We start from the raw sequence: 144,179 nt of genomic DNA, 5'->3' as shown, positions 1-144,179 counted from the left end.
TCACTTTTTAAGGACCATCAAATGAGATCCCTTGGTCTATGGTAATTGGTTTGTCAAGGTCAATAACCAACTTCAGACCTCTCCTCTTTTTCTTACATTTCCTTTTGCAATAAATGATAATTTTATTCTTTTCTGGACAAAAACCAAATGGCTGACTAAATTCCCTTTCCTTTCTGAGTCACTGTTGTGAGACAGTTTCTTTCAATATCGTAATTTGGTTCACAAAATTCATGTCTTTGTCATTTTCAGTCTGGAATATTCCATTTTGAAACCTGAAACTGAAAGATTACATCCACACCTATCTCACAGTTGACCTTTTTACTGGCATGACCTTTTTAAACACAGTGGCTGACATCCAAACTAAATTATTCAGTAGTACTCCTGCTAGGAACATAGGAAGCTGCTGTATAACAAGTCAGACCATTGGTCTATCTAGGTCAGTATTGTCTACACTTTTGGCAGTAGCTCTCCAAGATTTCAGGCAGGAGTCTTTCCCAACCCTTCCTGGAGATGCCAGGAATTAAACCTGGGGCCTTCTTCATGCAAAGCAGATGCTCTACCACTGAGCTACAGACTGATCACATGCTCAGGAGTTACTCTAAAGGGCTACTTAATTTCAATAGGATTTCTGTCAAGTAATTTAGTCAGGATGTTAGGCAATGTCTTCAAGACTTTTGCAATAATCCATTTTGACCTGCTTTATTTGTAATATTTGCATATGCAATGTGACAGTGTTACTGGTATGCATATTACCACATTAGCCTTTGCCAATGGTGGTTTGGTTAAACTGAAATTGCAGCAAATGTGAATCTCTGAGGAACAATAAAGGCCACTTCTCTAGCCAAAATGTGATTATGATTGTAGAACCCAAAGAAAATTTAAACTAACTAGTGATGCCACCACGGTTTGTTATCTGGTTTTTAAAGTGGTGATTTTTTCATATTTTAGCAGGGGGAGAGCAACTGGCCTTATCCAGCCACAGCACAGCATCCCTGCAGTGGCTGTTGGTGGTATCTACCTTATGTTTCTTTTTAGAATTTGGGCCCTTTGGGGGACAGGGAACTATCACAGTTATGTATTTATGTATTTATTATTTCTCTATGTAAACTGCTTTGGAAACTTCTGTTGAAAAGTGGTAGATAAATAGTAATAGTTTTTGTTGTTATAGTAATAGTAGTAGATAAATTTGTACAGCTCCTAATGCTCAACTGTATTATAAATTGACTATCATTTTCACAAGAATGGATTGAAACATTGAATGATATTTTGCAGCCAATATTGTCAAACTATCCAATGTCTGCTGATTTGTATGAGGATGGAGTTCTTTCATGTTAACCTTTCAAACCAAAAGGGAATAACACCCCCCCCCCAAAAAAAAATCTGTGGGATCTTAACATGAGACTAATCTATTCAACTTCCTCTCTGTCTGACCTTCCATTTTTTTCAAACCAATCCCTGCATGCTTCAAAAAAGGGTAGCACTTACTGTATGTATCTCATCCTTTTGCTGAGCAGCTGCTGGTGCTCAATCACTACAGATCAGCAAATGGTTGATCAGTGAAGAATGTTTGTTTCACTTTTAAATCAAAACTACAACTTCTTGTGCCAGTTCATTCCAAAGTCCTGTATCATCCTAATATACATACATACTTTATTTACAGTCTTTGACCAAAAAAGAAATAAAAATCTTTACATAATTAAAAGGAAAAATATTAATAGAAAGTCAGTTACACATAAATGGCTTTTGATTATCATCCTAATATCGGCAGAGGCTTCTCATCTACTTTAGTCCTGGACTCTACTTCAGCATGCAAGGAGGATTCATGTATCGAGATATCTTCAGTGTTGACTAGGGATGTGCAAACAGGTTTGACACTGAACATTTTTGATGTCGACCTGGTTCATTTCTACCATTTTTGGTCGAACCCAACCATCCCCTGTTCGGTCCGACCTCGGACTGAACAACTCGTGACAGTCTGGGGGTTTGCAATTGTTTTTAAATATTTTTTTTAACTTACTGCCTCTGGGGGAGTGGCCAAAAGGGGGGGGGGGTTCCACAGAGGTCCCCCTCCCCCCACTGGGCTCCCTTGATGCCCATACTGGCCAATTATTTGGGCCTTCCCCCTCCAGTGCACCAGGTATTTAGGAGGCCACCACAACTGCGCAATTGGTCTCTGTGTGACTCAGGCCATGAAGAGGCCAATTGTGCAGGTTTGGCAGCCTCCAAAATGGCCACCGTGCCAGAAGGAGAAGGCCTAAATGGCTGAAGAGCCAGCTGGATGGCCAGTATGGGCAGCAAGGGAGGCTGGTGGGGGTAGGGTGAACCCCCATGGACCCCCGCTGCCCTCTCCAACTACTCCCCCACAGGGGATAAGTAATTTTTAATAAAATAAAATAAAATAAAAATGTTCGCGAACCCCCCGGGACTGAACCGAATCAGGGGAGGGGATTTGAGGGGGTGCCGGACTGAACTTTCCCGGTCCAGTTCAGCCAGTTCCGTGCACACCCCTGGTGTTGTCCTAAAATATGAAGCTATTGCTCCATGTACATATCTGAGCCACTGGATTATCTTGCCTCTTAGCTCAGAAAATGAGTTAAAGATTATAAACCTATGCATTTGTAAGCACCTAACATATATAGTAAATGATATCCAGACATCTTGCTTTTCAAACTGGCTGCAACTGTGATGTCACTGTAAGAAAATTGATTCTAAATCTCTGATATTTTACTTATTCAATAAATCAGTTTGAAGTCTATTTTTCATTTATCTCTTGGAACTCAACACATAGCTTTTAATATCTGCACTGATGCCAAATCATTACTTGAAAATGAGTATTTGGGTCCAAACCAAATATGTCATCAGCATTTTACTGTATATTGACAGGAATGAAAGGATGTCCCTCCTCTTCCCTTTGCCTTTAGAACTTACGTAAGTAAGGACAAAATCATTTATTTTTATTATGACCAATTTACAGTACATGATTTCATTTTTCTTATGTAGAGCATTTATTCCTGAATTCCTTCCTCTGCTATTAATATTTGTATTTAGTCAATACAGACCAGTTATGGCAAATATCACAAAAAAATTTCACATTTGCTAAATACCATAAGGGGGGGGGCAGAATCCAAAGAATTATCATTTGATATGGATCTTCTCTCCAGAACAAATTCTTTGAACAGCTTTTACTAGAGTCACATCTATGCTGGATCTATGGACAGACTAAGTTCTTATATTAGCAAACACAGCTGGCCAAGTGACTATTATGGCTGAGACATCTGCACTGGCTTTTGAGTCACATTGAACCAATAAGAGATAACAGCCTTACAGCCCAATCCTTTGCATTTAGGATCACTGACATCAATGGGCTTAGGTGAATGGGCTAACTCTGGATTCTGTGTGATATATTTTAACCTCCGTGAATGCTGAAACTGTGGCATCACATCCACAATGCATGTGTTTAATTTTTTAGCCTTATTTTCACAAAACAAATCCTATGGCAAAGCATACAGGCCAGCTATGCATCATTTTAGTAGTTATAGGATACTAGTGTTTCAGGCCCGTTGTGATAACGGGCGCTAGTAGGGGAGAGTTCCCCCCCGCCCCACTTCCTCTGGCCTCCCCCCCCCATGCCCTCCCAGCTGGCCGAGACTTCCTTACCCAGAGCAGCCCGCGACAGTCGGGCGATCAAAAATCCATTTTTTGCGAAGAAGAGAGGAGCTCCGGAACAGAGCTCCTCTCTGTGCTAAGCCAATGCCCAAACTGCTGCTATGGACGCAAAGGACGCAATAGGCGTCCTTTGCGTCCATAGCAGCAGTCTGGGCATTGGCTTAGCACAGAGAGGAGCTCTGTTCCGGAGCTCCTCTCTTCTTCGCAAAAAATGGATTTTTGATCGCCCGACTGTCGCGGGCTGCTCTGGGTAAGGAAGTCTCGGCCAGCTGGGAGGGCGGTTGGCGGCCATGGCGGCGGCCGCGGAGGCATTCTTCTGGGCCGTTTTGGCCCTTAATCATTTGCGGGGGGGGAGCGGGGAAGGAGTATTTGGGCAGCTGGGAGGGCGGGAGAGTGGGCGGTGGCGGTGGTGGTGGCCGGGCAGACTCTGGGGGCGCCGCTGCCGGTCCGGTCCGCCCCCGCCTCACATTCCCGGCCGGTCTCCCCGGAAGGGCAAGGGCCCCAAGGACTCGCAGCCGCCTGGCTGCGGCGGCGGTGCCAGGGCTCGGCGGCGGCTCTGCCGCCACCTCGGCCGGCTTACCCCGTCACCTCCTCCCCCCGCCCGGCTTCGGCGGCGCGGCTCCACCGCCGCCTTGGCCGCGCTGCATCCTCTGGCCGAGGCGGCGGCTTCGCCACCGCCTCGGCCAGTCTCCTCCTTCCCCGCATTCCCGGCTTCTTCGGGGCGGCCGCTTCTGGCCGCCCAAGATGGCCACCGGGTGCCGGCCCTCATGTCTCCCTTGCCCTGTTCTGCGCCTGCGCTTCGCGCAGGCGCAGAACAGGGCAGGGAGGCACGAACACACGCTTGGTGCCCGTCCACGGACGGACACCAAGCGTTTTATTAGAGAGGATGGCCATCCCCCCACCCAAGTAATGCATCCGGAAAAGAATACAGCGTCATTGCTTCCTGTCCTGGTGCATACTAGGGTGAGAAGATGAAGGGAAACTAGAATTGTTGCCTTTGGGGCACTTGCTTTCTTCGGGGAATGCTAGATCATCAGGAAAACTAAGCTTCTCCAATCTGCCAGTAGGTTCAATACAATGTTGATATGATAGGGGATTGCATCAAATATCAATATCAGGGACATCTTTTCTCTTAATTGTTTCTGGTGAAAAATATAGCTTGTATTGCACCAGAACCAATTGACAAGATTATTCATAGTCTCACTTTATTAGATATAAGCATAAAATAGCAAGTATCTCATTCTGGTATCCATTTCAAAATCACTTTCAAAGTTTGTGCAATCTATAGCATACTCATTTCTATGAAAATATGCAGATAAAGCATTTATGTACTACAGTACTTCATGGAATACCACTTCAGACTAGCTAGCCCAGATTGGATGTATAAATGTTCCTGTATATGACTCCTGCACATCTAGCAAATCTTTTCCCTCCTGTTCTAGTTTTCTACATACCCAATGTGTTTTAAAAATATGGGTGAACATTGAAACAGGCAGCGGCACACACAAATACACACCACCGTTTCAGTTGTCTCTCAGATAATAGAGTATTTGGAGTTAGCTCTAAAACAAGACACATTAGTTAAATTTGCATTTAACATGGAACTGAGGGTCCAATGGACCCACATGCCCATGCCTCCTGCCCACACTCTCCTGTCCACATTCAGATGTACTGGAGAGAATCCTCTTTGCAGTCAATGAGACTGCAGAGAGATGGGAGATCTGGGCCTTCTTGCTTGAAGGCCTGCACAGCCAATCAGGGAGGGAGAAGTTTCCTCCCTCAACTCCAGTCCAACTGAATGCAGCCTCCAGTGCTGCATTTGGATGGCAGGGAGACTCTGAGGGCCCTCAGTATGAAGCAGTAAACCTCACTACAAACTGAGGGTTTGAATTGGAGTCTCTTCAGTGGACCCTTGGGTCGTGCTACTGACAGGACCGGAGTTGGCTGGGTTCAGACATAATGGTGAAGAAACTGTGGGTCCCTGCAACTCTGGTCCCCCATTACACGTGAACACAGCCAGTGACTAATGTTCAGACCATCACTGCGCTGGTGCAACACTAGCTGATATCCAGATTCACACTTTGCCATTGTGCAAAGGTGTGGTGGTGGTGATTTTTTTGATGATCTCCCTTTTCCTCTTGAGTCCACTGTGCCTCTCAAAAATATCTGCCATGTAACAATTCATCTCATTTGGATGTAAGCCACTGTTTTTATAACTTATTCCTGTGACCATATTTACCTTATTTTTGAAAGTACAAGATCATAAGCTTGTTTTGTTTTACATGTTTATTCCATGCTTCTTCCATGAAACTAAGGGTAGCATAGATTACTCCTGTCCCCCTGATTTATCCACACAATAACCTGTAAGGTAGGTTAAGCAAAGAGACAGCAATAGACCCAAGGTCACCCAGAGAGATTCATGGCTGAATAGGGATTTGAACCTGAGTCCTTTTAGTGTGTGTCACTCTCACAGTATATTGCAGTAAATACTGAAGGTTTTGTCATAAAATGCCATTCTAAATTTGATTTTTGTTTGTTTGTTTGATGACAGTCTCCCATTACAAACAAGACAGTGTGGAGATCTCAACCTATTCACAAATGCATACAAGCCCCTCCATGCCTTTTGAAAACTTTGGTACTCATCATCTCTCTTTCTCTTTTCCATTTTTACAGTTGGGGGTCATCAAGTTCACCATCACATATGATGATGGAAAGATTTCTTGACCAACCAAAAAAGAAAGAAAATATACTCCCAGGTGTCTGCAGGCTAGCAGTTGAGTTAGGTACGGATGTATCTCTCTTCCAATTGGAGTTAAATCACCTGTGTAGCTTGATCTCATTAAAAGACCAATGGCTCAAAGGTCTGTGGGTCAGAGAAGTCTATCTGCACTTCCTTATTCCTGTGTAACCATCAGACAAATTTTAAAGTTTTAAAATTAAATTACTCACTAATTAAAACTCACTAAGTTTTAAAATTAAATTAAAATTGAGGGTTTAAAAAGCTTTTTAAAGTAATTGGTGAGTCTAACTTTTAGAATTTAACAATACATGTAATTTTTTAAAAAAACTAAAAAAAGTTGTGTGTGTTTTAAGAATGACTTTGGTCCTCTGAAGAACCATAGGTTGCAGACCCCTGATTTAGCCTATCACTGTCATCATCCAGCTATCTCTTTGGGTTGTTTGGGACTGTTTGGGTTTTGTTTTGCCAGCTTGGTACTGTTACTTTATGTTGTTATAAAAGAACAACCTCTTCAACTGCCAGTTTGGCAGAGAGCGCAACTTAGACATGCTAGAAAGGAACAACCATTTGTCCACAGAGCATCCATTATGATCACATAAGAAGAACTTTCAACTTACTTATGCAGTGATGGCATATTGTGGGTAAGAGAGGCAGAACATGAGCCTATTTTTATTTAGGGAGTAGCCTCATAGAGAGCCATCTAATGGCACAGTGGGGAAATGACTTGACTAGCAAGTCAGAGTTTGCCAGTTCGAATCTCTGCTGGTATGTTTCCCAGACTGTGGGAAATACCTATATCGGACAGCAGCGATATAGGAATATGCTGAAAGGCATCATCTCATACTGCATGGGAGATGGTAATGGTAAACCCTTCCTGTATTCTACCAAAGACAACCACAGGGCTCTGTGGTCACCAGGAGTCGACACAGACTTGACGGCACACTTTACTTTAACCTCATAGAAAGTACCTGACTGCTAATGTTCCAAGATAAACTTGAAGGTTGCTATTAACCTCATTTAAAAAAAACACCCCAAAATAACATAACTGCAAATGCAGCAATTTTCTTGGACACAATGCTGGTTGAAGATAATCATTCACATTAGTTAATGATATCCTGGTTCTTACTCACCAACTGCAAATAATTTCTCTGATAGATCAAATATACACTTCCTCCTTGCATCTCTCTTTTTCGTTGTTTTAATGTGTGGTGCCCCCCCCCCCAATTATTTTTCTTTGTGCCATAGAGTACTCAGAAGCATATGACGCTTACAGCATCTCTTCTCTCAGTTCCCCACATGCATCACTGAGATTTGGCCTGTGGGGATTAACATCTGCTCTTGGTGCCATGCAAAGACACCTGTAGAGGGTGTTTTGGTCTGTTATCAGTCCAGCAAATCTGTCATTTAGTAACACGTTCAGTGGAAGGTCATTAAGAAGGCCAGTCGGCTCCGTTTGGCTCTCTAACACTGGAAAGTGGGGTGTGTGGGAGGGGGAATCTGCTGAAGCACCATTATCAAAAAGCTCCTGGAAATAAATAGATAACACTGACAATATACTCAAGGAATATGTATAAACTGTGCTGTATTGAAATATGAAAGCAAAACATAACAATGATAAGAAAAACAATGCACTTCAATTTATTAAAGACATTGGCCACAATCCACTGATTGTGTGCTCTGTGGTCCCTCATCCACCCCTGCCAACACTACACAAATTGTGAGGTTGGGGGTCTGGATTAAATTCCACCAGTCAGGTGATTGATGCTGGCAAAGCTTAGCATAGCAACCATCTGTTCAACACTGTATGCATGTTCCAAATACATAGACAGGACCCACATGCATAGCTCTAATTGCTGGACATGGGATATATACATACACCATCCTATTGCACATATGGGTTTCAAACCAACAAGGATATTTATGGGCAAATTACTTTTAAAGGATTAGGGAGATTCCTTTTAAAGGAACAATGAAACACATTCATTCTCATTCTCATTCTCTCTCTCTCTCTCTCTCTCCCTCCCCTTCCCTCCCTCCCTGATAGACAGTTAGAGAGAGAGAGAGAGAGAGAGAGAGAGAGAGAGAGAGAGAGAGAGAACTGAGAAGATATTACAGCAGAACTTTTTTGCAATAGAAAAACAGGACACAATTTCAGACCTTTGTTTATATCCTGTTCAGTCATGGGGCCAGAGTGGCCTACAGTGATTTTTCTAAAAGTAAATATTTCTATCCTTAAGGGGCTCACGATCTTAAAAAAAATGGTTTGGTGAAATAAAAGAGACAAAATGAAATCAAATTTATATTACAAACATAAGATCTATTTCTAAAAGAGATCAGTCTCAAGAGTGGTGCTGACATTATATCTAAAGTAATTCCTTTAGATCGATTAGATAATGTAATGGCTCTATTAAATAAGATCTATTTTTAAAAGGGGGGTATTTATTTATTTGATTGATTGATTGATTGATTGATTGATTGATTTGTATACCGCCCTTCCACGTTTTGTACCCAAATCGATGCACGGACGACAGGCGCAGGCCGTAATTCACTCAGCAGCATAAAGGGGGTGAAAAAAAGTTCTTTTCTCTTTTTCTCAATCAGGAAAGCAGGAACAAAAAGCAGAGAATCCACTCCAGGCAGCAGGCAGGCAAGGCAAAGCAAAGCTCCTCTGGCTCTCTCTCTCTCCCTCTCTTCTCCCACGAGGCAGTAAGGCAGAATGGTGTCTGGATGCTTCCTGTCCTTAAGTACATTTGAAAATCCCTCCTTTGAATTTTCCCCACCCTTGTCCCTTCTTTGACCCTTTCCCTAGCCAATGCTAGGTCAGTCACCCCTGGAAACACAAGATTTGAATGGAAACGAACCAATCTATAACCAGGGGGAATCACCAGCCAATTGTTGCACACTGTAAGTCACCAATCTGAAACTTGGGAGGGCGGGATTTAAAAAACAGACACAAAATGGAGACAGCAAGAGAGATCACCACAACATGGAGGTCCGAATCTATGAATTTTTGGGGTCCAAAATCTGGGTCCAAAATCTGAGTGATCTGTTTTGAACCTGAATCTGGCCAGCTAGCACAGGGATGAGTTGTTTTGTCCACAAATCACCTGAAACAGGTAGATTCAGGTACAAATCATTTTGTACCCAAATTGATTTGCAAATCCCTATTTTTCAACCCCAAACCTGAATGTGAACCTTCAGTTTGTAGTGAGTTTTGCTGCTGAAACCTTAGGTTCCAAAGGGCCATGGTTTTGTTCAAATTCTTCCACCACCGTAAGCTTGGTTTTGGGCTGTGGCTACTCTCAAAACTATAAAAAGGGTCACTTGGAGCTGCCCAGCATTGGGTCATCTCTATGCTGGCAGCTCTTCTTGCTGGCTGCCTCTTGGAGCTGTTGCCCCACCCGCCACCATCTCCTCACTCCTCCTGCCATTGCTTGGCAACAGGGATGCCACGTCTCTAGCATTTATATATTTAAAGGGAAAGAACCATATTGGGAAAAGCCCACATCCCCCTGTGTCCTATGGGCCCCCCTTGTCCATCCACATAAAAAGGATGGGGTGACAAGGTGGACACAGCAAGAGGGGTATCCAGCAGTTCAGGGCTGCAGAATTATGTGCACAAACACATGAAGCCCCAATAACAGCACAAATTGAATAACTAGGTTGTTTTCCCAAAAAAGGCATACATGCCAGGCAATTGGGGGAGTAATACAACAGCGCTTAGCAGAAATACCAATGTGCCAGCCCTGTGCATAAACCAGCATAAACCCCAGTCATGGCAACCTTGCTGTGGCCCAGTCATATAAAGAAAGAGTCAACACGTAGCCCCACAAATCTGGTGTCTGTCTCTGACCATTGGCTCGGATGTGTTGATCATCCTGCAACACACAGCTTGGCAAGTTACCAGGCCTTCAGTCAGGACGTTTCCTTAAAATTAACATACAAAACATTTTGACAGCTTCCATTCATGGAAGGGGATGGGGTACATGTGAAAGGAACCCTTTAATTAATAACACTTTATCTAGTGTGGCTTATCAGCAAGGCATCCTTGCAAGGTGCTGCATGTGGTATCTGGTTGGGCAGCAGAGCATTGATTCCATGGATGCCTGGGCAGTGAGTTTTTAAGGTTCCCTTAGATGGTACTGCTCCCTCCAAATGTATAAAGGGCAGGGGCATAATTATAATAGGGCAAGGGGAGACAGATGTCTCAGGGCCCCCTGCCTTGGGAGCCCCCCCAGAGACTCTCCCCCACCCAGCGTTCACCCAAGCTTCCTTGAATTATTTTTTTTTAATTTCCTCCTTCCACCAAGACCATGCCGTATTTCCTAGCCTCTCCTTCCCCCTCCCCCCCTCTTCCTTTTGCCTCATGGGCTCCTCCTCTCCTTCCCCATCTGTTTGCTGGCAGCATGGATTTGGCTGCAGAGTTATAGGAGATAAGATAATATATGGAAATGACCAGCGGCTTGTGCAATAAATCAATGCTCAACAGTTTTGTCATCGCCCCTGCCCCACAGCTTCTCCTTCAATTTTCTTTTTTTTCCCTTGAACCCCCCCCCCCATCCCTTCTTCTGCTTTGCATTCCTACTGGACGTTTATGTCCATGTGCACATGTTTGTATTTATATCCAAGGACCTGCACTAGAGTCAAAATGCAGCTGCCCCTGTAGAAATTTTCTTTTTAAAAGACCTGGGAAAATGAGCCACTGAGGGATGGCACTTGAACAAATGGTTTTCCTGTAAGAGTGTTGTTGGTGCTTTCTCCTGTTGTTCAGCTTTTGTGTCATATCCATAACCCCTTTGATAACTCTGATGCATAATCTATAGGCATGATTTATCCCTTTCATAGTACTGTTGCAGTGAAATCAAGTATAAGTAATTAACTTATAGTAGGTGCATGTTTGTGCAAGGTATGCTGGTAAACTGCTTTATTGTGGTTAGCTTAACTATCAAACTACTGTAAAGAGCAAAAACTAGAATTGTTCAAATTATTAACACGTTTGTAACTTTTGTTGGGATGTGTGCTGGGATGTATGCTGGGATGTATGCAATGATTAAAGTTCTTATGTTGTATTAGTTGGTTCTGTTGTGCTGTTATTTACACATTTTAACTAGTTGTGATAGTTAGCAGAGTCTACATCAGGCCAGGAGAAGGAGAGGAAGGCAGTGACGGGGTGTGTGTGTGCATTTCAAGATTTTGTCTCTGGGCCCACTCCAACCTTGTTACGCCCCTGATAAAGGGGTACCTTCAACTCTCTCTCTCTCTCTCTCTCTCTCTCTCTCTCTCTCTCTCTCTCTCTCTCTCTCTCCACATGTCCAGCCTTGGCCCCCCAGCTTGGAAGTACCACCCCAGACTGGTGCACTATTATGCGTACCTTCAAAGGAAAATCTACCATGAATGAGATAACCAAAGTTTGGGTTAAGATAAAGCTCCTCGGTTTTTACAGTGGTTTGGATCTATTTTGGTACCAGTTTGGAGGGGAAGGGGGCCCTGCCCCTTTTCTTAGGGTACAAGCATGCAATTTTAGCCATACCTCACAAGCAGGACCATCCAATGGGACAAAATGGATGTGCTCAAAAGCCCTGTGTGATGATAAAACATGCTATAGATGTATGTTCCCTTCTCCAAAGGACTCCTCTCTCCTGATAGTACCTGGCCATGGAGACACACATTCAGGCCAGAAGGCTGTTGTTTACATGCAAGCCCTTTGGAACAATTAGGAGTGTGCATGGAACCAGCTGGCCCAGTTCAGTTCAAGTCCAGACCAGACTCGAACCAGACTGACCAAGTCCGGACCAGCCCCCATAGAAACACCCTGCCCCCCCATTCCGGTCCAGGTGCAGACAGTTCGCAGATTTTTTTTTTAAAAAAATTAATTAATGTAAAGGTAACTTTAGCCCCTTTGCGGGGCTTCCTGTATGCCGCGTGGGAGTCTGCAAGGGTTCTCCTTTTCCCCGCCAGCCTCTGAAATCACCACCACAGCCTGGGAGACTGATCATTTTTGGCCCATTCAGGCCTCTGTAGTAAGTGGCGGTGGTGCACATGCGTACATGGCCTCTGCGAGGCCTGGCATGGCCGACGGCCGTGCAGAGGTCATTTGTGCATGAGCGGTAGCCATTTTGTTTTTTCCAAAATGGCCACTGCACATGTGCAAATGACCTCTGCGAGGCCGTGGGCCATGCCAGGTCTCACAGAGGCCATTTACGCATGCACGGCGGTGGCCAAAATGGCTTCCACTGCTTACTACAGAGGCCCAAATGGGCCAAAAATGATCAGTCTTCTGGGCCGCGGTGGTGATTTCAGAGGCTGGCAGGAGGTAGGGGAACCTTTGCAGACACCCCCCCCCGGCATACACAAAGCCCCCCAAAGTGGCTAAAGGTACTTTTAAACTCTTTTTTTTAAAAGTCTGCAAACTGTCCAGAGGTCCAGATGGAACGGGGGGGGGGGGGTTCAGTTCGATCCCAGACCCCCAAACCTCCGGATCAAACCTCCAGACTGCAGCAACCTCTTTCCCAGTCCCGGTGATTACCACATACCATGAGTCCAAGCACCCCCTCTGATAGTCTGGTCTCCCTGCAACACATATCCATGGATTTTTTTTTGCCCTGCATGGCCACCTGGCTTACCAGAGATCACTCAAATTCATGGATGCCCTGCCCCAGATGCCCTGCAGTGGATGATTTACATACGCCACAATGCCAGTCCCAGCCCATCCCATTTGGCTGTGGATGTAGAATCCATCCCCGGTCTTTTCCAACTCTGTCCACCCGAAAATGCTCGTGTAGTGGACCAGACTCCTTGGAAGTCTGGAAGGTTTGAGTGGAGAGGGAAAGGTATGGAGTATGAGTTATTTTATTAACCAGAGATACCAGGAGCCCAACATAATCAGGGTGGTGTCGGGGGGCTATAGTTGCATGGCTTATCTCATGAACGTGCAGTCCAGTGGAGGCCTGGTGATCATCATGCCTCTGGTCCACTAGATGATCATCATGCCTCTGGTCCACTCATGAGAGGGCTAATCCCCAGTTGACAAGCCGACATGGGGAGCAGGGATGTGTTGGGGCTTCCTGGACTACTTGGCCCTGGTCTACAAGTCCAATAGCTTCCTTTGTCACAGTGGACCAAACCCCAGGATCCTTTGCCTGCCCTCATATTCTCTCCTAGGAATTCATCATGATCCCTTCCTGGAGTTACTAAAAACTAGTGCCCCTCGCTATCGCCTAGTAACAGTAATTGTGCTTGTGTGAGACTGTATGGCTGCAGGGCTCTTGCAAGGGCAGTGGTGCAAGTGGTATGAGGAAAGGGTTAAAATGTATTTTCCCTGCTGATGGTGGACAATCCATGCCAAAAAGGCATGATCGCACTGGGCATGCCCCCTAGAAGATCATGGCTAATAGTTGCCGCTTTACTAATGTCTTTATGCTCTGCCCACAGTGTGGTGATACACATGGTATGGAGCTTGCTGGGATGCAGCCTCATTGGATCAGGAAGAGGGAGTGTCCCTCTGCCCAGAAGCCAGAGTTCCCCGAACCACAGTCATGCAATCATCTTTGTGATTATTCCTGGCTTCACAGATTAACTGCAGGTTCGTATACCCAAGGTTTCACACTATGCTCAAATGTACCCAATTCGCTAAACAAGCACAACAACAAATATGACTTTTGCTACAATCTATGATCTACATATAGAACAATGATACACCACAGAAAAAGATAAAAGCATTATAGGGGAGCTCAGAAGGGCCATTGTGAGCTTCATAGCAAAATTACAATCCAAATGATAGCTAAAGTGCTATGATAGCATCTCTCTTTTTTCTTTGTGTTCTGGGCCATCAAAAAGCATCACAATGCTGAGTGCACAGATGATGACTAACTATTGCATGAAAATGTATATATAAAAAGTTAGTTTCCATTGAGCAAGATGATGGCATACATCAAATTGTCCCACAATGGCTTTGACTGCCACCTTCAGGCAGTTGTCTTCAAAACAGCAAATAGTAAAGCTTTTTGAATTTATAGATTTTGAATTGTATTTCTAATTCTATTGTTGTTTTACTGTTATACATCATAAATTGCCCAGAGAACAATCATTATGGGGTGGCCAATTAATAAAGTTGTTCTTAAGGCAAGGAAGCTAGAATAAAGAGACAATTTTTATTCAAGAAATGTATGGTGAAAGTGCATCATTTCATCTTCTGTGAACTAACCCATGAGTATTTAGTTTCAAATGATTTAGAAACTATGTAAAAACTGCCATAGTTTTTATATATTATATATTTCCTATCAACTGCTACTAGTCTGAGGCTTACAGGCCACCTCCAGCCTCAGAGGCAAGATGCCTCTGAATACCAGTTGCAGGGGAGTAACAGCAAGAGAGAGGGCATGCCTTCAGCTCCTGCCTGTAGGCTTCCAGCGGCATCAGATGGGTCACAGTGCGAAACAGGATGATGGACTAGATGGGCCTTAGGCCTGATCCAGCAGGGCTGTTCTTATTGTTAAGTTTGTGGTAGTTTATTCTAAGCATGCATAGAGGCATGGTTTAGCCTTTTGGTACATGTTCTGAGGCTTGGAAGAATAAGAAATAATATAAGTCCTGTTCACTGGAGACCATAGAGCAAATGTCACCAGGGCATTAGGGATGTTCAAACAGGTTCATTTTTGAACCTGTTCAATATCGAACCAGTTCAGTTTGATGATTCAATATCAGATCCAACTCCCCCGCCCCCCAGTTCGGTTCGATATTGAACCAACCGCCTGTGGCCTGTTCAGGCATTTCTTTCTTTTTTCTTTTTAAACCAGGCAATGCAGAGGCCCGTTAGGCATGGCCACCCCAAAATGGCCACCATCACAGGGGTGAACCCCAGAACACACTGAAGACCTCCCAAACCGGGTGATTTGGGCATTAATGGAGGCCCGGAGGGGGAGGGGAAATCTCTAGAGACACCCCCCCACAGCCTCGGAGAAGCCTTCAAGAGGGAGTCAGTATATATATATGGAGGTAGCAAAATCAAACATGCCTGGTCCAGTTTGAATCCAGTCTGGACTCGAACTGAACCAGGCAACCCGGTTTTCTGCACATCCCTACAGGGCATTGTTCCAAGCCTTCTCTCAGTTATTCCAAGACTTGACAGGTTGGATACCATGACCATGCTGTGTGTACCTCTCATGTATATTTAGAATATGTCCAGAACTTTCTGGAAATCAGTGGGTGGGCCAACTCTGGAAATGTTTTTGAGAAGTAACTCCACCCTATCCCTAAATATCACATAAGTTATGGTAAAGAAAGAATATATGCAGCTGCATAGTATTGCAGGCCTGACAAAAGCTGCATTAATGAGATTCAATTTTTTACATATCTATTAAGTGCACAAGGGCCCTACTATGGCTTTATTCTGTGTTTGAAGAAATTTTCTTTGGTCACTGGTTCTGTTCATGAGTCGTAAATTGTATCATCACATAGCAAGGACTGAAGAAAACAGCAGCACACAGCAGACATAATCTTTCTTATTAATTTATTAATTTGTATATTGGTAAAGCCTTCTTCGGTATGATCTGTTGGAAGTGAAGGACTGTGCGCTGTCTCTTGTCTCAAGGACAGTGGAGGACAGACTAGTGAGTGAGAGGGCTAGAAGGTCAAGACATTGGTCATCCCTTCTGTACTGCTCTGACACTATCCCTTTGGAATGTAGATTGCTACTCTCAGGGACACTTCCTTTCTTCCAGCCACTTCCTTCCTCTCTCCCTTCTTCTCTTCCCTTCCTTCTGCCTTGCAACATGTAAGCTCCTCTCCCCTGCACAATGTGTGCAGAGATGCAGAATCCATCTGGATCCAGCTAGCTAGCTAGATTAGAGATCCTAACTCCTCACTTTCCTATCTAGAATGGAGTTCTCTAATAAATACCAGTTATATTGTTTTGAAACTATGAACTGGCTCCAAGTTACTCTGCTCTCAGCATACACGCATGCCTAACTAAATTCCGCTGTGTTGGGCCTCTGTGCACTCTGCTATAATGAAAAAGGGTTTCTCTTACCAGAGAGAATTCCCAACATGATCCCCATCGCTCACTGAGGTCATCTGGAGATCTCCGTCTCCAGTTATTATTATTTCTTGTTTACATACAGTCAGACAGGTGTTATTGACTGGTTTGTTTTATCCAGACATCGAGTCCTTCCCAAGGACCCGGGATGGCTGAATTTGATTGTCAATGTTGTTGCTGTTGTTATAGATATCATCGCAGAATATAGGCTGTTCCCAGTAAAGCTGCTTTTTGTAAATGGCTGATGGTGATTTCTGTGGCCCCTATGGTGTTGAGGTGCTCCAGGCTCCCTTATTAATTTGTATATTGGTAAAGCCTTCTTCGCTATGATCTGTTGGAAGTGAAGGACTATGTGCTGTCTCTTGTCTCAATGACAGTGGAGGACAGACTAGTGAGTGAGAGGTCTAGAAGGTCAAAACATTGGTCATCCCTTCTCTACTGCTCTGACACTATCCCTTTGGAATGTAGATTGCTACTCTCAGGGACACTTCCTTTCTTCCAGCCACTTCCTTCCTCTCTCCCTTCTTCTCTTCCCTTCCTTCTGCCTTGCAACATGCAAGCTCCTCTCCTCTGCACAATGTGTGCAGAGATGCAGAATCCATCTGCATCCAGCTAGCTAGCTAGATTAGAGATCGTAACTCCTCACTTTCCTATCTAGAATGGAGTTCTCTAATAAATACCAGTTATATTGTTTTGAAACTATGAACTGGCTCCAAGTTATTCTACTCTCAGCATACATGCATGCCTAACTAAATTCCTCTGTGTTGTGCCTCTTTGCACTCTGCTATAATGAAAAAGGGTTTCTCTTACCAGAGAGAATTTCCAACATGATCCCCATCGCTCACTGAGGTCATCTGGAGAGGTCCGTCTGCAGTTGTTGTTGTTGTTGTTGTTACATTTATATCCCGCTCTTCCTCCAAGGAGCCCAGAGCAGTGTACTACATACTTGAGTTTCTCTTTCTGAAGTAGGTTAGGCTGAGAGAGAAGTGACTGGCCCAGAGTCACCCAGCTACTATCATGGCTGAATGTGGATTTGAATTCGGGTCTCCCCAGTCCTAGTTCAGCACTCTAACCACTACACCACACTGGCTCTTGTGGCCGCTGGCAGGGGCTCACCTCCGCAGGAGCCAGGTGAGTGGTGGAGGTGATTCCCCGCCGTGGGGGCTGCTGGGTGGCACGGAGCACCGGCTCCATTTACCTTAAAGAAGCCACCCGCTCCCCCCCCCCCCGGAGGCATGTTCATGAGCCACGCCTGCTCAGAACCAGGCCTTTTCTGTAGCTTCTCCTGGTCTACGGAATGCACTCCCAGCAGATATTCGCAGTTTAGGCTCACTGTCGGCCTTTAAGAGAGCACTAAAAACTTATTTGTTTGGCCTGGCCTTCCAAGGCTTGTAACGTGTTTTTGTTTTTTTAAGTACAGTGGTCCCTCTACTTACGAAATTAATCCGTTCCGAATGCACATTTGTAAGTCGAAAAATTCGTAAGTCGAAAAGCGGTTTCCCATAGGAATGCATTGGGAACGTATTAATGCGTTCCGGAGCCTAGAAAAAAGACCCAGACCCCCAGTAAGGCTTGCAAACTGCACAGGAACATTTCTTTTCAAGAATAAACAGGCAGTAAACAGGCAGGCAAGTCAAGGAAACCGCATGTAAAATTCGTAAGTCGAGGAAACCCCATCTAAAAATTTGTAAGTCGAGGAAACCCCATCTAAAAATTTGTAAGTCGAAAAAACCGCATCTAAAACCGGATCTAAAACTGCTGTTTGTAACTCGAAAAATACTTATGTCGAGTAGTTTGTAAGTCGAGGGACCACTGTATTTTAATTGGTTTTAAATGGTTTTAATTGTTTTTGAATTGTTTTTATATTGTTTTTCGCACTGTGTGTTTTTATGTCTTTAAAAAAGTTGTACAGGACCCAGAGCCTCTGGATGGGGCAGTTTATAAATGTAATAAATAAATTAATAATAAGAAAGAAAGAAAGAAAGAAAGAAAGAAAGAAAGAAAGAAAGAAAGAAAGAAAGAAAGAAAGGTAAAGTGTGCCATCGAGTCGGTGTCAACTCCTGATGACCTCATAGACCTGTGATTGTCTTTGGTAGAGTACAGAAGGGGTTTACCATTGCCATCTCCCGCACAGTATGAGATGATGCCTTTCAGCCTCTTCCTATAAAGCTGCTGCCCGATATAGGTGTTTCAGGGATTCAAATCAGCAACCTCTGGCTTGCTAGTCAAGTCATTTCCCTGCTGCACCATTAGGTGGCCAGTCTAAATTGATGTGTTTCTAGGGATTTTTAAAGGCTTCTAAAGATCTTCTTACGCCTCTAATATCTATAGGGAGTGCATTCACAGTGCAGGAGCAGCTACAGAAAAGGCCCAGTCCTTAGCCGCCAGCAGGAAAGCTGGAGACAGACCTCTTTCGGTGACCTTAATGTGTGTTAGGAATTGCTAAAAAGGCCAGTGCGTAACACACTGGTTGTGGGGGCTGGGGAACAAGCACTACCTATCTACAGATTGGCAGACATCCTGACTAACAAAGTGGGCACACACTTCAAGGGACTGTGGGGACAAAACAGGAGCCCTTGTGCAACTCCCCCAGGCACCCTCCTGCGCCATATTGTGCAAGAGTCTTTAGAGATTGGAAAGCTCCACACACACTGGAAACATTCTGTTAGATTGAAAATATGTCAGCTTCTCTTTCTCTCTCAGTTCAAGTCAATTGGGGCTCAGATTATTTAGCCCCTTGAAGAGTTTGTACAGGCCCAGCCACTCACAGAGGCTTTTGCTGCAAAACTGAAGCTGTTTCCCCAGTTCGCTCACAATCGCCTTAGTTGGGGCTTTCTTCTTAAAGAGGCAGTGTAAACAGTATCAATATGTTGCAATAAATGACATCTGTGGCCACTGTTATAAGCACAGGAGCTGGGCCAGTAGGGTGATGGCAACACTACCCAGAGGCACATCAACACTACCCAGAGGCAAATCAAATGGATATAGCTACAGTGTACTTAGCTGTTTAACCTTGTGCACAGCTCCAAGTTACTAAGCTTGGTGCCATGTAAAATTTAGAGTAACTCCTACTGTCAGTTATGCATGGGTGAGTCCTGCTGATTTCAGAGGGACTTATGCATGCATAACTAGTACTGAACTCCAGCTTAGAATGTGCAAACACTTCATTGCAGCCCTCCATCTGTGTTGTATCTGAGGACTCTGCTTTTCCCTGAAGTCAACAAATCAAGGATTCTTTTAAGAGCCTGCTTTGACCTGCATATTATTGCTTGACATTTCATCCTTGGGATAACGTCTCAGAGAACAAACATCATTTCTTTCAACTTTAATGGAAAGTACATATGTTCTTCATAAATCTGTTATAATCTTAAATTACATATGTTCACATAAAGATGAAGAAGACAGAAGTGTTTCCAAACTGAGAGGTTCAGGATTTTCCAAGCATATGCAAACATTGTTTACAAAAACTAGATCTCTTGAATGGCAAAAGGAAACTCAGAATTATGGTACATTTATCTCAATCTGTCGGATGTTATTCTATAGTCTATCTCAGTCTATCGGGTGTGTGTGTGTATCTTAAAAGATTTTATTGACATACATGAAAACATACTGCATCAAATAGTGTTGCATCAAACAAAATCAAAACAGTAAATCTAAATAACAGAGCATCAAGGGATACAAAAATCTCAATCACAGCTAATCAATTGCTCTCGTCTCAGTTTACAGGCTGAGACTTCTAGATCATTTAAGAACAAGTTAAAGAGCACTGGTCCCAGTACAATGGGGGGACCTCACTTCTTACTTACTTCTATTGAGAAAACTATCCATTTATCCCTATCCTCTGTTTTCTGTCCTTCGACCAGTTACCAATCTACACATGAACCTGCCCCCTTATCTCAAGATTGCTAAGTTTACTCAAGATTCTTTAGTGGGGAACTTTGTCAAAAGCTTTTTGGAAGTCCATGTATACTATATCAACTGGATCACTTCTATCCATATGTCTGTTGACACTCTCAGAGAAATCCAAATGGTGAGTGAGGCAAGACTTGCCCTTGCAGAAGCCATGCTGGTTCTCCTTCAGCAAGGCCTGTTATTCTATATGTTTAACATATTTAGAATTCATCCTTAAATATGCTTTCCATCAATTTACCAGGCGCAAAAGTAAAGCTAACTGGCCTATAAATTCCTGGATTCTAACCGCCCCCGCCCCGCATATCCCTTTTTAAAAATCAGAGCTACATTAGCTAGTTTCCAGTCCTCTGGTACAAAGCCTGATTGTAGGGATAAGCTACATATTTTGGCTTGGAGATCAGCAATTTCCCATTTGAGTTGCTTCAGAACTTTTGGTTGGTTTTATCTGGTCCTGGCGGTTTGTAAAATTTTAGATTTTCAAGACATTTTAAAACAGCCTCTAGTATCAGCTCAAATTGGCACAGTTCTCCCCAAGATCAATTGGCCTGAGAAGCTCAGTTCTGGATTGGGTATTTGGTCAGTATCCTGTGCCATGAAGTAGGGTTCTGCACAATCCAGATTTTACAAGTTCAGTTTGAATTGGAACCAGATTGGAACTGGACCAGAATGGTTCAGTCCCCCACCCCCCGGGATCAGGGACCAGCTTGGCAAATTCAAACCAGTTCAGGCCCAGTTTGAGGGGCATCTGTAATTGTTAAAATACTCTTTTAAAATGAGGTGCTTACTGTCACAGCAGCCTCAGGGGGTGTTGTGGTAGCTGTGGGGGGTGGGGAGGGTACTTTTTGCCCATTATTTGTGGCATTATTTATATATCCCCATCTCCAGACAAACCCAGACTTATCATAAAATAATCTCACCCAAGACTTAATCAGAAGCCAAAAAAATACCCACTCACACAAACATAGGTTGCTGGGCCAGGATGCCTGTCACTTGCCTTCACTATCTCCAAAGTGGCTCCCCCAATGGGGTGGCTTCCTTTGGTGTTGCCCCTACAGTGGCGTCCCCACCACAGACAGCTTCCCTATATAGTCCGGGAGCTGGCTAGTCTAGGCAGGTGGTACACAGTACTGCTGACTCACCCTGGTCCCCAATCCTGCACAAACTCTCCACAGGCAGCAGAAGGCTCACAAGTTGGGGGCAAGCGGTGGACACCAAGTGGGCAGGCTGACAGACAACTGAGAAGTAGTCATCTGGGAAACAGATGTTCTCTCCCTCCCTGCAGGCCTTCTGGCTATTCCACCATGTTTCCATTATGCCCACTATGTCTATGTTTTCATTAGCAACCAAGCATTCCACTTTTCACATCTTGGCTCGAGAACTTCTGGCATTGGTGTATAAAAACCTATATGCCTAGTCTCTTACCTTGCATTGGCATGTGCTGTTTCCCTTACTGTCATTTGACCTTTTTGACCAGCTGTCATGTTTTCCATCTGCTGTACTCCTGGTTCTACTCTATCCCCTTTTGGTTTATCTGAAATGTTTGCACCCTTGCACCTTAGTTAATTTTGCATGCCAAACCAAATACCACCCAGTTTGTTTTGGCAATCCCCCAGGAATCATTTTAAAAACTGTGCTGTGACCTTTTTTATTTTAAGCACCAGCAGTCTGGTTCCATCTTGGTTCAAGAGGAGCCGCTCCCTTTTGTACAGATTTTGCTTGCCTAAAATGTATCCCAGTACCTAACAAATTTAAACCCCTCCTCCAGGCACCACTGTCTCATCCACACATTAAGACCCCTCAGCGCTGCCTGTCTTGCTGGCCTTGCATATTGAAAAGGTAGCACTTCAGAGAATGCTACCCTGGCAGTTCTGGACTTCAATATGCTACCTAGCAGCCTTTATTTGGCACCCAGGACCTCCCAACTTCATTTCCCAACATCATTGGTGCTAATGTGCACCACAACAGCTGATTCCTCCCCAGCACTGCCTAACAACCTAGCTAGATGCTGTTTAACATCCACAACCTTTGCACCATGCAGGAAAGTCACCATGCAGTCTACACACAGGTCACAAACCCATCTGTCTCTGCCCCAACGATCAACTCGCCCACTACTAGGAGGCCCCCATCCCCTGGAGGAGTATCCTCTGTGTGAGAGGATATGGGCACATCACCCAAGGAAAGGGTCCCTTCTAAGGGAACAGTTTCCACTTCCTCAGACTGATGTCCTCCATCCTTGAGACCTTCATTCTCCATGACAGCAAAGGAGCTGTCAACCTGGGAGTGGGATGCCTCTATCACATCCCTGAGCGTCTCACCCACAGACCTCTCTGCCTCCCTGAGCTTCTCAAGGTCAGCCACCTTGACTTCAAGGGAATGGACTTGTTCCCTAAGAACCAGGAGCTCTTTGCACCAAGTGCACACCCATGACATCGGCCCCTCGGGCAGATAGTCATATATGCTACACTCCAGGCAATACCCTAAGAAACACCCCCTCTCTTGCTGGCATTCTACCTTCACAACTATTTTTATTGGCTATTTAAAATATAAAGAGCTTGTTTATTTGAAAGCTAGGTCTTAGCTGCAGTTGTCAGATAAGTAAAGATTTTAAGCTCCGTCTTCCAATAAAAATATAATCTTCTCTTCACGCTGTTTCCTTTGTGATAAAGGGGAACTGCTTGTGTGCCTTCCTGCATACTTCCCCACTAAACTCCATGCAAAACACCTTCAATATTTGTTAGCTAACTCCTGTTGGCAAAGTACCAAATCTTCCCTGGTCTGAGATTTGTCTTGTCAAGAGCTGCTTCCAAACTGAGACAGCTCAGGAATGTGGGACCCTCCTACAAGCTGTGTCACTCATCTGCCGCTAATCCACCACTCAAACACACACACCCCCCAATAAGCCAACCAGAAATCAAACCCTAGAAAATACTAGCTCTAACAAACTTTGGTTGTCCTTTCCATTGTTTGTTTGTTTATTGCTTGCTTGCTTGCTTGCTTAGGAAAGAAAGCAAAGGTTTGCTGCCTCCCCTGATCTGAGCCTTGTCTTCTCAAGAGCTGTTTCCAAACTGAGGCGCCTCAGGAATGTGGCCCCTCTCACAAGCTGTGTGACTCACCTGCAGCTAATCTCCCACTCAGACATACCGCCCTGTCAAAAACAAACCTCTAGCCAGCTAGAAATCAAACCCTATAAAAGAAACTAAGAAACCTGGCCCTAAGAAACCTAGCTTGTCCTTTCCTTTGCTTGCTTGTTTGCTGTCTTCTTTAAGAAAGAAAACAAAAGTTTGCTGCCTCCCCTGGTCTGAGCCCTGTCTTCTCAAGAGCTGTTTCCAAACTGAGGAGAAGATCAATTTTGATCAAGATAATATATGGTGAATGTATTTCACCATATATTGCTTTGGGAGAAGATAAATTATGCCCAAGAAAATATATGGTGAACAGTTTAATATTATTGACAATAAACTGACAAACATACTTCACATTTTAATTAACCTAAAAGGACAATCATTTCTTGTATAACACTACCATTAATTCTGTGGGATGTTTATGTACCACATTTCATAACAAGGTATATTCCATTCCTTGTTTTGTTTGGTAATATTATAGAACTGTTTATGTAAGAAGAAATTGTTTTGAGCCATATGGTTGGATATGTTGTGGGAAGTGAGTCACCTACTTTAACTATCATCCATTCATACTTACAGTCCAATATCCTGTAGTTGAACTGCAACACACTTCAAGCAAGATGCCAGTCATGTTTAAACATTTCAAACAATTGAATCCCACTATTAAAATTAATCACTTTATTTTATATTCAGTCTCAATGGTCGCATTCACATGTAACATGGAACTGGAGTTGCAGGGGCCAGAGGTTGCCAAACTGTTACATCTGAATGCATGCAACTCCAGTCTCATTTTCAAAGAGACCCAAGCTTGTGCTCCGCAAACTCCAATTTGAACCTTCGGTTTGTAGTGAGTTTTGCTGCTCATAACTGGGGTTGGAGTACCAGTGTGCTGTCCTAATGCAGCACTCGAGGCTGCATTCTGTCCAATTGGAGTTGAGAAAGGAAGCTCCTCCCTCTCTCCTGCCATGATTGGCCATGTGGGTTGTCCTTCAATCAAGAAGGAAGCCCACACAGGCAGTTCCCCCTCCTCTCTGCTGTCTTCCTGACAGCAGAGATCCCACTCTCCATTTCATCCAAATGTGGACAGGATAGTGGGGTGGGTGGGGATCCAAACCATGGGTCAATTCAGTCCAAAGTTTTGCATTATGTGCGAATGTGGCCAATGCCTAAGATGTGCTGTGCCAAAAAATAAGTACTAAGAACAGGAGGTTCTTATGACTCTCAGAGTAGACAGTACTCATAAAAGTACTCATAAAGCATCATACTCATATAACATCATAAAATATGTTGTTATGCTAGGAAAGCAAGCATATTAAGCAAGCTACCTTGCTGATAGAAGAAATAGTATCAGGTGCATCAATGTTATATAGATTGTAAGATAATATTTTACCACTACAATAATGGATGGTTCACTCACCCTACAAACAGCTCCTGTTAGTTTTCCATTGAGTGTCTTACATACTGATTCTATGCATCTAAGTCAAGGAAAAATCATATTAAACCTTTTCTCAAGAAATCTTCTCTGTATTCAATAAATGTGAAAAGGAATGAATGAAACTGCACCCTGTAGCCATATCCTTTGGGATCTATGTGCACACTGGCTATGTCCTCTGAGGCCAGGAATTGGACTTTATAAGGAAGGGGTATAGCCACATATACCATGGGTATGAGAACTCTGGATAATCTTAGTTACTGAGTTCAGTGGAACTTAAGTTCCATGTTAACATGCATTGGACTGCAGACTGTGGCTGCATTCACACGAAACGTGGAACTGAGAGTCCAATGGACCTGCGGTTTGCCTCCCTCCCCCCCTCACATTTACCTGTCCACATTTGGACCTGCACAGGAACCAGGAACCAAACTGCAGTCAGGGAAACTGCAAAAAGGAAGGGGAACTGGCTGTGTAGGTGGGGGAACTGGCTGTTCGATGTTCTCCTTCACATGAAGGACAGCCACAGCATCCAATCAGAGTGGAGAGAGGGAGGAGCTTCCTCCCTCAACTCCAGTTTCAGAGAATGCAACCTTAAGTTCAGAATTCGGACCTACAGCAGGTGAAGAAAAGTTTCAAGAATTGATCATCCTACTGGACAATTTCCAACCAGATACAAGCATCCCCTTCCTGGGCAAGCTGTTCAAGTGTTTGGTAGTTGATATGGTAGTAGAATGATATGCATTATCTATATCCATTTCAGTGTGGTCTTTCAGGCCTAGTTTTGGGACAGAAACAGCTTTGATTGGATTATCAGTACCATTTCCTGGAACTGCTGCTCCAGGAAAGACTGGAACAGTGCTCCTATGTCCCACACATGAGAGTCAGTCCAGAAGTGACAGGGTACTGGACAATTCCTGTTTAGCACCTTGGCCTTTGGTCTGTGCTATCCCACAATCCTTTGTAAGATCTACCTGAAACCAATGGTGGAAGTTCTTGGAGTTTTGGAGTTGGGTGTCACCAATATGTGGATGACATCCAGCTCTTCTAAATTTGACTTTACCCTGGAAATTCAGGAATCATTCATCACTAGGGCCAACTTTGGTTGGTGCACCAGACCTGGCCATAGCAGCACATAGTGACATCAAGACAAGACTACTTTACTGTACTCTACACAGTACACTTGAAAAGCACTAAGAAACTTCAGGTGCACTGAAATGCTGCAGGTTGTCTATTAACCAGTGGCATGTGTCTCTATTGTAGAGGTTGTTTTCATGAACAGGTCTACCTGGGCTAGTGCAGCCCTACCTGGGTTCTCCTGGTCATGGGAAGCACTGGGATCTGTCCCAAACCTGACATTTCTTAGCCAGGTAGCCTGAATTGAAACCTGAACTAAAAATGAGGGAAGAGGGTGCACTTGTGCCCTCTTCCTTGGCCCCAAGAATTTGTGTGAATGACCTTATGGAGAAGCTTTGCAACCTAGGGAGACGTATTTTGCTCCCCACCATGTTGTTTTTCCACCATATTGCTTATATATTCTTATATATTCCACCATATTGCTTATATATTGCTTATATTATATACAGGCATAACAGGAGAAGGAGAAGGAGAAGGAGAAGGAGAAGGAGAAGAAGAGTGGTGGTGATGCATGCCACAAATATTGAGCAAGAAGTACTTTTCAGACAATGTCAGTTTTCTCTATGTGTCTACTCTAGAGGAAGCTACCTTTAGGGAAAATGCCACCCCTGGCTTCTAGCCTGGCTTTGCCCTATTACACTTCATTTCCGCTGTATGTCATGTTGGAATTTACTGTGTAGCATTGTCTCAGTCTATGTTCAGACTTTGTTCAGACTTTGTTCAGATCTATGTTCAGACTTTGGGGTGGAGTCTAAGTTTCAGTTAAACTTCTTACTTGTGTTTATAATTCAGACTGGGAGGTTCTCTCTCAGCTTGCATAAGAGACGGCTTTGTTTGTTAATTAGTGCTTACAAAACAATGAGGCGCTTCACATGGCCTGTGTGAAGTGCCAGATGGGGTTTGGTGGGGAGAGTGGGCTTAGCCCACTCTCTCCGCACACAAGCAATTGCTCATTGCAGGGCGTCTGGATTGGCTGCCCAGATGAACGTCTTCATTGGGGCACTCTGGGGGTTGGGGAAAGGGGAGCGCAGCCACACTGTTCCTTGGTCCCCCGAACCCCAGGAAGGCACCATCCCCCTCAGAGCTTGCTCTGTTAACCTTGTTTAGGGGTAGGGGTTTTTAGGTAGGCTAGCCACCATGGAACCACCAGGCTCACCTTCGAGCCTGGTGGTTCTGATGATCACTGAAAACTGGGCTGGGCTCCAGTTCAGTGATAGTCAGAATAGCTTCAATAAACATTTAAGCTCTTGTTTCCTGCAACTAAAGCTATTGCAATTACTTGCAGAAGATAAGCAATCATTCTGCAATATGTCAGTCACTCTTTCTCAGCCTAACCAAACTTACAGGGTTGTTGTGAGTTCTCTGGAAGAAGGCCAGCATTAAAAAAGTAACAAGTTCATGGTTTCTCTACCTATTGCTTATTTGCTTCAAACTGTATTTTTATTCTCATCTTCATGGTCAAAATGTGTTTGAATGAAAGGTGGATAGGAAAAATGTTAAGATCTTCCTATTCCTCACTGCTCCCTACACCCATTCTTAAAAACAAATCAGAACTGGGATCCTCTTACATATATCAGCACATAACATGATCTGTGTCAATGAGTTTAATTACATAACTATAATTTCTAGGGACTTTTCTGGCAAATTATGTCTTCCTTCATTTTCCCCCCTTCCTGGGGAAGTGATCTGGCTTCTCTTTTCCTGTTCTAGAGCGGAAAATTCAAATGGACATCCTAGAATTCCTTTTCAGGATAGAAGATATGAAATCCTGTCTGTATGTATAAGCTTCCAGTTACAGTTAGAGTAAACATTTCTCCTTTTTTTAATTAAGGGTCCCTCGTTTTAAAAACATAGCCATGGCATGAAAAAGTTCCCTGAGCTACCTGGCACATGAAAAGCTTGGCACATGGCTACTATGAGAAGCTATTGAACGTCCACCACCTGGCAGTCATTTCATGTGACCAGCTCTGAAACTACTACCACTATTTAGTTGTCAGCAATGCTCTGAACAAAATATCAGAAAAAGATATATTTTTTTTAAAAAACACAAACCAACAGCAGACAACCTTATCACATTTTATATATTTGTGAAACTTACTAGGACATTCAGTGCAAAATTATTTTTCATTTCTTCTACCAATGTGCCAAGCCAACACAGATGTTGTGCTCAGGCAGCTGTGAATGCATCTACTTCCAAATAAAAAAATCTACTGTTATTTTTGTATTACACAGTGGAAAAGCAACATCTGTCATACAAAATGTTTATTTTAGAATATATGTCTTTATGTAGTCACTAAGCAGTTCAGAACAGATGCTGGATTCAATGGGCACATGGTTTGATCCAACAAAGAAATTATTGTAATGATTTGAACTTGAAAATGTTTAGCAGAATGTATATAAGGAACAACATATGAAATGGATGATATCCAGACTAACTTTGCACACACTGAAAACTGTTTTGCACACAACAGGGGAGGGGTAATTTTTGCCAGTCTTCCATTCCCTCAGCAGCCCACTGTCCTTCACAAGAATATGTCTCTGAAAGTTGTGCAGCCTTCAGGGGCATATTTTCAGGATATACAGAAAGGTGTACAAACACAGAGGGCTATTGCATGTGCAAAAAAGCTTCTTCTTTTTTTAGCACCTACATTAGTCTGGGTCAATGAGTATTAAGTACTATCCTTAAAAAGGCTAATGGGAGGTTGAGTATTTATCATGCCACTGTAACTTCTCCCGACAGTGTTTCTGCTACACGGGTTAATGCTGAAACACAAGACTATCAAGCATGAAGTCTGAACATCTTCACTGGTGTTTTTTAGCCTGCAGCAGCCCACAACACTCCATGAAAATTACAGCATTATCTTCAGAGCTAGGAAACAATGTTTTGGATCCAAACTGACCACACCACTTGCAGAGGTTCCTTCTGTGAACATAAACAGAATTGTGTTCATGAAAGATGCCTCCACAAATGGCGGTAGGTTTGAATCCAAGATATTAGGTTATTCTCATGAGCAGCCTAGCCTGGGTTAGTCTGCTCTTGTGTAGCTCCAGGATTGGGGCCAATCCCAGTGTTGCCACCTCACCTAATTTTAATCCCAACAACAGGAGCAGCCCGGGCATACACCAAATCAGTTGGTAAGAGCACCCAATTGGCAAGAGCACCCAGCATAAACCAAATCAGTTGGCAAGAGCGCCCAGCTCCCTGAATGCACCATGCTCCTAGTATGTTGCATTGAGGGAGGCCAGAGGACTTCTTCCTCTGGTTCCCAGCTCTGCTGATCACTGCAGTGCACTCATGTGCCACAGCAAGTGGCAGGGCCTGGTTAGGGTGGAAATTATGCGCAGGGAGGCAGGCATGAGCCTGCCTCCCCACCAGCCCTCCTCCCACCAGCAAAAATTGTTATGTGTACCATTCACCTTTCAATGGCTACCTTATGCCTCAATATCACATCTTTTGTGGCATGTGAGAAGGTTTTGTGGACAAATCGTGACACATGGGAAAGTTTAAGGCTGGGGTTGTAGGGGTGAAGGGACATTGGCAGACAAAAGTAGAAGCTGCTTATAGCAAATAAATTTGAGATATAATTTTAGATGTTAAATATCTCTGGCTCTACCACATCAAAACCAATTTTTGGTTTTTGGTACTTTTTTTGGTGGAAAAAAGTATGACCCTTGAGTTTTTGCTGGATGGGAAAGATGGACATTCAACACATTTTATTTTAGCAACCAAATTTAAAACTTTAAAAATTATAAATTCTGGAAGAAAGAAACTTAATTTTGTCTATATATTTTCTCAGAATCAAAACTTAAATGTGGAAGGGGTAAAAACATTTACAGTGAGACTATCTGTTTCACAGTTAGTCTATGGAAAACAGGAAGGAGAAGGTGTTGTTTGGGCATTTTGATCACCTGCAAAGTAGTCTGATCAATTCAGAAAGTTATACAGTGATTTTATTCTGACTCAGTTCTAATTTAATTTTGATTGACAAGACACTGAAGAACAAATAAAAAGTTCCAAAAATTTAAGTAAGAATTAGAAAAGTTGCATCTAGTTTGGCAAAACAGTGTGGAGAGTCTAAAAATAAAAGAACGTAATTATTGTAAATGAGAATATGACACATCACTAGCTGAATAATGAATAATACTTGTTCAATACTGTCAAAAATATTATGAGGTCTAGTGTGCTGGACAGTGGATTCATTGTTAAATTATGACCAAGGCGAACACAGTTCAGAACTCATCTCATACCTGAAGATAACTGAGTGACGTTGGACCAATCACTCTAGCCGTGTCCAGATATTATGTTAGGAACAAAGGGAGCTGTCATATACTGAGTCAGACCATTGTTGTTCCATCTAGCTCATTACCGTATAGGCAGTGGGTCTCCAAGGCTTCATGCAAAAGTTCCTCCTAGCCCTACCTGGAAATGCCAGGGAGTTAACTTGGAACCTTCTGCATGCTAGCAGATGCTCTAGCACAGAACTACAACCCCATCTCCAATAGCTTATTGAAGACTGTGTTCACATGGGGTCACCTATCCAAATGCAAACCAGGGCAGACCTTTCCTAGCAAAGGGGACAATTCATTCTCGCTACCACAAGAAAGCTCTCTTCTACAGATGTACATGTGCATTCATTTTAAGAGTGAACCATAGTACAGGCCCCTGAAGTACAGGATACAGATAGGAATTGTATGCATGGATTAAATATAACTTGTGAATAACGATATGTGTGTTCAGTAGGGTTGTGCGTTTTGTTTTGTTTTCTGTTTTGTTTTTGGCCTGAATCCAAAACACCACCATTTTGTTCTTTGTTTGAAATCAGCCAATCCGAAACACCCCAATTTTGTTCTTGGTTCGAAATGGCAAAATCTGAATCCGAAACATTTTGGATTTTTAAAAATGGCCCCAGGGAAAAACTAGTGGGTGGGGGTGGTAGTGCCCAGTGTGTGGAAACTACCACCCAAATTTCAGAGGAATTGGGCAAAGGGCTGGTTTTTGGTGAATTTTTGAAGTATAGGTTTTTTACCATAGAGAGAATGGGGGTTTCAGCAAAAGTATAGCTTCATGTTGGGGGGAAAGGGGTGGCCCAGAGCAGAGTAGGGTGGGTGATAGTGCCCAGTGGGGGCAAGGAAGCTGCCAGAATTATTTCAAAGGAATTGGGCAGAGGGCTGATTTTGAAAGATATAATGGAGTTTGCGCGTCTGTAAAGTTCTTCCCCATAGGGAATGATGGACCTCCATAATTCCTGCCCCATAACTGCACTTGGGGGGCACCAGGGTGACTCAGAGCGAGTGGTGGTGTAGAGCACATAGGGTGCCAACCACCCCCATGGGTTGCTAATCCATGGGTTCTGTTGTTTCTGAGATGTTTTGAGTGTAGATTCAGATTCTCTGGTAGCATATGAGAGTGGATTCATGGTTTGTCATTGAAAATCTCATATGCTACCAGAGAATCTACACTCAGAACACCTCAGAAACAACAGAACCCAGCACCCCATGGGTTAGCAACCCATGAGGGTGGTTGGCACCCTATGTGCACTACATCATCACTTGTTCCCGGCCACCCCAGTGCCCCCCAGGTGGAGTTATGGGTCTGCTGAAACCTCCATTATTCCCTGGGGGGGGAACCTTAAAGAAGCATAAACTTCAACAATTCCTAAGAAATCAGCCCTTTGCCCTATTCCTTTGGAATCTGGGTTGTGGCAGGCACCCCTTGGGGCACTGCCACCCAACCCACTGTTTTGCCCCTCAGGTCCTCTTTCTGCCCCGAATCTGCCCCAAAGACATGTCAACTTCAGAAATTCTTTAAAAATCAGCCCTTTTCCCAATTCCTTTGGAATCTGGGTGGCAGCAGGCACCCATTGGGGCACTACCATCTGAACCACTCTTCTGCCTCCAAATCCTCCTTTCTGCCCCAAATCCACCCCAAATAACATCAACATCACACATCAACAACAGCAGAGCTTTGGAAAAAATCAGGCAGATTTCCAAAGGTCATGCACATCCACATCCCCCCCGCCCGAAATGCAATTGATCTACACACAACAGTGTGAAACAACAACAATGAAATGCACACTGCCCCACTGGCCAGTGAGGGTAAATGCACAGTGCCCCACTAGCCAATGAGGGTAAAATTTACCCTTAAATTTACTTAAAAGGAATAAGGAGGCAATTGCCAGCAGATCAGCCCATGCTTTCACTGGCCAATCTGCAGGCTGGAAGGGCTGGAAATTCAAACAGATGTCAAAACTCAAAATGGAGACTGAAGGAAAAAGACTTTTTGCTATTGCAAAATGGAGTTCCAAAACAGCCAAAACAACAAAACATTTTGTATCCGAAACAGGGATGTTTTGTTTTGGCCACAAAATTTTCTGTTTTGAGCATTAGATGTTTTGTTTTGGCTACAAAACAGCCGAAACGGCCTGTTTTGTGCACAAAACATTTTGTATCCAAAATGAAACGCACATCCCTAGTGTTCAGATCTGTACATGTATATTCATATTATATATGCATTGAACATAATGAGTAATAGGACTTCTGTCTCAGTCTTATCTACCCCATAGGGTGATTATGAGGATTAAAAGATGCAATACTAGATTTGCTGCTCTGGATTCTTTGAAGAAAACCTCAGATAATTCAGTTCAATAAGTAAGATTAAGTATTATAAGCTTTAATTTGGTAATGTTTCTTTGAAAATATTTCTTTTTATTATCTTCATCTTGTTGATTCAAGTCTGGTAATTTCATGCAGAATGAGTTGTTCTAGTAAAAACTAATCTGCCTACTTTACATTCACTATCCCTACAACTGGACTAAATTTGGTCCAAATCAGTTTGGCAGTTCACAAGTTAGCCCACTTGTGACTCAAATGTTCATGCATCTGCCATTTTGAATTGGGGTGGATGATATCAACACAAACTATGCCTTTGAGGTGTCCTTATGGGTCCCTACAACTGCACCAAATTTGGTCCAAATTGGTTCTCACTTGCACGGCAAATTTTCACGTGTCCTCCATCTTCAATCAGGGTGGATGACATGATTACAAACTACACCCTTGAGCTGTTCCTTTGTGTCCCTACAGCTGTAGCAAATTTGGTTCAAATCAGTTAGATAGTTCAAAAGTTAGCCCACTTGGGCCTCAAATGTTTACACATGTGCAACCTTGAATCGCGGTGGATGACATCATCACAAACTCCCTGTGTGTCACTCACTACTACTGTACCAAATTTGGTTCAAATTAGTTAGACAATTCACAAGTTAGCCCACATGTGCTTCAAAGGTTTATGCATCCACCATCTTGAATTAGGGTGGATAACATCATCACAAACTATGCTGCTGAGGTGTCTCTATTTGTCCCTACAACTGTACCTGATTTGGTTCATATTGGTCCAGGCTTTGTGAAGTTGATGCTGCGGGGGGGGGGGGGGCACACATAGTCACACAGAGAGACACACACACGGAATGCCGTTTCATCTCATAAGCCTACTGGAAAGTAGGCTAAAAATGGCTGACCTCTGTATTCAACAAACAATCATTTAGATGTGCTTTACACAGAGAATGCTATAGAATGAAATTTCTTTATTTCTAATTCAAACCCATACTTCTTAGGTCTGTTCATGAGGTGTGGGGAGAAAAAGGAAATAGAATACATTGTCAAAATAGCTTAGAAGCCAGTACAAATGTCATTAACACAGAACAATATTGTATCTTACATACTTTCAGAACAAAATTAGCTTAAATTTAATACTACCCAGGTTTTGCATAATTTTTATTTAAAGCTGCTCTTATTTGTCTGATGAAACATAATGAGGCTATTCCCATGATCACCGGAAAGTAGGCTAAGGGAGCTTAGCCCACTTTCCAGTGATCGTGGGAATCACTGGGCTCACGGGCGAGCCCGGAGCTCCCAAGGCAGCTAGCCCACTTAAAACACCCTTCCCTTAAATGAGGTTAATGGAGTGGGAACTCCGTTAAACTTGTTTCCCTGCTAGTATGCTGTCGTGGCATGCAGCGACATACCAGTAGACCCATGACTGGGAGGCTGCAGCCATCCTCCCGGACTAGCGGGTCTCTCCAGAATGCCCAGCGCACTCGCATGGGGTATCCTGGGACCTACGGGATCCAAGTGGCCCACGATCCCCACAGGTCCCACCAGCTCCATGACAGAGCCAGTAGTCATGTGGGCGACCGATCCGGCCACTCAGGGCTGCACGGCTGCTCGACGGTGGGGAGAGTGGGCTAATCCCGCTTTCCTTACAGATGGTTTGTTTTAGAATTTAAAAAAAAAATGGATCATGTGTAGAGCCTCAATCATTTACACTTCCAAACACTGGGATTCTATTTTGTTCTGTTTTGTTTCTGAAAACCGATATTTGTATTATTATTTTTAAATAAATGAATTATAAATACTGAAGAAAATGTTCCCAATTCCCAATTGGAATGCAATTTATTTTTCCAAACTAAATCTGCAAGGCCCTTTAACTTCCTGCTAATTTTTATCTTTTGCATGGACTCCAAACTCCCATATTAGAAATAGCCACAAGAGACAGAAATAAGTCAATAGCCAGAAAATACATGCTAATAAGATTCAGTTATTTAATATCACATGCGAATTTATCCTTTCATTATCTTCCTTCCAAATGAGCATTGTCTTCAGCAGGGTAACACCCTTACCTGGCTTTTTTTGGAACCAAGGAATTTATTTTTAATTAGAGCTGGCAGACTCATGACAACAATCAGCTGCATTGGGAACTGAAACATAGTTTCTTATATGTAAAAAAAGCTTCCCATAATTTTATCATAATGATCCTGAATACAACAAAAGGATGCAATGAGCAATGATATGACAAAGCACAGGTGCTTTATAGCAGCTTGGAAGTTTCAGAATTTTTGAAAACAAACAAAACAGAACAAAACAAAACAAATGGACTCCCCTAACACTTCAGGACCATAACCCATAGGTCTGTCAGAAATTTGAGAACTGGAATTATGCGTGCTACAAAAGTGCTGAGAAGAATATGACACTCACCCCCAACACCTACAGATTTACACATAACCTTCTTGTACCAGTTATCCCACACCTATCAGTTGCATGCACCCTTCTTCCCAACTGGTAATCAGCACTGTCAAAGCTGAGAATGCTATTGGGAGCCATATGTCTGCAAGGTAGAGTACAGGAATTTGTTGTACTGAAGGACTGCTGGATCGTGACCATCTTGGTTCATTTGTCTGTATGCAATAGCACAAGTGATACCTGTATCTCCCAAAGGCAGGAAAAAAGTAATGTGAATCTCTTGGAATTGTGATAGCAAGGTAGTAAGGCTGTTCTCACGAGGAGCCCATCCCAGGCTAGAACAGCACAGACTGGGTTAGGCTGCTCGTGTGCAGCACAAGGATCCACATGGATCCCAGCACTACCCGCCCACCTAACCTAGATTTTAACACCAGCTTTTTACAGTGGTTAACGGTGCAAGTGTGCCCTTAAGCCCTGTTCTGAATTCATGTGAACACTCAGGCTACTTGCAGCTTGAGCGGGCCCAGAGATGGGTGCCTAGATTGCCCGTCGCATGGGGGTATCCCCCAATGCAACTGCACTCATTGTATGGTGCATTGTGGGATATGTGGAGGCTGTGACAAGCAATGTTTGTCCAAGCAGTGATTGTCTAGAAACAGAAGACATATTCCCAGCACCTGTTTGCTGATCGTTTGGGGAGAAGGTACGTTGCCAAAGACTCCCCTGCCCCTTGCCCGCCCACCTGGTCATGTGAATAGCCTCACTGTTTCCAGTCAGAAAGTAAAATGTTAATTTACTTTTTGTATGTTATTTCTGCAGCAAGGGGAAGACGTTTCCCGACAACTTTGGATATATTGATTACTTCTTGCGTTCCAGTAGCCAGAGAGTTTCTCCCAGCCTTCAAGTACCATACCAGCTTTTCTAACCAGCACAATTAGTCTTTACTAAAAATGGCTTCACAAGACTGCCGTCAAGTGAGTAAGATTGGAACTAGAGGAGTGTATGCTCCTGCCAGGCATGACATCTGCCCAATTACAGTTTATGACTGGAGTTCCTGACTTCTTACCAAATTGGTCAAGCCAACTCCAATCCTTGGTTGCAAATCTCAGGCTGAAATCAGTAGGAAGTCAAGAACTTTGGCCACAATCTGGACTTGGTGCAAATTCAGACATCACGCCATGAATGAGGACTATGTGTGGACTTTCAGTTTCCACCTTGGCGGTGGTCATGTTTTCCTGTCTTATTTTTTCATGTAAGTTTAAATGTAAATTTTCTTGGTTACAATCATTGGTTACAATTACAGAGCTTCAGAACCAGCTCAGCTATAGTGGGGGCCAATAAAGAAACAATAGTTGTTGTTATGTGGTGCTTAGGCAACTAAGTTGTAGTAGCAAAAAAAATTGTTTGTTTGTTTTTGGGTTTTTTAGTTGTTGTTTTTTTAAGTTTTAAGTTTTTTAAAAGTGGTGCTTAGGCAACTAAGTTGTAGTAGCAAAAAAATTGTGTCTTTTTGTTTGTTTTTTAAGTTGCATAGTCATCCCTTGCCAACTGCTAGAGTTCTGTTCTGGCAAAACCTCGCCATTGGCAAATTTGGCAAGCTGGTCTTGTAGTAGCAAGCATGAATTGTCCTTTTTGCTAAGGAGGTTCATCTCGGCTTGCATTTTTTTAGTGACTACATATGAGTGCTGTCTGCTGTAGGCCCTTGTGAGATCTGAGGCATCACTCAGTGCTTTGCATGCAGAATCTGGTTTGCATGCAGAAGGTCCCAAATTCAATCCCTGGCACCTCCAGGTAGAGCTTGGGGAGATTTCTGCCTGAAACCTCGGAGAGTGACTGCTAGTCAGTGTAGACAGTACTGAACTAGATGGATCAATGGTCTGATTCAGTATACGGCAGCTTCCTACATTCATTCATTGTACAGTTATATTCTATGATATGTAAATAATGCATTTTCTCTTTTCATTTAGTCAAAGTAATTTGGAAACAAGGAGTATTCTGCAGGATTGCTAATTTTAAAAAATCAGTATCATCACCAAAAACAAAAACAAAAAATCTCATTGAATTAGTAAATTAATGCATTTTTTCCAGGTCTAGATGGTCTAAGTTGGATCACAAAATAAGGGTAGTGGAACCAGTGTTCTGTTTGAAATGTACACCTACTGTATCTATGAGACATGATCATTATAGAACCTTTATGTAGATAGATACAGAGTGTCCCAAAGAAATGTACAGAACATGCTGAGCAGTTCAATCATCCCTCCTCTGCTTTTTTACATAAATAGGAATCCTATGGGAAATGTCTAAGATAACGTGGGCTATGATGTAAACCACAGAACATATTCACTTCTGACTTTATTGTTATTCAGATTGAGACTAGCAAATTTCATGACATCCTGGGAGGACCTTTAGCAGTAGATTTGGAGTTGGGATTCCTGGGGAGGAGATAACTGGAATTTCAGTGGGTCTGACCTGCATTGCATTGTTGGACTAGCATGTTCATCAACTTCTAGTGCTGGAACAAAGAATTTATGTCATCTTCTAGCAGAGGAGTTGGCATTCTTAGCCCTCCAGCTGTTGTTGAACCATAACTCCCATTATCCCCAGCCACAATATATTGTGGTTGAGGATGATGGGAGTTGTAGTTGAACAACAGCTGGAGGGCCAAGACTGCCAAACCCTGTTACAGTATCTAGAATTAGGGTGGCCAACCTGAGGCTCTTCCACTGTTGTTTGACTACAACATCCATCCTGCCCAGCATACATGGCATGTATTGGGTCCTTGTCACTTATTTTTCAAACAGTAATCCAGTAAAGACTGTAAGAGTGACTTCTAAGCACTAGTACAGGCTGATGGCATCATCAGATTTCAGCAGTAATAGAGGACTTTCTAAGCCTGGAATGCTTTTCTACAAGGCTGATTCACTCAAAGCCATAGGGCCTCATGTGGCAGCACAGCTATAGAGTGAGTATCATATAGCTGGATGTCTAGAGATTCCATAGATACCCAGGCATATAGATTTACCTGTTTAATTCTTCTGTCATAGGGCTGATTCAGACAATGCTGTCCACTGGCCCCACCTCATCACTTGATGAGGGCATGAGTGTGCTTGCCCTGTTCCCCTCTTGCTGCTTTGCATTATCAGCAGAGTGAGGAATGTCCAAATTTAATGTGGTGTTTAAATTGTATGTGAGAGACATGCATAGGTGTACTTGTTCCTTTGGCCTCTGTAAGTCCCAAATAGTCTAGTAAATCATTTATTTCCTGTTTTTTGTTAAGCAAATAGCTTCCATCCTCTCCTCTCTATGTGTATCCCAAGATAGTGTGAAACAGGCCCAAGGTCTTTTCCTTCTATCGCACTATTCAGGTGCTTTATTATTTCAAGGCTGTCCTCTCTATTTTCATAAAAAATTATCAGATCATCAACAGAAGTAAGTCTATAGGTCCATCTGTTGTCTTTGAACCTCAGTAAAGACAAGGGTCAATGTTTCCTTGGGTAAATCCCTCATTGACTAGCAACTGGTTTAATTTGACATTCTAGGCTCTTGCAGCCTGCTTTAGTCCATAATTTTTTTTTAATGTCTCATCATAATCTTCCCCATATATTTGCAAGAATCCCTTTGCTACCAATCTCGCTTTGTAATGCTGGACATCTCCTTCTGCATTTTGCTTCATTTTAAAACTCCACTGGCACCCCACAGTCTTTCTTCCCTCAGGTAGCTCTGTGAGTGTCCATGTGTTATTTTTGTGCAAGGATTCCATTTCTTCTTTCGCAGCTTCCTTCCAGTTTTGTGCTTCAGTTGCAGGTATGTGATCAATTTCTTTCCATGTGCTTGGTTCTTGAAACCTTTCTCCCTTTGCAATGTAGGAAAGTTTCTTAGGCGGAACTCCTTTATTTTGTCATGTTGAACGCCGCACCCTTTGTTCGTCATTAGTATTCTCTTCTGCTGGAAAGCTGCCAGGTGTAAAACGTACAGTGGATCCTTCCTTTTGGTCATATTGCCTTGATTCTTTCTCCAACTGAAAATTGGGCTATAAGTTTGGCAGCTCACTAGTGGTTGGATTTTCATTTTCACTGAAGTATGCCACATTGCATATTTTAATTGCAAGATCTAAAAGTCTATATCCTTTGCATCCTATGGAATAGCCAACAAATATTCCTTCCTCAGATCTACAGTTGAGTTTGGTCCTTTTGGCTTTTGTTATATAGGTGTATGCTTTAAGTCCAAACTTGTTGCCATGCCATAACTCATGCAGCATTGTTCCTGTGGCCTTCGTTGGCAATCTGTTTTGCTGGTAAGTAGCAGTCATCACTTCCTCTCCCCAAATTTTCATAGCCAAAACAGCATCTGCAAGCTTGCATCTCATCATTTCTGGTGAGACAGCCAACAGCCATCTCTGGAAAGACAAAATGGAGACCAACAGTGGAAGAACAAAGAGGGGAGGAGTCCAGCACTTTTATCCATGACCTTAACCTCCACCCCCATGGTCACTATGAGACATTGCAGCTGAGAGCTGATGCTTCCAGGGTCCTAGGTCCAACAAAATGCCTTTCCCTTCTGGGCCAAAAAATGTGCTGACTGATCTTGGTTGCTAGGTAGTGCACTAATAGGAACATAGGAAACTGCCATATACTGAGTCAGACCATTGTTCTATCTAGCTCAGAACTGTCTTCACAGACTGGCAGAAGCTTCTCCAAGGTTGCAGGCAGGAATCTCTCTCAGCCCTATCTTGGAGAAGCCAGGGAGGGAACTTGAAACCTTCTCCTCTTCCCAGAGTGGCTTCATCCCCTGAGGGGAATATCTTGCAGTACTCACACATCAAGTCTCCCAATCGTATGCAACCAGGGCAGACCCTGCTTAGCTATGGGGACAAGTCATGCTTGCTACCACAAGACCAGCTCTCCTCTCAAATGGCAAGCATATATCCTCTATAGTCACCGTGGAGCATCTGAAGAGCAGCAGTTGTATGAAGAGGCAATATTTACCATCGGTCTTCCCCCAGTACATTTCATCACTCACCATTCATTTAAAACAATCTTCTGTTTAATGTATATTAATTGTGTCTTATTGTCAGCTGCCCTGGATGCCTGTTGTCAGAGAGAAAGCTGAGATATAAATGTGTTAACCAAATGTAATAAATAAATAGCTTAGCATTATTGCAGGGGACATCTATTTGACCCTATTTGATCTTTAGTCAGCATGTTGCCATGTACTCATAAGTTAACACTGGAAAAGGGATGAAATCTGAGTCAATGGGTTTCCCCAGGGGAGAGTGCTCAAGGGAAAGAACTCTGTCTGAATCAATGTTGAGAGACAGATGAAACTGAACCACAACACGATACACAGAGAAAAGGAACTGTTTGTAAAAGTGAGTTTCTTTTATTTGCTTTTCTTGATCTCCCTGTTGTGATTTTATCTCCAGCTTGGCCGTTCACGTGCCACTTGTCAAGATTTTTCTTAAACCGTTTATCGCAAGGGAAGTGGTTGACATTGCAAACATGTTCAGTAAGAATGCCTGGATCTCTCATATCTGTTCAAGGCCGTGTGTTAAACTGCTATTTGCACATATTTGAAATCCAACAAATTTCACTGTATGCATTCTGAAGTATAGAGTTTGGAAAGAGGCAGTTGTAAACAAAATCTGAATTTGCATTTTGAATGCTTAAAACCTCTTTATCATTTTGATTTTGGCAGGATTCATGTATGAAATCTTCTTTGCTGCCAACTTCCAAATAATGGTCTATGAGCTGGCTAACTGCAGTTCCTTCATATCCAATTTATGACTGATTTTTCCCCAAAGTCTAACTCTGATTGCATACATATAACGTTTACTATCATGTGAAAATCAGAAGGCCTAACTCTTCCTTGGTTCACGTGGAAACACTTGAGCTTTGCTGCAATCAAGTGGCCACTCAATAATTTTCTTGGTCCTTTTTCTGAAACTGTGACTTGTGTTAAAAAAGGAAGACTGTTTTTAAAAAATATAAATAAATAAAATTTAACTTGTTATTTTTGAAATGATTTTGCATTGACTTTTGCATATAGTAAAGAGCGCTGCCCATAGAAGGGCTAGGTGGATAGCTGTCACCATTCAGTCCCCAAACTGCGTTCTGACATTTCATGAACTTGCAGAGCTGTCGTGGCCCTTAAGAACTGCACAATCACAGAAGCAACGAGCCTCTCACTATTCCCAATGGGAGGCTCATCGTCACAGTGATCGCACAGTTCTTAGTAATGACAGAGGTTCTGCAAAGTCTCTGGTTGCAAGAGTGCAGGTTACAGGTAAAGCAGGCCCACCTGCCTGGCAATGCTGCTGCTTATTGTACTTTGGATGAACATAGTACTCAGTTCTGTGAACTCTAGCTCTAAGAATGCATTCTTGAGTCCTAGGCACACTGACTTGAGATTATATTGAAATCCATATTGCTCACTGAATGTGAGAAATATGGATGCAATCATTAGATTGTTGGACTTAGACCAAGAAGACCTGGGTTCAAATCCCCACACAGCCATAAAGCTCACTGGTTTACATTAGTTCATCCATCCGCTCTCAGCATAAATTGCCTTGGAGAATTGCTATAAAGATCTGGAGCTCCTTGGAGAATCGGTGAGATAAAAATAAAATAGGATAATGATCTGGATCTTTTTAAGAGGTAGAAATGCCCCTGACACCACCACCTGGCTTTGTTCAAGCAAAAACCAGACCAATTAGGGTGGGGTGGATACACTCCCTAACACTGAGGAGAATGAACCTTCCAGTGAGTGCCAACAATTCATTCTCCCTCAGTAGGAGGGTATCCATATTTGAGACCTACAAGAGCCCCTATAACCTAGAGGGTGGGAAAGTCTGGTCCCTGTGTGGAACCATTTGCTTAGGAACTCTTCTCCCAAATGCAGCATCTGCCGATGCCCATTTCTGAATCTTGTAGTGCTTTATAAATGTGGACAGAGATGTTCAGGTGGTAGCCCTGTATATATCAGCCAGGGATGCTAAGGTGAACAGGGCTGTGGAGGTAACTGCACTCCTTCTAGAATTAGCTGTAATACCCCGGGGCGAAGCTAGACCCTTAGATGCATATGCCAGTTCAATGCACTGGCAAATATACTGAGCTAAGGTGGAATTAGAAACCTTATGCCCAAGTGAACAGTCATGAAAGGAGACAAAGAGAGACTCTGAAACCCTGAAACTTTTGCTATGTCTCAGGTAAATCTTAACCGCTCTGTGCACATCCAGGGTGTGCCATGCCTTTTCTTTGGGTGCTGCAAGATGAGAACAGAATGACGGCAACATGAGCTCCTGCAATCTGTGAAACAGGGAAATAACCTTTGGAATAAAGGTAGGGTCTGTCTGTAGGAAGTCGTGATCAGGAGAAATTAAACAAAGTTCCTTATGGGTAGAAAGGGCCCCCAATTCCAAAACCCTATGTGCTGATGTGATGGCAACAAGAAACAGAACTTTAAGTGAAAGAAGCTTTAGGAAGACACAACTGAGTGGCTCAAATGGAGCCTTCATGAGAGCTGTTAAGACAACATTCAGAACCCAGGTAGGGAACCTATTAACTGTGAGAGGATTGTGAATAGAGGCCCCTCCTCTTCATGTGAGGGTGGTTTGCCAGGGATGCAGGATCATCTATGTCCAGCACTGAAGCTAAGGCAGCTACTTGATGTTTTAGAGTGTTGGGGTGGAGACCTGCATTCATCCCCTTCTGAAGGAAGCCCAAGATATGATTGACAGAGGCTGATGCGGATGGGACAGATTGCAATTTACACCAGTTAGTGAACGTCTTCCAGGTATACTGGTAAAACTTGATAATGAAAGGCCTGCAGGATACAAGCAAAGTGTTCATAACTCCCTGTGAATACCCAGGGACCTCCGCTTAACCTCCAGAGGAACAGCCTCAACATAGGAACATAGGAACATAGGAAACTGCCATATACTGAGTCAGACCATTGGTCTATCTAGCTCAGTATTGGCTTCACAGACTGGCAGCAGCTTCTCCAAGGTTGCAGGCAGGAATCTCTCTCAGCCCTATCTTGAAGAAGTCAGGGAGGGAACTTGAAACCTTCTGCTCTTCCCAGAGTGGCTTCATCCCCTGAGGGGAATATCTTGCAGTACTCACACATCAAGTCTCCCATTCGTATGCAACCAGGGCAGACCCTGCTTAGCTATGGGGACAAGTCATGCTTGCTTCCACAAGACCAGCTCTCCTCTCCTCAGTCACTCTGGTTCTGGGAGTGAACACCAGACCTTGGTGTAAGAGCTGAGGATCTGATCCTAGTTCCAGTGGTGTTTCCAAGTAGAGCTCCACCAGGTCAAAGGACCATAGACACTGAGGCCAGTGGTTAGATGATTTCCACTCTCAACTCTCAACTCGGATGGTCTGCAGAATGACAGTTGTGGGTAGAAAGGCATATGTTAACCCCTTCACCCATGGTGGCTTTAGAGTGTCCATGTCCACAACTCCTTTCATCCGGTACCTAGACAGGAACTGGGATAGTTTGCATTGACTGGTGTCACAAAAAGATATATTATGGGAATGCTGAACCTTGGGACAATCTAATGGAATGCTGGCAAGCTGAGGGATGTGCGGATGGGTGGCCTGCTGGACTGAGTTATCTGGACTTCTTATTGGGCTGCAATGGGGGGGGGTGAGTGGCAGCACCAGCAGATGCAGTGGGCCAGGCTGGGTGAGTAAGACTCTTAGATTACCTTTCTTTCCACTCTCCTGCCCTTCAATGTTGAACCCGTCCACTTGAACCAGGCTTGGTTCAGTTCAATCATGGACTGAACGGGCCATGGTTCGGTTCATGATTGAACCACAAAATTCAATGCAAACAGGTAAGATATCAGATGGTTAATACACATTTTAAAGTGGTCGAACAGGTCCCCTATTGAAGAGACAACTGTACTTTCTTGCAAAAGGAGACTTTGATGGGACCGCTCCATGATTTTGTGTTGCCATGGCAGAAGCATCCACTGTAGGGTGTATGAGTAGAAATGTGCCCAGGGGACCAAACCTATGTCAGGGATCATGGTCGCCTGAAGCTGACTGAGGCAAAGAAGACTGGACCTTGGGCAGTGAAGCAGGGCCCAACACCTGTTCACCATTTTCTACCTGCAGCAAGGTGGCAGGGACACAACCCCTTGGTTGGTGTCTATGAGAGCCCCCAGATGAAGAATCTTGGTCAGGGGGGAGGGAACCCTTCAGAGTACTGATAATGAACTAGTGGGCTCTCAGAACTAAGGTGGATTCTACATCCCTCTGGCTCTTTTAGATGAATTGGGACCTGATCAATAGATCATCTAGGTAAGGATAAAGGTGGACCCCCCCCCCCCTTGTCCTCAAGTGTACCACAAGTGCCACCATGATCTTGGTAAACACTTGTGGTGCAGTTGAAAGAATGAAAGGGAGAGCCCGGTACTGGAAGGGCAATCCATTCCAACCCACTAACAGGAGATGTTTGCCTTGGGAAACAAGCTGAAGGACTGCAACAAGGACAAGTAGGCCTGCATGTTTTCCAGCAATGTGTACAGCTATGGAACAGCACTTGGTGCGGCTTTCTGAAATGCATGTAGAGGGGTGATCCAGATGAGCATCCCTCTCACATGATTAAAGGAAGTGCCAAGAGCTCATTGGTTCATCCACCAGCAACATCAAGGTAAGTGCATTCTTGCCACTGACCTGATGTTCTTATATGTGCAGGGTAGGCATGTGCACAGAACCATTTTTGGTTTGGTTTGAAACCCTCGCCAGGATTTAGAGGAGCCACCACCAGTAAAGTGCCTACTCACCTGCCCCCCCGGCCGACTTTAGAACCCTTTTAAAAGCAGGTTTCACATTTACTTGTCACCAGATTCCCCTTTACAAACATTGCCCCTCAAACCTTTGAACCGGGCTGAACCAGTCCATAATGGCCCAGTCACAGTTCAATTTTCTCATTTCCTACCAGAGAACCTACTCTCAGAACAACTCAGACATTGAAAACAACAAAACCCATTGGCCCATGGGCTTGTTGTTTTGGGGTTGGTTGGCACCCTATTTGCACTACACCACAACCCTCTCTGGGCTACCCTGATGCCCCCCAAATGGAGTTATGGGGCTGCTGAAATCCCCCATTATTCCCTATGGGGAAGTTTAAAGACCCGCAAACTTCAGAAACAAATTAAAAATCACCCCTTTCACCAATTTCTTTGAAATCTGGGTGGTAGCATACACCCATTGGGGCACTACCACCTGACCCACTATTCTGTCCATGAAACCCCTTTTCTGCCCCAAATATGTCCCAAAGACATGCCAACTTCATTTTTAAAAAAAACCAAAACGCCTTTGCCCAATTTCTTTGAAATCTGGGTGATAGTCTCCTTGAACCCATTGGGCACTACCACCCATTACAACCCACTCTGGGTCACCTCGTTGCACCCCCAGGGGGTTATAACTAAGGCAGATGAAATCCCCCCTATTCTCTATGGGGAAAAGCTTAAAGATGTGTGAACTTCAAAAGTTCTTTAAATTTTTGCCCAATTTCTTTGAAATTTGAGTGGTAGCTTCCACCCATTGGGCACTACCACCCAACCCACCTTGACCACAAAATGGAGGTCTGGATCTCCAATTTGGGGGAGTTTGAATTTGGAGTGATTTGTTTTGTACCCGTATCTGGGCAATTGAGTATAGGGGTGATTTGATTTGTCTACAAATCACCCAGATCAGTCAGATTCAGGTACAAATAATTTTGTACCCGGATCAATTTGCACATCCCTACTGTCAACTGTGTTTGGTTTGGATGGACAGAAAACATTGGTATTGTGTGTATCCAAGAAGTTTGTGCCCAGGACAACGCACAAGCAACTAAGCAAAAAACATTATAATTGAGAGTGACCGGCCTGTAGAATGCACTTGACGAGCTCCCAAGTTGCCTTTAGGTCTGTCACAGCATTCCTTTCAGATGAAATGCTGAGAACATTGCCACTGAAGTATGGATCCTCATTAGTATGAGGTTTGAAGTGTTCGTTTTTCTTAGCTGAGAACTCACACTATCAGTGAGTTATGAAGTCACACAGCACACCATGCTTGGTATGTGAGGGTCACCACTGCACTCCCCTGGAGTGACATATTAAATTATTGTGGGTTCTGTGGCCTGAAAAAGTTGGGAGGCATCCAATGTAACCAATGGGGCTACTTGGGAGTAGGAAGTTCTACTCATGTGTAAAAAAAAATCATGACTCCAGATGCAAGTTAAAAATCTTGGTCTCCTGAGATTTTTCCAGAGGAGAACTATATGGTGCCACCAATATTTATGGTACAAAAGAACATTATGAGCAGCTTCACACATAAAGGTTACAAGTAAGAAGGAGAAAGACACTGGTTCCCAAGCATGTGCTTCTGCTTCTGCTGCCACTTCCAGGATATCTGAACCCTCCAAAGTCAGATGGAGAATGTTGGTAACACACCTCAGGCTGGCATTCAGACCCAGACATCAGAAGTTGGATTGACAAAGTCAGGCTGAGGTGAGTTACTGAGATTCTCCACCTGCCATTACTGGGTTTAGACATCATGGAAGTGCAGAAGTAGTTGGGAGCACACACTTGGCAGGAACTGGCAGTTCTTTACTACTTACCTGCCACCATTATGTGTAAACTGCCCATTATTTCCTTTTGAAGTTTTACCCCACCTCCCTCTCATTATGTCTGTTGTATTATATTGAAATAAGTATTTTCATATCTGCAGAGGTGCTAAATCATCCTCACACAACCATACTTCACAAAAGGTCAAAGTGCTTCAGCGAAAGCAAGGAAAGGATCACACGTTGGCTCTAGTTCTTTAACTCACCATCCAAGTTGTTATGCCAAGTAAGAGCCTAGGGCTACATTTGTTCTTCAAAGCAGGAATTGGCTAGAAAGCCCTGGTATTTTACCCAGGATGAGCAAATGCAGGAGGTGACAAGATTCCTGTTCTTTAATAGTTGTGTAGCAAAGGGAATTTCAGAAGGGCCATCTTGTGTCACATAAAAGGGCAACAAGTGTGAGAAACGCTGCCCCTCCAAAGCCATAAGAGATAGAGCAGTCTTCTCTTCTGCCAAGCTGCATCACCCCTCCTCCTTGCATTGCTGCTCTTTGCTTGAGATTCATGACAAATCCTTGATTTAGCCCACAATCATTAGCCGTTGTCGAATCTACAGAAGGCTTTCTTTGTAGTATCCTCATAAAGAGGCTAGCAGATGTTCTATTACTCTCAAATCACATAATTAATGCAATTTTTTTTCTTTTTTAAAAATCATTTAATTAGGGACTGTTTTGGATTTGTGCAGTATATTAAATATTTTGTCACTCCACAAAAATTAATTCTTCATCAGAATGACTTATTAACTCATTTTCCCAACTACAAGCTGCTAAGAAATGTAAGCATTTAGAGGATAAAAGGAGAGATTAACTATTAATGTAATGTGCCTGCAACATTTGACACCCTATTTAGCATGACCATTATCTACCACAGCCTACACAATTTATTCCTCATGCTCCCACTGTATTGCTGCAGCACCATATGGCCATGCTTGTTTTTCTTCAAATAATTTTCACATAAACAGCTGGTGAACTGTTTTTATTGTAACACAGCACATATTTTCTGAGACAGTTAGGAAGGATTGATGTAGCTTTAGTCACTGCCATCTACTCATATCAGCATTGTAAGGAAATGCAAATGTATAATTCCAAATCTTCGCCATCATTTTTATATTACCTTCTACATGAGCTTTTTTACAAAAGAGAGAGAAGAGAAGAAATACTCATGTATTTTAAAATGTTAAAGGCATGTTAGAATTATAGGGAAATCCTCAAAAATAGGTGTCAATGCTTATAAGCATGTAATAATGGTTATTAAAGCAGAAGATCTTTTCTTTTGAATTAAATAGTTGTTAAGGGGCTTGCTTGCCACTCCTGAGGTTTGCTGTGAAAAGCAACAACAACAAAGGATAGTAATCATAGGATCAATGCCGTGTAGTGAATCATGGTCACATATTTGCCAACTATTATCACTATTAAAAATGTTGTGACAGGGCAGGCCTACGTAAATGAAAGATGCAATTGCTAATGCATGGGATATAATCATATATCAAATGAAACTATAACCTGTAACCAAGATCAGATCAATCTCATTTACCGTTGAGATTTACCAATCTCATTTACCATATCCATTTTCTCTTTGTCAGCTCTGCAGCATCATGGTAAAGATGCAGAGTTGGCAGATGTTTAGTCCTGCACTGCAGCAATGAGACATCCAGAATGCTGCGCAAATGTAAGATTTCATCACAGCGAATATGCCCCAGTGCATCTGCCCCTAGATAGCTGTCCTTGTACAGCTTCAACATGCGAGACTTACATGACTCAAATGTAGGCAAAGAGGGACCAAGGCAAATAGTGCATAGGAAAGTGGCAAGAATAAGGACAACCTGGGTTTTTTCTGATCACCACAGTTGACTCCAAACTCTGTCATATAAGCTCTGGGTACCACAAAGATAGAGGTCATTCACATGATCAAAAACTGTGTCCTATCCGGGTTTGGGTGCTGTATGTGATCCCAGTTTTTGGTTGTGTGAAAGCAAGAGGAAAACCTGGTAAGAAATGATTGTGTGGAAGCAAGGTAGGAGGGAAAAGCTGCTCAGGTATTCCTCCTACCATAGGCACATAGGAACATAGGAAGCTGCCATATTCTGAGGCGGGTCTCACAATCAATGAGACCCTCCAGAGGGTTTGCGGGGAAATCGGGCTAAGCCTGCTCTCCCCGCATATGAGCAAAAAGCCCTGCCTGGGCAGCCGCAGACACCCACACGACTACCAGCTACATCCCCAAACCATATCCTTTTGCATATAGAATATATGGTTCTGAGGGCTTCTATATTCCATAAATGCAGTAATAGGGAGGGAGGGAGAGAGGGGATGTGACTTCCTCCTCACCCTCCACCCATGCTGAGATGTGGGACAAGTCTTGAATGAAGATAGGCTCCTGCCACTCTGCAAGGGGAGAGCCCTTCTTGTGTCCTTGTAGCACTGCAGAAGATGTGGTCCAGGGTCTTTTTCTGTAGGTGCCTCTTCCAAAAAATTTTCAACTGGCATCCCTTGGCTATATTTTAGTAAAAGATTGAGTCAATCTAATCTCAAGTCCTTTTAATACTAGTTAGGATCCTGTTGTTTTATTTTATTTTATTTTATTTTATTTTATTTTATTTTATTTTATTTTATTTTAGCAGCTGTTTCATCTGGTTTTTATGGTTATGCTACTTTTATTGTTATAAATTTGCTATTATGTCATATTACATTTTATTGTTTTTACCGTTGTTGTAAAGTGCTTTGAAGCTACTTGCTGCAAACAATGGCATAAATGAAAGAAATATATTTTCCACAAATACTTGACCGCCCATTTAGTTAGCTGCTACATTGTATAACTTGTAGCTTGGGAAGCTGTCATGTCCCAGGGTGGCTGTACAGGTAAAGTGTGCCATCAAGTCGGTGTCGATTCCTGGTGGCCACAGAGCCCTGTGGTCTTCTTTGGTAGAATACAGGATAGGGATGTGCATAAAACCGGTTCTCCCGGTTCGGTTCGGGTCCGGACCGGGTCCGGACCGGACCGGGGTGGTTCGGTTTTGGTTTTGCCAGACCACCCCCCCGGTCCGGTTCGGTTTCGAACCGGTTCGGATCCGAACCGAACCGGTTCGGATCACAAAAAGTGGCTGGTTTTGAAGGGGACATTGTGTTCTACCTGCCACCCAAATTTCAAGTCGATTGGACCTTCCTCTGATTTTTTACAAATTTTTTTCAAAAAATAAATTTTTGCCCATAACTCACAATGTGGAGCCCTTAGGGGCAAAAAAGCTGGGGTGGGTGGTAGCCACCCATGGGTGTCCTCCACCCCAAAAATCCCAAGGCAATTGGTGGCTCCTAGTATTATTGGTGAATTTCTGAAGAAAATTTTTTTTCCCATTGGCTAGAATGGGGGTTCGGGGCTGCCCCAGACCCACCTCTGTGGGGTGGCAGCACCCCCAAAGTGGGTCCGGGGCCATGGCAAAAATGCCCTCAGTCCCTCCCAGCAATCCCCGTAGAGATAGGAGTGATGGTTCTGTTGTTTTTCTGAGGTATTCTGAGTGTAGATTCTATGATAGCTTATGAGATTTCCAATGAGACACCATGAATCCACTCTCATTTGCTATCACAGAATCCACACTCACTCAGAACCAAGTGCGCAGAGTCAGCACAGGCTAGCAGCCACCAGCCCAGCAACAACAACAGCTACTACTGCTACCACCACAACCAGTGTTGCCGCTACAATAACATTTCCAGTCCAGTCACGCGCGCCACAGCCTGAGCCTAGCACACAGCCAACAGCTGCTGCCAGCCAGTGCCTGGCAAGCCCAGCCAACATGAGGAGGAGAGAGCTAACAAGTAGACGGCGCACGCACATCACCAACCCATCACGACGGCGCAACTGCAAGGGGAGAGGGCACAATTACAGGCAGGAGGAGGAGGAGGAGGAGGAGGAGGAGGCGGGCGAGGCAATCCTAGCACAGATTTGAAAGTTTAAAATCCACCAGGACATCTTCTAGAATCTAGACTTCTGTTTTTTCTACCACCAGCTGTAGTGTCTAGTTAGTCAGTGTGCTGTGCAGCTGAGCTGAGCTGAGCTGAGCTGCATGTGAGGAAGGGTGATTGTAGCTAGTTCTTTAGTTTCAGCAGACTGAGCATTGAGCATGGGCAGTGGCCTTGGGAAGCAACACAATTACACGACACTCACCTGCTGCTGCTGGTTCTAGAAGTTGCCTCTTCTCGTCTTCACCTCTTCGTGTGTGTGTGTGTGTGTGTGCAGTGAGTGCATGCCTTTTGCCTTGCTGGAAAGAAATGCTTCTCTGGTCCACCACCACATATCTGCTCAAGGACACAGAGGCCCAAGGCAGAGGTGGTGGCACCAGTGTGAGTGCATGTGTGCTGGTGGTGTTTGCCACCACAGGTGTTTTGTGTGTGTATGTGTGCGCTGCTAGCTAGGAGGGGGGAGGGAGGCAGGGAGGGAGGCTGGGAGGCAGGGGGGAGGAAAGGGGAGGGGGAGAGGGATGTAGAGGGGATTGAAGGGGGGAGGGTCCGGCTCAGAGTTGGTCAGCCACATATTTGTGCACACACGTGCTCACGTGTGTGCTTCGGTGGGAGAGACCAGACTCTCATCATCTGCCAGACCGGGGTTGGGGGCAGGTGAGGTGGTGGTGGGCTGGAAGGGAGGGAGGATGGAAGGTGGTGAAGAGGAAGGGGAGAGGATGAGAGGGGAAGGATGGAGGGAGGCATGGGGGGGAGGAAAAAAAACATGTAGACAGACACACACCACACTACACACAGAAAGCATCCACACACAGAGACAGTGCTAGGCATCCATTCACACAGACAGACAGACAGACAGACTGAGCCTGCACCACACACACACACACAGACCCAATTCCCCCCCTGCACAGTTATCAATCAATATGTTGTGTTGGCAGCCAGTTCATTGCTATTCTGATGGTTTTGGGTTTTTTGCCATCAGCCAACATCAACAGTGACCACAATCAAGATGAACATAAGATGATAATAATTCATTCGTTTCATTTCAAAAAATCACCCAATCATCTTCTCCATGTAAACCAAGCCCCCCACACATGATTTCTGGTGACATTTTCAATAAAATCAATTCATTTGGCATTCATCATTTTGTTCTCCCTTTGTCACCTTTTTTTCTTTCTTTTGCATAATTTTGAGGCTTGATTTTGACATGGGGTTTTTAAAGAAAAAATTATTTACATGTTTATTTACATACAGTATTTACATATCTACACTGCATTTTTGAACGTATACCCGCCGCTGCCGCTAAGTCTAGTACTCCGTAGTCTGTGCTACTTTGGGGGGGTGTGCCGTGCCCACGCCAGGTCCCCAAATGCTGACAGGTGGATAGATAAAGGGCCTGTGCTGGTCAGCATTGGGTTTCTTTTTAGGTGGGCGTGGGCATTGTAAACATCTGGCCAGTCGCAGCACTACAACTACTACTACAACTGCATCTCTGTGTGGGCACACTACACGCTGCGACTGGCTGGCACAGCTCAGCATCTGTCACGTCAGCTCAGCTAGAGGTGGAAGGGGGGAGGGTAGGGATAAGCACAGAGTTCGAGCCAGGCAGGTGACCAACCATGGGGCAACCCACGGTAATCACTCGCCCGTCTCAAACTGCAGCTTGGGGTAGCCCAACAGGGGGAGGTTCACCTTAAGGAAGACCAGCTGCTCCACCAGACCAGGGTCCAAGCGGGAGCGAGAGGGTGTCACCACGTCCCCGGCACGTGAAAACACCCGCTCGCTCTGGACACTGGTTGGGGGGCAGGAGAGGAGGCGCACAGCCACCACCGCCAGGTCCGGCCAGACTTGGCGGCGGCTCGCCCAGAACTGTGCGCAGTCCACGCCGTCTCCCTCCACAGGCTCCTCCAAGTACTGCACAACGCATTGCTCAGCACTGGAGGGGGGCCTGGCAGGTCGAGCCTCCCGCATACCAGGCATGGCGCCATAGCAGAACCGCTGAAACCACTGGGCGGATCTCGAGTCGGTAGCAAATGGCTGCTGCGATGGCGCCGCCTGGGATGCCGCGCTGCTGGACTGGGAAGAGGGAGGGGAAGGGGAAGCTGACGCCGGCTGGCCACCCATGCTGCTGCTGGGTGCGGGTTGGGCCGCGAGGGCTGCCCCCGCACCACTACCAACACCCTGGTCTCTGCGGGCCCTAGCGGCCTCCTCCTCCTTAACCTTCTCGACCAGGATGCCCTTCCACCTGGGCAAGTCGTCGGCACTCACGGCATTGCCCTTGAGGGCTGGGTGACAGAGACAAGCGAGGACATACTCCTCCCTGTCTCCCAGCACATCAACGAGCCGCTTGTCAACCCCAGACCTCAGCCTCCCAGCCAGAGCACGACCCTCTGGCGTGGTCAGAGAGATATGGAGTCCACCCATCAGCTTCTCGAGACCAACAGCTGTGGGCAGCGCCTGGCTCAAGGGAGTGGTGTCGCCACACAAGCCCTTCGTGGCAAGCTGGAAGGGCTCGAGTGCCGACACCGCCTCGGACATCTGCTTCCACTCTGCGTTCGAGAAGTCGCAGACATCCAAGGACTCGTCCCTCGCCAGGGCGACAAGGGCTCTCTCCTGCTCCAACAGGCGCTGGAACAGGAGGAAGGTGGAGTTCCACCGCGTCTCCACATCCGTAGGGATGAGATGGCGAGGAAGGCCAAGGTCATCCTGCTTCTGGCGAAGCAGTCTCCTGGACTTCTCGCTGCGGTGGAAGTGGGCGGCCAGCTTGCGGGACTTATCCACAAGCGTAGCCGTGGCAGCAACAGCACCTGCGATGGGGCGGGCCCCCTTCTCCTGGGACGCCCTCAGCTCCTTAAGGCCAAGGGCGTCCCTGACGGTCAGATGGAGCGTGTGTGCCATACACCGTATGTTCACACAGTCCATGACTGTCTCGACAGCGGCGGTAACGTTGGCTCCATTGTCGGTGACAATGAAGCCGCGGGAGAGGTGTGGACACCCGCCAATCCACTCCTCTATCTGGCGGTCGAGTACGGCCGCCACCTCCTCCGCGGTGTGCCTCGTGTCCATCGTCTCCACGTGCAGGACAGCCCACCTGTGCCGTAGTGCATCGGGAGCCGCGCCGGACCCGGAAGCATCGCCCGCGGAGGTCCCCTCACTCTCCGGTCCCCACCAGTGGGCAGTGAGGGCCAGGAAAGAAGCGTGCATCCCACTGACACTGGTCCAGAGGTCAGTCGTGAAATGCACGCTTGTCCCGGCCGGAGCTGCACGCAGCTCGGCCGACACGAGCTCCCTGCACCGGCGGTACAGGGAGGGGACCACGTTCCGGCTGAACGTCGTCCTTGAGGGGATGACGTATTCGGGAGCCAGGTATTGGAGAATACGGCGGAAGCCGTTGTTCTCGACCACCTGAAACGGCTGGTCATCGGTGGAAATCATCTCCCCTATGAGGCGGGTGAGGTGATGATGGTCCACGTGAACAATACGCTGGCTGCCCGAGGACTGCGTCCACCGCTGGACGGGCAGTGTAGCCTGCCTGCTGGCTGGCACACTGCCGCTGCCCGCCCTAGTGGCAGATGCACAAGGCGCACTAGCGCTGCCAGCCTGTCCCCTGAGACCTGGGTGGTGACGCTCTAGGTGTCTCCACATAGGCGTCGTACCCAGGTGCGCAGGGTCCCTTCCACGGCTGACAAGCATCCTGCAGTGGACACAGCGGGCGTGGAATGGGGCATCTTGAGGGACCTCAAAATGCACCCATGCACCACTGCCCTTGGCCTCCTGCGCCCTGGGCGCCGTCCTAGGCCGTTTCTCGCAGGGTGGCTGCAGTCCTAGGGGGGGGGGGGGCCGCCGCTGCCTGCCCACTGCTGCCACCCAACCCGCCCCTTCCGCCCTGCACAGCGGAGGAAGGGCCCGGCTCAACTGGCATCGGAGAGGCAGGCCTCTCCTCCACCACCTCGCCAGACCGCTCCCCACCAGAGTGTCGGGCTTCACGAGGGGGGGCCCCACTGAGCGGCGAAAGGATAGGGGGAAGGGGCCCCAGAGGGAGGGAGAACCTGGCTGCATCGCTGCCAGCCGCACGGTCCTCACCGCCCTCTACCTGCTCTTACAACTCCACAGTCTCCTCCACCTCAACAACTGGCGGTAGCTCAGCAGCACCTGGTGCCGCCGGCGAGGAGGGACCCGCCACAGCCCTAACAGTGCCTCTGCCTCTGCCGCGATTGGCGGCAGCAGGCGTGGGGAACTGAATCCTGCGCACCAAAGATGGGGCCGGAGCAAAGAATTCTCCAATGGGGAGAACTGGGGTGTCCTCAGGCTCTCCGCGTCCTCTCCCTCCCCGTGCCGCAGGCGCACCCCGCACCTGGCCTCTCCCACCTCTGCCTGCCAGCCTTGAGCGAGCCCTGCCCGCCACACGGCGCTCAGACATGCTGCTAGGTCAGAAGGAGGGAGACTTTAGGAGGAAGGCCAGACAGGGTCAAAAAAATAATTTGGAGGGGCTTAGGGGCCAAAAAAAAGGCAGCTGATTTGGAGGCGGCGGGGGGGAAGTTTGTTTTCAAAAAAGGAAGCCAATTGGGGGGAAAGGAAGACTTTTTGATATGGGGGGGGAAGCCAATCGAAGTGAGGGGGAGGGTGTCCTTTTTGAATTTGGGAGTCAACCACCAAGCCAATTGGGGAGATGGGTCTGGGAGGGGTTTTTTTTAGAAAAATAGGGGGTTAAAGGGTGGAACCCCGGTGTGGGAGGGTGGCACGGGCAGTTGGGTGGAGTAGTTGTGGTGTGGGTGGCAAGTTTTTAGCTTTTTTTGGGGGGGGAGAGTGGATGGGGGGAGGGCACAGCACCTACCGGGGGTGGGGGAGGGATGCAGTCAACGCTTGGGAACCTGCAGATCAAAGGAGGAAACCCTTATTTAGTGAACTGGAACACAAAGTGTGGGTTCTGGGGGGTGGTTCTCAAGTAATGCTCCTGTGGGGGGAGCATCAAACTCAATGCAGCCTATTTAGTGACTCTAAATTGCACACAACCAAAACCAGAACCCAGTCACACCAACACAGAGGTTGAACCCACCCACTCTGTGACTCTGCCTGCCCAATGCCATGGCAAGCAAGCAGCAGCAAACACTTGATGGCAGCCTCATGGATTGAACATCATGATCATCATCATACGTGTGTATTGGCCCAGCATGTAGTGGCAGCATCAGAGCCCAGCCAGGACCCCACTCAGACTGCCCCAGAGGCAAGGAAGCACTCTGGCATGGCATGGGCCCAGCATGTAGTGGCAGCATCGCATCAGAACCCTGGACCCCACTCAGACTGCCCCAGAGGCAAGGAAGCACTCTGGAAGGCACCTGTTCAAAAACCACCTGCAAGACGCATGCAATGCAACGCAACACACAGCAGCAATTTCTTTACTGGGCATGGGCATGAAGACACAAGTTTTACAACAGTACATCTCCTCTCCAAGGTTCCCTCCCTCCTCCCCACACCCAAATGCATTTCAGAATAGGGGTGTCCCTATTTAAAACCGCCAGCTAGGGAGAGAAAGGGGCAACAAAAGGTGCACAATCGCACACGCACTAACCCCTCTTCTTCCGGTCCTTCTCCTGCCACTCACTGTTGGTCACGGATTCGCCGCCGCCAGCCAGCCACCCTGGGCTGAGACACAGCAGGGCGGCCGCACGAGGCACACAGGCAACCGGGGTAGTTCAACAACGATGGAGGGGCAGAAGTGAGGAGACAACACTATTTGTGTCGCTCAACTCACCCCCAAGCAGAGACAAAATCAACCAAAAACTATAAAAAGAAAAAAAAACCGATGGCAGCCGCCAGGTGGGTAGGCTACTGTGTGCGGCTGCAGCTGTGGGAGAGGAGGTGGAAAGTGAAGGGGAGCAGAGAGAGAAAAGACTAAGAGAGAGAGAAAAGAGAGGGGGGGCAGGGACAAAGAGAAAGAGAGGAGAGAGAGAGAAAAGAAAGAGAGAGAGAGGAGAAAGAGAGATGATAGAGAGAAAGAGGAGAGAGGAGAAGCGCAGCGCAGCAGGGAGGGGGGATTCAGGTGTGGGGGGAGGACACAGCAGTAGCAGCGGTCCAAAGAGGTGGGGGGAGCAGAGAGGGTGTGTGTGGTTGGGGGCTAGTGTGTGGCAGGGGGCCTGGGGTAAGTGGAGAGAGTCGGGGGCAAGGAGGAAAAGAGGTGGGGTGGGGGGAGCAGAGAGGGTGTGTGTGGTTGGGGGCTAGTGTGTGGCAGGGGGCCTGGGGTAAGTGGAGAGAGTCGGGGGCAAGGAGAAAAAGAGGTGGGGTGGGGGGAGCAGAGAGGGTGTGTGTGGTTGGGGGCTAGTGTGTGGCAGGGGGCCTGGGGTAAGTGGAGAGAGTCGGGGGCAAGGAGAAAAAGAGGTGGGGTGGGGGGAGCAGAGAGGGTGTGTGTTGTTGGGGCTAGTGTGTGGCAGGGGGCCTGGGGCAAGTGGAGAGAGTCGGGGGCAAGGAGGAAAAGAGGTGGGGTGGGGGGAGCAGAGAGGCTGTGTGTGGTTGGGGGCTAGTGTGTGGCAGGGGGCCTGGGGTAAGTGGAGAGAGTCGGGGGCAAGGAGAAAAAGAGGTGGGGTGGGGGGAGCAGAGAGGGTGTGTGTGGTTGGGGGCTAGTGTGTGGCAGGGGGCCTGGGGTAAGTGGAGAGAGTCGGGGGCAAGGAGAAAAAGAGGTGGGGTGGGGGGAGCAGAGAGGGTGTGTGTGGTTGGGGCTAGTGTGTGGCAGGGGGCCTGGGGTAAGTGGAGAGAGTCGGGGGCAAGGAGGAAAAGAGGTGGGGTGGGGGGAGCAGAGAGGGTGTGTGTGGTTGGGGGCTAGTGTGTGGCAGGGGGCCTGGGGTAAGTGGAGAGAGTCGGGGGCAAGGAGAAAAAGAGGTGGGGTGGGGGGAGCAGAGAGGGTGTGTGTGGTTGGGGCTAGTGTGTGGCAGGGGGCCTGGGGTAAGTGGAGAGAGTCAGGGGCAAGGAGGAAAAGAGGTGGGGTGGGGGGAGCAGAGAGGGTGTGTGTGGTTGGGGGCTAGTGTGTGGCAGGGGGCCTGGGGTGAGTGGAGAGAGTCAGGGGCAAGGAGAAAAAGAGGTGGGGTGGGGGGAGCAGAGAGGGTGTGTGTGGTTGGGGGCTAGTGTGTGGCAGAGGGGTGTTGGGGGGAAGGGGAGGGGGCAACAACAAACAGCAAAGGAGAAACTGGAACAACTCGGGCAGCAGCAGCGATTAGGCTGGATGGGGTGGTTGGGGGAGGAGCTGGGCCTGGGCTAGGGTAGGGTCTGGGAGGAGGGAGGGTGGGGGGGCAGGCAGGGGGGGGAGGAGGAGGAGGAGGGTAGCAAAATATATAAAGCAATATATATCAAGAGAACACAAGCCAGAAGTTTAAAAAAAAAATTAAAAGAAAGACTATAACCAGCAGAAAAAACTTGGGGGTGGGGGTGTGGGGAGGGGGAACCAAACACAGACTCTGAGGGGGGCCACTAAGTGAACAGAGACAATGAAACCACAATTGCTGCAAATTAATAATAGCAAATGAATAAGTGGAACCAAGCAAAGAAAACTGGACTCGGTTTGGCAGCAGCAAACTTGGGAGAAGGCTGGATGGGGTGGGGTAGGGGTGGGGTGTGGTTGGACTTGGAGGGGCAAGTTTGGAGCAGGGAACCAAAACTGATTATATGGGACAACAAGAAACAACAACAGAATCCTCTGGGGGTGGGGGGGAGGGATTCAGGGAACCAACTCGCAGGGCAGCAGCAGTCAGCAGAAACAAACAAAATGGTACAATTTAAGCAAAACCAGCAAGCAATATATAACTGAAACCAATGGAATGCAATGTGAAAATCAAAAAGTTGGACAACAACAAGGCAGGACAAAGAGCAATAATTAATGGAAGAAGATTTAAAGCAATGAGGATGCAGTGGGTGGGAGTGGGGGAGGGGGAGGGTAGGCCCAAAGGATGAGAAGGGAAAGGGGGGGGGAGGGGGGGAGAAAAGCAGACAGACAAGGAACAGGGAAAATTGGGGGAAATTAAGAAGAAAGTAAAGTGAAGTAACACACAGTATACAGACAAGAGACAGACAGAGAGAGGAGACACACAGAGAGTCACAAAGGGCAGGTGGACAAAGGATTAGACAGAGCACACACAGAGAGACACAGGACACAGTCAGGACTCACAGAGACACCAGAGCAGCCAGCAAAGGGCAAGCAGGTCTCAGAGATGATCCCACAACTGCAGCCAAGAGAAGTTTCCAGAGAAGAGGCTTGGGTTTATATAGGTTTGAAATTCCCTCCTTTGGGAGCCCCCACCTTTGCACTCCCCCCACGGCCAACAGGGTGCCAGCTCTCAACAGTGCAACAGCCAAGCAGCCTACCAGACCAAAGGACTCATTCTGGCCAATCAAGGATCAATAGCGCAGCCAATACAATGCCTGGAAATAGCATCACAAAATGGATGCAAGGAGGAGCAAAAGTTTCGGGAAGGAGACACAAAATGGAGGACACACTTTAAAGAGACACTGAGTGAGACTCAATTTCATTCCCGAACCGGCTCGAATTCGGTCCGGCTCGGTCCCCGGGAGGGCCCGATTCGGTCCGGGATCGAGCCACCGGATCCGGACCGGTTCGGACGAACCGGTCCGGATCCGAACCGAACCGCACATCCCTAATACAGGAGGGGTTTACTATTGCCATCTCCCATGCAGTGTGAGATGATGCCTTTCAGCATTTTCCAATATCACTGCTGCCTGATATAGGTATTTCCCATAATCTGGGAAACATACCAGCAGGGATTTGAACTGGCAACCTCTAGCTGGCTAGTCGTCACTTCCCCACTGAGTCATTAGGTGGCTGGATGGCTGTGGCTCATGATATTTCTGAAAGTGAACTTTGGCTCATATATTTATTTTATTATTTATTTATTTTATATGATTATTTATACATCATATATGAAAGCTGTTTACTAGTGTGTGTTGCTTATTTTCTAGTGCAGATGTGTGAAGCTCAGATCAGGTGGTGGGCTGGATTTGATTCCAATGCACACAGGGGGACGCACACAGCCTCACACAACCTTCTCCCACATTCGGTCTCCTTCCTCCTCCATCCTCTTTCTCTCACTTTCTTCCTTTCTTCTTCCCTCTCCCCTCTTCCTCCTTCCCTTGCACTGCCATTTAAATTGGCTGAATGCCTTATGTACTTTACTTTTATCATACCAAAAATATGAATGCCATCCAAACCTTCTATCAAATCCTTCCAGATCAAGTATTCTAGGATTTCTTAATGTTATCCATTCTTTTAACCACATCAAACAAACAGCATCAAAATACAACCTTAAATCAGGCAGGGTAAGACCACCTCTTTCTTTAGCATCTGTTAAATTTTTAAAATTAATTCTTGGTCTTTTCCCTTGCCAAACAAATTTGGTTATGTCCTTTTGCCATTGCTTAAAACAAGTTAAAATATTAATTATAGGAATAGTCTGAAAAAGAAACAGCATTTTAGGTAAAACATTCATTTTCACAACTGAAATTCTTCCCATTAAAGATAAGTTCATTCTAGACCATCTTTGCAGGTCAGTTTTTACTGTTTTCCATATTTTAATATAATTATTTAAAAACAACAAAGTGTTTTTGTTTGTCAACCAGACGCCCAAGTATTTAATTTTCTTCTCCACTTTCAGTTCACTTATTTCAAAAAATCTATCCTTAGATTTCTGATCCATATTTTTTGTCAACACCTTAGTTTTAGTCTTATTTATATAAAACCCAGCCAGTTGGCCAAATTGTTGTATTTTTTCCAAGAGTCTTCCGATCTTCTCCAATGGATTTTCTAGAAAAAAACCACTACATCATCTGCAAAGGCTCTTAGTTTATACTCCTGTTTCCCAATTTTTGGGCCTTGTATTTGATCATCTTCTCTAATATTTCTACAAAGCACTTCCAGTACTAATATAAAAAGTAATGGGAAAAGTGGACATCCTTGTCTAGTTCCTTTTTGTATTTTACAATTGTCTGATAGTTCCCCATTTATAATAATTTTAGCATATTGCTCCAAATAGATTGTCTTGATAGCCCTAATGAAATTGTTACCAACTCCCATTACATCTAATAGCCTCCACATAAACTGCCAGGATACATTATCAAAAGCTTTCTCTGCGTCCAGAAAAATCATAGCTATCTGTTTATCACTGTGTTTTTCGTAATACTCCAATACATTCAAAACTGTTCTCACATTATCTCTTAATTGCTGTTTTGGCAAAAAGCCTGCTTGATCTTCATGAATAAAAAGTCTTAATATAACCTTCATTCTCCTTGCCAAAATGGCAGCAAAAAGTTTGTAGTCATTGTTTAAGAGTGAGATTGGCCTGTAGTTCTTGACTTGCATTAAATCTTGATCCGGTTTTGGAATTACTGCAATATTGGCATACTTCCAAGACTCCGGCATAATCCCTCTTTGCAAAATATCATTCATCATCCATTGCAAAGGCTGTAATATTTGATCTTTAAATGATTTGTAGTACGAAGATGGTAGCCCGTCGGGCCCTGATGCCTTATTAGCCTTGCTTTAATTTATTACTTCTGTTATTTCCATTATTGATATCGGTGCATTCATAATTTCTATATGTTCCTTAGAAAGTTTTGGAATATTTTGTGTCTTGAGAAATTTGTTGATTTTTATATCTTCTACTTTGTTTCCTTTATATAATTCAGAATAGTATCTAAAAATTCCCTTTTTATTTCCCTTTCATCATAGGAAAGCCCATTTTTTGTTAGTATCTTGGATATATACTTATTCTTTTTCTCAGTTCTAATTTTCCAAGCCAACAACTTGCCTGGTTTGTTTGCAAATTCAAATGACTTTTGCTTCGCATATCTTAAGTTCCGTTCAACTTCATTTAATACTAACATAGAGAGCTGCTGCTGAAGCACTTTAATGACTTGAGTAATCTTCTTCTTATCCTTGGCCCATAAAAGTTCTCTCTCTTTTTTAGAAATCTCCATCAATAATGCCTCTTTTTTCAGTCCTCTTTGTTTTTTAAAGTATGCATTTTGTTGTAAAAAAACCCCACTCATAACTGCTTTTCCTGCATCCCAAACTTTTTTGTTATTCATTCCTTGGTTTAAATTAAGTTCAAAATAGTCCTTTAACTTCCTTTTGGCTTTCTCCACAACATCCAGTGTTCATTCAGTCTCCAGCGAAAGGAAACCTTTCCCTTCTTTTTCCATGTAAAGCAAATTGCATTATGATCTGAGAAGGTTCTGGGCAAGATATCCATTCTTTTTATACATGGCGTAATAGATTTGGATGTCCAGACCATATCTATCCTTGCATGAGATTTATATCGTTCAGAGAAATAAGTATATTCCTTTGCATTTGAGTTTTTGATTCTCCACAAGTCATAAAGATCCATATGTTCTGCTAAATCAAAAAAGGCTTTAGGTAGGTTGCCTTGTAGGTTCCTTTCAGACATATCAGATTTTCTATCCAAGGATGTAGAGACAACTCCATTAAAATCTCCCAGTAAAACCAAATTAGTATTCGATAACTCAGCCATCTTCTGTTCAAGATAATTATAGAATTCTACTTTTTTTTCATTGGGTGCATAAATTCCAATTATCACCATTTTGATTCCGTTTTGATTGATTTTGACCTGCAGATACCAAATTTTGAATTGGCAATCCTGCCAATTAAATCAGCTGGATGCACTACTTTTCACACCAGAATATGCTCAGAATATTTCACACCAGAATATGCTCACACCAGAATATGCTCAGAGGGAGTAATATTATAAATGAAAATAAAAATTTAATTGTTATTGTTCCCAACATATTTTTAATATGCAATCATCAGATCAGAAAAGCAGAAGCTCTCTTCCTTCCTCTTTTAATCTCCTTTACAGACATCCTCTTTCACCTTCTGTGGGGGAGGAAACATGGCAGCAGTGGCTGGAACCAGCCAGCCACAGGAAGCTTCAGAGCATGGAGAGTTGGGGGGAGGAAACAAGGTGGCAGCTGGAAGGAAACAGCTGCAGGAAGCTTCAGAGCACAATGAAGCAGTGAAGGGGGGAAACTCCAGCCCAACAGCTGGCTGCTTCAGGCCACTGCCTAATTTCTCTTCACTGGCCCTGGTGTTTTTGTTCCCCATGCCTTGCAATGCTCTGAAGTGATACTAGACCTCAAACCAGAGGCTGACAGACTGGGGAGGGAAGCAGTGGCTTGTTGTATGCCAGGTTACTGAGCTCCATGGGCTGGATGCAGACCATGAGCCAGCCGTTTGACACCCTTGTCCTAGTGGGATGAGCACACATATTCAAACCTACATTTAATCCTAGGTAGAATAATTCAATAGGGGAAGAACAAGAATAATACAGGGTCTGGAAGGCAAGCTATAATGGCAGAAGTCATTTCACTCAATCTCATGCCCACCCACATATCCGCATACAGAGTCCATGATGAAAAGGCCAAGCTTTATTCATTTACAACATTTTACCCTGCTCTTCATCAAACAGTGGCTATATCCAAAGAAGCTATTCATCCAGGTGAGGGGGTGGGAACACAAATACAGCATTTTCTTTGACCTTTTCCATGTAGCAGCCATTACAGCTGAGGTGGTAGGCCACTTTTCAAACTTAATTGTGTCTTCAGCAATAGAAGTTGCTGCTTCAGAAAATATTGTGGGGGAGGAACCTCCAACACTTATGTTCAGCTTCCACCTGCACACCTGATTAGCATCTTTAGAATACATCCAAGAACTGACAATTCTATGTATTTGACAGATGGAATTTGAGATGAAATGAAATAATCTTCAAAAACTGAGGGCTGCATTTGATCACATATGTGCAACTGAACACAATCACATAATTTGCAGAATAACAAATAGAATATTTGAGCAGCTGTTAACTCCAACTATTCCATTACATAAGGGTAGCTCTGACAGACCTTTTGCTGTCCTGTGCCCTATAGCTGTTGCCATGTTACAGAAAATTTCATACAAATGTACTAAGAATAAGGGCTTCCATAGATTAAAAAACATGAAGGGGGGAAATGATTTGTGTGAATTACAGGGGAGCAGTGCTCATTATTCGCAGCACAAGCTGTTCAGTATTGGGCATGTGTGTGATATTTTCAGAAAGTAATATCTTTTAAAGTTTACTTTTAATGTTTTTCTCTCATTCACTGACACAATACCTTTACAGCTTAAAAAAAAATTAAGAAGTTGCATTAGCTGGCATGCATAATTTGTGACATTATTCAGAAAATGGATTAATGGGTGCTGTGCCAAATATTGAGCATCTCAACAGGCCACTGGAGAGCGGGTGAAACAATTATTGTCACACTGTAACTTGCACCCTTTTAATTTCAGAACCACAGGGGAAAATATCTCTTTAAGCTGTAATCTTAACCACACTTACTGGGAAGTAAGTTTCATTAATTTCAGTGGGAATTATGTCCATGTAAATGTATTTAATTAGGACTGGAGAGTTACTTTGAATATTGAGTAAATGCTAAGAATTCTCTCTCTTGCTCTCTCTCTCGCTCTCTCTCTTCTTTCCTTCCTTCCTTTCTTCCTTCCTTCTTGGTTGAGAGGAACAAAACAACCAGAAAAACCATGTGATCTATCTTCTTTTTCTCCTTCCCAGATAAACCCAGATAATTTACTGCACGTGTGAGAAGAACTGATTAAAAAATATAGAAGCAATTTCAGCAAAATCCAGTGTTTAGGGGCTTCAGATGAAACAGGCCAAAAAGCAAGTTTGGGCAGAATTCCAAGACATAGAAAACTTTGGGATGAAACAGGATGATTTTAGGGAGAAGAAATTATTGTAAAGGTTTGAGGGGAGTGGCTTGCATTATTTAGTGGTGGCAACAGTGGATATTCTCCTGCTGTTCTGTTTTTTTTAGAGTTTACACTGTGCCTCTGCAGACAGCAGTGGCAGCATTTGAGATGATTTATTGGCTGCATTTTTATGTAATGCAGATTCTGTGCCATCCTCCCTCTGCTCTCCCAAGGTTACATGCCCCCCCTCCTCTGCTCTCCCATCCGAATTCAGATGTACTGAAGAGTGTTCTCTCTGCAGACAGTGAGACTGCTAAGAGGCGGGGGAGCTGGGTGTGTGGGATTCCTTCTTGACTGAAAGAAAGTCCACACAGACAATCCAGTAGGGAGAGAGGGAGGAGCTTACTCCCTCAACTCCAGTCCAACTGAATACAGCCTCCAGTGCTGTATTGGATCCGAATGGAGCTTCCCTGGACCCTCAGTTTGGAGCATTGAAATGCACTACAAACCAAGGGTTCAAATTGGAGTCTCCTGAGTGCAATCTTGGCTTGTGCAATGGATGGGACCAGAGTTGCATGCATTTGGATGTAACGGAAAGGGAATCGCGGGTCCTTGCAGCTGGTTCCCCATGACGTGTGAATGCAGCCAAAGTTATTCTGAGGGGGATTCTGGGAGGAAATGGCAACAGCCAGCAGGCTAAGAAAAAAAATTCCAGATCCACCCAAGAATTTGCCCAAAAGTTTACCACTTGAGAATACAGTGGAGTGTGTGGAAATGAGAGGAGATGGAAATGAGAGAACATCGAAAAGAAAATGGGAGAGACATTTTGGATTAGCACTACGACTGGCAAGCTGCCAAGATGTAGCTGCAGAAGACAAATATCCAGACTAACTTGGAAAAGTAAAAAAAATCCCCCAAGGTCACTCAGCAACCTGACCAGGTGTGTGTATCTGTCCCCAAAGTTATTTATTAATTGTTGTGGTGGTGGTTGTCTTTGTTGTTGTTGTTAATATACCACTTTTAAATAAAAAAGTTCTTAAGGCAGTTTACATAGAAAAAGAATAATGAGAACAAGATGGTTCACTGTTCCCCCAAAGGCATCACAAGAAACACGAGGTACACAAAACCACAACTGGAACAATCCCATTCTGGAGTTAAACAGAGACAAGGTCTCTCCCCCACTAAAGATAAGAGAGCCACCACTTGGAAAGGTTTCTCTTGCCAGTCAGCCTATTGTTGTGATTGTATTACGTAAACAATTCAAAATATATGTTCCTTACATTCATCCAGAAATATTTCTTAAGAAATAGAAACTTGCACAATTGTAGGGAAGTTCTTTCCCTATATTAAATGAGAAGCCATATCATGTGAGCAGATCCTTTCTTTCAAGATCTAGGAAGATACCCCCACTGATGGATATATAGGTAGAAAGATTGTCAAGCCAAGATTAAAGGTATTATGGCTACTGCTGCATGATTCTGATGTTAGGAGCATTAGCAGTAGTCATTAGGATGTTAGCCAATAATAGCATTTCATTATGGTTTGGAAAAACTATCTATATATATTTAAAAGCCTTAAGACATATGTAGCAAATCGCGTGGGACATGACACATCTTGTGAGAGTTGAGAGTGGTGCTTTCCAGCCTAGATGCTCAACAGCAGCAAAATGCCTCTATTCAGGCAAGTCACATTGAAAACATAATCAGCAGGGGGAGCAGTCTCGCAGCAACTAACCCGGAAAAACAGCAACTTTCTTACATCAGATATACGATGCCCTAGCTCTATATCATTGTGATAAGATTTGAGACAAGGCATTGGTATCGGGAACGGCACCCTGCTGTCCGCGTAGGGACTGTGGTGTCACAATGCATGAAGTGTGGAAGCACACTTCCGAGATCGACATGATCCTGTTGCAGGATCTAATCTGGAAAGTGCCAGAGAGAGAGAATGTTGTCCAGAAGAGAGAGAAGCCATGGAATAGGGCTGAGCAGTTGTTGGAGGGGCAGCTGCTGCCAGGGAGGGAGGGCTGAGGAGGCAGCAGCAAAGAAAGAAAGAAAAAGAGACATTGATCTGGCATGATTCGCCGCCAAGTCTCCTCACGAGGAGGACAGCCGAGCCAGTGTGGAAGAATGCACTGAGGGCCATCCGTGCAGTCCAGAAGGGAAGCCCTGGCTTTGCTGTTCTCCTCGTGCTCAAGGTGCACTCTCCCACCCCAATTGACTGCCCTCCTCATGAGGAGACTTGGCAGGGTGACACGATGGAGGCTTGTGGTAGGAGCCAATCTAGGCTGCCACAATGTTGCTCTGGCTGAGTGAGGGGGAGGCTTGCTGAGGGGGTGGGGGGAACTGGCTGAAGGGGAGACCCGCTGAGGGGGGGCCCAGGGAGAGGAGGGAGATAGGCTGAGAAGAGACCAGCTAAGGATGAGTGATCAATAAAGTCCTACCGAGCAGATGGTCTGTGCAAGATAAGGTAGTTTACACTATTTGTCTATGTTTGTTTAAGTCTTACTTCTCTGAATGATAAAACTTGTAACTTTCCAGTATCCATAACCTTAAAACATACACATCTCTAAATACTATTATATTATACAACCACATCTATTACTGTCAATACTGGCAGTTCCTAAAAAACAAAAGCAAAAAAAAAATCAAGAAGCTCATATTGAACAGGTTTCATTAAAAAGAGCTACAAATAATTATCTGGTTTCTTATTGAAAAGAATATCAGATCCAATTATTTTTATTCAACTTTCAGTATAGCCTGTGTGTGTGTGTGTGTGTGTGTGTGTGTGTGTGTGTGTGTGTGTGTGTCACAGTGTGCCCTTTCTTCATTTCAATCTGTGTTTGTTTTACTTTCAGCATATGCCTTGATGACTGAAAGATTTTCTAGCCTCAACCAAAGTTGCCATGAAGTTCTTATTTGTCAATACAAAGATAGGTTTTCAAAGCGAAATTTCAGTTTCATTCTCAACAGCATCGATTACATACACAACTGTGAGGTATTGATATGTAACAAACTAAAAATAAAGAAGACTGCCAAGCTCTGCAAGAAGGAATGCATCAGGCTACTACAAATTTTTTTTAATTCAACAAAGAAAACGCTATCCTGTTAAGGCAACTATGTTTTTGATTAATGATTTTTTTCCTTTCTCAAATTGCTCTTAGAAAATCCTGTTTGACTTTTTAATATATTTGCAGATTGTGGTTTCAGAGAGATATCACAGTGTTCACCAGCAGCCACAAAACAGCCAGGGCTTATCCCTTGTCAGGTATAGAAGAGCATAAAAAGATAAGAACAGCCCTGTTGGATCAGGCTCAAGGCCCATCTAGTCCAGCATCCCATTTCACACAGTGGCCCACCAGATGCTGCTGGAAGCCTACAGGTAGGAGTTGAGGGCATGCCCTCCCTCCTGCTGTTACTCCCCTGCAAATGGTACTCAGAAGCATCCTGCCTTTGAGGCTGAAGGTAGCCTATAGCCCTCCAACTAGTAGCCAATGATAGACCTCTACTCCATGAAGTTATCCAAACCTCTCTTAAAACCATCCAGGTTGTTGGCTGTCACCACATCTTGTGGCAGAGAATTCCACGTTGATTATGCATTGTGTGAAAAAGTACTTCCGTATGTTGGTCCTAGATTTCCTGGCAATCAATAATTTCATGGGATGAATTAAAGTGTTATGTTATGTGAGAGGGAGAAGAATTTCCCCCAGCCACTTTCTCCACACCATGCATGATTTTAGAGACCTCTATCATGTCTCCCCACAGTCATCTTTTTTCTAAACTAAATATCCCCAGGTGTTGTAGCTTTGCTTCATAAGAAAGGTGCTCTAGGCCCCTGATCATCTTGGTTGCCCTCTTCCGGACCTTTTCCAGTTCTATAATGTCCTTTTTTAGACGTGGTGACCAGAATTGCACGCAGTACTCCAGGTGTTGCTTGACCATAGTTTTGTATAAGGGCATTATAATATTAGCCATTTTATTTTCAGTCCACTTCCTAATGATCCCTAGCATGGAATTGGCCTTTTTCACAGCTGCTGCACATTGAGTGGACACTTTTTACGAGATGTCAACCACGACCCCAAGATCCCTCTCCTGGTCAGTCACTGACAGCTGAGATCCCATCAGCGTATACTTGAAGTTGGGGTTTTTCGTCCCAGTGTGCATCACTTTACACTTGCCAACATTGAACCGCATTTGAAATTTTGTTGCCCACTCACCCAGTTTGGAGATGGCAATAGTAAACCCTTCCTGTATTCTACCAAAGACGATAGACTACTGTGGTCACCAGGAGTCCACACCGACTCGACAGCACACTTTACTTTACCTTTATAATTAAGCACATGCCATTCCTATACCTTCCCTGTTTGCATTTGGTTGCAATAGGAGCTTATTTTCTATGGCAAATAGCAGCCAGGGGGAGTTTTTAGTCACCTTCCCCCATAGTGGATGCTGTGGGATCCTTCTGCTGTTACCTGCCAGCTCCTGCTCCCCCTGTGGGGCTGCTGCCTGCTGCCTCTCTTTAACATCTGTGAGGAGTCTGTGTAGGAATGTGACCAGCTCCTGAGTGACTCAGCAGTTCCTCGGGTCACCTGCTCAGCTTTGGGCTTTATAGGAACACTGCCTATGGCCCCTTGGGGGGAGCCATTTAGGGGGGTAACGAAGGTGAGGGCCAGACTGTTTGGCTCAAGATCCCCCATGGGTGTGTAAAGGAGGGCTGGTATTATAATTGGGCTTCTCTTTGAAATCTTGGGTGAGTTGAGTTTCATTGTGTCTTGGTCTGTCTGGAGAGGGGGTGACAGGGAGTGTATCCACTGATTATGGGGCAGCTGTTCCAGTGGTGGTGGGGAATATAAGAAGTAACATTGACAGGTCAGCAGGCTGTTGCAAGGGAAGGAAATCAGAAACTTAATTGCTGTCTCCCCTTCTGGTTGTCCTGCCAGCAATATGACACTGGATGCTAACCACACACAGAGCCTTGTCTTGCTCCTTTCTAATGCCAGGTTGGTCCAGAATAAACCTGAAAACATCCATGATTTGATTCTGGATGAAGAGGCCAATCTTGTATGTATTATGGAGACTTGGTTGGGGGACTGGTGCCCCAGTCTGGTCCTGGCTTCTTCTCCCAGTGTACTCTGTGGAGGAGCAGGGGAGAGGAAGTGGGCGGGGAGGTGGAGTGGCTGTAGTCTAAAAAACAATATTTATTTATTTATTTGTTTATTTATTTATTATTAGAAACACTTAATATACTGCCCACTCCAAAGACTCCGGGTGGTGCACAAAAACATGCAAAACAAGGCAACATTAAAGATTACATTCTAAATTAAAAACTAAAGTAACTTAAAAACAAACAAACCCAAATAGGTAAACTACAGGGCAAAAGCCTGGCGAAAAAGAAAAGTCCTCAATAGAGATTTGAAGATCAGTAAGGATGGGGCTAGAAAAATTTGAAGGGGAAGAGAGTTCCAAAGAAGTGGGGCAGCAACCGAAAAGGCCCTTTCACGGGTCCTAGAGCCCCAAAACTCTTGGAAATCAGGGACCGACAAAAGGGCCATCTGAGATAATCTAACCGGACAGGATGTAACTGGGTGGGAGAGGTGGGTCTGTAGGTAGACAAGCGCCAAGCCCCTCAAGGCTTTGAAGGTCAGAACCAGGACAATTTCATCTCTCTCTCTCTCTCTCTCTCTCTCTCTCTCTCTCTCTCTCTCTCTCTCTCTCTATTAGGTTTGGGAGGATCTTGCCAGGATCTGTCTAAGTGTCTGTCCATATTGAATGTGTGAACTGAAGTTTCAGGACCAGGGATAGATTGGGACTTCTGTTGGTGTACTGATCGCCCTGCTGCTCAACAGAGTCCATAACTGAGCTGACGGACATGTTCTTGGGCTTTGCATTGGAGTCTTCCAGGCTTGCAGTGCTGGGGGACTTCAGTGTTCATTTTGGGACCAATTTGTCCAGAGCAGCTCAGCAGCTCATAGCGGCCATGACGACTATGGGCCTATCCCAGGTGGTCTCCGGACTGACACATATTGCTGGTCACATGCTTGATCTGGTCTTTTACTCTGAACAGGGTGGTGTTCTGTGGGTGGGGACTCCTGTGATTCCCCCTTTGTCATGGATGGATCACCGTCTGGTTAAGTTGGACTCACAACCACATCCTACCTCCGCAGGGGCAGGGGTCCCATTAGGATGGTCTGCCTGAGAAGGTTACTGGATCCAATAAGATTCCAAGAAGCCTTGGAGGAATTTAGTTTTAGCTCTGCTGGTGACCCTGTCAGCACTCTGGCAGAGAACTGGAATAACCAGGGCAGTAGACACAATCGCTCCTAAGGGTCCTCTCTGACCTTCTTTGAAACTGGCCTCTTGGTATACAGAAGAATTACAGGGGCTGAAGTGGCAAGGTAGACAACTAGAGCGCAAGTGGAGGATGACTGGACTCGAATCCGACATTATTACAAACTCCCTAAATGCCTTCCTGGAGGCAGTAATGGGCTGGATGAGGGATAAAAAACTGAGGGTGATTCCAGATAGGAATCAATAAGTAAGTACGGAGGTACTTATTGTGCAGGGTCGGAATTCGGGAGATGATTTTTAGCTGCCGGTTCTGGATGGGGTCATGCTCCCCTGGAAGGAACAGGTGCTCAGTCTGGGGGTGCTTCTGAATCTGAACCTCTCCCTGGTGTCCCAGGTTGAGGCAGTGGCCAGAGGTGTTTTTTATCAGCTCTGGCTGATGCACCAGCTGCATCCATCTCTTCAGATGAACGACCTCAGAACAGTAGTACATCTGCTGGTAACCTCTAGGCTGGATTACTGCAATGTGCTCTATGTGGGGATGCTTTTGTATGTAGTCCAGCAACTGCAATTGGTTCAGAACGTGGCAGCCAGGTTGGTCTCTGGGTCATCTAGGAGAGATCATATTTCTCCTGTCTTGAAGGAATTCCACTGGCTACTGATGCGTTTCCGGGCAAAATACAAGCTTCTGGTACCTATAAAACCCTAAACAGTGTAGGCCCTGGGTATTTAGCAGAATGTCTTCTTTACCATGAGCCCCACCACCTGCTAAGATCATCTGGAGAGGTTCACCTGCAGCTACCGCCAACTCATCTGTCGGCTACACGGGAATGGGCCTTCTCCATTGCAGCCCCTGGACTTTGGAATGCACTCCCTGTTGAAATAAGAGCCTCCTGATCTCTGGCAACTTTTAAAAAGTTGCCACCAGAGCCCCTGGTGGCGCAGTGGAAAAACTGCCGCCCTGTAACCAGAAGGTTACAAGTTTGATCCTGACCAGGGGCTCAAGGTTGACTCAGCCTTCCATCCTTCCGAGGTCGGTAAAATGAGTACCCAGAATGTTGGGGGCAATATGCTAAATCATTGTAAACCGCTTAGAGAGATCCGGCTATAGAGCGGTATATAAGTGCTATTGCTATTGCTAAAAAGGCAAGGAAGACACATTTATTCACCCAGGCTTTTAATTAGATTTATAGTTTTAAATTTTAATACTAGGTTGTAAATGTTTTTTAATCTTTTAAATGGTTTTAATTGTTAATTTATTTAATGTTTTTGTAAACCGCCCAGAGATGCAAGTTTTGGTCAGTATAGAAATATTTTAATTAAATAAATAAATAGATAGATAAATACATACATACATACATACATACATACATACATACATACATATTTGAGCTCCAACAAATAGAATTTTCAGAATTCTGAAGATTTTGTGGGTTTTTTCTCAACATTTTCTCTTGTTTGTGAAAAACCATGTATACAAGTACTCAAGCTTGTCTGCAATATTTTACAGCTCTAGGATCTTTTAGTGCTTCTCTTTTACTTTTGTTTCCCAACGGATCTAATTTATAATGGCTCCATTAAATACAACTGAAACTGGAAAAACTTAGGTGCATAGTTGAAAGTTGAATTGCTATTGGTTTCATCAAAAGTTTGGTTGTTATAGGATCTTCCAGACATTATAGTATTATATACATTTAATAACGCAGTGGTAAGCAATGGCTGACATTCTGACTAATGGCGTATTGAGAGAAGCACCAGTGTTGCAACTGTCCTTCTGAAATGTTCCAGACTAAATGCTCTATTGTGCTGGGGTGGAGGGGGAAAGGAATTTCATTGTCCTCCCCTGCTTCTGGAGGCTATATGTTCACCCAGAATTGTCCCTGAGGGCTGCAGTACCCCCAGAGACATATTTTTGGGTTGTGTATAGTGCTTCCTGAGGAAGAGGACATCATCAAAAGTTGCCCACCCCACTGAGCCAGCAGTGGAGCCAAGTTAGTTGAACTTTTCATTGCTTCTCCCATAGCACTGGTGCTTTGTTAATCAAGAGATCAGCCCATGACACTTGAGTAAGTAGTGAGAGCAGTAAAGCAGTGAGTAACCATGAGAAAATAGGGAGGGTTTGGCAGTCAACTAAAGACATTAGATCAGCATGAAAACTGTAGCAGGATTCTAAGAGTGTAAGGAAAGATAATTCCAGAGCCCAGAAATTAGAAAGGAAAAGGCTGTAATAAGATTACAGGAACTGACAGAGAAGAAACTAAAAGCAAATGAGAGAAGGCAGATGGGAGATGGAGAAGAAGAGAATCCTTCTTTTATATGAGTCAGGCTGAAAAATATCCATGAGCAGTTTATAAACAAGGAGAGTTATCATTGGATGACATTTGAAACAATAGTTCAGGAGCAGACCTATAAATGATTTGCATTGTCTCTCCCTTGCTGAATGGGGAATGAAGTTTAGTGCCTATAATTACAGTGGGCGTTAGTGGTTTAAACAATTCTTGTAATTATAATATGAAAAAGGGAGCATGCAGCAATGATCCATCTTTCCTTGTGTCTGGCATTATTCTCCAAGGATCCATTGACTGAGTTACTTTATAGGACTGATTCATGTGATGACGTATGGAGATTAGGCATTCTGGAGACTACAGAAAGGATTGATTTAAGCACAAAGCCTGTGCTAAAAAGAGAATAATTTCAAACACTTAAAAAACAAAAAACAAAATACAGTTCACCCTCCAGAATGTTAACAATACTTATTTTAACATTTATGTATGCAGTGTGTAATTTATGTAGTGATGCATAGTTCATGAACACAATATGTCAGTCAATACACACTTCACCTGTCACCCATTATTCCTAGAACAATAAGCAAGTTGAGTAATGTCTTTCCTATACACAATCATCTTTAGCAGTCCCATGAAACAAATTGTGCTGCATATGCATGATCTACATATGGATGAGTGTCCTGACCATATTAAGAGCCTTACAACTTGTCCTACAGATCTGTTTAAAAAACAGTGGCAAAGCAATGGTTTTGTGACACTGTGGCTGGAGCATGTCTCTGTTTAACTACCAGGATATCAGAAATGGCCAATAACCATTTTGCACCAACTTTATTTCTTCAGCTCTATGAAAAGCACCATTATAAAGGTAAAGGCAGCTACTACATTGCTTTCCAGAAGAGTCTTGCTATCTTTTATTTTAATGTGTACTTATATAAAAGTAAGTGTACTAAAACTGTAGCCTGGCTGACATCCAGTCTAGCACTGAATGATGGCTGCAGCAATGCTGAGTTTCAGACTAACACTGTGCTATTGTATGAGTGTGCAAATGGATAATTTTCCCCTTCCTAATGAAGCTGACTGAGTTACAAAAATATGTCCCTGATGCTCATGAGGCCCTCAGGGAAATATTTTCATGATTTACAGTGGACTTCAGATAAAAGAGGAGATTGGTGAAAATTCACCCCTTCCATTGCCATGAGGTAGCACAGCAGTAGTGTGGAACTCATCATTCCTGCACCTGGGTAGCACCTGTGTAATGCTAGTCTGATTGTCAGCCTCTATACTGAGGAAAGGCTGCTTGAACTTGCTTCTGCATAGTGCATTGGATATAATTTGTAGTGGTAGTAGTAATCCACATGGTCACATTATACATGTTATGTACATGAGACCACATAGAACAAGCCACACGTGAAGACTGTTTCTGGTTGCCTTTATGTACACATTACATAGTGAGCTATGTGTCTGGATTTATTCCACATAATAAATATCACTGGAAAATCTATACACCATCACAAACAGATACATATGAATTCTATGAAAATTTGTTAGCAGTTTGCATGGACTGGATAAAGCTTCTTTGCCATTTGATTCATATTTTAGGATCAAAATCTGCAATACTGATTCTAAAAGTAAAATAGCAATTTAATGACAAAATACAGATATCACTGGTCATATACGTTCAAATGTGTACATGAATTCTGGTGGAAACATGTAACCTCCTATATACAAAAGATAAGACCTATGGATCTGTTTTCTTTCTGCTGGTCTGTCCTGCTGATCTCACAAGCACACTGTGAGGCTCCCCACATGAGTAGTGTGGAGAGCTGGAAGGGGTTTGGTGGCGAGAGCGGGCTTGGCCCACTCTCCCTACAAATGAGAACTCCACCCTCCCCAGGTGGCCGGATTGGCCGTCCACATGATAACCAGCTCCATCATGGGTCTGGTTGGGGCAGCAGGGATCAGAGGCCACCCGGCCCCCGGAAGTCCCAGGATGCCCAGCGTGAGTGCACAGGGCTTTCTGGGGAGACTCCCATGCCGGAAGGTAGTTGGAGCCTCCCAGTTGGGGGTCTCCTCATGAGTCGCTGTGGTGAGGAGCCACACCATGGCAACTCACGATTAGGGAAATGGGATTAGCAGAGCTCTCGCTCTGCTAACCCCAATTAATGTGCTGGGTGGTATTTAGTGCGGTTTGCTGCCAGGAGCCACACGACTCCTGTTGCAGCACACTACCACTGGAAGGCAGGCTGGGCTCCCTTAGCCTGCTTTCCAGCAGTCGTGAGAATGTGTCCATTACTGTAGTGGAAATTAATTTCCCTTCATTTTTCATGGGTTAATGGTGTGAAGGTGCAGTGTGTAAAGCACCTCTGCAGCATTTAGTACTTCAGAGTCATGCTGCATGAAGTGGGGTTGATTTTTTTTTAGCCCCTCACTTTCTTCAGAAGCACTGCCTGCCTGCAACCTGGAAATAGGTCCCTGGGTACTTCATGCCCTGCTTCAGGGACGTCTGTGTCACAGGGAGTGCTTTTGAGTAGAAGGGGATCAGTGAAAAGTGCCTTCCCCCATACACAGTGCCTTCCCCCATACACAGCATAACTCTGGATTACTAAGTGCTGTGGGCATGATTTTGAAGCTGTGCCTCTGCACCATTAGAAAAGATGCCTGCTAGTGTGTGCGCACTCTATATACACATATATTCAGAGGAAGACATCAGACATGTTTCTATTGGACTGTTTTGCACATTGTACAAAGGTCAAAATAAATCTTAATTTGTATACGTATGGGTACAGTGGTTTGTTATCTTACATTCCCATACTTTTCCTTCTTTAAATGACAAACATCATGAATAAAACCTTTTTTTTAACACATAGAAAAGCATAATTACAGAATTCCCTCTGTGCAAATCACTGAGATACTCCAAAATGTTGGCATTTTCAAATCCTTGGGCATCCTAAACATGGCTGTATGATTTTAAGGGTAAGTACTTCTTTACTGTCTTCTTTGAAGTCCTTTATTACATGCTCTTCCATCAAAATATATAGATAAATTAATATGTAATAAATAAAACATCAGGTCCATGGAATGTAAACAGAAAGATAGAGATAATGTGAGTGAAGAGAAAAGGTGAGATAAAGACACTAAGGCCATTCACAACAGGGTAGGAGTGGGAAAACCCAAAGAACAAGGCTCTTATGGAGCCACCGTACCTGCTCCTACCCTGCTGCTCCAGAAGACAGCTACGCTGTTCTTCTACCTAACCTTTAACTAAACTAAGAGGGACAGAGCCCCATCTAAGCTCAACAGCCTTGATCACATGCATGATTGTGGCTGTCTACAGCAGCTCCCAGCAGACAGCTGTCTCTGCACCACAGAGTGCCGCCTATAGAGCAGTCAGCAAGCCAGAACCTGCTGCATTGATATGGGCAGCCTCTCAGCCACCCGCACAATACATTGTGGGATATTGGAGGGCTTCCTCCTCCAGATCCCTATTGCATTCAGCTCCACCATGCTAATTGTGTGTGCACAGTGCAGTGGAGCATGGGTGAGCCCTTACTCCTGCCTTCCCCGCAACCTTCCCTAGACACCAGAGGTTTCAGTCAGGTGAACAACCTTACTAAGTGCAACTCTGAAGTATAAGAATCATTTCTGTATTTGGGAAAAACCAATTATACATTCTGGTTCTATGGGAAATATAATATAAAGCATAAAATTATTAATCAGGCACTCCTCTATGGCAAGATGAGAATTCAGAAGTGTGCCTCTTGCTCAGCTGATCAATCCACCCTCTTGCCCTCTTGTGCCCAGGAATATTTCAGGGTGGTTGAACAGAAGCTGATTTTACATTACATTGTTGTATGCCTTGCTTCTTCCCTAGTCCACTCTTCAGTATGAATAGACTATTTACTGAAGCTGAGTTTAAAATGAGCTTTTCCATTGGCATCAATGATACTTATAACTCCACATCTGATTCTCTTTACACATTCTCCCTTTATTGAAATAAAGTGGAAAGTCCTTCTGGATGGGAAAGATCATGGGAGTGCCTACATCTTCAAAAAGCTACTGGCTCACAATGATTGTGTTTCCTTTTCAAATGATTTCTCCAAATGCTAACAAGAATATTGTACAATGTACATAAAAATTAGCTTTCTTCTGCAGAAAACAATTTCATTTGTCCTTCCCATTTGAATAATGGGACAATCTTGGTTGTAGAGAACTAAAATTCTTTCAATCTATGTCTTTTTTTCATAAATACTGTGTCCTTTTCAATCATTTACAAAATCAAAAACTAGAACAAAACCACTGTTGTTCATGGAATCTGCAGTCTGATGAATTTTAAATTCAAGTATTTGTTCTTGGACAGAAGCATGATGCCCTTAACTTGACAATTCAGCTGAAGAGGCCTCTTTGCAGTTCATCCATGTAATCACAGCATCGCAGGTGAGCATTAGCAGATCAAAGTTGAAACGCTCAGGAATGCATAGCAATCTTTGTAGAGAAATAAGTGAGCATCAATAAGGAAAACTGTACTTATATATTTTTAAGTACCCAGCATGCCCCGCTTGGCTAAGAAAAATAAATGTTAAACCTCTAACAATCTCATTTATGTTAGCAGCTATTTAATTTCAATTTTTAAAAAATGAGTCCAGTATAATATATTCAGCATATATTGGTTCATGATATTCAGCGTGTCTTTAAACAAAACAAGAATTTGTCTCTCTTCAAGTGAATTATCCAGTGACTGTGACCTTTGCCAGAATGTGGAGATATCTATATCTATATCTATATCTATCTATATATACACACACACACACACACACACACACACACACACAGGTTAAGTGTGCCATCAAGTCGATTTCAACTCCTGGCGCCCACAGAGCCCTGTGGTTTTCTTTGGTAGAATACAGGAGGGGTTTACCATTGCCTCCTCCTGTGCAGTATGAGATGATGCCTTTCAGCATCTTCCTATATCACTGCTGCCCGATATAGGACCAGCAGGGACTTGAACTGGCAACCTTCTGCTTGTTGTAAAGCTTTTGTACTTTGTGTTTTGCTGGTCAAATGACCGTAACAATAAAGATTTGATTTGATTTGATTTTTGCTTGTTAGTCAAGCATTTCCCCGCTGCACCACTAAATCATGCAAAATGCTTCCTCTCATAAACATGTATATCATGTATATGATCAAATCATTTTCTCTCTGTTCTGCTGACAAGAATATGGTCACTTCTTATCTTCCAAAAATGTCTTTTTTACTTCTGCCAGAATACTTTCCTTTGTCCTTCCCAGTTGAACAATGGAACAATCATAGTTGTAGAGCACTGAATTTATTTCAGCACATGACTTTCCTCCATGAAGACTGTCAGAAGGTCCTTTGCAACCATTTACAAAAACAAATCCACTGTTTTAATGGAGTCAGCAGTCTGGTGAATGCTAGCAGTTTTGTAACACAATCCTAAAGATGTTTCTCAAAAGTGAATCCTACTAACTTCAATAGGATTTTTCCCCTAGAAATTTATTGGATAGCAGCCTTATTATATTCAGCAAAACATTTGATATTTAATTTTTTTTGCCCCAGACCCAGCAAAGACACAAGAATGGAATTAAACGGGCCACAACTGTATTGATCAAATCAGAAGAAAAACTGGAGGATTGGCTCTCCAGCCACCCAACCACTCCACAGTGCAGAAACTAGATATTCACTGATCCCAGTGAATCCACCTAAAGACGACGAGTGATACACCTTGGCTCCGGCAAGCCTCAGCCCTGTGGTTAATGCTGCCATTTTAGTTGACCTATGTCAAAGCCCCCTGACTCATGATCACCCCCCTTCAAGCTCTGAGGTCCTTTGAATGAGGGTTATCTCTTGCCAGGGAGGAGTTAATCCAGAGCCAGCTCTCCTTGAGCAGTGAGGCCTCTAAGGCACACTGCACCCAGGAACGGGAGGGAGAGGGTTGCTGCTCTTAACACACTGAGGAAAGAAAACTGGCATGCGTAGCTGTAGCTTGCCTAAGTGCCACCCCCTGGCTACCTCAGCAAATTGGTTGCAAGGGAAGGCCTCGTGCCTTGTTTTGAATGAGGCAGGAGCAAAGAATCTGCACCTCAAAGGAGTAGGGAGCGAACGACTGCATTCTCATTTCAATTTGAGCACGTTGCTTATATCTACTAACAGACCTGTGAAGGAGATTATTACTGTTATGATTTTAGAAGAAAAGCCATCTGAGAGATCATAACTTGACAAAGGCCAAATCAGCTCCCTGAACTTCATGCAGCATTGTTCAAAATCGAGGTCAGTTGACTGAAGGAAGGCAAGAAAGCAAACAAAAGTGCAATAGCTACTGTCCATGATGAAAGGGAAAAGGCTATACCATGATCCATATTCTTATCAAGCCTCTGTGTGTACACAGAACAAAAGACATCTGAGGACTTTTTCTGAAATTATTTTCAGTTGTTTTATTGCCACATGTGAACTTTACACCAAATCAAATCACAAATGTGATATGATCATAAAAATATCCCATCGACTATAATTTTTTTAAAAAAATTCAGTGCCAAATATATGAACTCAGTGAGTTTATCCAAAGGTCTCTTCCACTTAGGAACATAGAAACATAGGAGAAGCTGTAATTATACCAAGTCAGACTATTAGTCCATCTAGCTCAGTATTTTCTACTCAGACTAGCAATGGCTTCTCCAAGGTTGCAGGCAGGAGTCTCAGCCCTATCTGGATATGCCAGGGATGGAACTTGGAAAGTTCTGCATGTAAGTATGCAGGTGCTCTTCCCAGAGCTTTCCCATTCCCTAAGGGGAATAACTCTTAGTGCTCACACATGTAGTCTCCCATTAAATGCACCCAGGTGGACCCTGCTTAGCAAAGGGGACAATTCATGCTTGCTACCACAAAACCAGGTTATGGAAGAACTATTTTACACACCATGCTAGAATGCTGGACAAGAAAAGTGAAACTAAATTCAATAAGTTATTTCTACTTGTTTAACACAAGTGGAAGTATGAAGACTGGTGAAGAACTAGCTCTTATAGTACTGCAAGAACTCTTTTTTAGAGCTTGTGGAAGTATTTTCTGAACAGCATTAGTGGCTATTTTCCTTCTGTTCTTGTTTCTTTGGACCCAACCAATTGACCCCTGTTCAACTTTGCATACTCATAGCAGCCAGGGTGCACATAGCCCATCAGATACCTGCAGCAGAACCAGCATTTTTTGGCATCAACTAAATCCAGCCCCCCGCCCCCATCCAAAATAGTGAATTAGTACCACTAAGGTGGCTGATTATCAGAGCCAGTGAGATTCTGTCACATCTGGTTGATGGGTTGGGGAATCAAGTCTCAGTTTTCACATGTAATTTATCATCGAGCTAAGGAAACATTACGTGGTACAGTGGAGAAATGCTTGACTAACAAGCAGAAGGTTGCCAGGTTCAAATCTCCGCTGGTACTATATCTGGTAGCAGCGATATAGGAAGATGCTGAAAGGCATCATCTCATACTGCACGGGAGGAGGCAATGATAAACCCCTCTTGTATTCTACCAAAGAAAACCATGGAGCTCTATGGATGCCAGGAGTTGAAATCGACTTGACAGCACACCTCTACTTCAAGGAAACATAGAAGCCTGCTTACAAATTCATGTTGCCTGTATGTGGAACAGAGCAAATGTTACATAAAAACAAGGGTGGAACCACCATTGCGCAAAGGGGTTCAAAGAACCCAGGCCTCCATGACTCAGGGGCCATGCCTGGTGCTCCCACCACACCCCTGCATCTGACATCAGCAATGCTGATGGGCCGCATAGCTCAATTTGCTAATGAGGCCACAGACCCTGCATCTGATGTCAGATGCAGGAGGCATGGTGGGCGACGGAGCGGCAGCAGCAGGCTGAACAGCAGCCACCAGCATCCTCACTATGCCATTGTTTTAGATATTGTTTAGATATCCTTTCATGTAGGATTTTTTCTATTTTGAACCATATATTCCAAACATTGTCTATCATATCAGTAAGCTTTCCGCTAATGCATAATAGCAATATTGCATTTGATGTGCGTACAATCTTTTTGTACACTATGTTCAATGTGCATGCATTATAGTTGATATTAAAATATCACTTGAACATACATATAGTCACACAAACACACACACACACACACACACCATCCAGCTGTATATGCATGTAATGTGGATAGTCCTATTGTGGTGATTGAATGCATTTAGGGAAAAAATCAATGGAAAATATTAGAGGCAGAGTTGGTCCAAAGCATCCAATAATATTTTCAATCACCTTTGATATCTCATAGGAGGATGGCTTAATCAATTTATAATCTGCACTTTATTTCAGTAATAACATCAACATTCATTTGTGTTCCAAATTGTAAAGTGCTATTGAGATAACATTTTATGAAAAATTCTCTTTAGGTTTAGCATAACATGGATGTTTACTCTTGACTAGTATTTGCAATGCAACGGATGACAGGCAGGTACAGAATCTTGCAAATCTTATAACGAAGCCTGACTTCTTAAAGAAGATCAGTTTAAATGAAAGTTCACGATCAGGTCTGGCAGCTTAATTGCAATACTCTCCTTGACCAATAAATAAAAATTAAACCAAAAGATAGTTCCTTCCCAATTTTGTAAAATGATCTATGCTTCAGCGGGGGGGGAAAGCCATCTTCGGAACAGCTCCAGCAAATGGCATCAATAGCAAACAGGGACTTAATGACTTTCATGGCTGAAATCAATTTTTCTTGCTTCCACTGTAATCAGCCTATTGGAATTATAATTAAAGTAGCTCTACTAGTACCACTGTAGTTAAGGTTCTGTCAGAGATTCCATTATATGCACCTATTTCAGGGGTTTACAGCTAAGCCATCAAAATTTACTTGAGGCAGAAACAACTTAAACTTTTTGTGGTAAGTTTAAGTATTTTTTTTAATTTTACAATATTGTACAGAATTTTGGATCAAGGAATCCAGCTATTTTTAAGCAACTAAGTTGTTTTTAATTAATTTGTTATTTGTTTATCATTTTAACTGAGTATGCATTTTAGTACTGTTCCAATTCAAATATGTCTCTAAATTTAATAATGGAAAGAGTGGAATAAAGAGGCTTTTATTGGCTGTGTGAATATTTTAATATGTATAGTACATGCTAATGTGAAAATTCTGAACTTTTTAAATATATCTGAATTGACTCTTAATAAAATCTGAGGGGCCATATTGAGACCCTACTGAAAATTAATGTGGCAATCCCTCAAAGTAGCAATCCTCTTTAACACTGATGAGCGATATCTCAATGAGAAACAATGATGACTCACACACAAGCACATATGGGTTAAATGAGTAAAACTCATTGCTGCAACTGTAAACCTTAACATCATTGCATAACAGAAAACAAGCTCGATTTAGGTAGCAATGACATAATCACTACTTGTAACCCCCATGAGGAATTGGCCGAAAGCTCACAAGTTGCTCCCTATATTCTGAGTAGGCCTAGGCTGCAGGTTTCCTAATGTCATGAAGAGAAGCAAAGTGAGAAGAACCTGGACAAGCTTAACTGTCCAACTGCTGTTTACCCAGATCTCCTCACCAGATAGATGCTCTACCTGAAACTCCCAAACCCCAAGCCAGCACTATCTGCTAAATGGCTGTTCCCTCCAAAGCTCCAAAACCTCACTCTGAGGCTTCCTAACACAATTTATTTCATCTCATCCAGATACTCCACAAAGTTTTGACAATACAAAATACAAATCAACTAAATATCAGACCCTGCTGAAGGTAAAAATCCCTACACTCAAGGCCAATCAGGCAATTCCCTGATGCCCCCATAAAGAGTGACCAGCAAATCTTGGAAGGGAAGAAGACTGCGTCTGAGACCTTATCCTAACTTCTACTGCTTACACACAGATAACTATCTCATTTTACCTCTTATTCAATCATGAGAAAGCAAAGATATGACCCTGATTTTAACCAAGTCCCTCCCACCAATATGTGTATTTCTCATTGCCATGACTGCAAAATAGACCCTCCTAGCAACTGCTAGGGAGAAGGCCTCCTTCTGCAAGCAGTACAGCTGATAGTTTCATTCAACCAAGAATCTATAGTTTCCAGCCCAGACCTTCCAGCATTTATCCCATGGAAACAAGAGCAGATCTGTTGCATCATACATTCACAAACACATAGAGGCTCTCCACACGAGCAGGGTGGAGAGCCTGCAGGGCTTGTGCAAAGAGAGCGGGCTACCCACTCTCCCTGCACACAATCAAACACCTAGCCCACCCACACGTCTAATGGCTCTGCCACAGGGCCAGTAGGGGCTGCAAGGATTGGGGGCCACCCAGGCCCCAGAAGTCCCAGGATGCCCCATGCAAGTGTGAGACCGGGAGGCTTGTTTTAGCCTCCCGGTAGGGGTCTCCTCATGTGTCTCCACAGCATGGAACTGTGGCCTAGCAACTCCTGATCGCCAAAATGAGGTTAGCAAAGTGCTCACTCTGCTAACTTCATTTAAGGGAAGGGCCACTTTGGTGGGCTAGCCACCACAGAATCACCCGACCCACCTGCAAGCCCGATGATTCTCAAGATGGGGGAAAACTGGGATGGGCTCCTTTAGCCTGCTTTTCCCTCATCGTGAGAATAGCCTCCTTGTGGGTCTTCTAATGCCTAACAATGAAATCCTGTTAATTTAAATTGTTAGTGGTGTTACAAAAGTTTCCAAAGTGGCAATCTTTGGTGTTATAAAGCTACTGCAAAAAGGCCCTGCTGAGGGCTATCACCCAGCAAGTGAAGTTAAGGTGCCCCAGCAAGCCTTGCAGCTGCTGAAGGGTCACCTTCACCATGGCCAAACACTCCTGAACCTTAGCCACCAACACCCACAGCTTGTCACAAGGCAGCTTGGCCCAGCCCACCATCTTGTCAATTTCAAACCCCAAAAAGGTAAGGTGAACAACTGGTCCCTTTGTTTTGTCCCTAGCAGGGGATACCCCTACTTCCTGGCACAGCTCTATCAAAAAATGAGTCGGCATCACAAACCCTGCCCAGAAGCACAAGGCCCATTCCAGCATGGAACTGAAAGTCTTGAAGGTTGCACAGGTAACCTTGCAGCCCATGGACAAGACTCGGTCCAAACAGTACAAACCTTGAAAAGAAAAACCCAACAGTTTGAAATACACAGGATGAACTGGCAAGAGGTGAAATGCAGACTTGATGTCACATTTTGCTAAAAGAGCCCCAGGGCCACAGCTGTGCACAATGCGCAGAGCCTCATCAAACAAAGTATACTTGACCGAACAAAGTTTGGGTGGTATATCGTTATTAACCAAAGAGCCCCTGGGGAAGGGCAGTTGATGAATCAGCCAAAACTTCCTGGGGACCTTCTTAAGGATCACCCCCAGAGGTGAAGTGTGCAAATCAAGCAGGGGTGGGGACTTTAAGGCTCCCAACTCCCTGCCTAAAGTAACCTCCCAGCCCAAAGTATCTTGCGGAGAACAACATCCTCCATGCCCTCAACAGATTTTAAATTACCAAAAGCAAAGGTTCCTAGAAGACTCACAGGCAATCTGAAAACTCTCAGTAAAACAGGCCAGCAAGTAGATTGACTGCCTGTGTAGTGGATACACCACCAGCAGCCACTGTAGGACAGCCAGGTTAATAGGACTACGTCCCTCTTTCAATGGGGTTAGGGGCACCACCGCCCCCACTTTCCTACCCTGACTGGGGTTCTTTCCACTCCTAAAGCTCTGTCTCCTGGAGCAAGATGTGATGGGGTGCTTTCCCCCACAAAAACTACAGTCATAATGGAATTTGTACAGTGCATGTGTGCATCACCCACCATTATTGAAGTCCCAGCACACCAGCTGAGGTTGAACTAGTTGACTGCCAGTTCTGGCAGTGTTTTAGAGATCATGTCACTACTGTTTGTGTGCTCCCCCTGCATGGGGCAGGATGGGATCATGAGAAGCAGCCACAACTTAGGGTGCTGTTTATCCCACAGGAGGTTGGGCTCAAGGGCTGCTTTCATACAGAAACTCTGGTCATAGTGCTTCCACAAGTTACCCATGAAGTCCATATAGCCACTGTGAATAATATTGAAATATTTCACAGGGGTGGGACCATGGTCCAGCTGTACATGCAGCGCCACCACCCCCAGGAACATGGTAAAAACAGAAGGACAATCAGCCCAATTACCCTAAATGGGCTTTTTTCTTGTTCTTCTCTTGGTCCCTAACCTGTGCTCTCTATGTAGGGACCATCTCAGGTTCCTTAGTCAGGAGTTAAAAAACATATTCCCACTTCCAGATCTGCTCCTTAGTGGTGATGAAAAGATGATCAGCTGCAGTGGTGCAGCAGGGAAGTAGCTTGCCTAGGGAGAAAGAGGCTGTTAGTTCAATTCCTTGCTGGTGTGCTTCCCAGACTGTGCCTAGTAAATATATATTTGTAGTCACCTGTATTGGGCAGCAGCAGTATAGGAAGGTGCTGGAGGCAGATGCTCAATACAGTGATAACGGCAAAGGCATCATCTCATACTGCATGGGAAGAAGGTAATGGTAAACCACACTTTTATTCTACCAAGAAAACCACATAGCTCTGTGGTCGCCAGGATTTGACACAGACTCTATGTCACAATCTTTCCTTTTTCCAAAGGGTAATGAAACCCAGATTGATGTGTAGTGTTCCAGGGAATGCTTGTGAGGCATCAGTGCAGAACAGCTAAAACTGGAGCCAGGCCAGGACACCTGGCCGGGCAGGCCCGTGCCCTGGCTGGGCAGGCAGTGCCACACCTAAAATTATGCTTCTTGGGCCTAATAGGCCTGCCCCCTTCCTTTCCAGTGGCCTTCTTTGGTGGCATGCTGCCAAACCCAGCCCCACCCTCTAAAGCATCTGACCACACCCTATAGGTAGAAAATCTACCCACCCCTTGTACATATTCTATATTATTTATATATTGTCATATTATTATTATTATTATTATTAGCCCTAAGGTTATTTTCAAAGTATGCCCCCAAAACTGCCCACCTGCCCGGCCATCCCTCAAGCACTAGAAAGCAGCTGGTAAAGATGTGCAGGGGATAAGGAGATGAGACCCCTCAAAACAACAGCAGGGAGGAAGAAAAAAGGGGGAGGGGCAGAAACCATGCTGCAAAGGCACTGTGCAAAGCTGCCTTATACCTTTGCCTGAAATCACCCCACTGCTGCCCATGCCAAATGTGAGTTCACCCACCCCATGTGGGGGGCAGGGACAGGCCAGAAACAGGTCCAAACCAAAAAGAGGCAACCGCCCACCACTGAAAATTCCAAGGACGAATCGCCACTGCTTCTTGTGGGGGCGGGAAGAGTGAAAGGAACAAAAAAGAAGGGAGAGGTCAAACCATGCAGCTGCTGGGGCCTGAACTGCCATCTCTGCCACCACGTCCTCTGCCATCTAGACTGCACAGCCACAAGGGACCAAACTGTTTCCTCCTCCACTAGTCCACTGCCTACTCTGCTGCCGCCTCACCTTGCCACTCACTGACCTAGTCTCTCGAGAAGCAACACGAGAGCTCCTCTTTCATCACTTCCCAAACCAGGACTGATAGGACTAAGGCAAATCTTTGGTAATGGCCAGCCAAGCCCAAGCCCCAGCCCCTCCCCCTCCCCCTCCCCCTCCCCCTCCCCCTCCACCCAGCCAATTGCTGGCCTCCCAATGCCTTGTGTCTCATTCAGAGGCTAGGGCAGAGAACACCCCCCAAAAAAATAAGCTGGGGGACAAATTTTAACATATCAAGGCCCAGCTGCTCTCCCATAACACCTGGATCTATTCTTCATTATTGTAGCCACCAGTATCCCCCTGAATTAATAGAACCTGGGCCATAATAGAGGTTAACCATGTGGTTAAGGTTGGACTTACAATCACATCCCACCTCCACAAGGGTTAGGAGCCTATTAGGATTATCCTCCCATGAAGGTTTCCAATAGGATTCCAATAGGACTCCAACAGAATTCCTAGAAGCCTTGGAAAGATTTCGTGTTGGCTCTGGTAGTGATCCTGACAATGCCCTGAGGGGAAACAGAAATAGTCAACTCACCAGGACATTAGACACAGTCACTGCTAAGTGTTCTCTCCAACTTGCTTCAAAATTAGCCCCTTAGCATACAGAAGATCTACAGAAGCTGAAGTAGCAAGATAGATGACTGGAGCACAAGTGGAGAAAGACTCAACTCTAATTTGACAGATTAAGTCATCAAGCATATTTGAAGACCTAGGCTCTGGCAATTCATGTGGCAAAGAAGTGATTCTTTTCTGCACGTATTGCATCCACAAACTCAAATATGGCACAATTGTTCAGGATTCTGAGGGAGTTAGTACATGCCCCTCTTCTCTGAATCAGAATTTGGAACCTTCAATTACCCTCTTTTAATGAGTTTTTTTGTTGCCAAAATATCTCGTATCTGGGCTGACTTAGACTTGGATCCCACAATTACAGAAGTTTATGACAGAGATTTGCAAACAGGTTCGTATTAGAACCGGTTTGGTTCAATGGTTCTAACTTGAACCAAATGGGCCTTTCAGATGGCAATGCTCGGATGTAGATACCCATTGGAATTCCACCTACCTCTTGCTCCAGTGCTTGTTGGAGCAGAAGATGACCCTTGACAACCTGGCGAGGAATGGGTGCTTGGTCATGTGTGACCTCTCTAACACAGAGTGGAAGCTCATATCTGAGATGGTGTCAACACTCGAGCCCTTCTTGTTTGCCATGAAGAGCTTGTGTGTGATGCTACCCCTCTGAGCCAGGCCCTGCCTGATGCTCTTCTCCTGGAGAAGCTCACAGGTGAATTCAAGACCTCACTCACTATGTCTGAAGGACCTGCTCTGGCCAGCCGGCTGAGGTCTGTGGTTGTCGAGAGGCTGGTAGGTAGATTGGGTCACAAAGAGCAGTATGTCCTGGCTTGTCTTTGTGACACAACAATCAAGGGCACAACAATCGTTTGGACTGGTGACTTGCCTAGGTTGAGGGAACTCCTGGTCCAGAGAGTTAGAGGGGAGGGGGATCAGAGAACCAGAGACCAGGAGGAAGGTGATGAGTGAGCAACCTACACCCAGCAACAGTGTAGGCAGGCCTTCCTCTCCCACCCTTTCCTCTTCCCAGTTTAGCAGTGTGGCATCCCAGGCAGCAGCGCCAATGAAGCAGGCAATTCCTCCTGGTCATTCCATCCAGTGGTTCAAACAGGTGTGCCTTGGTGCTTTGCCCAGGGTGCAGGAGGCTCAGCCTACCAGGCCTGGCACAAGTGCTGAGTAATCCATTGCCCAGTACCTACTAGAGCCTGTGGAGGATGACCCTGAAATGGACCTCACACAGTTCTGGGCAACCCGCCATCAAGTCTGGCCAGACCTGGAGGCGGTCTCTGTGCACCTCCTCTACTGCTCAACTACTTTCCAGAGCAAGGAAGTATTCTCACATGCAAGCGATGTGGTGACACCCCATCGATCCTGGATAGATCCTAGCTTGGTGGAGAGTTGGTTTTCCTCAAGGTGAACCTCCCCCTGCTGGGCTACCCTGAGCTGGAAGTTGAGCTGGGTGAGTGATTGGCCCATTGTTTACTGGGAGCCATAGTGTTGGTCTCCTTCCCAGCATCATCTTCTGCTCGGCCCTAACCCTTCCTCCCTCTTTCCTTGACATACCGTGTCACAGCATGTCATGAGTATTGTGACATGACACAAGCTGCACATACACGCACTGGCACCACCCGTGATGCTGAACATCCCCTGGTTCACCTGACCAGCAGCACTCAGGGGGCTGTGGGCACACAAACACTAGGTGGGGGAGGGGGGATCTGCATGAAGAGTATATATGTAAATGTTTCAATCTGTACGTGTGTAAATTTGTAAATGTATAGATTTATAAATATGTAAATTTTGAAAGTGTAGATAGGTGATGGGGGGACTCAGTGGGGAACTGTAAAAGTGTAATTTTTTAAAATATAATTTTTTTAGATATTGATTTTTGAAAATGTAGATTTTTGAAAATGTAAATTAAAATGTAAATATGAGAGAGTGTAAATAAGAGAAAAATTAAATCTGCAAATGTGTAGAATAAAAGTGTAAAAATGTAAATGAGTTAATGGGCAAATCTGTTAATATGTAGAACTAACTCCTGTAAAGGTGTAGCAGTGTTGGGCAGATGTGTGTCCAGGTGTGTGTGTGTGTGTGTGTGTGTGTAGATTTTTGTTGTGTGAGTGAGTGTTCAGCATGCACACACACACACACCCCAAAAATGCATGCACTGCCAATGATGAGTCAGTGGTCTGATGCCACCACGTGTCTGGGGCCTGTGGTCTTCCAGCAAAGATGTGGCGGACCTGTCACTCTGAGGAGGATTTTCCTTTATTGTAGCCGCGTGGATGAAAAGGAAGAAACGAAAATGTCTCAAGGTGTGTTATTTTAATTTTTTTATTCAATGTGGTGTGTTTTTGACATTGCTTTGCTTCACCCTCTTTCTTTGCTGTATGCATGCAGGGTTGGTTTTGCTGCCTTGCGCTGTCTACTGTGTTTGTGGATGTAGTCTTTAGTGGTTGCTTGGCTTTAGTGTTGCTTTCTTGATTTTGCAGTTGTTCAGTCTTTCTAGTGAAGGCAGGTCTGTCTCTAAGGGGTGTTTTTTTTTTAAAAAAAAAATTTGGTTTGCAGCTTGGTGTCCTTTTAGTTGCATCACTGTCTGTTGCGTTGAAGCCTCCTAGGGACACGAAAGAGGGTTGGGGTGGTAGGCAGGGAGGGTTGGGTTGGTTGGCACAGGGTGGGGAGCCTCACACTGTGGGGGGCGGGGCACAACTAACCTTCATGTCCCCTAACACGTCTAGGAGGGGCCACCCGAGTCTTTAAACCATCGCTCTGGGGTGGGGTGGGGGACAGGCCAACTACCACCCAACCCCAAAGCAAATGGGCACTTGTGTGATTTTAAAGGATTAAAAAAAAGATTTGTCCCTTTTTTTTTGGTCATAGGGAACAATGGGGTTTTGAGGAAGCCCAGCTGGCCCTCCCCCCACTTGGGGGTGCATAGGCACCCCAAAGTGCATTTGGGAGTGAGGCACATAGGGCAACAACTCCCTCCTCAATTCCCAGGGTGGTGGGGTGTTTAAAAAAAGAATTATTTTAGTTTTTAGCTTCATTGACAGTTCTCTCAATGAATCCCTATGAGAAAAAGAACTTACAAAGCAACCAAGAATCCAGTCTGTGTGTGGATTCTTGGTTGCTTTATAAGTTCTCCTGGGGATTGAAAGGGGAGTTATTGCCCTAGGTGCCTCACCCCCTAAGCCACTTTGGAGTGCCTGAGCACCTCCCAAGGGGGGAATTGGGGCCACCTCAAATCCCCATTATTCCCTATGGAGTAAATGATGAAAATTGAAAAATCTTTTTTAAAAATCATTAAAAATTGCAGGAGTGTCTGATTGCATTGGGGTTTGGATGGTAGTTGGCACCCCTGTTCGGTCTGACCCCAGAACACCCCCCCCCGACTGTTCAGGGGTTCATGGATTTTTGTAAAAAAATAAAAATAAATAACTTACCCCCTTCGGGAGAGTTGTCGAAGGTGGTGGTGGGGGTCCATGGAGGTTCATCCCCACCCCGCTGGCCTCCCTATATGCCACCACTGGCCATTTGGCTGGCTTTTCAGCCCATTAAGGCCTCCCCCCTCCAGCACAGTAGCCAATTTGGAGGCCACCACACCTGTGCAATTGGCCTCTGCATGTCCCAGGCCATGCAGAGGCAAATTGTGCAGGCACAGCAGCCTCCAAAATGGCTACTGCGCCAGAGGGGGAAGGCCTGAATGGGCTGAAAAGCGAGCCAAACAGCTGGTGGTGGCATAAAGGGAGACTGGTAGGGGAAGAGGAACCTCCATGACCCCCCACCACCACCTCCAACAACTCCCCTGAAGGGGGTAAGTTAATTTTTTTAAAAAAAATTGTGAACCCCCCAGACTGGACTAGACTGGACTGGGGTGGGGTTAAAGGGGGTGCTGGACTGAACTGGCCTGGTCCAGTTCGGGACTGGTCTGGCCTCAAACCAAACCGGACCAGCCAGTTCTGTGCATACCCCTACCTGGAGGTGATAAACGGACTGGATGAGGGATAACAAACTGAGACTGAATCCAGATAAGATGGAGTTACCTATTGTGTGGGGTCGAACTCAGGAGAAAATTTTGATCTACCTGTTCTGAATGGGGTCACACTTCCCCGGAAGAATCAGCTGGACAGTCTGGGGGTGCTTCTGGATCCGAACCTCTCCCTGGTGTCCCAGGTTGAGGCGGTGGCCAGATATGCTTTCTATCAGCTTCGGCTGACATACCAGCTGTGTCTCTTTCTTGAGATGAACTACCTCAAAACAGTGGTACATATGCTGATAATCTCCAGATTTGATTACTGCAATGCGTTCTATGTAGAGCTTCCTTTGTATGTAGTCTGGAAACTGCAATTGGTACAGAATGTGGCAGCCAGGTTGGTCTCTGGGTCATCTTGGAGAGATCGTATTACTCCTGTATTGAAAGAACTACACTAGCTACCAATAAGTTTCCAGGCAAAATACAAAGTGCTGGTTATAAACTATAAAGCCCTAAACATCTTAGGACCTGGGTATGTAAGAGAATGTCTTCTTCCCCATGACCCACATTGCCCATTGAGATCATCTGATCTATCTCCAACCAACTTGGCGGAGTCTTAGCTCTCTTATTCTCAATCTTAATTCTAATATTTAGGCCACTTCTTCATACAGCAAAATGACTATGTAATATGTTTTGACCCCTCTCACAGCAACTTTTTTGAACCCTCATTTCAAACACTATTGAGAGCCAGTGTGGTGTAGTGGTTAGAGTGCTGAACTAGGACTGGGGAGACCCGAGTTCAAATCCCCATTCAGCCATGAAACTAGCTGGGTGACTCTGGGCCCTGGGTGACTCTGGGCCCTGGGTGACTCTGGGCCCTGGGTGACTCTGGGCCCTGGCTCTGGGTGACACTTCTCTCTCAGCCTAACCTACTTCACAGGGTTGTTGTGAGGAGAAACTCAAGTATGTAATACACCGCTCTGGGCTCCTTGGAGGAAGAGCAGAATATAAATGTAATCATCATCATCATCATCATCATCATCATCATCATCATCATCAGACATCACCAAGACCTGGCAATGGCTTAAGAATGGCAACTTGAAGAAAGAAACTGAGGGTTTAATACTGGCTGCACAAGAACAGGCACCAAGAACAAATGCAATAAGAGCAAAAGTCAAAAAATCCACAACAAACAGCAAGTGCCGACTTTGTAAAGAAGCAGATGAAACAGTGGACCACCTAATCAGCTCTTGTAAAAAGATCGCACAGACTGACTACAAACAAAGGCATGACAAAGTAGCAGGGATGATACACTGGAACATCTGCAAAAAATACAAGCTACCTGTAGCCAAAAATTGGTGGGACCATAAAATTGAAAAAGTGGTCGAAAATGAAGATGTAAAAATATTATGGGACTTCCGACTACAAACAGACAAACATCTGCCACACAATACACCAGATATCACTGTAGTCGAGAAGAAAGAAAAACAAGTTAAAATAATCAACATAGCAATACCAGGGGATAGCAGAATAGAAGAAAAAGAAATAGAAAAAATCACCAAATACAAAGATCTACAAATTGAAATTGAAAGGCTGTGGCAGAAAAAGACCCAAATAATCCCAGTGGTAATTGGCACCCTGGGTGCAGTTCCAAAAGACCTTGAAGAGCACCTCAACACTATAAGGGCCACAGAAATCACCATCAGCCAATTACAAAAAGCAGCTTTACTGGGAACAGCCTATATTCTGCGACGATATCTATAACAACTGACAATAAAATTCTGGCATCCCAGGTCCTTGGGAAGGACTCGATGTCTGGATAAAACAAACTAGTCAATAACACCTGTCGGACTGTGTAAACAAGAAATAATAATATTGTATTGACATTAATTGGCAGCCAACCAGTAGAATACCTGTTTATTACCATTGGCCAACTAGCCTCAGTCCTCTGTTTTTTCATCTTTTTAGTCCTAATACCAGAGATGTTGGACTGCAGTTGCCACCAGCTTGTCTGGTGGCCATGTGGGGATAGGCCTTCTCTGTTGCTGATCTGAGACTCTGGAATGCACTCCCTGTTGAGATAAGAGCCTCCTATGTCCAACTTTTAAGAAGTCCCTAAAGACTTATCTTTTCACCTAAGCTTTTTAATTTAACTGTGTTTTAAATTGTTTTAAGGATAGATAGATAGATAGATAGATAGATACTTGTTTGCTATAATTATAATGCTACAAAAGTGTGAAAACCTTTTAAAAATCAATTTTAAAGATGGCTTTAAAATTCATTTGGGGTTTTTCTGAAGTGGCAGCTCTGCTCTGCAACCTACATTTTTCTAACTTGTAGGGTTGTTGAGCTGAACTGAAGCTCCAGGGCAAAAAAATCTCAAGTGCTAGATTCAGATACCTGTTCCTGCATTCTGAATTTAGGTATGCTTTGAAAATAAATCACAATCCTTCCCCACTTAATCAGATTACTCTCTAATAAAAATCCCTCCCTGCTTGGGGAGGGGGGAAGTGCCTACCACCCAGATCCTGTGAGTATCTTCATAGAAGCAAGCCCCATTCAATGTGTTTAGTGACACTTACTCCCAGTATCTCCAAACTGCATTGAGTAGTAATGAGTGGAAGAACAGAGGGAGGAAACATCTCAGAAACAGGCAAAGTCTTTTGTTGTATTATTAAAGCCACACAATGCTGCAAACCTTTCTTTGCAGTTCTGTTTAATAAATCAAAGGATACTGGCTTTTTCCAAGGTTCTTCTTTCTCTCTGCTGTGCCACTCAGTGCAATCTGACAGGATCCTTTGGTTGAAGATCTACTTGGGTGGAAGAAGCTGCCAGACTTCTGTCTGTGGGAGTACCACCATAAAGAGTTAATTATGTTTTTCTGATCATCTGAGAAAGTGAGTATCAACCCCACAAACCACCACCCAAAGCAGAGCTTCCAATGGAGTTGTGGGACACTAGAACCTAATAGTAATGAAGAGTAATGAAAATTGGGTTCATGAGAAGCAAAGAGGAGAGTTGAACCTTCCTAAAAAAAAAACTTGAGCACAGCAGGTGACCAGCGGCTGAGAGGAAGGGGAATTATTATTTCTAGGTTTGCTATACATATATTCAGCAATGCTGCAGAATTCAGTGTTATTGATGTTATTGGCATTTCTGGTGTACCAGATGGGAAGAATCCAGGTAGTGCTTCTACAAAGGGTGAATTTGTGAGCATCCACCATTTTAATGCCACTGTGAATACATATTTGCATCAAAGTATCATATGCTGTTTTAATTAACTGCACCATCCTTCTGCATGTCTGGATGAAGTTACATGTGCATATGAATTAGTGAGTCATGTTCCTGACTGAGCAATCAAATTACCAGATAAGATTACAATCAAATCACCAAATCAGGCTATCAATGGCTACTGGTCTGCTGGCTGTGGGCTACCTCCAGTGAGGTGGTGTGGTGCACGGAACCACAGCGAGGAGGCTCGAAGGCAGCGAAGGTGCAGCTTTAAGAGTGGGGTAAGTTGCACTTACCCCTCCCACTGCTTTCCTCCCACCGGTGTTTGTGTTTTTAGAAGCCAGTTGGGATGACAGTGTACCTCCGTACCACCCCGTTGCCCCTGTTTTCTGGATATGACCGGAAGTCTCCGATGTGCCTGCACCCCATAAAGGGCTTCTGAACTAGTTCTGTGCACATCCCTAACCTCCAGCCTCAAAGGCACAATACCTCTCAATACCAGTTGCAGAGGAGCAACAGCAGGAGAGAGGACATGCACATGCCTCTTGCCTGTAGACTCCCCAGAGGCATCTGGTGAGCCACTGTGTGAAACAGGATGCTGGACTAGATGGGCCTTGGGCTGGTTCAGCAGGGCTGTTCTTATGTTCTTATGACTATGACAGTCATTACTTTCATTTTTCTGGAGTTGTTTACGACATTCATCATTTTTACCTCTGCAGGAGGGACTGTGCCTCAGTCACACACCTTGCACACAGAAAGGTTCAATCCCTGGCATCTGCAAGTAAGGATGGGGAAAACAATCGGTCTGAAACCCTAGAGAGCTTTTGTCAGTCAGTGTCCATAATACTGACTTTGATGGGCCAGTGATCTGACTATAGAAGTGTTAATATGCACATTCATTATGTACTGAAGGTTTGGATTTGCCTACAAGATGAATATATCAGTTACAATGAAGTAACAGGAATCCTTAACAGAAACAGGTTTTCTCATAGAACTGAGCTATAGTGGGTGTATGCCAAGCTGCTGCACAAAGATTTGTTGTTCCTTATTGTTTTGAACTAAAATTACACTATTTGTGCTATTTCATGCCACAATATTGCAGTACAGAACATGCAAGTTGTGTGTGTGTGGGGGGTAATTTCCCCCCAGGAAATGTGTTCCACCACCCAAAAATATGACCCTGAGTGTGGCAAGACTCTCAGGGACATTTTTGTGTGTGACATAAGACACTTTTGGGAGAAGCAGAGATAAATGAAAATCATTCTCTCAGTCTTCATGCTGTTGAATACAAACTTTGTAACATGGGCTCATCTTCTTGCCGTGCTGCCTCTGGCTTAATCAGGATGTCAGGCGATGTCTATAAAGAGCCCCTGGTGGTGCAGTGGTAAAACTGCCGCCCTGTAACCAGAAGGTTACAAGTTCGATCCTGACCAGGGGCTCAAGGTTGACTCAGCCTTCCATCCTTCCGAGGTCGGTAAAATGAGTACCCAGAATGTTGGGGGCAATATGCTAAAATCATTGTAAACTGCTTAGAGAGCTCCGGCTATAGAGCGGTATATAAATGTAAGTGCTATTGCTATTGCTATTATCTGTTTCTATAAATACAGTACAAAGGGTGAGTTCTGAGACAGCACTGAAGAGGAAATTTGAAACTTCTTAGAAGTTAGGATAGTTACCTGAAATGCTTTTTCTTTCTTATACTGGATATTTATTCCACAGCTGTATGGGGTGATTTTATGGCAGTGGGTGTGAGAAATGCAGTGTATCAAGGTGAAATCTAGACTATACCTTAGAGATTACATTGCTTTTATTCTGAATACAAACTGGTCAGAATAATCTTTTTTACCATATCAGTGATGTGAACAAACAATTATGATGAAAAATCTTACACTTAGGTATGTCCTTGGGTTTTATTAAAACCCATACTACAAACTTAGCTTCAGGCATGTCACTTATGCATTACTTTATTTGAAATTCCTTGCATCAAGCCTATGTCTGCAGCATCTATAAACGGATTTTAACTTTTAAAAAAATGATATTTCTTATCCTACAGGATTGTTGTGCTATTTATAAACTATTTACTGTAAGCATGAGTTTCTCAAAATGACCAGATGGCTAACTAAAATGGTGCAGCCCAGCAGACTTTGGACAAACGTGCACAACAGGTAGGAAATTTTGCAATATAATGAACCATGATTGCTTCTGGACATCTTTCAGAGGTGTATGTTTTCTTTGCTTGTGATACATGATGACTGATATACACAGGATAGATTTGTGTGGAAATGGTAGGTGGGTGGTCAGAATGAGAAGATGCTATTCTGATAGTTTACAGCCTATTCACCAAATTGTGTTATGGCGAAGATGCTAGTTCCAAATCCATGAACCAAGAGAATTGTTGCACTGTATTTAAAGACACCTAAGATGGTAATTTAGACATGCTGATTGCTTATCTCTAAAAGGCAGAGTGTCATTTACTCAAGAAGTTCTTCTCCTGCTCAAAGAAAAAAACAAAGTTCTACACATGAGCTTTGAGTGCCTTATAGGCACATGCACAAAAGTATTTTAATTCCAGACCTTTATCCTTGAGGAAACTTTAGCTGAAGTGCTTTTTGGTCACTGTAAAATGACATGTACAGCAAAGCCAGCTGCTGTGCTTTGTAGGCATATGTTCAGAAATCATGAAACTTAGCCTTTACTGTTGTTGAAACATTCATTCTAAAATGACTACAAAGCTTTGTACGCACATTTGCAGAAGTCATTTAATGTTAATGCCTTTCTCTTAAAGTAACTCACGTTGATTGCTGTGAAGTAAGGCTTTTGTTTGATGACTATCTTCTCTGTTTGGGTGCATTCCCTCATCTATGTCTTACAAATGTTTAATGTAATTGCTGTTCAACAACTAGAGCTCTCTTGTTCCTGGATGTGTTTATTTCGTGTCACTCAGGGTAGTTGCATTTCCAGGAGTTTCCGGTTCCAGTGCTAGGAACTGCATTGCCAGGAAGCAGTATAAGGTGCACTTGCACTGTGCCATCAGCTGCATGCACCAACATTATGAGCCAGGACAGAACTCTCAGAAACAGATGAGCCCCACCCACCCCCCGCTGCCGCCCACCTTAATGAGAAAACTCAGAAATACCAAGTCAATTCTAAATCAAGTGGAGGAAAATTAGCCCTTCACTACAAGTTCTCCCAGTGAGAAAGACAGGAATCATAGAATCATCTTCCTAATATGCTGCACATTCTGACACACAAAGGATTGGATTCTACAGCAGAAGAATACTTATGGCACAGTGGGGGTGGGAGGTGGGAATCCTTTCTACAACTTAATATGATATGCCTATTTTTCTTAACTAGTGACTTGGGCATCTGCCATTCCCCCCTAATTGTTTTAAAATGCTTACAACACTTCTCCTTTCCCCAGAACTCCCTCTTTCAGCATGCTGTTGTCTTTCTGATCAGGCTTCCTGTTGCTCTATATTCAGATAAATTCATATTTAATTAACTTTTGTTGCTGGCATTGTGCATACAGATTACAAATACACAGAATATTGCCTCAGGGAGCTCAAATCAAGCCAAGACAGACAAACATCATTGTACATATGTGGCTCTAAGATACCACAGGAGAGTGATTTCACCACACAATCTGGAAAGGAAACTGATGTTGAAATGCTCCATGGTGGCAAGTTCCATTGAAGTGAATGGGACTTCTGCCAGAAATTCTGGGCTTAAGTTTGGATTATTAAATTAATGTTATGGTTTGTGATGTTTAGGGAATAGATGTATAAAATAGATTATGTATAGGACAAGTTGATCAAGAATTAATGGAGTGGAAGAGGCTAGAATGAGTGCTTCAGGGGACTCAAGTGTCTCAACCTAGTCTAGGAAATATCATCCTCAAGGGAAAGTGTGTGTGTGTTGAGTGTGTGTGTGTGTTTTGAGTGTGCTATATCACCAACATGAGGACATTTTATGGTGTAAAAATCAGTGTTGACCATGCATTTATAGTATGAAATGCATGCCATGCTTTGCCATTCATAGGGAACTTGTGAACATATAATGCCAGTTTATAAACTGAACCTGTGAAAATGAATTCATTATTCGTGCAGCAGGAAAGTAAGGGATCTACTGGCACTAGGGCTGCTACATACTAGGCAGCAGCATGAAAGGCAGCCCTGATGGCGTAGTGCAACAGAGCAACTGCAAAAAGACTGAAAACTTTTTCTGGGCAGTTGCACAGAACTACCTCCATTGGAATAAATGGAAGGAGCATTGCACAACTACCTTGAAGCCACTTCCATAGCTGCCCTGTTGCACTACACCACTGGTTTGTGCAGCAGCACTGGAAGGTCTCTAGCGGCAAGGTTCTGCTGCATAGAATGTTGACCATTATTTTTGCCCTATTGAAACACATCCCTAAAACAGAATGCACATGATGAGTTGCACAAGGGCTCCTGTTGTGTCCCCCGCAGTCCCTCGAAGTGCGCACACTTTGTTGGTCAGGATGTCAGACAATTTGTAGATTGGCTGCACTTGTTCCACAGCCCCCACAACCTAACCACTGGCCTTTTAAGCTAGTTGTTAGCAATCTCTACTGCACATTTGTGGAATGGAAAATTTCTTATTGTTCTCTGCTGTTGAAACTGTTGAGTCTCTTATCTACCAAGGACAGACAGGGTGGGGGAAGTGGGTACGGACGTTGCAAACTTCATTAGCATAGGCGTCGAATGATAGGCTTATATCAAACTGTAACTGTTCTGTTTCTTGGAATGTGGATGCATCTTCTCTTAATTTGCTTATCTGTCTGCTGAGGAACCGAAACTCAAGGCAAAGTCCAGCCTCAAGGCAAACACATGTGTAAATGTAATAAACTAATTGGTCCCTCGGGCTGAATGGTGACGCCCAGCTGGGTAACAATGCCAAGGTATAAAATCCCAAGGCACTGGGTATTTGGCGCGTTTTTCTGGTAGGCCGCGAGGCGCCAGGAAAAGCCACCAGCGCTGGTTTTGGTTCAATAAATGGTGACTATTGCTTCCTTCAATCATCCTTGTTCATCTGGTTTGTGGTAACTGGGGTTCTCCCAGGTAACACATTAAGGTCACAGAGAGAGGTCTGTCTCTAGCTGCTGCCAGCTTGCCTGCTGGCAACTCCAGATCAGACCTTCTCTGTAGCTGCTCCTGCACTGTGGAATGCACTCCCTATAGATATTAGAGGCTTAAGATCTTTAGCAATCCCTGCTAACTTAGCAAAGAGGCACCTTTTAAAAGTGGTGATTCTCTTTATTTACAACTGACCGATCCATCCCCAGCACAGCATCCCTCCAGTGGCTGGTGCTGGTGTCTATCTTATGTTGTTGTTGTTTTTAGATTGTGAGCCCTTTGGGGACAGGGATCCATCTTTGTGTATTTGGGCTTTTTTGTTGTTTCTATGTAAACCGCTTTTGGTAACTTTTTGTTGAAAAGCGGTAATATAAATATTTGTCGTATTTGTATTTGTATGAATACAAAAATAGTTAAACTCCGAAAGGTATTTGGTCTCATCTCCAATGCTGTGCACCAGTTGTAAATGAGAATTTAATCCACTGGATTTTTACAAGTCAAAGTTGTGAATTTAGAAAAGATCTGCTTAAAATGTCATATAAAACCTCCCTCAGTTGCATCAAACATAAAAGGAAAGCAGATGGATCTGCAGGCAAACCACGGAAAAAGTTACAAAGCACTGGCCATATGGAAGCACTGAGGTAGGGCAAGAAGAGTGGGAAAGAGCAGCACATGTTTTCCTCAGTGTTATTTTGAATGTAGCTTAACAGCCTGACTAAGCATGTGCCTGCACATTGAAAAGTGTTTCTGGGCGGACAGCTTCCTGGATTCTACAACATCCATTGCACAAGGGGGAATGTTTTTGCCCATTTCTCCCAGAAATGCCCTGAGTCAGCTGAAAATATGTCCCTGAAGGTCATGCAGCCCTCAAGGGTACTTCCAGGGAAAGGAGAAATTGGCCAAAAACGAAAAACATAAAACTTTTGCACAAAAGGTGCCAGGGATGCCTTAAAGCATTGGCCAAATTGGCAAAAAAAAATATGGGGTGCTGAAGAGATGCTGTAGGGGTGCTGTAGGTTTAGGGGTGTTGCATCTTTGATGCCCTCTGCCCGCCCATGCCCCCAGGCAGCCACATGCTAACTCCACCACCAGCAGTGAGCATTTACCCAGCTCACTTGCCTGGGTGCCTCCTCCAATCATGCCCTCAGTCTGAGGAAGCTGCCTGCCTCCACTACCACAGCTGCAGTGAGCGCCCGCCCACTTGCCCAGCTGCTTCCGATCCTCAGATGCTGCGTGCATCCCCCGATGGCCGCCACCGCCACCATGGCTGCAGTGAGTGAGCTTCCACCCCTCTCCCTCGCCCAGCCATAGGCAACATGCGCCTGTGTAGAGCAAGGGAGATGAGTGGTGTGTCAGCATCATGTCATACACAGGCTCGTGAAGGAAGAGTGGAGGAGAGGAGAAGGGGCGAGGCAGGAGAGTGGAAGCCGTGCCTTAAGGGAGCCAAGGATATAGGAGGCACATGGATCTGCTACAGCTGCCTGCTGACCTGATAATTTGAAATAAAAATTGTCGAGAAAAAATGAGATGAGAGACCTTTTATTTACTGAAGTTAACAACAGTGACCTTTTCATTTTCCCTTGATCAAACAGGTAAAGTGAGGTGAGGTGACTGAAACTTGCAAAAATTATGCACCCAGATGCTGCTGGGAGAAGTGACTTGGTTTTTTCTTGAAGAAGGAAAATGCCATTCTTCCGTCCTTCCTTCATTAAATCAATAAATACAAGATAACTCTCCTCTGGCCCCTGTATTCTGTTTGTTATGAGCAAAACACAACAGTCCTCCCCAGCTGCTCCCCAATGCTTTTTAAAAACTTAATTGTTTTCTTTTCAATTTTATGTTGTGTGTTCGGGGAGGAGGATAATTACAATGCTCATGCATGCCAGCCAGGTTACTTTGCAACAACGGGGTGGGGGTGGAGAGGGGAGCAGCAGCAGCAAACTATCCCTTTCCCCATATAGCCCTGCCAGTTTCAGAAATGTGTGTTCCTGTTTGTGTTTCTTTTCTTGCTGTCTGGCTGTACAATCTCTTTTAGTTCTTAGGGTTCTTCTTAAGGGTCAAAATCAGAAGTGAATTTGTAGGAATATAATATAGTAATTTGAATATGGTGTTTTTCTTTGTTTGCAAAAGGAAGTAACATTAGCAATAGCAGCACATGTTCTGGATGGAACACACATGTTTTCCCCTCACTTAAATACTTCAATGCAAACTAAGAAGTTACTAACTATATAGTGGAAATAAAATAAAATAAAATAAAATAAGGTACACTGTCCCAAAAGGACCCCCTCTCCCCCCACCCTGCTGTTTGAGGACACATCAGCAAACAGCCACTGGAAAAGATACTATGCTGGCATGAAGAATAGTGCCGGCTGCTATCTGCCTCCACTAAATATAAGACAACCACTACTTAAAAGGTTCCTCTTTACCCAGTTATCCCAGCTATCGTTGCATTGGTATGGGGCTTTGCTTCGCATACAGGAGGTCCCTCTTCACCAGAAGCATGCAGTACTGCATGATACTGTAACAATGGTGCCATTTATCCAGCTTTGGCACTACCAAAGCACAGAACTAATAGCTATGACAACAGCAATTGATTAAAAATGTGAGTGAAAGTAAAGAACAAATGGAGAAATATTAAAATATAAACAAAAAACTGACATATTCTGAGTAGAAAAACTACTCAGTAATACTACAATACTGAGTAGTGGTATTTAAAGTTGAGGCTGTAGTGTCTTTGTCTAAAGGCGATCCAGTCTCTTGGAAAGGTGGCTGGGATATACTTTCATATGAGGAACAGAAATGTGAAATGTGAGAAATTCCCAAATTAAAATATTTTATGTTTGGAGTATGAAAAATTAATACAGAGTATAGAAATGTTTCAGCATTGCAATAGACCAGATAATTAGGCAATTAGTACAGTTAAAAATTGACAAAAGCAGAAGCCCAGAGGAATTCAATCCCACATCTTTTAAGGAGCTCTGGGGAAATAAGAAAGCTTTGGCAATGATTTTTATTTTCCCCTTCCTAAGCATTTTATTACTATTGGGAAACTCATGAATGCATTTGTTTAAAGCTATATGAAAGGAAATAGAGCATATGTGCATGCCTGTCAGTATAAAATATTTTATTGTGCAACATATGCATCAACAATCTAATTTAAAAGTGAAAATTAACTAACTCAAAGGAAATACAAGCCAATGTGACTCAAGGCATGAGATATTTTATGACAAATGTGAAAAGGAGACTTAAATGTGGAATAACCATTGACTGCTTTCCCAATACATCCCCAATGCAAAAAGGAATAATAGTGACCAGCCATGTTCACCATCTTTCTCCTGTCTCTTCCTTAGATTTTGATTGTCTTACTGATTGTCTTGGTTTCGATTGCCTGTGTAGTGTAGCTGCTTACAGAGTTTCCTGCAGTACTACAGATCCCAGGAGTATGTGCAGCACTGATAGGAAGAAGTATCAGAGATAGAAAGTAGCAGCACAGAAACTCAGGGATAGAGTCTGTTAGGAAATTAAAGGATTAATAAATGTGCTATGAAATGTAGTTGCTCATTAAAGATTTTAAAATACATTAAATCCACAGATTCCATATCCATGGTTTTGCATATCTGCAGTTGGGTCCCAGTTCCATGATCTGCAGGTAGAAAAATAGGTGAGATTTGCCTATCCATGGTTTTGAGTGGCCAGAAATGACATCCAATGTCATTTCCAACTGCCATTTTCCTTCCAACAGAGAGCAATTTTGTGGCTCTCTTTTTTAAAAACAACTCTTTTTTGTGAATATTCAACCATTTTCAGGGTGGGGGGAATTGCTAGAGACCTGGAGAATAAGGTGCTGTCCTCTTATTTCTGCATGCCTTGCTTCCCCCACTTCTTTGGCGGGGGGGTTTAGGAACGTAACCCCCCAATTCCCATTGACTCAAGGTTTTGTTATTCATGGTTTCTGTATTTGCACCTATAGGCAAAAATGGAAACCCCATGAATATTGAGGGCCTCCTGTAATGTACAGCTCTGTGCTATTTGTTGAAGATTAAACAGAGTACACAAAACTTGCATCAGTTGCAACAATTGTGATTAATCATTTTTTAAGTGAAATGAAAGGTTCTTCTTCCATGCTGAAATGATAGCATGCTGAGATTGTTTGGGGGCACTGATGTCAAACTGATGACCAGTTCAGCCTAAACAAGCATAAAGTTCCTAGTTATGTGGTGCAAATATAGAAAAATATGGGGAAAGCCACCTTTCATTTTTAACAAAGATAGATACTGAATGTATGGCAGTCAGTCAGATAAGCCTGATAAGCCTGAACATGTTTTCCTGTCTGGAAAAAAAACCCATTTGTTAAACGTTAAATTGATGTTGTTTGGGAAGCTACTGTAAAGCTATGTTGGAACTAGGAATTACAAATTAAAAATGAGGAATTCTGAGATTGTTCTGCATCACATCCTTTGAGAAGCAGAATGTTAGTGCATTCACTGTGCTATGACAAAACATGCGTTACTTGACTCTTCTACTTTTTCTCTAAGGTCACTTCGGACAGGGCTGGCCCAACTGTACAAGCAATGCAAGCAGTCACACAGGGCAACTGTAGATATATTTTCAAGGATATCAACTAATTGATTTCTAGTTGAAGACGTGAACTCCAGGATTATTATTGTCAGAGGATTCTGAGGCATAAGTCTCAAATTTTATACAAAAGCCAAGAACATTTCATACCAGCATCCTTTGTAATACTGCAAGGAATCCTGGGACACACCTCTCAAGTTATGCACTGCAATGGCTTGTTGTAGCAAAAAAATATTGGGCTGGCCCTGAACTCAGATGTTAGCCACTTGCTTGAGTATCAACTGTACATGGAGGAAGTAACATCTCATTTAATACATATATAGATGCTGTATCCCAGTGGCCATTGCATGATTGGTTTCTTTAGAAGTGCTCATGCCAGTTTTTATTGAGAAGTAATAGGTCTGTGTCAAGCTGCAGTCTTGAGTGGGGTAAACATGCAGGCGAGGCCTCAGAGTCAGGGGAGGGGGTTACTGTTACATTCTTGCCTCCACCTGTGCAGGTTCAACCTCTAGGCTGGGCTCTTATCGGAGGCCCACAGCCCTATTGCTCATGCCTGCCCTAATCACTGCCTACCACCCACCCCAGTTTTTTGCCCCTAGGTATTCCACATAGGGAATAATGGGTAATAATAAAAGAATTTCAAAAATTCATTAAAAATCGTAGGAGTGTCTGATTGCTTTGGGGTTTGGGTTGTAGTTGTCACCCATGGGTGCCTACCATCCAACCCAGTTTTGGAGGCTCAAACTGGTCCAAAACAGTTCAAATCAGTTTAAATTTAACCAGGCTCAGTTCAGTTCAAATTTGAACCGGCCGGTCATACCCAATGCCTGGCTTGGTTCGAACTGAACCGGTTCAAATTTAAATTATTTCAGATTCGAACTGGTTTGCACATCCCTACAAGAAGCAGGACACTTCTCCTGGTTCCATTCTAGTTGTTTGTTTGTTTGTTTGTTCCCTGTGTAAACTGCTTTGGAAACTTTTGTTGTAAAGTGGTATATAAATATTAATTGTTGTTGTTATTGTCGGGGGACCTGTCCTGGACTGCAAGGGACCTGTCTTGGACTGCAGTCCTATGAGCTTGAGAAAAAGAAATTGAGGCTACATTGTAAATAATGCTAGAGGTTGTTTGTGCAGACTTATTTCCTAGTATCTATACAATATCCTGATATTGTCAGATTTTCTGGAGCTACTCTGAAGCAGTGTTTGGACACACATAGAGAGAGTATCTGCTTGTACAGGACACTTTAAGATCTGTAATTTAAGAGACAGAGAAAACTGTGCCATTTTTTGTTGCATTAAGAATTAAAAGTCCAAGAGTTCCTTACATCCTGCAGCTATTTCTTATACACAAATAAGAGAAGCCAGAAAGAGAGGAAAAGGAAAAAGCACCATAATAATCATGGACATTGAGATTCCAGAAGTAGAGAAAATCAGTACTGCTAAAATTACTGAACACGTGGAAATAGTGAGCTGCTGGCTAAGGCCCTTTTCTGAAACAGAAAATGGAACAGTGGGTTGAGAACACATGTGAGGTCTCCAGTGTGCATCACACAACTGACACTTGATCTTGACCAGGAACATGCCTGAGGATATCTTTTTCCAATGCTTTAATTGTTTAATTAATATACATACATGCCATTCTGCCATATCTGTCTATAAATACAAATGAAGGTGCCAGAATCTTAAAGAGATTGAACAAAGAAATGGTCATAAGTTAAAGGATACAGTCCCTATTTCATTCCACCACCTGCCCTAGCCCCCACCAAAAACAGACAAGACCTTTCATGGGAAGAGAGAAAGAGGGAGGAGAAAGGAGCCTGTGTTACAATATTGGTAGCAGTCATAGTTTGTACTGGGCCCAGAGAAGTGATACTTGAGCATGGGCCTAGAAGTGCATTTAGTTTCTTGAGGGGGCACAGCAACATGTTCAGCACAGTTGTATAAATATCAGTTATCCAAGAATCTTTGGTTTAAATGAGAGTTAGCACACCTTAAGGGGTGCAGCGGGGAAATGCTTGACTAACAAGCAGAAGGTTGCTGGTTCGAATCTCCGCTGGTACTATATTGGGCAGTAGCTATATAGGAAGATGCTGAAAGGCATCATCTCATACTGCGCAGGAAGAGGCAATGGGAAACCCCTCCTGTATTCTACCAAATAAAACCACAGGGCTCTGTGCATGCCAGGAATCGAAATTGACTTGACAGCACACTTTACCTTTACCTTTAAGATGCTTTACTTTTTTACTCGTGCTCAAAAAAGCATGAGAGAGAAATTCTTCTCCATCTCACGTAACACTAGAACCAGGGGTCGTCCCATGAAATTGATTGCCAGGAAATTTAGGACCAAACAAACGGAAGTACTTTTTCATACAACGCATAATCAACTTGTGGAATTCTCTGCCACAAGATGTGGTGACATGCCCTCAACTCCTGTCTGTAGGCTTCCAGTGGCATCTGGTGGGCTACTGTGTGAAACAGGATGCTGGACTAGATGGACCTTGTGCCTGATCCAGCAGGGCTGTTCTTATGTTCTTATTTTCTTAAGCATGGAAATTCCAATCGAAGGTGACCAACTTAACTCCTGCACCATATAGGCTGTAAAGACTTCGTATATTATGCTGGTTTTAGATTTGTATATTATGCTGGCTTTAGAAATGAAGCTTTATGCACCCACACTTTGCCTTGGTCTTTCATCTGGACATTGGGCTGGGGAGGGATGCATCCAGGCATCCATTTAACAGGTGCAGCTACAAGGTGCCTCCCCCAAATGCTATGTACAATAGTAAATGTCTTGACATAAATCAAAGATATATAGCAGTTTCATATATAATTCCCTCAGGAAGCCCTTCATTTCCCTACCTTACAGCTGCTAGCAATATACAGGCTTTCTTGGCCCTAAGTTGACTAATACTATTTGTATACTGCTTTTTAAGAGTATTCATCATCGGTTTAAAAACAGCTTCCCTGCCCCTTTACTGGCAAAGTGGAATCCTCACTGGATTCACCTTTACCAGTAGCGTTCCAAGCCAGTCGAATTGGCTTGGTTTGAATTCAGATCAGGTGCAGTTTGACTGGGGAGGGAAATAGAATTGGACTGGGTCAGCTTGAATCCAGTCTGGATTCGAGCAGAACTGGAAAAACCTATTTTGTGCACACCTCTACTTCCATAGTAAAACAAAACTACTATTAAAAAAACCCCTTTCCTTTCTTTTAGGAGTGTGCCCAAAACTGGTTTGCCCGATTCAGTTCAAGTCCAGACTGGACAAGAACTGACTGGGCATGTTTACTTTTGTGTACCCCAATCCTACCCACCACCAGTTTAGCTTGAATTCAAGCCAGTCTGGGTTTTGAAAAGTTTTTTAAATATATATTTTTAACTCACGATCAGGCCCGGAGAAATTTTGCTGCCTCAGAGGGTTACTGTCATGGCCAGGGAGGGTCTCCGAAGCTTCCCCCTTCACTGTTGGCTTCCCCCCAGTATTTTATGGGCCAGTTCAGCCCATTTTCAGGCCTTTTTGGCCCTCTCCCGGCTCACAGAGGCCATTTTGAAGGTACCGTGCATGGGCTATTTACGTGCCAGGTCACAACAGCTCAATCTCAAACCAGTTCACACATCCATACTTTCCTTATGTCATGACCTGGGCATGCAAATAGCTCCTGCACATGCCCGGCAGCCTTCAAAATGGCTGCCCCTGTGGATGTTGCAGCATCCTCCGAAGGCAGCAAAATTACCCCCGTGCCTTTTCACTTTTTTAACCCCAGACTAGCTCTGAGCAAGCCCAGGGGGTTCAGCTCAAGGTCAAGCCAAATCGGGCCCAGTCCAGCTTGAGGGTGAACCCTTGAGGTGGCCCAATTCAATGGTGAACCGGCCCAACCATGAGCCAATTCACACATCCCTACTTTCCTTATGGCAGAGTAGTGCCAATATAATTAAGATGAGCAGGTGTTTTAGCATTCCCCACATTATGAATAGTGGTATGCAAACAGGTTTGATGTTGAACCAGTTTGGTTTGACCATGCAGTGTCAAACCAAATCACCCCCTGTTCAGTCCAACTTTGGACAGAACCCCACTGGCGGTTCATAATTTTTTTTTTAATCACTTACCTCCTCTGGGCGAATTCCTTCAGCCATGCAGAAGCCCATTGAGCAGGCGCAGTGGCCTCCAAAATGACCACCATGCTGTAAGGGGAAGGCCTGAATGGGCTGAAGAGCCAGTTAGGGTGGCAAAGAGGCTGGTGAGGGGAGAGGGAACCCTGCAGATTCTCACCACCACCTAGATAAACAAAATTTAAAAATTGGCAAACCCCTCCAGACCAAACCAAACCAGGGTGGGTGGTGTTTGAGGGGTTGCTGAACCGGACTGACCCAGTCTGGTCCTGGTCAGGTTCAGACTCAAACCTAACTGGGCTAGCGGGTTCCATGCACACCCCTCATTATAAGCAGATAAATCACAATCCAAATTGCAAGATTTTCAAAGTTGTATTATGATGGTTATTCTAAAGCTTGCCTACCAAAACGGTAATATGATAAACATCAAAGTTTCAAAGCATAAAGGCAGCACTTCCCCATATCGAACACCAACGTTTCTGTAACTCCTTCTACTAAAATGAACTCACAGTTTTCTTCAAAAATACAAACTAAATGCAATTAGTGGAATGAGTAAGTTGAAATGTGACCCCACCTCATGATTGCTACAACACTGAATGAGGACAACACAAAAAGCAAGTAATTTCTGTTCACTTCAAATTTATACTTCATTTTTCTTCTTTAAAAAAAAACAAACCCACATATTTTTTAAAAAGAAGGGACATTTGGTGGGAGGCGAGAGATGGTATGTAAGAATTTAAGTTGAGTGTAAAGGGTTTAAGTGTAAAGTGTAATTAGGGGTGTGTGAGGCAGTTCAATGTTGAGCCATTTGGCTCAACGAGGTTTGGGTCAAGCCAAACTTGGTCCAGTTCAGCCCGAATCTGAGCTGAACCGGGCCTTGTTCAGCTCAAACTGGCTCAGAAGATACTGGTAGAAGGGAATCTAGGAAGGATTCCCTCTTACCATTAAAGGAAGGAAAGGGGACTTAGCTAAAGAGAGTTGGGCTGGGAAGAGAGTTTAATTTTACCTTAAAGTTGCCACCGCTAGTGGCAGCAGGTGTCTGCAGCAGCCATTGGGGTGGGCTTGGGTAGTGGTGGGGACTCCTGCTGGCCATTTTACTAACCACCACACACCCGCTGAAGCATGAACTAGACCTGAAATGGGCCCAAAATGAGTCTGCCTACTCTGGCAGGGGTGGGGAGAGTACCCTCTCCCACCTCCATGGTTGCCATAGCCACCACTGCAGCAGCTGCCACTGGCAACTTTAAGGTAAAATTTAACTCCCCTCTTGCCCTTTTCTTCTTTTTCTCCTTCCTTCCCTGAGGACATACAGGCCTTAAGCAAGCCATGGAAAGGTGGGAAGAGCTGCTCAAGTTCTCAGGGCAACATTGGCCTCTCAGAAGCTAAGAGCTCCTATGGGCTTGGCTCTTTTTCTTCTTTTAATAAAGTTGTGGCTTATTTTAATGCAACTTACTAGTGTTTGTTTCTTTTCCTGCTTTTTAAAAAGTAGTTGTTCACAGAGGACATAGACTCTGAGCGCAGAGTACATTTCTCGCTTTTAAGACATAGGCTTCTGTTTAATAGTTAATGGCTGACATGAGGAAGATTACTCAAAGTAGTCCTATTGAAATTAAATGAACAACTTAGGTATTACCTAACATATTTTAATTTCAGTATGATTACTTCTCTGAGTAATCTTTCTCATCATGTCAGCCACTATCTCATCTTGCTGTATCCTGTACGTCGCAGGAGATGAGGGGTTATTCTCATTTTTTTCTTAAATATATGAGCCATCAGAGCCTATGTCCTATGATATAATGTGGATAACATCAGATTCTGTGAGAACAGACAGTGTACTGAGTGGGGTGATGGTAATATTTCTTTCTATGTATGTATGTATTTTTGACAGAATTTTACATGTTTCCCACCCACATTTTAAAAAGGTATTTCCATTATTTTCCTCCTAACATCATTTTTCAGAGATTGCTTAACTATTCCTTCTTTATTTTGAAGAAAGTGCCACTGAGTTTAACGGAACTTGCTCCCTTCTAAGTGTGCATAAAGAACCCATTCCCACCCAGTGCCAACAAATGAATATTCTGGTATAGACTGCCCTTAAGAGATTAACTGTTCCTCATCATTTGGAAGCAGATCCTATGGAGTTTAATGGAGTTGTATACTCCAGTCCAGTATCCTTTTTCTCAAAGTGTCAGCCAGGGGTGTAGCTATAATTGAGCAGATGGGTTCAAAGAATCCGCCCCCCCCCAGCTCCTGAGGGCCCTCTAGCTCCACCCCTCCCTATTTTTTTCATTATCTCCCTCACTCTGCTTTAGAACCTCCATGTTCAAGAGGAGTCTTGGTGTTGGGTAGGAATGGTTTTTAGGGTTTCCATGCTGTATTTCTTTGGAACTTCCTAGCATGGGGTCCTTCATCCCAATCCTATATATGTTTACTTAGATGTCAGCCCCAGAAAAATAAATGGGGTTTCCCTTCCTCAGTAAGTTTTCCTCAGTAAGTGTATCAGAAAGTTTCTCTGTGCTTTGCTGAGGGGCTGAGAGGAAGGTGGATACTTTTTATTTTATAAGTTGTTGTAGTGATGGGAATTATTTGAGGGAGGACCAGTCCTCACTTAGAGCAACTGCTTGGCCTTTTCTAATAAAGGGGAAAGCCTGGGTAAATCAAAAACAGAAGGACCAATCCAGAAGACTGGGCAGGAACTGCACTCTCAGCCATCAGCAGAAGAAGAGAACGCTATGTCCTGTTTGTTTGTTCTGCCCCAAGAGTGCCCTGAGGAAGCAGCTGGTTGAGAAGCTACTGCGGAAATGGGAGGCCACAGCTTGGAGGTTGGAGTCAGCAGGGAGATCTGTGCCTGTGAATAATAAGATAGAGACCAGTTCAGTTAGATGTGTGGGGCAAGTTATTTCCCTTTATTATATTGCTTAAATCTGTGTTACCTAGTTAATGAAAACTCTCTCTCTTACAATCTGCTTTATGAAGAGACAGTTATTCTTATTGCATACTCTTGCTTTTATTTTAATCTAATAATAAACTCTTGTTGGTGATGTGTGCTACTCTTCATTTTCAGTCCGCCTTAGCTACACACCTTTGAAGGCCTAGTAGTGCTCAGCTCTTTTAGGGAGGGTTTTGTCACTTTGCCCCCCTTCCCGAAACCTTATATGGAGATAGTGGTTTGTTCCACGTTAAAATAAAATGGATGGTGGCAACCCACTGCAAATCCCTTACAGCCAAGTATTCACACAGTGAAGACCCTCCCCCACCCCGGATAAGGTAGGAGCTATGACTGCTATAGAGTGGTCAGGGCTTATAAGGGTGGAACGTTGAAAACACTTCCCATCTTAACTATATTGGCATGGCTGTGCCAGTATAATTTTATTCAAGATGTTGCTGGAATGCCAATTGTTTACATCTTTACTGTTCTTGTGAAAACATTAAATATTCAAACCACAAAGCTGCCCAGATATCTGAAAACATTCGAAGGTTGTCAACATACTTGATTCACGATAAGAACTTAAGGACTTAATAGGTGTCCAGGGGTCTAAATGCTCTACTTAGACTGGAATTCACCACATTTGTCTTGGTTAATTGAATATTGACTTATTAAAGTTGTGTTATAATTCATTCTGCCATGTGCCATTCTAAGAGTCTCAACTATGTAATCAGCCTCTGAGCTGAAGAGAGAGTGTGAGAGAAAGGGACCAATTGACCAACCAACCAGAATGAAAGGCTGTTCTGAAATTAGTGGTGGAAAGTTCTTTTAACAACTTGGTTACTTTAGAGCAGTGCATTGATTCTGTTTTTGCCCAAAGGAAATGTTCAGCCAAGTTGCACATGTCAGCAAAATATAGATATCTAATTGAACACAAATACAATCCTAGTTATAGGAGCACTAATATGACTTTTACAAGAGCAACAAAATTGTTTTTGTGTTTATGCACATTAGGGATGTGCACGAATTGATTCATTGTGGCCTGCCAAATTGTTTCAGAGGGGCAGGGAAAGGTACCTTTAAGCATGATTAAAGCAGGTCCTTACTTGCTCCTCCACTGCCCTGCTGCTTTTCTGGGCTTGGGACTGTGCCACTCAGAAGTCCGTGCATGGTCATGGGGCTTTATCCAGCAGCCTGCATTCTGGTGGCAGGATGCGCATGGCCACTGTGCATGCAGGGCAGCCATGTGCATCCCGCTGCCACACACAGCCTGCTGGGTGAAGCCCCTGAGCTGCGCACAGACATCTGAGTGGCACAGCACCATGTAATGGACTAATGACAACAGATTTTGTTGGGAATTCTCTCTGGTAAGAGAAACCCTTTTCCATTATAGCAGAGTGCACAGAGGCACAACACAGAGGAATTTGGTTAGGCATGCGTGTATGCTGAGAGTAAAGTAACTTGGAGCCAGTTCATAGTTTCAAATCAATGTAAATGGTATTTATTAGAGACCTCCATTCTAGATAGGAAAGTGAGGAGTTAGGATCTCTAATCTAGCTAGCTAGCTGGATGCAGATGGATTCTGCATCTCTGCACACATGGTGCAGGGGAGAGGAGCTTGCATGTTGCAAGGTAGAAGGAAGAGGAAGAAAAGGGAGAGAGGAAGTGACAAGGCAGGCAGGAAGGAAGTTAGTCCCTAAGAGTAGCAATCTACATTCCAAAGAGATAGTGTCAGAGCAGTAGAGAAGGGATGACCAATGTCTTGACCCTCTAGCCCTCTGACTCACTAGTCTGTCCTCCTATGTCATTGAGACAAGAAACAGTGCATAGTCCTTCACTTCCAACACCCCCTCTTGATGTCTCATGACTCCGTTCACAAGATTCATTTTCTCTCTCAGCTTTTCAAAGCAGGGTCTTGTAGTGGCTTGGTGAGTAAATCTGCAAGGATTTCATTTGTTGGGCAGTAGATCAGCTTGATTAGTCCATCCTTGTGCAGATTTCTCACTACATGGTAGGTACTTCACATCAATATGCTTGGTACGCCTCTTTACATCTTCTTGTTTGGAGAGTTGAATGCAGCTTTGGTTGTCTTCATACAATGGTATGGGCTGTGGTACATCTATACCTAGCTCTTTCAGTAGTTGACACAGCCATTGTATCTCGTGACAGCCCTGTGCAGCTGATACATATCTGCTTCAGTGGTTGATGATGCTGTTATGTCTTGCTTGGTGCTTGACCAGCTTATGGCTCCATCTCCATATTATGTGACTGCTGGTGGATTTCCTTTTTGTTAGGTCTCCACCCCAGTCTGCATCTGTGTATGCTTCTAGTTTTGGTTCACTATTAGGTGGCAGCTTGAGCTTAAAGTGTGCATTACCCTTTCGGTACTAGTCCTTGACTTGTTGATGCAGTCTTTCTACAAAGTAAGCCAACTGCTGTACTAATATCTGGCCTAGTAAGTGTACTAATATATAGAAGCTTACCCAAAGCTTCACAATATCTATGGTTGTCAGATAGTGGCTCAGTTTGATCTTCTTGCTTTATGTAGTTCACTTCCGTTGGAGTTGGTGTAGGATTTGCATCTTCCAGTCTGAGCAGGTCTATCAAGTCTTTAATTTTATGTTCTTGGTTGATGAGGAAACTTCCATCTTTCTCTCTTTGTACTTGAATGCCCAAGTAGTGTGCAATGTTGCCAAGTTGCTTGACTTCCACATCTCTGTTCAGATGATGCATTATTTCCTTACTGTCATCTGGATTCTCATAGGCAAGAATCAAATCATCAGCATACGCCAAAATATAAGTCCATTTGCCATCTCTGCATTTCATATACAGGCAGGGATCAGCTTCACTTCTTTTGAAGTTTGCTTGAAGCAGCATATCATTTAGTTTTGTGTTCCATGCTCTGGCAGCCTGTTTTAACCATAAATGCTCTTTTGCAGTTTGCATACAAGGTCCTCTTTGTCTTTCTCTAACAAACCTGATGGTTGTTGCATGTAAATGTCCTCTCCTAGTTCACCATGCAAGAATGCAGTTTTCATGTCTAGGTGCTCAACATGCATTCCTTTGCTAGCAGCGATACTTAACAGAGTCCTTACTGTGGTGTGTTTGACCACTGGTGCAAATGTTTCATAATAATCTTCTCCATATTTCTGGGAATATCCTTTCGCTACTAATCTAGTTTTGTAGTGCTGAATCTCACCATCAGCATCATGTTTGAGTTTGAAAACCCATTTGCAGCCTATAACTTTCCTTCCTTGAGGTAACTTAGTAAGAGTCCAGGTTTTGTTTTTCTGTAGAGTCTCAAGCTCTTCAATTGTAGCTTGTTTCCACTTCTGGGCTTCTGGTTGTGGTAGCTGGGATATTTCCTCCCATGATAAGAGTTCTGGTTGTTCCACTGTTCTTGTGAGGTAGGACAGTCTTGGGGCTGGAACACGTCTGATTGAGCGTGTTGAGCGCCTCACCTCACCCTCTGTGGTCCCTTCCGTTATCTCAGGTGTGTCTGGTGGATCGCTGGGGGTCTCTGTGTCAAGCATGGTTGGATCTGGATCTGCTGTCTCCTCCTCCTCAATTCTGCTGAGATCAGGAAGCATAATCCAGTTGTCAGGGTGTTTGGTCTGGTTGCTTGCTTCGGTATAGGCTCCCTCTGAAGATGTAGCTCTTTCATTCTCATCAAAATACACCGATCTGCTTATGGTTATCTTGTTGGTGTCAGGATCCAGAATTCTGTAGCCTTTGGATTGCGCTGAGTAGCCTACAAAAATCCCTTTTGTGGCCCTAGCCCCTAACTTAGTCCTTTTTTCTTTTGGGATGTATGAGTAAGCCGTGCTTCCAAAGACACGCAAATGTGTCATGGACGGCTTATGACCATGCCAATGTTCATATGGTGTTGTTCCTACAGGCTTTGTGTGCATTCTGTTTTGTATGTATGTAGCAGTAATTATGCCTTCTCCCAAGAGTTTCTGTGGGAGGTGTGCGTCAGCAAGCATACATCTTACCATATCCAGGAGGCTTCTATTTTTCTTTTCTAAGACTCCATTTTGTGACAGATTGTAAGCTACCATGGTTTGATGCACGATTCCATGTTCTCTCAGGAACTGCTGTGTGGCGCTGGACATATATTCTCCTCCATTGTCTGTGCGCAGGATCTTTGGCTTCTGCCCAAATTTGTTGCTTGCCATGGCCACGTAGTCCTGGAGTTTCTCGAGCATCTGTGATTTCTCCTTTAGTAGAAAGACAACCGTTTATCATGAGAAATCATCGATAAATGTGAGAAAATATTTGAAATTACCTATGGTTGCTGTTATTGATCCAGCTATATCTGGACCACTATATGGATCAGCTCCAGGATATATATGTGGATCAGCTCCAGGGATCTTCTGGTCTTCCTTTCACTCTGCTTAGGAAATGGCTGGTTAACTGCTTTGGACTCAACACAACAAACACACAATGTCACATGGTAGAAAATCAAAACTTTTCTTCTGCTTGCTTCAGAAGAGATAGTTTCCACAGCTCTCTCAAAGGTTAGAGCAGTGTGGACTTCCAATTGGCTGATTATATTGCTATAGCTGGGAGGCATGCTTAGGAACAGAGCTTCCAATTTCTGATTCTCTGTAAATTCCTCTTTTGCAGCTTTAAATTCAGCAAAAAAAAGTCCCATAGTAGTCCAACATGCATGGCAAAACAGCCCCCATCTTTATACTGGAGAGTCTGCATTTTCTTTCTCAAGTTAAAGGTGTATGCCAACCCCTTTTTCATATGCAAGGAATCTAGCTTGCTTAGCATTTCCTTTGAGGTATCAAAATCACACTGGTAGAAAGATAATTTTGACTCACAGAAGCAGCTATCAAAGCTTGAGCTTTTGCATCTTTGAGCAGCCATGTCTCTTTAGCAGTTTTCTCAGCAGCTGTGGTTCCATCTGTGGGGGGATCTTCTTCAGTGACTTTCTGTAGTCCTTCAGCACACAATGCAATCCTCAGTTGAGTTTTCCATTCCAAATAATTGTCTGGGTTCAGGATAGCCAGCCTGAGCTTTCCCTCTGGGTAAGTAGCCACCCTCACTGAGTTCTGTAAAAGGGCAGCTGCTGTAGATTAGAAATTCAAAGTGTCCACTGCTAGATCTCACTGGATCTCCTGGAACAGACTTAACTCTTTAGTTGCAGTACATGCAGTTCAAAATACTGGGCTCCCATAACCTGTTGGGAATTCTCTCTGGTAAGAGAAACGCTTTTTCATTATAGCAGAGTGCACAGAGGCACAACACAGCGGAATTTGGTTAGGCATGCATGTATGCTGAGAGTAAAGTAACTTGGAGCCAGTTCATAGTTTCAAATCAATGTAAATGGTATTTATTAGAGAACCCCATTCTAGATAGGAAAGTGAGGACTTAGGATCTCTAATCTATCTGTCTAGCTGGATGCAGATGGATTCTGCATCTCTGCACATATGGTGCAGGGGAGAGGAACTTGCATGTTGCATGGTAGAAGGGAGAGGAAGAAAAGGGAGAGAGGAAGTGACAAGGCAGGCAGGCAGGAAGTTAGTCCCTAAGAGTAGCAATCTACATTCCAAAGAGATAGTGTCAGAGCAGTAGAGAAGGGATGACCAATGTCTTGACCCTCTAGCCCTCTGACTCACTAGTCTGTCCCCCTATGTCATTGAGACAAGAGACAGCGCATAGTCATTCACTTCCAACAGATTTGACATTCAGCCATCATTAATTTGAAAATGTGAGGTTTTCTGGATGAATATTAAAGGGAGATTAGTGCAAGTATATATCACTGGCCACAATTCATGTGCTTTCTGATTACTAGAACATTCATGTACACACATACATGTTTCAAATTACTAAACTGTACATGTTTCAAATTACTAAACTGTACAAAGTGTGTACATTTTTTACAGTACTGCCAGAAGCAAACAGACTGAATATACTAAATCAATATGAGTTTGAACTGGTGGAATAAATTCTTGGTAAATTAACTTCACCAATTCATGTGTACAATGAAGGATCAATGGGCCATTGCAAGTCAGCTATCAGATCTGACCAGAGACCAAATCTGACCAAATACTAAATGGTTGTTTTTGTCAGCTATAAAACATAACTAAATATCTTTGATAGTTGCATGACAACGATCAAATCATATCCAGTACTAAACACTATAACAGTCAGCTATCAAAAACTGTCAGTATTGAAATAAAATATTGATGTCAAACATCAGTATAAAACATTATATAAATATTTGGGAAGTATTTGAATATTGAAAGAATATCTGGTGAAGAGAGACCCCAGATCTATATGATAATAGGAATACTTGGTAGTTAATACTAATATTGTCTTGGTTTTAAATAGTTCCCAACCTCCTAAAAGGGTCTCCCTTTGTTTGTGTGAGTGTCTTTTTCAGAGTAGCCACAAAAGCTCACACTTTAGATGTCAAGGAAAGCTGAGGAGCCCAGGAATAGCTGTATGGAAGAACTTTGCACCAGTATATGGTCAATAGCCAGGGGCCGATTAATCTCACAGGCAGCCAAAGATTTGTTGCCCCAGGGACAAGAATAAGGGGGGTTCGGGGGGGGGGGACGGAAACTTAATTCTTTTTTAATCTTTAAAAATGCTGCTATGTGGTGGTGGAGGCTCCACCCGCTTCCTAAACCATTACAGGAGGTGAGGTCGGGCACTGGAAAACGGCAGCAAAATAGGTCTTCACTCAAGCCCAGCTTACTTGCAAATGACACAGAGTGGGCAATTTAGGACCTCTGCACACCCGCATGCATGCACAGAGGCTCAAATTCGCCTGCTCTGTGCGAGTTAGCCGGGCTTGAGTAAAGACCTCTTTTGCCTCTGTCTCTGTACCTGCCTCCAGTGCCCAACCTCAACTCCTGTAATGGTTTAGGAGGTGGGCGGAGCCTCTGCTGCTACACAGAGGCATTTGTAAAGGTTTTTTTTTTTTTAAGTTTCACTCTATTCCCTGATGCCACTCCCCAAAATTTGCTGCCATGGGCAGTTGCCTTTCCTGCCTATGCAGTAATCCGCCATTGTCAATAGCAGGTAACATGAAAATAAGGACATGGAAATTCAAAATGAATGACACATTTCATCATTTTGAGCTGCCTGAGCTGGATTGTCATTATGTGGCTCAGCACGCATGTCCAGTATATTAAGAAGGAAAGCAGAGGTAATATCTCTTCAATTGTTGTCTTGCTGTGTTCAGAGTGAACACAGGAAAGAGGGAACTCCCTTTCCTTCATGTCTGGTTGTCCCCACGCTGAACACCTCTCTGTAGACAAGCATTGAATATGGACACTACAGGCCATAAAGTTGCCAGCAGATTATTATTATTATTATTATTATTATTATTATTATTATTATTATTTATTATTAATTCAATTATGGAAGTTTGGGAAGGGGCTGTGGCTAGCCCAATAAGATAATAAGTGAGAAGGACACATGAGTATCCAAAGGGTTCTTAATCTTCCTCAGTCATCATTTTAAACTTTTGAATGGGTGAATGAAAGGGGCAATATTTTGTACTTCCACCAAAAGAAGGATGGGACGTTTACACATCTGTCTTTGTTGTGCCCAGGGGCATCCAGTTCACCAATCAAGTGAGGATCAGAGAAGACAATTACCAGATGCAGTTAAAAACAGGAATCACTATGTGAACTTTTCCAATAAAAACACACAATTTTAATTTGTTATGGCATTATTTTGAAAGCCACATATAAAAATATATAGGCTTCTTATTGGTTTGACAGAAAGCAGTAGTCAATGCAATGTATGTGTCTTTTATATGCATCTCAGCTTATTCTGTTTCTTTATGTTATTTCCATATAGTAAATTATTTTTTTAGAGTGTGAACTTTGTCTTGAGTAATAATAATGCCTCCTTTATCCTGTCACTAAAGGCTTGCACAATGGGACAGAAGAGCAACCATTAAAAGCCCTTTTTGTCAGTTATCTAAAATTATATTTCAGTATACCTTGAGCTGCCTAGCAGTGAAAAGTCTCCCTGCCAGGATAAGTGTTTAAATCATCTTGTTGTGGCTCAGAAGGAAAGAAGCCAAAACATATGAAGTGACAAAGTGACACTGTTTCATACTGCAAAATGAAACGAGGGAGCAGCTATTGAGTTTTTATTTTTCATAAATATAGCCTCTGAATAAAAGAAAACTGTCTGTATCCATCAATAAAAGTACTTTTAACATTTGGCCAATAAATAAGCCTACATTGTAAGTATCACTGAAAGTATAGCTGAGATCACTGCACTATTCCATAATAGGGATGTGCGGTTCGGTTCGGATCCGGACCGGTTTGTCCGAACCGGTCCGGATCCGGCGGCTCGATCCCGGACCGAATCGGGCCCTCCCGGGGACCGAGCCAGACCGAATTCGAGCCGGTTCGGTACCGAACCGGCTCGGGTTTCCCGAACCGGTTCGGGAATGAAATTGAGTCTCACTCAGTGTCTCTTTAAAGTGTGTCCTCCATTTTGTGTCTCCTTCCCGAAACTTTTGCTCCTCCTTGCATCCATTTTGTGATGCTATTTCCAGGCATTGTATTGGCTGCGCTATTGATCCTTGATTGGCCAGAATGAGTCCTTTGGTCTGGTAGGCTGCTTGGCTGTTGCACTGTTGAGAGCTGGCACCCTGTTGGCCGTGGGGGGAGTGCAAAGGAGGGGGCTCCCAAAGGAGGGAATTTCAAACCTATATAAACCCAAGCCTCTTCTCTGGAAACTTCTCTTGGCTGCAGTTGTGGGATCATCTCTGAGACCTGCTTGCCCTTTGCTGGCTGCTCTGGTGTCTCTGTGAGTCCTGACTGTGTCCTGTGTCTCTCTGTGTGTGCTCTGTCTAATCCTTTGTCCACCTGCCCTTTGTGACTCTCTGTGTGTCTCCTCTCTCTGTCTGTCTCTTGTCTGTATACTGTGTGTTACTTCACTTTACTTTCTTCTTAATTTCCCCCAATTTTCCCTGTTCCTTGTCTGTCTGCTTTTCTCCCCCCCCTCCCCCCCTTTCCCTTCTCATCCTTTGGGCCTACCCTCCCCCTCCCCCACTCCCACCCACTGCATCCTCATTGCTTTAAATCTTCTTCCATTAATTATTGCTCTTTGTCCTGCCTTGTTGTTGTCCAACTTTTTGATTTTCACATTGCATTCCATTGGTTTCAGTTATATATTGCTTGCTGGTTTTGCTTAAATTGTACCATTTTGTTTGTTTCTGCTGACTGCTGCTGCCCTGCGAGTTGGTTCCCTGAATCCCTCCCCCCCACCCCCAGAGGATTCTGTTGTTGTTTCTTGTTGTCCCATATAATCAGTTTTGGTTCCCTGCTCCCAACTTGCCCCTCCAAGTCCAACCACACCCCACCCCAACCCCACCCCATCCAGCCTTCTCCCAAGTTTGCTGCTGCCAAACCGAGTCCAGTTTTCTTTGCTTGGTTCCACTTATTCATTTGCTATTATTAATTTGCAGCAATTGTGGTTTCATTGTCTCTGTTCACTTAGTGGCCCCCCTCAGAGTCTGTGTTTGGTTCCCCCTCCCCACACCCCCACCCCCAAGTTTTTTCTGCTGGTTATAGTCTTTCTTTTAATTTTTTTTTTAAACTTCTGGCTTGTGTTCTCTTGATATATATTGCTTTATATATTTTGCTACCCTCCTCCTCCTCCTCCCCCCCCCTGCCTGCCCCCCCACCCTCCCTCCTCCCAGACCCTACCCTAGCCCAGGCCCAGCTCCTCCCCCAACCACCCCATCCAGCCTAATCGCTGCTGCTGCCCGAGTTGTTCCAGTTTCTCCTTTGCTGTTTGTTGTTGCCCCCTCCCCTTCCCCCCAACACCCCTCTGCCACACACTAGCCCCCAACCACACACACCCTCTCTGCTCCCCCCACCCCACCTCTTTTTCTCCTTGCCCCTGACTCTCTCCACTCACCCCAGGCCCCCTGCCACACACTAGCCCCCAACCACACACACCCTCTCTGCTCCCCCCACCCCACCTCTTTTCCTCCTTGCCCCCGACTCTCTCCACTTACCCCAGGCCCCCTGCCACACACTAGCCCCAACCACACACACCCTCTCTGCTCCCCCCACCCCACCTCTTTTTCTCCTTGCCCCCGACTCTCTCCACTTACCCCAGGCCCCCTGCCACACACTAGCCCCCAACCACACACAGCCTCTCTGCTCCCCCCACCCCACCTCTTTTCCTCCTTGCCCCCGACTCTCTCCACTTACCCCAGGCCCCCTGCCACACACTAGCCCCAACCACACACACCCTCTCTGCTCCCCCCACCCCACCTCTTTTTCTCCTTGCCCCCGACTCTCTCCACTTACCCCAGGCCCCCTGCCACACACTAGCCCCCAACCACACACACCCTCTCTGCTCCCCCCACCTCTTTGGACCGCTGCTACTGCTGTGTCCTCCCCCCACACCTGAATCCCCCCTCCCTGCTGCGCTGCGCTTCTCCTCTCTCCTCTTTCTCTCTATCATCTCTCTTTCTCCTCTCTCTCTCTTTCTTTTCTCTCTCTCTCCTCTCTTTCTCTTTGTCCCTGCCCCCCCCTCTTTTCTCTCTCTCTTAGTCTTTTCTCTCTCTGCTCCCCTTCACTTTCCACCTCCTCTCCCACAGCTGCAGCCGCACACAGTAGCCTACCCACCTGGCGGCTGCCATCGGTTTTTTTTTTCTTTTTATAGTTTTTGGTTGATTTTGTCTCTGCTTGGGGGTGAGTTGAGCGACACAAATAGTGTTGTCTCCTCACTTCTGCGTTGTTGTTGAACTACCCCGGTTGCCTGTGTGCCTCGTGCGGCCGCCCTGCTGTGTCTCAGCCCAGGGTGGCTGGCTGGCGGCGGCGAATCCGTGACCAGCAGTGAGCGGCAGGAGAAGGACCGGAAGAAGAGGGGTTAGTGCGTGTGCGATTGTGCACCTTTTGTTGCCCCTTTCTCTCCCTAGCTGGCGGTTTTAAATAGGGACACCCCTATTCTGAAATGCATTTGGGTGTGGGGAGGAGGGAGGGAACCTTGGAGAGGAGATGTACTGTTGTAAAACTTGTGTCTTCATGCCCATGCCCAGTAAAGAAATTGCTGCTGTGTGTTGCGTTGCATTGCATGCGTCTTGCAGGTGGTTTTTGAACAGGTGCCTTCCAGAGTGCTTCCTTGCCTCTGGGGCAGTCTGAGTGGGGTCCAGGGTTCTGATGCGATGCTGCCACTACATGCTGGGCCCATGCCATGCCAGAGTGCTTCCTTGCCTCTGGGGCAGTCTGAGTGGGGTCCTGGCTGGGCTCTGATGCTGCCACTACATGCTGGGCCCATGCCATGCCAGAGTGCTTCCTTGCCTCTGGGGCAGTCTGAGTGGGGTCCTGGCTGGGCTCTGATGCTGCCACTACATGCTGGGCCAATACACACGTATGATGATGATCATGATGTTCAATCCATGAGGCTGCCATCAAGTGTTTGCTGCTGCTTGCTTGCCATGGCATTGGGCAGGCAGAGTCACAGAGTGGGTGGGTTCAACCTCTGTGTTGGTGTGACTGGGTTCTGGTTTTGGTTGTGTGCAATTTAGAGTCACTAAATAGGCTGCATTGAGTTTGATGCTCCCCCCACAGGAGCATTACTTGAGAACCACCCCCCAGAACCCACACTTTGTGTTCCAGTTCACTAAATAAGGGTTTCCTCCTTTGATCTGCAGGTTCCCAAGCGTTGACTGCATCCCTCCCCCACCCCCGGTAGGTGCTGTGCCCTCCCCCCATCCACTCCCCCCCCAAAAAAAGCTAAAAACTTGCCACCCACACCACAACTACTCCACCCAACTGCCCGTGCCACCCTCCCACACCGGGGTTCCACCCTTTAACCCCCTATTTTTCTAAAAAAAAACCCTCCCAGACCCATCTCCCCAATTGGCTTGGTGGTTGACTCCCAAATTCAAAAAGGACACCCTCCCCCTCACTTCGATTGGCTTCCCCCCCCATATCAAAAAGTCTTCCTTTCCCCCCAATTGGCTTCCTTTTTTGAAAACAAACTTCCCCCCCGCCGCCTCCAAATCAGCTGCCTTTTTTTTGGCCCCTAAGCCCCTCCAAATTATTTTTTTGACCCTGTCTGGCCTTCCTCCTAAAGTCTCCCTCCTTCTGACCTAGCAGCATGTCTGAGCGCCGTGTGGCGGGCAGGGCTCGCTCAAGGCTGGCAGGCAGAGGTGGGAGAGGCCAGGTGCGGGGTGCGCCTGCGGCACGGGGAGGGAGAGGACGCGGGGAGCCTGAGGACACCCCAGTTCTCCCCATTGGAGAATTCTTTGCTCCGGCCCCATCTTTGGTGCGCAGGATTCAGTTCCCCACGCCTGCTGCCGCCAATCGCGGCAGAGGCAGAGGCACTGTTAGGGCTGTGGCGGGTCCCTCCTCGCCGGCGGCACCAGGTGCTGCTGAGCTACCGCCAGTTGTTGAGGTGGAGGAGACTGTGGAGTTGGAAGAGCAGGTAGAGGGCGGTGAGGACCGTGCGGCTGGCAGCGATGCAGCCAGGTTCTCCCTCCCTCTGGGGCCCCTTCCCCCTATCCTTTCGCCGCTCAGTGGGGCCCCCCCTCGTGAAGCCCGACACTCTGGTGGGGAGCGGTCTGGCGAGGTGGTGGAGGAGAGGCCTGCCTCTCCGATGCCAGTTGAGCCGGGCCCTTCCTCCGCTGTGGAGGGCGGAAGGGGCGGGTTGGGTGGCAGCAGTGGGCAGGCAGCGGCGGCCGCCCCCCCCCCAGGACTGCAGCCACCCTGCGAGAAACGGCCTAGGACGGCGCCCAGGGCGCAGGAGGCCAAGGGCAGTGGTGCATGGGTGCATTTTGAGGTCCCTCAAGATGCCCCATTCCACGCCCGCTGTGTCCACTGCAGGATGCTTGTCAGCCGTGGAAGGGACCCTGCGCACCTGGGTACGACGCCTATGTGGAGACACCTAGAGCGTCACCACCCAGGTCTCAGGGGACAGGCTGGCAGCGCTAGTGCGCCTTGTGCATCTGCCACTAGGGCGGGCAGCGGCAGTGTGCCAGCCAGCAGGCAGGCTACACTGCCCGTCCAGCGGTGGACGCAGTCCTCGGGCAGCCAGCGTATTGTTCGCGTGGACCATCATCACCTCACCCGCCTCATAGGGGAGATGATTTCCACCGATGACCAGCCGTTTCAGGTGGTCGAGAACAACGGCTTCCGCCGTATTCTCCAATACCTGGCTCCCGAATACGTCATCCCCTCAAGGACGACGTTCAGCCGGAACGTGGTCCCCTCCCTGTACCGCCGGTGCAGGGAGCTCGTGTCGGCCGAGCTGCGTGCAGCTCCGGCCGGGACAAGCGTGCATTTCACGACTGACCTCTGGACCAGTGTCAGTGGGATGCACGCTTCTTTCCTGGCCCTCACTGCCCACTGGTGGGGACCGGAGAGTGAGGGGACCTCCGCGGGCGATGCTTCCGGGTCCGGCGCGGCTCCCGATGCACTACGGCACAGGTGGGCCGTCCTGCACGTGGAGACGATGGACACGAGGCACACCGCGGAGGAGGTGGCGGCCGTACTCGACCGCCAGATAGAGGAGTGGATTGGCGGGTGTCCACACCTCTCCCGCGGCTTCATTGTCACCGACAATGGAGCCAACGTTACCGCCGCTGTCGAGACAGTCATGGACTGTGTGAACATATGGTGTATGGCACACACGCTCCATCTGACCGTCAGGGACGCCCTTGGCCTTAAGGAGCTGAGGGCGTCCCAGGAGAAGGGGGCCCGCCCCATCGCAGGTGCTGTTGCTGCCACGGCTACGCTTGTGGATAAGTCCCGCAAGCTGGCCGCCCACTTCCACCGCAGCGAGAAGTCCAGGAGACTGCTTCGCCAGAAGCAGGATGACCTTGGCCTTCCTCGCCATCTCATCCCTACGGATGTGGAGACGCGGTGGAACTCCACCTTCCTCCTGTTCCAGCGCCTGTTGGAGCAGGAGAGAGCCCTTGTCGCCCTGGCGAGGGACGAGTCCTTGGATGTCTGCGACTTCTCGAACGCAGAGTGGAAGCAGATGTCCGAGGCGGTGTCGGCACTCGAGCCCTTCCAGCTTGCCACGAAGGGCTTGTGTGGCGACACCACTCCCTTGAGCCAGGCGCTGCCCACAGCTGTTGGTCTCGAGAAGCTGATGGGTGGACTCCATATCTCTCTGACCACGCCAGAGGGTCGTGCTCTGGCTGGGAGGCTGAGGTCTGGGGTTGACAAGCGGCTCGTTGATGTGCTGGGAGACAGGGAGGAGTATGTCCTCGCTTGTCTCTGTCACCCAGCCCTCAAGGGCAATGCCGTGAGTGCCGACGACTTGCCCAGGTGGAAGGGCATCCTGGTCGAGAAGGTTAGGGAGGAGGAGGCCGCTAGGGCCCGCAGAGACCAGGGTGTTGGTAGTGGTGCGGGGGCAGCCCTCGCGGCCCAACCCGCACCCAGCAGCAGCATGGGCGGCCAGCCGGCGTCAGCTTCCCCTTCCCCTCCCTCTTCCCAGTCCAGCAGCGCGGCATCCCAGGCGGCGCCATCGCAGCAGCCATTTGCTACCGACTCGAGATCTGCCCAGTGGTTTCAGCGGTTCTGCTATGGCGCCATGCCTGGTATGCGGGAGGCTCGACCTGCCAGGCCCCCCTCCAGTGCTGAGCAATGCGTTGCGCAGTACTTGGAGGAGCCTGTGGAGGGAGACGGCGTGGACTGCGCACAGTTCTGGGCGAGCCGCCGCCAAGTCTGGCCGGACCTGGCGGTGGTGGCTGTGCGCCTCCTCTCCTGCCCCCCAACCAGTGTCCAGAGCGAGCGGGTGTTTTCACGTGCCGGGGACGTGGTGACACCCTCTCGCTCCCGCTTGGACCCTGGTCTGGTGGAGCAGCTGGTCTTCCTTAAGGTGAACCTCCCCCTGTTGGGCTACCCCAAGCTGCAGTTTGAGACGGGCGAGTGATTACCGTGGGTTGCCCCATGGTTGGTCACCTGCCTGGCTCGAACTCTGTGCTTATCCCTACCCTCCCCCCTTCCACCTCTAGCTGAGCTGACGTGACAGATGCTGAGCCGTGCCAGCCAGTCGCAGCGTGTAGTGTGCCCACACAGAGATGCAGTTGTAGTAGTAGTTGTAGTGCTGCGACTGGCCAGATGTTTACAATGCCCACGCCCACCTAAAAAGAAACCCAATGCTGACCAGCACAGGCCCTTTATCTATCCACCTGTCAGCATTTGGGGACCTGGCGTGGGCACGGCACACCCCCCCAAAGTAGCACAGCCCACGGAGTACTAGACTTAGCGGCAGCGGCGGGTATACGTTCAAAAATGCAGTGTAGATATGTAAATACTGTATGTAAATAAACATGTAAATAATTTTTTCTTTAAAAACCCCATGTCAAAATCAAGCCTCAAAATTATGCAAAAGAAAGAAAAAAAGGTGACAAAGGGAGAACAAAATGATGAATGCCAAATGAATTGATTTTATTGAAAATGTCACCAGAAATCATGTGTGGGGGGCTTGGTTTACATGGAGAAGATGATTGGGTGATTTTTTGAAATGAAACGAATGAATTATTATCATCTTATGTTCATCTTGATTGTGGTCACTGTTGATGTTGGCTGATGGCAAAAAACCCAAAACCATCAGAATAGCAATGAACTGGCTGCCAACACAACATATTGATTGATAACTGTGCAGGGGGGGAATTGGGTCTGTGTGTGTGTGTGTGGTGCAGGCTCAGTCTGTCTCTTCCTGTTGTGTGTCTGTCTGTCTGTCTGTGTGAATGGATGCCTAGCACTGTCTCTGTGTGTGGATGCTTTCTGTGTGTAGTGTGGTGTGTGTCTGTCTACATGTTTTTTTTCCTCCCCCCCATGCCTCCCTCCATCCTTCCCCTCTCATCCTCTCCCCTTCCTCTTCACCACCTTCCATCCTCCCTCCCTTCCAGCCCACCACCGCCTCACCTGCCCCCAACCCCGGTCTGGCAGATGATGAGAGTCTGGTCTCTCCCACCGAAGCACACACGTGAGCACGTGTGTGCACAAATATGTGGCTGACCAACTCTGAGCCGGACCCTCCCCCCTTCAATCCCCTCTACATCCCTCTCCCCCTCCCCTTTCCTCCCCCCTGCCTCCCAGCCTCCCTCCCTGCCTCCCTCCCCCCTCCTAGCTAGCAGCGCACACATACACACACAAAACACCTGTGGTGGCAAACACCACCAGCACACATGCACTCACACTGGTGCCACCACCTCTGCCTTGGGCCTCTGTGTCCTTGAGCAGATATGTGGTGGTGGACCAGAGAAGCATTTCTTTCCAGCAAGGCAAAAGGCATGCACTCACTGCACACACACACACACACACACACACACGAAGAGGTGAAGACGAGAAGAGGCAACTTCTAGAACCAGCAGCAGCAGGTGAGTGTCGTGTAATTGTGTTGCTTCCCAAGGCCACTGCCCATGCTCAATGCTCAGTCTGCTGAAACTAAAGAACTAGCTACAATCACCCTTCCTCACATGCAGCTCAGCTCAGCTCAGCTCAGCTGCACAGCACACTGACTAACTAGACACTACAGCTGGTGGTAGAAAAAACAGAAGTCTAGATTCTAGAAGATGTCCTGGTGGATTTTAAACTTTCAAATCTGTGCTAGGATTGCCTCGCCCGCCTCCTCCTCCTCCTCCTCCTCCTCCTCCTGCCTGTAATTGTGCCCTCTCCCCTTGCAGTTGCGCCGTCGTGATGGGTTGGTGATGTGCGTGCGCCGTCTACTTGTTAGCTCTCTCCTCCTCATGTTGGCTGGGCTTGCCAGGCACTGGCTGGCAGCAGCTGTTGGCTGTGTGCTAGGCTCAGGCTGTGGCGCGCGTGACTGGACTGGGAATGTTATTGTAGCGGCAACACTGGTTGTGGTGGTAGCAGTAGTAGCTGTTGTTGTTGCTGGGCTGGTGGCTGCTGGCCTGTGCTGACTCTGCGCACTTGGTCTGGTCTGGTCTGGTCATTGGGATGCAGATGTAGGGTGTGTGTGCATCATCCATGGGGAGCATCAGAGCAGAGCAGAGCAGGTTGGCTGGCTTCTGTCTGTCGGGCCTAGTCAGTGGCAGGCACTGAGTGAGGCGGTGGTTCCTTTGGGCATCACGTCACCCATCATGCAGAGCGGCAGGTCTGCTGCTCTGCTGCTCCGCCTCCTGCTTCTTCTCTGTGTGTGCTGCTCTTGTGCTTAGTGTGCTGCTCCGCTGCTGCTGCTGTGCTGGCAGGCAGCACAGCAGTGGCCTTTTTGTTAGATCAGAGAGTGGGTGTTGTCTCTCTGAGTGTCCTCCTCTTACTTGCTTGGATAGGAGTGGTGGTAGTAGGTAGGCATTAAGATGGACTGACTAGGTGTTACGTGTTAGGGCGCCCAGAGAGAGGGGCCAAAAAGATGGGGTGGCAATTGTTGGGTTGCTCCTAGTATTATTGGTGAATTTCTGAAGAAAAATTTTTTTTCCATTGGCTAGAATGGGGGTTCGGGGCTGCCCCAGACCCGCCTCTGTGGGGTGGCAGCACCGCCAAAGTGGGTCCGGGGCCATGGCAAAAATGCCCTCAGTCCCTCCCAGCAATCCCCGTAGAGATAGGAGTGATGGTTCTGTTGTTTTTCTGAGGTGTTCTGAGTGAGTGTGGATTCTGTGATAGCAAATGAGAGTGGATTCATGGTGTCTCATTGGAAATCTCATAAGCTATCATAGAATCTACACTCAGAATACCTCAGAAAAACAACAGAACCATCACTCCTATCTCTACGGGGATTGCTGGGGGGGACTGAGGGCATTTTTGCCATGGCCCCGGACCCACTTTGGGGGTGCTGCCACCCCACAGAGGTGGGTCTGGGGCAGCCCCGAACCCCCATTCTAGCCAATGGGAAAAAAAATTTTCTTCAGAAATTCACCAATAATACTAGGAGCCACCAATTGCCTTGGGATTTTTGGGGTGGAGGACACCCATGGGTGGCTACCACCCACCCCAGCTTTTTTGCCCCTAAGGGCTCCACATTGTGAGTTATGGGCAAAAATTTATTTTTTGAAAAAAAATTGTAAAAAATCAGAGGAAGGTCCAATCGACTTGAAATTTGGGTGGCAGGTAGAACACAATGTCCCCTTCAAAACCAGCCACTTTTTGTGATCCGAACCAGTTCGGTTCGGATCCGAACCGGTTCGAAACCGAACTGGACCGGGGGGGTGGTCTGGCAAAACCAAAACCGAACCACCCCGGTCCGGTCCGGACCCGGTTCGGACCCGAACCGAACCGGGAGAACCGGTTTTATGCACATCCCTATTCCATAAATCCCCCAACTTGTTTAGCCAGGAAAGAACACCAAAAATGGGTACAGGTATATTATATATACTCTACTTTCCTTATTACACAAATAGATTTCTAAATTATATTTTTAATATTCCAAGCTGTAGGCAGGAAAGATATAGCTTAGCTGGATAGAAGCAGTGCTTTGCTGCATTATGATTATGACACATGATGAAGAAACTTCCACAAATGATAAATTTTGCCATAATGTTCTGGATATCCTATGTATCTATTGCTAGGTGTATTCACTGTTATGGGGGAAAGGAAATAAAGAGGTGGACACCAATAGTTTCAGAGTGTTCAAAGAGCTTTTACAGCCTTTGTATCTAATGTATTATTTGTATCTAATGTATCTGATGTATTAATTATGTAGATGCATTTGGATGGGTGACTGCATGAGAGCACTGCTGTGAAATATTCCCCTTAGGAGATGGGGCAGTAGCTCAAGGACAGAACATGTGCTTGCACGCAGGAAGTCTCATCAGTAATTCAAACAACTCAGGTATTCCACTATTAATCAGATATTCCACTATTAATCAGGTATTGCACTATTAACAACAACTCAGGTATTCCCAGTAATCCAAAAAACATCTCAGATATTCCACTATTATGGTCACCAAATTGCTGTGTTGGAGTATTGAGAGAAAGTGTTTTTGCACCCCTAGACTCCAATGAAGACAGGACAAGCTTGGTTGGAGTAAATTAGGGCCACTTTATTAATGTACAGTGAAATAGGACTTGCAACGAGGTACCTAACTCACCAGAGTGCAGGTACTCCTCCTGTGTGGGGATGCCTTCTAGTGAGGGCCATCCCACACCAGGGCGAAGGGCCGGGTACTGATTCTGTCAGGCACCATATCCTGTTCACTGTGAGGTTTTACCCTGCTGAGGCGGGGGGCAGCCTGACCCACCACCAACCCAAGCCGCCAAAGCTCTGAGTTGGTGATTCGAGCCACCACCACCCCGAGCGGGGGTCATTCCCAGCCCTCCAGGCTGCCAAAACCCTGAAGGTCTGTTCCTTGGCCCCCCACCCTCCAGCTGAACACTGTTACTCAATCTTCCAACCCAACACCTGCACTCTCCAGCCAGTTCATGGAGAAGTGTGATTATCACACACACACACACACACACACACACACACACACACACACCAATGTAGTGACAGGTAATACAAAACACCAACTCCTAGTCAAAGTTGCTAGGATTGTCCCCACCCAAGCAAGCAGAGAGGTTCACCCCCCCCACATATTTTTTAAAAAAACTTGTTAAAAGGAACAAGCATTCTCAAATTACACCAGACAACAACAAAAATTGAGGATTCTCACACATTCCACCTTATAATCCACTATTAACTGCACACCAATTAACATAATATAAAAGACATGAGCACTCTAACAATAGTGGCTGAGATTCTGACTAAGGCTCTGTACATGCAGCATGAAGACGTACCCATGCAGTACAAAAAGCTTCCTAACTACCTGACTTCTTGACTAAGGGAGGAGAGCTGGTCTTGTGGTAGCAAGCATGAATTATCCCCTTTGCTAAGCAGTGTATGTCCTGGTTGCATTAGAATGGGAGACTACGTGTGAGCACTGTAAGAAATTCCCCTTAGGGGATGTGGCCACTCTGGAAAGAGAACCTGCATGCTAGCATACACAAGGTTCCAAGTTCTCTCCCTGGCATCTCCAAGGCATCTCCAAGCCCCTATGTGGGGCTGCCGTTGTATGTAGTCCAGAAATGACAGTTGGTCCAGAATGTGGCAGCCAGGTTGGTCTCTGAGTCATCTCCGAGAGACCGTATTACTTCTGTATTGAAGGAGCTACACTGGCTGCCGATATGTTTCCGGGCAAAATACAAGGTGTTGGTTATAACCTATAGGCTCTAAAGAGCTTAGGCCCTGAGTATTTAAGAGAACGTCTTCTTCGTCATGAACCCCACAGCCCATTGATGATCTCCTGAGATCATCAGGAGAGGTCCGTCTGCATTTGCCACCGGCTTGTCTGGTGGCTACTCAGGGATGGGCCTTCTCCGCTGCTGCTCCGAGGCTTTGAATGTGCTCCCTAGTGAAATAAAAGCCTCCCATCTCTTTCAGCTTTTAAAAAGTCTTTAAAGTCGCATCTGTTCACCCAGGCTTTTAATTAATATTGTTTTAATGGTTTTAATGCTATTTTAAAATATTGTTTTACATTTTTTAAATTGTTGTAATGTTTTAAACTTTTTGTTTTTGTTTTAACTAATGTTTTACTTTTTCTGTTTTTATTTTGTTGTGAACTGCCCAGAGATGTAAGTTTTGGACAGTATAAAAATATGTTAAATAAAATAAATAAATAAATACATACATACATACATACATACATACATACATAATAAGAAAGATACGGCTGACTCCTGCCTGCAAGCTTGGAGAAGCCACTGAAAGTCTGTGCCAACAATACGGAGCTAGATGAACCAATGGTCTGACTTGGTATATGGCAGCTGCATATGTTCTTAATGTACCACAGCACTGGTGGTCATGTCAGGGGATATTTTTGCTGATCACCCCTTTCCTGGAATCTTGTACCACCTGAGAATATATCCCTGAGAATTGCACAACCCTCAAGGACATATATTCTCATGGCTCAGGGCAAAGCTAAGGGAAGGGGAGATTAGTGAAATTCCACCTTCCTCTTTGCAGTTGCTGTAGCTGCATTAGTAGAAGCCTTCCACAGCCCTGGCACATCTCACCTGGCGTGCATCTAGCATTAGTCAGGAAGTAAGCCAATGAACTCCCCTGTGGCTTAATATTTTATTGGCAAGCATCAAGAGAAATGTATGTTTCCAGCAGATCTCTTCCGATTCATAATTTTGATGGTGCATGAATACTGATAGTTCCATGTTCATGAAAATGTATTGCATTGCTCCCTTGTACTTGTAGTTTTGTTTTCCAGTTCCTCCTAAACTGCCTTTGCTTCTTCACCACAGCAGAGCCATTTTGAAAATCAATTTGTCCCTCCCAAATAAACACACAAAGCAACAGGGGGGAGTTTAGACTGGTATGGGTGTCAAGAAACTATGCAAGAAAATCAACATTTTAGATGACACCCAGACCAATGTTTTGCATGTGGAATAATGCTTACTTTTTAATGACAACACTCTTTAATGTTACTTTTGGTTAAAGGGCCCCACAATTCTCAAGGATGTATTCTTGGGAAACACAGAGGGCTGCAGAGGAAAAGGGGGAATCAGCTAAAATTGCCCTTTTCCCATTCCATGTGCAAAACATTATTCAGCACCCACAATATTCTGCAGGATGCCAGATAATGGACCAAAATAGAGAAGATACAAAGAAGAAAAAACCTGCATGGTCAAATAGCCTAGTCATAGCTCACAACAGTCAAGGCTTGCACCAAAACTATAGCATTAACATTAAGTGCAAACATTTAATCGTGCATTTGTGCATGTACCGAAGCAACAGACTTGGGTGCCTGGCCTGCTGTATGTTGACTATACATGTGCAGAATCTCACTTATTATTCTTACCCAGAGAAAACCTTTGGGAATAAATGGTATTAGATTCAGAATACATTGAATGACCTGCACAAATTTGTATACTGATTCTGAACCATATCATCTCTAACGTCTGCACCATCACTTATGTGAGAATCTTTCCACACAGTTCTGACTGCAAAGTGCAAAGAAATGGAGGGCTGGCAAAGCTGGGCTTAATTCCCCAGTCAGAGCCAACAGAAACCCATTCTCCATCTAGCATCTACAGTAGCCTTGTAAATAACAACCCACTTGGTCAGCTGCAGGAAGTAAAAAACTCTGGTGAGTGAACCCAGCCGAGATATTAAAGATGGATTCATCATTTATTAGGCTTCCATTACTAATAGATGTATATATGGACAGTAAAATATCTTGTAGACTAGTAACTTATTTGGAATTTTATTTATAATAAAACACTATAAGTTTTGTCTAGGCAACATGTAGTGTTGCCTAGGCTCTGTGGCTCCTTTGTATGAATTGTATGTAATGTGAAGCCACAAACTTATTGGCTTGGGAATTGATATGTTCCACTTCAGCACTGGAAAAGTGTACTGTGGGATTTCTTGGTCCCTTTGTTGTACACTACTAGCAATAATAAGAATTTTTTAAAAAAAGTTTTCATTCATGAATGCATTGCTAACTCTTAAAGATACAAATACTATTGAAACTTAACACTGAGAAACATTGCCAGGATACTTTGTAAGAATGAGTAAAATAGTTAAAAAAACTGAACTCTTGTGATAAACCTCAGCACAAAATCCAGGAATAAAAAGCAATGAGCCCTAGCAGGTCAGGAAGGATCTAACAAGCTGCATATGAGCTTCTCCTTTCTTCTAGACCAAAATGAATTGTACAGATTAATTCAGGTGGGATTCACCTTAGGTCTGCATATTTCATTACATACAAAAGAATAGCTAAGAGAGCAAACCTACATTCCTGGTTACCCTGATTGACCTTTACATTAGTAGAAAGATGACAGGTTTGAGCAGTGAGCTGAATTACCAATGCAGTGGCAGAGGTTCTAATGCTCATTCTATGGTTCTTTGCACTAACGTCTGGTGATGTGAGATCCAGAAAGTAAGTCACTAACCTCTCCCTTTTAGTGTTAAATTAACAATGAGATAGACTGCTTTATATGCTTTCACAAGTTGTGTGCCCTAATCAAAGCTAACAAAATAATGATAAAAGTTTGATTAGTTTATAAATTAGTTGCCCTCAACCCCAATAGATCCCCCAAGAATCAATTTTTGTGGTTGAAAATAGTCATAATAAATTATTCTTTCCCCCCAAATAACCTGTCATTCCCCAGTGTCTGTTAGATTATCTCCTTAATCTTTCCTGCTGTTTGTAACACCATCTATTCTATTACCTGCAGGAAATGTAATTAATATCTTGTCCTTCAGTTTCTTCATTGTTAATGATGTTAAACGTGACTTTTCTAAACAATGACCCTCTATAATCCTGCTGAATACCTTGCCTTTATTTGGCAGTGTGCTGTATATTATTATAACATTTTTTCTTTGCCCTATAAGTAAAATGTGGTTCATTTTAACTGTACTAACGTCCAAGCCACTTTTTAGTAATTGGGAAAACAAGCTATGGAGAATTTCATTTCTTACCTAATCTAGTATTGTAGGGAGCATGTTTGCCCCACCTAGGCTTTTGGAAAAGCATGAAGTGGGTTTGGCTGAGGAAATTCTGGGAGGACAGAACCAAAGAAAGCATTGGGCGAGCTCATTCACCTATGCATCACTTGCCATCTAAGGGGCATCCCTCCCTCCTGAGACATGGCATGAGCTTTGCTTGTCATTTATTAGGGACTGGGTAAGAATTTTTTACTCCTTGGCAGATTGGCCTTTCCAAGAGTTTTTCCTGCCTATCTACACTGTTCCTTACATTTATTCAGGCTTAAGTGATAGTGGGCAGGTAAATGCAGGCAAGGGAAGAAGGTAATTTGTGAGCACCCTGAGATACTGTTTATTATTTTTTATTTATTTAACATACCACCAAACACTTACATCTCTGGGTGGTTTACAACAAAACAAAATAAATGACAACAAGAAAAATTAAATTAAGTTAAAATAAATGACAACAAAGTTAAAACATTACAACGATTTAAAATTTTTAAACAATGTTTTAAAACAATGTTAAAACTATTAAAACAGTATTTAATTAAAAGCCTGGGTGAACAGATATGTCTTTAAAGGTGTGTTTTTTTTTTTAAATGTCAAAGATGAGGAGGCTCTTATTTCAGCAAGGAGCACATTCCAAAACATCGGGGCAGCAGAGAAGGCCTGTCCCCGAGTAGTCACCAGATGAGCCGATGGCAACTGCAGATGGACCTCTTCTGATGATCTCAATGGGAGGTGGGATTCATGACGAAGAAGATGTTCTCTTAAATATCCAGGGCCCAAGTTGTTCAGGGCTTTATAGGTTATAGCCAGCACCTTGTATTTTGCCAAGAAATCTGTCAGCAGCCAGTGTAGCTCTTTCAATACAGCAGTAATATGGTCTCTCTGAGATGACCCAGAGACCAACCTAGCTGCTGCATTCTGAACCAGCTACAGTTTCCAGATGACATACAAAGGCAGCCCCACATAGAGCGCATTGCCATAATCCAGTCTGGAGGCTACCATGTGTACCACTGTTCTGAGGTGGTTTAACTCCAGAAATGGACACAGCTGGCATTTCAGCCAAAGCTGATAGAAGGCACTCTGGTCACTGCCTCGACCTTGGACACCAGAGAGAGGCTTGGATCCAGAAGCACCCCCAGACTGCATACTTGTTCCTTCCGGGGGAGTGACACCCATCCAGAACAGGCAGATCAAACTCATCAATCAGGTTTCGATGCACAATGAGTACCTACATCTTATCTGGATTCATTCAGCCCATCACCGTATCCAGGCAGGGACTTAGGGAGGTTATGCCCTCTCCCAATGATGTTGACATGGAGAAATAGATTTGGGTGCCATCAACATACTGATAGCATCCTGCACCAAATCTCCTGATGATCTTTCCCAGCGGTCTCATGTAGATGTTAAACAACATCGGAGACAATACAGAGCCCTAAGGGACACCATACAAAAGTTCAGATTTTGAAGAACAGTCTCCAAGGGACACCATCTAGAAACTGCCCTAGAGGTAGGAGTGGAACCACCAAAAAGTCGGGCCTCCCACTCCCAACCCCTCAGACGCTCCAGAAGGATACTATGGTCAATAGCATCGAAAGCCACTAAGAGATCCAAAAGGACCAACAGAATCTTGTACTACTGGACTCGGCTCTGCTTTTGGAAGCTCAGGTGGAGGCGGTGGCCAGGGGTGCCTTTGCACGGCTTCGGCTGGTGCTCCACCTGCGTCCCTTTCTCGAGAAGGCAGACCTGGCCACAGTTACCCACGCCTTAGTCACGTCATGGCTGGATTACTGTAACGCGCTCTACGTGGGGCTGCCCTTGAAGAATATCCGGAAACTGCAGCTAGTGCAAAACGTGGCAGCGAGGGTGTTATCTGGAGCTGCCCGTTGGGAACATATCACCCCCATTTTGAAAGAGCTGCACTGGCTGCCGGTTCGTTTCCGGGTCCAATTCAAGGTGCTGGTTTTGACCTTTAAAGCCCTTAACGGTTTGGGCCCGGGGTATTTGAGGGATCGCCTGCTCCCAAGGGTTGCTGCCCGCTTGACAAGGACATCTGAGGGGGCCCTGCTCCGGGTGCCGACAATGAGGGAGGCCCGGCTTTCGTGCACTCGGGACAGGGCCTTCTCCGTTGCTGCCCCTAGACTCTGGAATGCTCTCCCGGTGGCCATTCGTTCCTCAGACTCCATCACGGCTTTTAGAAAGCTTTTAAAGACTTGGCTTTTTACCCAGGCTTTTACATGATCGTTTTTACTGCGGCTTCTCTGTGTTTTTATCTGTTATCTGTTGTCATGTTTTTATCCTTGTTTATATGTTTTTAGCTTGATGTTTTTATTGCTTGATGTTTTTACTGCTTTTATTGTATTTTTTAATTTTTGTAAACCGCCTTGGGGTTTTCTTTTAACGAAAGGCGGTATAGAAATGTAAAAATAAAATAAAATAAAATAAATAAATAAATAAATAAATAAAATCACACTTCCTAGGTCAATTCCCAATTGGAGATCATCCATCAGGCCGACCAAGGCAGTCTCCACACCATAGCCTGCTTGAAAGCCAGACTGAAATGGCTCTAGATAAGCGGTTTCCTCCAAGACTGCCTGGAGCTGGGAGGCCACCACCTTCTCAATTACCTTGCCCAACCATGGAATGTTGGACACAGGCCTGTAATTACTCAGCTCTGAGGGATCCAAGGCAGGCTTCTTCAGAAGTGGGTCTAATAGTTGCCTCTTTAAGACAAGGAGGCCTCCTGACTTCCAGAGGTCACAAACTGGAACTGATCCAAACTAACCACTCAAGAGGAGTCGCTCGACACCTCTACATCAGAAACTGAAGTAATTATGGAGACAGAGTGTAAGCCAGCCCAAATACGAGATATTTTCCCCACAAAGAATTCATTAAACACATTACAGTGGGTAATTGATGGTTCCAGACTCTGATTCAAGGGATGAGGGGCACATACTATCCCTCTCACAACCCTGAATAGTTCCATTGTATGTGAATTTGCAGATGCAATACAGACAGAGGAATCACTTCTTTGCTGTACATATTGCCCAAGCATAGATCTTCAAATGTGCTCTATGCTGCAATCAGTCGGATTTGAGTCAAATCTTTCTCCACTTGTGCTACAGTCATCTACTTTGCCGCTGCAGCCCCCATAGTTCTTCTGTATACCAAGGGGCAATTTTGAAGTGGGTTGGAGAGGACACTTCGGAACAATCATATCTACTGCCCCAGTGAGTTTGCTGTTCCAGTTCTCCACCAGACCATCAACAGGATCACCGGCAGGGCCAATCCCTCCAAGGCTTCTTGGAATTCTATTGGATCCAATAACCTTCTCAGGTGGACCATCCTAATAGGCCCTTCCGCCTTGCAAAGGTGGGAAATTATTGTGAGTCCAACCTTAACCAGATGGTCCGTCCATGAAAATGGGGACATCACAGGAGTCTCCACTCATGGAAAACCACCCTGATGAGATTGAAAGACCAAATCAAGTGTGTGACCAGCAATGTGTGTTGATCTCAAGACAACTTGGGATAGGCCCGTAGGCCCATAGTTGTCATGGCTGCTATGAACTCCTGAGCTGCCCTGGACAAATTGGTCCCAAAATGAACATTGAAGTCCCTCAGCACCACAAGCCTGGAGAACTCCAGTGACAATTCTGAGACCAAGTTCGTCAGCTCAGTTAGGGACTCTGTTGAGCAGCGGGGTGATTGGTACACCAAAAGAAAGCCCAATCTATCCCTGGTCCCCAAACTTAAGTACACACATTCGACATGGTCTGGTACTGCAACAGGGATCCTGGTAAGGGAGATGTTGTTCTTATAGACCACAGCCACTCCACCTCCCTGCCCACAGTCCCTCACCCGTTCCTCAACATATTACTCTGGAGGGAGAAACTGGGACCAGACCAGGCCACTAGCCTCCCCCAACCAGGTTTCCATAATACATACCAGGTCAGCTAATTCATCCAGAATCAGATAATGGATGGTTTCTGATCTGTTCTGGACCAACCTGGCATTGCAAAGGAGTAAGGTGAGCCTCTGTGGGTGGTTGGCACTGCTCCCCAAGGGAAGGGAGGACCATTCAAGCAATCCTTCAAGGCTTTATAGAACAAGGGATTCAGCTGGACTTCCCTTAATGCCAGGGGTACCATCAACACCAAGGCTCTATAGCTCTTTGGAGAAAAGCTGCTGCTGGTAGCTTGAGCTTCGTTGAGGTCTGACTCGGATGAGCAAGGATCATACTAGTGCTGATCTGTGGATGGAGGGATGGATCCCAGGTGATCCCGGCCTATGGCTCTAAGCCAGGCTGGGATCTCCTGATTTGAGGAAAGGATGTATCCAGGAGTCAGCCAAACACTGGACCCACACTGTGGAGGGTGTTGTTATTAGATCCACAGCAATAATAAATTGTTTGTTTAAAAACTGCGGTCTTTATAACAACGTTAAGGCTCCTATCTTTCTGGTGTGGAGGCAATCTGGGATGTCTGCTTTATTAATACACAATTCATAGATAGACTATGTTTTGCATTTTGTAGAAGACATACATTCTTATTCTCAGTTTACTTTGCTTTGTTTCTCATAATCATCATGTTGCTGAAACTGCCTGCTATCTTTTGAGCTCAGTATTCATTAATATGTGTCCTTCAGGGATCAGATTGCTGAGTACTTGATTAGACAGGAGCACAAAATCATATATCCTTCTCCTTTGATTAAAGTCAGAGAGGTTGGGGGGTAGTTATTAGTGTATGAAGAGTTCCCCCCTCCCTCCTTTAAACAGACATCCCTTCCTTTGTTTGCTGAATGCTAACAGCTATGAGCTTTAAATTTAAAAAAAGCTTCTAGGCACCAGCCTACCTGAACATCATGTCACCTTCCTGGAAACACTTTGCTTGTGGGCCATTTTAAAAATAAATTGCTAAAATAATTAACTTTACATAAGATACATATTAAAAGGAACAAAATGCCAGGAGGTATCAAAATAAACTGAAATTAGAATCAGTAATACCAAAGACCTGAAAATATAGATTAACTCAAAATGAGTAAAGATACATACTCATTTCTGGTTACAACATCAAAAAGCACACCTATATACAATTGGGACAAATATATATATAAAATTAAAACAAATTTATTAGTTTATTAATTTATAACGTTACTCTAAATTGAGCTAACAGCTGCATTAAATTGTTGCATTTTGTCTCTTACTCTCACATAATTTGTCAACTGGGCCATGAGTGCCAGCACATTATTCATTCATTCATTCATTCATTTGAAATACTTCTATACAGCCCAAAACTTGCATCTCTGGGTAGTTTACAATTAAAAACATTTAGAACATCAAATCAATTAACAATTAAAATCATTTAAAACATTTAAAACCCAATATTAAAAATACTAAAACTATATTCTAATTAAAAGCCTGGGTGAATAAATGTGTCTTCAGGGCCTTTTTAAAAGTTGCCAAAAGTTGTTTTTTTGGTATGAGTAATACTGAAAGCCTCCTGTACAGGGCCATGAGTAATGCTGAAAGCCTCCGGCACACAGTTTAAGAGTGAGGGCCAAATGTGCCTGTCTCTTGAGTACAAACCGCCTACTGCCTGGGTGACAACTTGATCTCTGCTCTTCCATAGGGGTGTGCACAAAACCGAACATGGTCAGTTCGGTTTGAGTCAAAACCAGACTCGAACCAAAACGGGCATGTATGGTTTTGTGGCCCCCACAACAGACCCCTGGCTTTGCTCAAATTCAAGCTGGTTCAAAGAATCTAAGGGTTTTTTTAAAAAATGGACTCACTGCCAGGTCCAGTGATGCTGCTGCAGCCATGGAGAGGATATCTGCCATCTCCCCCACCGACCTTCTCCCACTATTTAAAGGGCTGTTCTGGCCCACTTTGAGGACATTCCAGCCCTTCCTCTGGTGGTGGCCATTTTGGAAGCTACCGTGCATGTGGCCTGGTCACCAGGACATGCAAACGGCCACAGCGCATGCGCGGCAGCCTCCAAAATGACCACTGCCATTGGAGGAAGGAACAGAATGGGCCCTTAGAACCCCCAAACCAGCTCCAAGCAGGCCCGGGGGGCACTTTGGCTCAAGGTCAAGCTGAACTGGGCTCGATCCAGCTCGAGGGTAAAGCCTTGAGCTGGCCCAATTTGACTGCGAACTGGCTCAACCTCAAGCCAGTTTGCACACCCCTACTCTTTTGCTCACACCTCTCTGAAGAAGGCGGGGCAGGGACCCATCTTCAGTTTTTGCTCCAGGGCCCACTCCAACATTGCTACAGACCTGCTCCTGTAGTCTGAATAATCCTAGCTGCTGTTAATATATAAGCTATCTACTCTCTGTTGTCTTGTTTTACTACAGAATTTGTATATGTTAAAAGAAAAAGAAATGGGTCTTGAAGGACTGAGTAGTTCAATATCTTTTAAAAGATTATTTTCCAGAACTTCTTAGCATCAATTAGATTTTAAAAATGGGAGGGGGGGACTTTTTGACTTTTTGACTTTTTGTTTTTCACCTTGACTCTTACATACCACTATATCATAGTTTCTCTTTCTCCTTCTCCTCAAGAAAAATGTTCTCAAAATGGTTTACATAGAAAAAAACAATAAAATGATAAGGTGGTCCCCTATCCCCAAAGGGCTCACAGTTTTAAAAGATGTGCAAAGTAGACACCAGCAACAGTCCGTGGAACTCCACTTTTGCCTTGCATGCCCTTACAAGTCTGTGCACCACCTCAGGTTTCCTCTCAGAGCACCTCTCCACTCATGTGCCCTTGTAGGTCCTCCCCTGCCACCTTGCTGCCACCACAGTGGAGGGAGAAAACAAAACCCATAAAAGCGATTGAAGAAGGTAGGGAATGTTTAACTATAGAAGTGCCAGCATGCTCCTAGACTCTCCTAATCAAGTAGCTAATAAGAACCAGGAAGCCATTCTCCAGAACTTGCAAGGACTTGCCTTTTCCAACTCTGGGTTCACTCCCCTCAGTGGGGAAAATTGCTGATCTGCACCCTTCATTGATTTCATTGAGTTATTATGGGAAACTCAGAGGATATTAACTATGAAATAGTGGTGGATGAACTTCTCCCCCCACACACATGCACACATTTTGATTCAAAATAGTTTCATTTTCCCCTAAGCTTTAATTTAAAGAGGATTTTCCTAAAAAAATTAGTACTCCCAAGACTTCACTGAATTTTTGGAAAACCTTAGCCCATTCCAAGTGCTCGCCCCCCCCCCCAGTTTCCATGCTCCATAATATTTTCTGCATCTGTTGTCCCAGAGTCTATTCTCCATTTTATTTTCTGCAATTGCTGTCCTATTTCCTATGAAACATCCTTCTTTCCCCCAAACCTGTCACAGGTGATGAGTGACATGAAGGGGAGGTCTGGATTTACCAAACGGGAGTTCCTAGTGAAACTTACTAAGGACCAGAAGCCTGGCAAACTACCATTGCCATAGATATTTGCACTGGGAGCTTCCCATTGATGAAGTGTCAACAGCAGCCCCCTGCCCTGCCTCTTACCTGCTTTTGGGAAGCAAGTTTTGGAGGGAGAAAATCTGGAAAGGAGGGGCACAGAGACAGCTAAGAAATATGAGATTATCTGAAAATTAGAGATATGGACTTAGATAATGATAGACTTGGTAAGTATGGAGAGGGTTAGGGTCACCCCCTTTCAAGCCACTATAGATGTCAGTAATAAGGATGTATTTGGCATCTTTTTTGAGAGGTGCTGAAATGATTCACCCTACTGCAAATGAAATGCTTTGACACGAGGTGAGGGGTACCTTTAAAACAAGGCAGGCAGGTCCTACCTGCTCATCCAGTGAGCCGCCGCTGCCTCTGGCCACTCCATCATGGCACTGTCTCCATTTAAATCTAACTTGAAAGCAGCAGCCATGCTGCTGTGTCCTTTAAACTGTCGTGCCAATGGGATGCTGCTCCCAGCAGCCCTCACATGGTGTTGGCACACAAATGGTCATGCAAATGGCCCCTGCACATGCTTGGAGGTCACTAAAATGATCCCTGTGCATGCACAGAGGCCTGAACTGGGCCAAAGAAGGCCCGAACCAGGCCACTGCCTGCCTGGGCTACCCTGGGGGAGGCCATGAGGGGTGGAAAGGAGCCGCCTCCACACTTTCACCCCCCATGGCCGCCACTGCCACTAGTACTTGAAAGTAGTAAATGACTCCCCTCCCACCCCCTCTAGGTTTTGGGACCCCCCTGCTCCTTTACTGGTAAAGGGGTATCCTCACCGGTTTACCCTTTTCTAGTAGAACTCTGAATTCTCATGGTTTACACCGGGCCCAGCTCAATTAGAACTCTGACTGGCCAAGGCTGGTCTGGTTCCATTATGAACCAATCTAACTGAGCCAGTTCGACATCAAGCCCAGCTCAAACCGAGCTGGCTCGCACACCCCTATAGGATCTCCATTGGGAACTTCTCAATAACAAAACATAAAGGACTACCAAATAGAATACAACAGTAGTTCTCTGCTAAGCTATGCTTTCTTATGCCTTAGTAGAGAGCTTGTGTTGTATTCTATTTAGATTCCCCTTTATCAGTAGACACCCCACCAAAAAAAACTGTTCCAAACTGGTTTGGTGGTCGAACCAGGTCCAGCTCAACTGGAACCAAAACCAGGCCAGGATGGGTTGGTTCAAATCCAGTTTGGATTCAAACCCAACCAGCCTGGCCAGTTTTGTGCACATCCCTAGGATCCTGTAGACTGTTTGTGTGGGGGCAGGTGTGTGTGTGTGTGGGGGGGTGGCGGGGTGGCATAAGAAAGAAAAGAGAGGGAAAAGATAAGGCAAAACTGGAATTATTCTGAATAAAATCCTTGTTAAATCTACCTAAGATTACCTTGCGTTTATGAGGGAAGCAGCTATAAAACATTTAGCAAGGAGATTTTGAATCAGGTGTACGTGTGAGCCTGCAAAGCTTCTTAATATTTCTGCATCTTCATTTCATTACATTACTGGGCCTACATTCCTGGACGGCTACATTCTACTATTGCTGCTGCTGATAGTTTCTCCTGAAAGTACTTTTTCTTTATCAGTCCTGGAGTGTGTTGTTCACTGGATGCCCATTACATCATGGCTCATAACCCACCACCATCTTTTTTCTTGTCCACCCTAGGAGAACCAACTCTTCCATGGAAACACTGGAGGTCCTATTTCTACAATTACCTCCTTGCTATACGGACCCCTGATTTTACTCCAGCAAAGCAGAAGGCCATATTGCTTCAATGCCTGGGCCCTGAAGGCCAGAGAATATATAATCATTTGCCCTTTCCTACTATTTGGAAGGGAATGTCAATCCTTATGAAACTTCTCTTCAAGCCTTAGATGATCATTTCAATGCTACTTTGAATGTGATTGCTGAATGTTACAAGATCTGTTCCAGAGCCCAACTGCCTGGTGAATCTATTGATCAATATGTCACAACACTGAGTGCCTTCAGTGTAATTGTGAGCTTGCCAACTTTATTGATGACATGATCAGAGATCAAGTTGGTATGAAAACAAACTGCTCCAAACTGCATGAAAAATTGTTATTGCAAGGGGGGACTTACTTTGTACTACCTTATAGAGATATCTAGGAGGGTGAAAAATGCTCTTCACTGTGCCAAATTGCTGCCTTTGTTACCTCAAAGCCAACCTCCTGAAAATCCAGGCTGTCCTGCAATACAAAGGATGTACTGCAGCAGGGAGTATTCCAGGACAGCAATGAAGTGTGCATTCATGGCAATAGGCAAATCTCCATATCACCAGGGGTGGATGTCTGAAGGCAGCAGGTGCAGAGCTGATGTAATAAGGAGTTTCTTGTTAAGTAGATAGG

The sequence above is a fragment of the Hemicordylus capensis genome, chromosome 3, assembly GCF_027244095.1.
Source record: "Hemicordylus capensis ecotype Gifberg chromosome 3, rHemCap1.1.pri, whole genome shotgun sequence".
NCBI lineage: Eukaryota > Metazoa > Chordata > Lepidosauria > Squamata > Cordylidae > Hemicordylus > Hemicordylus capensis.
Note: the sequence above shows the minus strand (reverse complement) of the source record.